This window comes from Porites lutea, chromosome 4 (genome assembly GCF_958299795.1).
Source record: "Porites lutea chromosome 4, jaPorLute2.1, whole genome shotgun sequence".
In the NCBI taxonomy this organism is placed as follows: Eukaryota; Metazoa; Cnidaria; class Anthozoa; order Scleractinia; family Poritidae; genus Porites; species Porites lutea.
The window spans coordinates 21,116,683-21,254,912 of NC_133204.1; the positions used below are offsets into that span (position 1 = coordinate 21,116,683).

At 39.4% G+C, this 138,230-nt stretch overlaps 7 protein-coding genes across 9 annotated transcripts in view; 4 read left to right on the forward strand and 3 right to left on the reverse strand.

Moving 5' to 3' along the window:
* Positions 1-523, reverse strand: part of LOC140934379 (uncharacterized) — a 7,321-nt gene extending 6,798 nt beyond the window's left edge. Inside the window, exon 1 of the mRNA XM_073384013.1 lies at positions 1-523. This exon is cut by the window's left edge and continues 2,143 nt beyond it. The gene's annotated coding sequence lies outside the window, so the exon portion shown is untranslated.
* A 317-nt stretch (positions 524-840) lies between these two features.
* On the reverse strand, positions 841-15,701 carry LOC140932861 (catalase-like). Its single transcript, XM_073382362.1, has 14 exons — positions 15,572-15,701; positions 13,031-13,313; positions 12,059-12,189; positions 11,104-11,154; positions 9,633-9,812; positions 8,686-8,796; positions 8,135-8,215; positions 7,638-7,790; positions 5,886-6,021; positions 5,106-5,182; positions 4,527-4,580; positions 4,036-4,143; positions 2,429-2,500; positions 841-1,515 (listed from the first exon to the last, which is right to left on the reverse strand). Exons 1-14 carry the CDS (start codon positions 15,626-15,628, stop codon positions 1,483-1,485), a joined length of 1,527 nt encoding a protein of 508 aa, XP_073238463.1. The 5' UTR covers positions 15,629-15,701; the 3' UTR covers positions 841-1,482.
* Positions 15,702-26,061: 10,360 nt separating this feature from the next.
* Positions 26,062-51,397, forward strand: LOC140932863 (uncharacterized). 3 transcript variants are annotated; one of them, XM_073382364.1, is made up of 20 exons: positions 26,062-26,079; positions 26,187-26,260; positions 27,904-27,953; positions 28,817-28,935; positions 30,287-30,481; positions 30,882-31,077; positions 31,495-31,856; positions 32,831-33,056; positions 34,502-34,525; positions 35,330-35,684; positions 37,752-38,114; positions 38,838-38,873; positions 39,121-39,310; positions 40,377-40,544; positions 42,000-42,078; positions 42,793-42,917; positions 44,003-44,149; positions 47,352-47,523; positions 48,872-49,065; positions 49,640-51,397. In XM_073382364.1, exons 3-20 carry the CDS (start codon positions 27,926-27,928, stop codon positions 49,973-49,975), a joined length of 3,315 nt encoding a protein of 1,104 aa, XP_073238465.1. In that variant the 5' UTR covers positions 26,062-26,079; positions 26,187-26,260; positions 27,904-27,925; the 3' UTR covers positions 49,976-51,397. The 3 variants fall into 3 exon arrangements, with proteins under 3 accessions (XP_073238465.1, XP_073238464.1, XP_073238466.1); XM_073382363.1 differs by lacking the exon at positions 26,062-26,079 and having other exon boundaries at positions 26,096-26,260; XM_073382365.1 differs by lacking the exons at positions 26,062-26,079; positions 26,187-26,260 and adding an exon at positions 27,148-27,211.
* A 2,636-nt stretch (positions 51,398-54,033) lies between these two features.
* On the forward strand, positions 54,034-64,252 carry LOC140934380 (uncharacterized). Its single transcript, XM_073384014.1, has 7 exons — positions 54,034-54,305; positions 56,172-56,246; positions 57,689-58,384; positions 58,936-58,949; positions 59,715-60,107; positions 61,121-61,279; positions 61,695-64,252. Exons 2-7 carry the CDS (start codon positions 56,177-56,179, stop codon positions 62,211-62,213), a joined length of 1,851 nt encoding a protein of 616 aa, XP_073240115.1. The 5' UTR covers positions 54,034-54,305; positions 56,172-56,176; the 3' UTR covers positions 62,214-64,252.
* Positions 64,253-67,195: 2,943 nt separating this feature from the next.
* On the forward strand, positions 67,196-79,050 carry LOC140934381 (uncharacterized). The gene is made up of 14 exons (XM_073384015.1): positions 67,196-67,545; positions 68,287-68,559; positions 71,006-71,047; positions 71,137-71,196; positions 71,584-71,661; positions 72,014-72,076; positions 72,526-72,588; positions 73,513-73,575; positions 74,238-74,378; positions 74,706-74,774; positions 75,446-75,493; positions 75,623-75,901; positions 76,727-76,762; positions 77,431-79,050. Exons 1-14 carry the CDS (start codon positions 67,314-67,316, stop codon positions 79,011-79,013), a joined length of 3,030 nt encoding a protein of 1,009 aa, XP_073240116.1. The 5' UTR covers positions 67,196-67,313; the 3' UTR covers positions 79,014-79,050.
* A 420-nt stretch (positions 79,051-79,470) lies between these two features.
* LOC140932866 (protein arginine N-methyltransferase 3-like) lies at positions 79,471-102,623 on the reverse strand. The gene is made up of 20 exons (XM_073382367.1): positions 102,504-102,623; positions 99,137-99,304; positions 98,930-98,979; positions 98,553-98,655; positions 98,037-98,099; positions 97,261-97,303; positions 96,032-96,109; positions 95,159-95,206; positions 94,764-94,851; positions 90,045-90,110; positions 89,339-89,460; positions 88,698-88,770; positions 88,076-88,102; positions 87,789-87,867; positions 87,058-87,147; positions 86,666-86,763; positions 84,240-84,326; positions 83,799-83,849; positions 82,724-82,811; positions 79,471-79,601 (listed from the first exon to the last, which is right to left on the reverse strand). The coding sequence occupies exons 1-20, from the start codon at positions 102,529-102,531 to the stop codon at positions 79,471-79,473; spliced, it is 1,581 nt and encodes a 526-aa protein (XP_073238468.1). The 5' UTR covers positions 102,532-102,623.
* LOC140932865 (ankyrin repeat and MYND domain-containing protein 2-like) lies at positions 102,603-119,127 on the forward strand. Its single transcript, XM_073382366.1, has 12 exons — positions 102,603-102,690; positions 102,768-102,832; positions 103,362-103,469; positions 104,654-104,684; positions 111,439-111,537; positions 111,880-111,954; positions 114,180-114,265; positions 115,130-115,344; positions 115,977-116,112; positions 117,344-117,399; positions 118,308-118,380; positions 118,564-119,127. Exons 1-12 carry the CDS (start codon positions 102,630-102,632, stop codon positions 118,867-118,869), a joined length of 1,311 nt encoding a protein of 436 aa, XP_073238467.1. The 5' UTR covers positions 102,603-102,629; the 3' UTR covers positions 118,870-119,127.
* The last annotated feature ends 19,103 nt before the right edge of the window (positions 119,128-138,230 follow it).

Sequence of the window (138,230 nt, forward strand, 5' to 3'; positions counted from 1 at the left end):
ATCTTACCAGTTATTTGTGGCTCAGCAAGGATTGTTACCAGCAACATCCGGGATCGACAAGCTGGCCGGCACTCCTTGTGGTTGTTGGGGAGATTTCTGAGCTAGTGAAAAAGCGCTGTTCTCACAAATGCCACTCTGTACTCATCTTAATTTTCAACAGAAATGGCTGAAGTATCGTAGGGGTTTTAAAAGAATACCTTCAAATACGTCACCGCATTTAGAGTGAAATCTTTGCCAAAAAACCTACACGTCATGTTTAAGTATGCACGGGTGCGAATTTTCTGGGTACATAGATTGGAACCTGTTCATAATATTGGTTTTCAAACGGTGGCGGAAAGACAGAAATGTACAAATGAGGCATAAACTACCGAAACTAATCACAGGGCTCGCAGAAACTGGGGTTCAGAATGTTTTTCGGATCTGAATTTCAAAGCACACAACAAGGTGGAATATAATCGTCCGGTTGTCCTGAATAGGACTGTTCTTTACAATGATTGACGTTTCGACAAACTATGCCATAGTCATCTCATAAGTCACTCCTTTGTGACAAATCACACACACACAAAAAAATTCACTTCAAGCTTATAATAACTTTATTCGACGAGGACAAAGGTCATATTACAAAATACAGAGTCCTTCTAAAGCTCTGTAAGAATGTCAGTTGGTATTTTAGGAAGTTGGTAGCTTATCCTCACCGAGGGAGCGTTAGACCTCTAGCCTATCTTTGCTTTGTAAGGAACGACTCCTACAAAATACTTGACAATAACCCGTAAAAATCTTAATTAGTTTCAGGATAAAATGAAGACTGGGACACACGCAATAGACACCAAACAAAAATACTTTCTCAAAAATCACCCACCTTTATTAAAAAATGCTTCGAATCAATTTTTTTTGGTGTGCCTTTTTTAATAATGCAACTATAAAATTACCAAGGGTGAGATAAGAACTTGCAAACAGTTCTAAATACAGTCAAGTGGTCGTTCAACAAGAGACTAGAAATATGTAGACAAGTCCAAGTTTATTGATACGTTATGAACTTGACTACCTTTTCAGTAATAACCTCAAACAGCGTTAATACACAAACACACTTGTTTGAAAGGTTTCTTTTGTGACCACTGGTCACAGTCAGGTAAAGTCAGTTATTAATGAGTCTGAGAAAGACACCCAAACCCAGAAGACATCCTCCAAATGAACCAACACCAAGATAATCAGCTTAAAAACGTGTGTTTACAATAAATTGTTACGTCTTTTGTTTTTAAATGCAGCTCTCAAGCCTTCTTTAAGTATGATAAAACAGGTTATATTTCATCAAGACAGGAATTGATCCACTTAAAGTTTCTATAAGCCCTTCAGTCCCTGTTAACTAACCGACACAAAATAATTCAACACAAAGAATCAAATGGGGATGAAACACTTTCCTGTCAGTACATAGCTAAACTGAGACTTCTGTTGGAAGCAGTATGCTGTAGCTTCAGTCCCATCTTAAAGACTTGCTTGTGCGGAAATTCCCTTGTGCTGAAATAGGAAGGACAACAATTAGCCTCTTCTTTTTCCGTTTCTTCACGTAATTTGTCTGCAAGAGTAGTCTCCCTACGTCTTCACTTGCTACTGCCTTCACTGCTAAGTGTTAACACAGGACACCCAACACCCCACACCACCCTCCGCCTATTACTGTGGTTGCAATTTTGGAAGGCAATAGAGCTTTTGTTTCGTATCTTCTATTTTGAGTCAGGGAGTGGTGTTCGACTTTAAATCGATGTGATCGACTAAGTTTTGGTGTGACATTTCTCACTTATATCGGTCTAGTTGAGGGGGGAGGGGGAGTAAAGAGGGACACAAAATGACAGCGGTTGGGTGAGTTGACGCACCGTGTGACACCGTGCGGTAAGGATGTATGAGGATTTATTGACCACGCCTGGGTCTATACGGCTGAATACTGACCAAGTTCTTTTTCTCGCTTTTATGAACCGTGAGGTCGATGACAACATAAAAGCAAAAAAGAACGAAGCCAATAACCAGTCATCTTGACCGAACGAGCTTGGTCATTAGGGAGATCAATCAAAGGCGTTTTTGAGCAACGAACGTCAACCGGAAGTGACATCTTTTTCATTTTAAAATAAATTGACAATACCAAATATGTCTTTCTTGGTCTCTTTCCTATTATAGGGACGATTTGTCCAAAAATTTGGGCAAAAATACCACTCAAGAATGAAAAAAGTCCACTTCCGGTTGACGTGCGTCGCTCAAAAACGTCTTTGCTTATAAAGCTTATCTTGCCCGCTCAAGTACACAGTAACCAATCAAAACACAGGATTCGCTTCACCTTGCCCACTGGTGGATTCAGCAATAAATCATAATAAAAATAAATATTCATTAATGCGATAAAAATAAGTTCTCCGTAAGGGTTAAGCCTGTTGCAGATACCTACCGTCTGAAACTTGGCTAAGGCCTCAGTCAAACGGCGACCAAACTCAGGAGAAACTTGACTAAAGTTACGCACCTAAAACAAAAGTACAGATCTATATAGCCACTAAAGATGTACACTGCATAACTACTTGGACGTCAGAACTACCAGACACTAAAAATTCTAAAATTGTTATCAGGGTTACGCAGTTTTCGACATCAAAATGGAGTACACAGCAAAAGTTTTGCAAGACCTAACCTGAGATCACGCTCAATTTTCGTTTCGCTTGGTAAGTAAACTGATTTCCGGCAGGCGGCGCGACCACGTTAAAGGAGAGAATGTATCAAGGCTGCTTAGATTGGGCATGATATCAAGTTATGCAAGAGCTTAAATACTAGAAATGATGAACATATGAATTTCCATATATAAATACTCTTGATAATGAAAACTGTCGGGGTTTTTTGCAATATTAATTTTGAGAAGAGAAAAAGCAACATGCAGGTTTCCCCACTTACTCGAAAACAGGCACCTGTTGTCCTCGATATCATGAAAAGCGCTAGCGATCCTCGATTCCTTGCACTTCTGGGGCCGGTTTCTCGAAAGTCCCGCTAACTTTTCGGGCCGCCAAAATCAAATATTCAAATCGAAATATCAAGAATAAAAGCACGGGTCCTGGCTAGCAAACTACTGCATTTTGTTTCATTATATAGTTTTTTTGTCATGTTAGGTGTCAAACTATTGAAACCTCTCTCTTGCATGTAAACAACAACAGCTTTGCGCGCCCGTTAATTATCGGGACTTTCAAGAAACGGGCCCCTGGCCCCAGTTGTTCAAGGACCGATAATCTGTAACCTGGGGTTAAATTTTAATCCGGGGTTCTTTTACTTTTGTTCAAAAGCAATTTCTTGGATAATTTTCCCATTTTTTTAAAGAGCATCCCATTGTCGAGGCGTGTGTGATCGAGCAGTTATCACTTCGAACTCCGGATCCGGAGGTCAGGGGTTCAAGCCTCTCCCTTCGCGTTGTTTCCTTAGACAAGAAACTTAACTCCACTTTGTCTCTCTTCACCCAGACCCAGTTGTTATTGTTGATTAGCGCTCACCCGGGATTAAATTTTAATCCGGGTTTCTTTTCGTTTGTTCAAAAGCATTTTTTCGGATACTTTTCTGCGGTCTTTTGAGAGCTTCGAATCATCAAATTGTAGCCAAAACGAATTAAGCTTAATTGTAACTTTGAATTAACTCAGACTAACCCTAGGTTATCTTCACCCAGCTTTGAACAACCCAGCCCAGGTGTGTAAATCGATGCCGACAACATACTGCTGGGGGGTAACCCTGCGATGGACTAGCAGCCCGTCCAGGGGGGAGTAGGAAACCGGGATAAGCTCCGGCCGTTTGGGACTTTAGCTCGTTTGCACCTTTACCTTACCTTTTTTATCCCATCATCAAACTGAATTTGCTTTTTAAGCTTTCATATCTGAATTCAAATTTCGCACTCACTCAGGGTTATCTTAACCCAGCTGTTAACCACCCCTCCCTACTCTCTCATATGATGTTGTAATTACATTGACTGATTTCCAAGACCACAAATCCTCTTTACTCGGAATGCATGTACGAGGATGGTTAACTTACCGCTCTTTTTTGAATGAACTCCTTAGCGTCCTTAAGATGTCCTGCAATGTTGTTAACCAGTCTTGTTCTCTCCGCTTCATTCAGAACTTTGCTCCAAAAAGTCGTCACCTGCGTTCGGGAAATGCAAAACAAGTCATTACACGGCATTAATGTCTGTTTCTGGTAAATTCGAGTCAATATCTACTGCAAATAACAGTTAAGACTTTCAAAAAGTCCTTTAATTTTTCTCTGGTTGATTATGCCATTTTAAAAGACTTTTTACACAAGTTTATGCGAAATTTATTGGTTGAAATTTCTACCGGTGCCGTGATGACAATTCACCAATAGAAGGAGTGATATTTGACGCCACTTTCGACACAGCATATGTCAATCATTTTTTCCCGCGTGAATTTAAAATATGATCCAAATCCTTTCAGGCAAAAAGCTCGTTCGTAAGAACTCATGAAAAGTCGACTTGTAGCAAGTCTAAAAACAGTTGTGGAAGTACGAACCTGAGAAAAGTTATCATCGTCGGCTGTGTTGTAACGCGCCACGTCACCTGTCACCTAAGATACAAAAATAAAACAAGTATAGTTTACTGATCGGAATCATACTGTTGCTCCCATCAGCCGGGGTTAAGGAGGCTATTCGTATAAGACTTTACCCAAATAACATCAACAGGGATAGCCGGTGCAATTCTCGATTCTTGTATCTCCCACAATTAAAACAACCTTCTTCTACAGCGATACTCATGCTGACGTCATCTATTGATATGAATGTGTCAACCAGAAGCGCATTGGTTCTTGTAACAAAAGATTTATTTGTTTCACTCGTTGTAAAGTTGAAAACCAAAAACAATGTTTGCAAACGGTGATGTCTTCTATTGCAAGAAATGAATTTATTCCACAGAAACGGGGTTAAAACTTCCGACATCACTTTGCCTTTTTCGAGATGACGACTGCACCAGGAAACATGAAACATTTGGTCATGTGACAGGGGACTGAGCAAGGCCGGTGCCTTTCTAGACAAATGAACTTGGATAAAAATGTGAGCGGCAGCATTTATCACTTCTATACAGCTCTAACTTGTACCTTAACAGTTTGAGGTGAGTACTTCAAGTCATCCAAAGGACCAGTGAAGCTGTTAGGAAAGTAGTTCGGGGCACCCTCTGAGATGGAAAAATAAAAACGAAACAGTTAAATGTCCTGCAAATCAGACAACACTTGTCAATAGCCCTTCCAGGCCTCACTTGGAATTCTGCTTCACAAAGTACTCCGGTCAACGGATATAATCATAATACGTCTTATTCGTAAGACCCACAATGTTCAGATGGCATGCGCCAATATAATACTATGCCCCATTGATTCACACTCACTAAACATGTTTACTTAAACTTCATGTAGGTTTAAAAGAATGAGAAACAGTAATGCAAACCTTAAACACCGGCTTTTACAAATTTAATAATTCAAATGGATTTTTTAAACATGTTTAAACAGCTTTGGTGTGAATGGGGCACTCCTTACTATATGACATGTATCGAAGAATTTAGTTATCTCACAAGTCTTTGTTATGGAAGAGAACAAATCCCAGCAATAATATTCCAGGGCCAAGTTGCCCGAAACCCTGCCAGCCTCTAATAATAGGCTAACTACCAACAATGAGAAGGTACGAGCTTTCATGGCAACTAACCCGAGATCAGTTATAATCGTCCCTCTAACAATTCGGCTTTTTAAAGCCAAGAAACTGCAGAGATCTTCTACAGCCTTTCACTGTAGCACAAATAAACGTGAATAACCAACTCAATTGAAAGTATTATTTCATGTCAATATTGACAAAAAAAATACAATTGAAAATTGTACTCTTAAGTATACCTTGGTTGTCAAATGTTTGTGGCCCATCCCTCTGGTAGTTAGTGACTCTGGTTCTGTAAGGACAGTTCACTGGCAGCTGAAGGTAGTTGGTTCCCAATCGGTGAAGATGAGTGTCGTGGTAAGAAAACAGACGGCCCTGCAAGGCATAAAATATTGTGATTTTGGATCTGTCTCACTCAGTACATCAGATAGCTTCTCGTGCTGATGCGAAAAGTTAGTCGGTAAAGTGCGAACAGTAAAGGCACACAACTAGAGCAAGTCGTTCATCACATTAAACATCGTACCATGGCGGTTGGCCGAGTTGGTTAAGTGAACTACCGTCGGTTGCATCTTAGCGTGTACATGCGAGGAAAAACACATGTTCTAATTGAGTGCAAACATGACATATTTTGCCGCCAAACATTTGAAGTTTGGAGTAGGCGGCTGTTGTCGGCTTGATTGTTTTCGCTTAACAAAATATTCTTTGCAAGAATTTTTAGATGTTAAGAATAATTTTTGGAGGCAGGTGTGCTGTTTCTGAGCGAGAAATATGCCTCAAAGTTGAGAAAAATGAAATATGAGCAACACGCGCTGATCAAAAACTTATAAACAACTTACCTTTGGCACGGCAGTTTGCTTTAATGGCTGTTAAACTTCAAATGTTTGGCGGCAAAAACCGTCACGTCTGTTAGAACATGTTTCTTTGTCTCGTGTCCACGTTTGGATGCAACCGACGGCATATATCTAGCCTCCCACGCAGACGTTCTTAGGGGTTCGTCACGCATTCCTGTCTGCGTGGGAGGCTACGGCAAATCCTAATCCTCACTTTTGAATATTTACTTCCGTCTCAGCAGGTTCCAGTTCTCGCTCCCACTCATTTAGCCTGCAAAAACAGACGTTTCTCCTCTCTTGACTTCACCGCTGAGGACGTTTCGCGAAAAAAAAACGTCTGCGACTCAGCGACAGAAATTCCATACTGATGACTAAAATCTGTCCGGAATCCGGTCAGAAGCGCTGATTGGTCAACGGAGTAATTACATTGTTTTAGATCTTGTTTACGAATTACAGACAAAAGGCCACGAAGGTCAAATGAAAACGCGATGAATCGCTAACAAAACAGTCAAAATTAATGGAATATATTCTTCTCTGGAAGAAGCATTTGAGTTTTACTGGAGCTCGTCCGCAGATGAACACAACACTTTAGTAAAACCGACCAGAAGAAACGTAAAATTGAACAAATTTGGATGTGGAACCCATGACTACCGGATATATTAACATGTAAACATTGATTTACGTCATCAGTATGGAATTTCTGTCGCTGAGTCGCAAACGTTCCTCCGCGCGAAACGTCCCTAGCGGCCAAGAGCGAGGCGAAACGGCTGTTTTCGCAGGCTACCACTCATTTACTTCCGGTACGGTCCAAATATGTGACGATCTGATATGTGATGATCCAGTTTCAAGATAAGCGCAGCTCAGCTTTGCTCGGTTACAGAAATCGCGCCGAAACCACCGTTCTTTTGTGTGAACAGATGCCCGTTTCCGGTATGGTTTTCGTGTCGGTGCAAGAGCTGTCAGGTACAGCGTGCAAAGAAAGTAGTGCCCAATAACCCGGGGGTAGTGGATTTTGCTACTGGGCTGGTGAATTCTGTACTTAATTTGCCCGATGGTATCATGTGAATAGTCCCTGGGCCTCATCGGAGCCCTGCGAGCTAGCTTTTCATTTAGGGTAGCTATAAAACGAACACCTTTGCACTATGATCATAATAATTATACCTGAAGCATCTTATCTGGGGATGGTTCAATTCCAGGAACCATGCTGGCAGGGTTGAAAGCACTCTGTTCAATCTCTGCAAAGTAGTTCTTGGGGTTACGGTTAAGCACCATCTTGCCTACAGGGATCAGAGGGTACTCAGAATGTGGCCAGATCTGAAAACCAACAAAAACAAAGATCAATCTCAGCAAGGCATCAGGCAGGATCTCTGACCCAATCCCTGTATAATTATAATATTATCACCCAAAGGGATATTGAAGATGCCATTTAGACCTGATTAAGGGGTTGGAGTTGGGGTTGTTGTTTGAAGGTTCTAAGTCTTATACATGTAGTTTTTCCTTCAGAGGTTATTAGAAAGAGAGTAATTTAAGATGATTTAAAAGATGAATTGCCTTGTTCTGTATGTCAGAAATCATGGGACTCACAACTAAGGTGTGCGCGCTAGAGGTCAGAAGGACACTTGTGTGTTATATAACATGACACTCAGACATGATTTTACCTTTGTCAGGTCAAATGGGTTCCATCTGAATTTCTCAGCCTCTTCAAAAGTCATCACTTGAATGTACATTGTCCATGACGGCTGATCAACAAACATAAGAAATAAAATTTTTACATGAATACAAGTCACGATAGCTTGTACATTGGAAGACATAATGATTTAAATCTTTGACAATTTTTCCAGTTCACAGTCATTGTATAATTCTGGTTGTTCTGTCCCATATATTTCACTGTAACTACAGCAAAGCTTGTTGTTTCTTGCAATGAGGGATTTGTTACAGAGGCTTTCTTTTAACTTGGTTTTCACTAACATTCAGTTCAAAGATAGAAGAAAGAGGAGATAACAAAACAAGAAGAACAAGTGCAAGGAGATAAGAATACAACAAGAAGAAGTTCCACCATAAAAGTCTCTTGAAAGAAAAAAACTTGCCGAGGATGGTTCATCTTCAAACTTAAAGATAACCCTTCCAGTCCAACAAAGACTATAATAAGTCAGCATAACAACTCATCCCAAATGTTAGTGCCCTCCCTCTGTCCTTTCATGTAACTCACAGGATCTCCACTGGCAATGGCATTGAAGAGTTTCCTGTTGTTATAGTCAGGATCAGAACCAGCTATCTGTTCTGCTTTATCAGCAGGCACACATTTCACTCCCTGGTCAGTCTATGAAAACAAAAACAAACAAACATCTAATATCTCAAAAAAGCACTTTCTTTGTGTGTTGATGTATTTAGCACAAAAGTACCAATTGAGGCAGTGGCGGGTCCAGACCTTCAGATAGCAGGGGGACGGTCATCCAGACCCTGAGATAAGGGGGTGGTCTCCAAAAAATTTTTTTTCAGCCCTTCAGGCCTCAGTTTGGTCTAAAAATTAGGGAGGTGGTGGGGGTGGGCCCCTCCCCTGAAGGACACTAATTTTTTATGTCTCCTACTGGAGAGGGGACCGCTAGTTTACATGGTCACCCAAGCTATGCAAAGGTCCAGCTGTTTGCAGGGCAAAGGCAGTATATGTATCTTCATTTCTCAGTTATTTTAAGACCCAGAGTATTAGTCTGGTCCTAGGAATCGAACCTGCAATCTCCCGCTCTACAGTCAAATGCTCTAATGACTAAACCATTTCTATGCAAGGAGTGCCATAGAATTAAAATGAACAAAATGGATTGTTTTGTTTTCCAAAGGTTTTGGGCCTGGCCATTTATCAGTGAAAAGTTCAAGTACATTACCAGCACAGCTGTACATTTTCTTGCTAGTACTTTTCAAAGTTTTGGTTGAAACAGTTGGTCCCTATTCGAAAATCGATAAGCATGCAAGAGCGAGCATTTCCAAACACAGACACGACAATCCCTAAAAAGAGAAAATAGAGGATCTGTGAACAGGCTACAGGTCCCTGAACAACATGACCTTACACTTGTAGCTAATAATAGCAAAGCTGAACACTTATTGCAGTTATGCATGGCTTTGATTCAACAGATAACACTACATCTAACTCAGACACTGTACCTTCACATGGAACTTGCAGTAGACAGCATCTCCTTTGTCACTCAATAGCTTGAATGTGTGACTTCCATATCCATTCATGTGTTGATATCCATCAGGAATTCCTCGATCACTGAACAGGAAGCATACTTGATGAGTGGTCTCTGGGCGCAAAGTTATAAAATCCCAGAACATATCAGGATCCTGCAAACATTTTGTTTCCAAGTTAACTTTTGTTATTTTTTTAAGTATGAGTACAGACAAAAGCAAATGTCATTTTGCTGGTCATACCAATCTATTGTGCAGGTGACTATGACTGGCAACATTGAACAGTTTTAAATGGCTTGGGTTGTTGGTCTTTGGCCTCAAAATTGAACTTGAATTTTGTTTGCTTTATTTTACATCCTCAGCATTCACAGTATTTTTTTATTTTTAATTTTTAATCATTCTTTTGTTGGTTCTTCTTTAACACTAATTAATTTTTTTTCACTTTGGGGTTTCTTCTAAGTGCTTATAACCTGTTTCTGATTTTTTTTACTAAGTATATCCATAAACATTTCCGAAAGTTTTGAATCAGTGATAAGGATTGAAGTCTACATGTATATATGCTGTAGGTAATTTTTATTTTTCCTTTGTTTAAACTTCACTAGCATACATAGTCTCCCTCGCAGACGTTTTTTGGATGTCACGCAATGCTCCCCCAAATAGTGCGATCAGATGTGATTTGAGGTCAATTGTGCGAAATTGAAATTGGGAGCGTTGCGTGACATCCAAAAAACCGCTGTGAGGGAGACTATAGCATACACTACCATAACCAAAAACAAAAGAAAGGCAAAAATTACCTGAGATAAAAAAATAACTGCAACATGTATTAAGACCTTTTCAAAGCCAGAGTAAGATCTATGAATTTGCTCTTTTTGATCATTCCAGTCTGTGGTTTTCAGTTTTCTTGGACTTAACTTGCATTTCTGTGGTCTTCATTAGGGTTCTAAAGCCCCCTCGCTTGAAACTCTTAAATCAGCACGATGTAGTATTTCTTGTGGTTTAATTTTATCCTTGGTTTAATTTTCTTTCCCTTTGTTTTGGGGTATGGTAATGTATGATATGTACGTATTAATGAGTTTAAGACAAAGAAAAATATAATTTAAACCATCCCCATAACATACATGTATGGTACTGGTGAGGAGAATGATCTGCTAAACAATCATAAACTTTTTCACTTGTTGATCATTTCTTTATTTCTTATATGTAAAACCACTATTACTATTTGATTGATCTAGCAGTGTTATTAAAAGGAGAAATGAATTTAAATGTTGGGCACTAAAATGTTGAATTGGGCTGAAAAGGCTTAATTACAAAGGGTGTGCTTTTAAGAATTAATAAGACATTGCCCTAACATTTATTTATATATATATATAACTGATACTTGGAGACCAATATTGAGTGAAATTTAGGGTATATGCTTGTACTTCTTTATGAAAATTACATACTTTACCTTAAGGTGAGTGACTGGATTCCTCTTCTGAGTGTGAATGAAGCTAGGGAACTATAAGTGAAAAAACCAAAGTTATCACCTTCATATTCATAATTATGATATGCATAATAAATATTTGTTATTAATAATTAATTATTTAACAACAGTTGGCTACAGCTTTGGCAAGTGCACACTAACTTTCTTTACTTATTAATTCTAATTAGTCTCCATTGCATAAGCAGCGAGACTCATAATCTGCAAGTGTTTTTTTTCAGTCATATTTTGTACACAAAACAACTGTTGTGGTCTCAGGCATTCCCAGAGGGGAAGGTGCAAACTGGGAATAATAATCGTTGCGTGACTGCAGCCACGCATGTTTTGCGAAGAAAGCTTAGGTTTAGAGCTTTTCCAGATCGGGACTGTCCACAAAATTAATTCTATCTCTTAAAAGCATTGCCAAGTGAACACTTCGGTGGTCAAAAAAAAGAACCCCCCCCATGGAAGACTCTTTGATTTGCATCCCCCCCCCCACCCCCCAGGATTTTCCATTCCAGGGGGGTCTTTGATGACCCCCCCTCCCCCCAGGAATTTCCAGGCAATGACATAGTTTCTCTGGAATTGAGGCCTCTGAATTTTCATGTATTTATACACATGTATAGCCTACGACCGCAGACGTATTTCCGGTCGTCGCTAACACATGTACTTAATCAATTCAGAAACAAAAAGTAAATATCCAGAAGTAGGGAATGAAAAACCTTTAGAAAGTAAATCCTGTTTCGTGTAGAATTAATTGCCTCCTCATTTCTCGATCTAATCTTGAGGCAAGTGAGACTTAAATGCCACTGTAAGAGCATTCCTGTTTAAGAAATACTTGAAATGTCCAAGTCTACTGTAATTTTTAAATAGCATGCTACAAAAAGCAAAGCCCTATAAGAGTTACAGATCATAAATATTTATTTCATTTGAATATATGTACCAGTATTGGATCTCTGATAAAGAATATTGGAGTATTATTTCCAACCAAGTCCCAGTTGCCTTCCTCTGTGTAGAACTTCATGGCAAAACCACGAGGATCACGAGCTGTGTCAGCACTTCCAGACTCACCACCTGAAATTATATATTATATTGTACAGTTGAATCAACAAAATTAACCCTCCCAGGAGTGTGCTTAGCAGGATCACAGAGCATGTATGTGAGGATCCAGGAAAAAAACCTGACTGTTAAATCCAATGACACAAGTACCAACTGAACAAGCACCACTAAGGTGCTAAATTATGCAGTGTTAAAAAGAGGGGGATCAAGCTGGGTTGTGCATATGAAAAAACTTCATATTTACACTCAAGCTTTAATGTTTTTGTCATGTCTTTTTTTCCTTCCAGAATTCTGACCCTATAGTACAGCTGAAAAATAAGCAATTAACAGACATACCGACCACGCATTACCTTGCTTGCTGAAAGCTCATTTCTGAAACTTAGCTTTTGCTTTTATTATTCACTATTTAATGCCTTTTTGGTCCCACTTTGTTCTTCTAAACAAAAGATAAAAAATTCTCCCGAACTGCTGACATGCATCAATAACATTGAATATGCTGTTTCTACCAATTAAAACACAGTTTATTGACTGGCAATATAGCTTCTGAACTGTGTACATTTGAATAAAATAGAATAGAACAGAATTATCTTTATTATGCTTTTATCGACGTAAATGGTTGATATTACCATCTTGTAGAGGAACATACTAAGAAAAGATCATTAATCAAATTAAATGAAAATAACTGATGAGCAAGCTAAGAGGCTAAGTTAACCAACTGGTTGTGTTGTTCAGCTCCCTGAATAATTTACATTCTATGATTAAGCAGGTAAATGATCAAAAGAAATAAACCTGAATATTATTTACCTGAATTTTTTGGCTTTCCTTTATAATAACAGTATAATATTATTATACCTACCCACTGTAGAGAAGCGTACAACACAAGGAGTTCTTTTGCCAACTCTGTCAAATATCTTTGCCTTACAGTATCGGCTGATATCATGAGTGACTTCAAAGTAGCCAAATGCTCCACCACCTTTTGCATGTACCACTCTCTCAGGGATTCTTTCTCTGTCAAAATGACTCATCTCATCCAGGAATTGGACATCTTGAAGTAACACAGGTCCCCTAGGACCCACAGTCATAGTTGCCGTCTTAGTATCCACAGGGCACCCATTTCCAGTGGTGAGGACATCAGGTGTCTGAAAGGACAAATACATCTCTGAGTATTATGATTAGAGGCAATACCTTATAAGTTAATCAGCATGTTTTTTCTCTCAATGCTTTACTCTTAATTCATGACTCCATAAATTAACTACTGTACACAAGTTGCAGAATTTGCTGTTCACCTTTGACCTATTGTATGTTATATCACGTTTTAACAATGATATTACTGTTTTGAACATATGAAAATCATATACAGTGTATGTGAACTGCGGAGTGAAGAATTAAATGGAGGATGATCATCGCAGTTATATACGCAACTTTTCCAGTTGCGAAAAAAAAGCCTGAATCCCGCACAAGCCTGAATTTTTTTCAGGCTTCCTTTTTGCAACTGGAAAAGTTGCGTATATAACTGTGATGATCATCCTTCATTTAGTTCTTCATCGCAGTTACGAAAAAAAAGCCTGAATCCCGCACAAGCCTGAATTTTTTTCAGGCTTTCTTTTTGCAATTGCAAAAGTTGCGTAAATAACGGTGATGATCATCCTTCATTTAAGTTTTCACTTAGCAGTTCACATATATGATTTTCATATATTCAAAACTTCATCATCATCCTTTCACAGGTTTATAACAAACCAATTCAATGACCTGCTCCCAGTTGGCTTGTTAGCTTAAATGGTAGAGCACTGCACCGGTATCGCAGAGGTCAAGGGTTTGAATCCCGTACAAACCTGAATTTTTCTCTGGCTTTCTTTTCGCAACTGCAAAAGTTACGTATATAACTGCAATGATCATCCTTCATTTAATGATATTACCGGTAGTTTAATAACACTGACCAGACATAGTGACTTTGCATGTCTGTTTTTCTTGTTAGAATAAGTTTGAATGGTATTGAATCCAGCTTACAGTGTTTACATATCTCAACTGGTGAGATATGCTAGAATTTGCACGTCCAAAGTTGACTTCATAAATGGACTCCGCAGACCTTCATTACGTCTCCGACAACAAGGCTTTGAAACCAATCGACTTCAGAACTCATTTAATAAATTCGTCAATCGCCATGGTCTTATCGCCGAGAAGTATGGTGCAGCCCTTCAGGAGATGAGATTAGCAATCCAGGCTTAAATTGCACCATTGTATCTTTACATTGCTTATTTATTACTTGGATTTTTATTTCAGTTGTATATTGGTACGTGTGCACGCGCAATTTAATTTTGGGCGAATGCATTATTTACTTATTTAAGTTGCGTGTACATTTACTTCGTTTAATAACATCTCAGTTTTGCTTTGCCTTATTTTCCTCACTTATATGTGTTTTCCGCGACTGTGCTCACACGGTGGGTGGCTCCTTCTAAAATGTTATGCAATTGGTATAGGATTTAATGGAGCCGAAACCAATTGTGGAATTGCACGCATTTTAGGCATCCTATTGATGAACAGTTGGGACATGTAGATATATTTGTTAGCCACTACTATAATTTGCAGTCTGTCTACTTTGAAATGTTCTGATTCTGACCCTGCCCGGCCCTGTACATAAACCTATGAGTCAACATAACTATACACATGGCATAAATATTGATAGTGTCAGGGTGCAAAGAAAGTCAATTTTACAGCCTGCCTTTCGGGCAAGCTGTAGCTAGCATGTACTAGCCAACAAGTCATTTCAACTAGCCCCCAAACCCTTTTTGATCAGCAGGATTGATTACAATCCTTCTGTAATTTGAATTTCCCAAAAAAACAGCACTTGCCCGTCGGGCAAGTTAAGAACAAAAATCACTAGCCCGATAGCAAAATCCACTAGCCCCGGTCTATCGGGGACGACTTTTAACTTAACTTTAACTTTATTATTCCATCGCTCATATAGTACAAACTCAGTAAAGCCAAAGCCAGTGGCTTATACGGCCTGTGGTCAGAATGACACACTGAGTGTTTAATGATAAAACTGTAATAATGAAAATCATATATCACATGTAGAACTGCGGGATGAACATCTCACCCCATGAAATTCTTTTTAATTGGTTTAATCCTGTACGAAAGGTTGCCATAAGTTAACAAAGATCACAAAATACATGTAAGCAATTGCTCTTAAGTTAGCGGATCTAATGCTATATTTTACCCTGACTCCACTCACTTAAAACAAAAGACTTTATACAACATATAAAATTACGTTAGTGATCAAAATAAGAAAAAAAACTTCGGACAATACATGTACGTGACATGGTATTGCAGAATAATTATTGAAGCTGAGAACAGTGACGATCGAGAATACTGGCTCTACAGTCTGCTTAAAAATTACCTTCTTAGATTGTGCAAATTCACTCAGCTGTTCTGTTGCTTTTGTACGGTTAGCCATTCCGTCAGTCTTCTAGGTTAATCTATTCGTGATTTTTTTAGAACCAATCTACGAACTGTTTCCTATGTACGTGTCTGTACGTGATGCTTCACTGTGACGGAACCAAGAGAAGGGGAAGGAGCGTAAGAGTCACGTGATCCTGTTTGCCAAAGTTGGCAAGTGGTTTTGTGGGCGGGTTGGGGGTGCGGTACGACGCCCGCCCCCTCGGTACATTTCAAAATCAAGATACCCGTGACGGTAAGACGCGGTATATCTAAACGATCTCACGAAAAAATAGGGGACTGTGAACAGTCTAAAACAACCTAAGCTAGCAAAACGCGATTTAGCCTCCATTGTTTTGGTTTTCAAAGCCGGCGCTTTTCGCTACTAGTGCGGGTTGTAACATATAGCCTAGAAGTAGCTAGAACTAAACCCAAAGCTTCTCGATGTTGTACCATTTGTTGTCACTTATAACCCAGCACTTCCACGCATTTCTAATATCCTACGCAAACATTTTAACATCTTACACTCCTCTAACCGTTGCAAAGACGTCTTTAAGCAACCGCCTTTTGTTGCTTACAGACGTAGCTGTAATCTTCGTGACCTTTTAGTTAAAGCACAACTACCCGTTATCTCCACCAATCATTTTCCGCCAGGCTGCTGCCGTTGTGGACAGAACTGTGCCACTTGTCCATACATAACTAACGTCCTCACAAGTTATACCTTTTAGGCTACAGGTGAAACACGCTCTATCACTTCACACATTACTTGTAACACTAAAAATGTGATCTACATGGTTCAATGTAACCGTTGTAATTTACTATAAAAATTATATAGGTGAAACTAAGCGACGTCTCAAGGACAGATTTAACGAACACAGACGTGCAGTCGACAAAACTAACATTAAATCTAAACCCACTACTGTTTCTGAACACTTTATCTCTCACTCTAACCATTCTCGTACTGACATGCAGTTAATCCCACTAGAGAAAATTCATTCCTCACGTGACTCAGTTCGTAAGGCCAGGGAGTCGCATTTGATAGATAAGGCCATGACTCTGGCTTGAACCTCATGGCCTAAACCGCCGTGACGATTTATTGTAATCCATATCCTTGGTATTTTTCCTTTCCAGTTTTTATGTTGTACGTCATTTCCGCCTCTCCCTTTTATTGCGACATTCTCCATCTACATAATATTGTGATCGCTACATAAGTTCAGTAACATCTGTAAACCGGCCTGAAGAAGGCTGGTATGGCCAGCCGAAATATTGTTATAAAAAACAATACACGTTACTCGCGTTGTTTTAAATCAGCTTTGCAGTGGTCTTTGGACTTCTCGTGTGTGCTTATGGCAATCTCGGCAATGCTTATGACTCCCTTGACAAATTCCAACTAGCAATAGAGTACCACAAGAAACACCTGAGCATTGCCAAGGAAGTCGGCAAAAGGGCCTGCGAAGGAGGTACGTGCCTATTGCAATCTCGGCAATGCTTATAGATCCCTCAGCAAATTCCAACTAGCAACAGAGTATCACACGGAACACCTGAGCATTGGCAGGGAAGTCGGCAACATGGCGGGAGGAGGGTGTGCTTATGGCAATCTCGGCAATGATTATCAATCTCTTGGCAAATTCCAACTAGCAGTAGAGTACGAAAAGGAACACCTGAGCATTGCCAAAGAAGTCAGTGACAGGGCGGGAGTAGGACATGCTTATAGTTGCCTCGGCAGGGATTTTTACTCCTTCGGCGACTTCGAAAGGGCAATAGAGTGCCACAAGGAAGACATGACCAAGGAAGTCGGCGACAGGGCAGGACAAGGTAAGCCTGTGGCAATCTCAGCCATACTTATTCTGCCCTAGACGATTTCCAACGAGCAAAAGATTACTACGAGCATTGTCTGAGCATTGGAAGTTGGCGACAGGGTCGGCGAAGGACATGCCTATTATTGAGACGGTTGAGGGTTGTTTGAATGAAGCTTTATTTCATTTTAAATCCAGCGTAGAAACCATTGGTACTATCAGGGCGAGCTGGATTTCGGAAGACGTATGGAAAATAAGTTTTCGAATGAAATGAATCTGAAGAAGCAATCGTTTCATTCTATGGAAGATATCTGTTTTGACAGTTTTTATGCAGGGGCGGATCTAGGGGGAGGGTGCAGGGGGTGCGCACCCTCCCCTGAGATGACCTGCGGTTTTCTAATACAACTGGTATTCTGCAAAAAGAAAAAAACTATGTGGTTTATTGGTGTTGAAGCAGAGCAAGAGACGAGTGCACCCCCTCCTAAAAAAAATCCTGGATCCGCCCCTGTTATGGCTCTGGAAAATAAAACGATAAATATGTGGGTACTGGGCAAGGAAAAAGACTCCATTTTTAGGGTAGCGGAGCTGAAAAGTGGAGGTGAACACGAAGATTGCTTTGCTTCGCTTTAAGAAACTACTTTGAAAAACATTAGGACTGGCGTCGATGTTAGGTGCGAGAATCGGTCATTGGATGAACAAATTGTAAACGCAACTGCCAGTGCAAGAAACGATGATCAAGGACTAGTGCTATTGCATAAGACTATCAACTGTTTTCAGCCACTGTATGATGCGGTCATTCGTCCCATTGAAGACTTTCTTGATGGAGATGAACCCATTGTAGTCCCTGATGGCGCTTTGTCCTTAGCTCCTTGGGCAGCCCTGACTAAGTGAATCTTTTTAAAGGATCCGCACAGTTCCCTCTCTTACATGTTTTAAACTTATTATAGATTCTCTAGATGATTACCACTGTAAAAGTGGCGCCCTACTTATTGGAGATCCATGCCTGAAGAAAGCTACAGATAAATGGAATAATCCCATTTATAATGAGCTACCATTCGCAAAGAAGGAAGTGGAGATGATTGCAGAAATTCTAAACGCCCAGCCACTAACCGGAGAAGCTGCAACTGAAAAACAGGTGCTTCGAAGAATAAAGTCAGTCGCTTTGGTTCACATTGCAGTACATGGAAGCAAAGAGACTGGTGAAATTGCTTTGGCTCCAGAAACTGATTGGCAACCCAAGAATCCTATGAGGAAGGACCATATGTTGAAAATGTCTGATGTACAGGCTATCAATCTGAGAGCGAGGCTAGTTGTGCTTAGCTGCTGTCACAGTGGTGAAGGCGAGGTCGCTTCTTAGGGTGTGGTGGGTATGGCACGAGCTTTCTTGTTTGCTGGTGCTCGCTCCGAGCTGGCAACTCTCTGGGCAATTGATGACGAAGCCACCCAGGTGTTCATGAAAAGTTTCTTTCAACATCTAAGAAATCGTGAAAGTGCCAGTACTGCTCTGCATAAGGCCATGAAAAGTCTTCGAGACTCTGACAAGTTTTCTGCCCCGAAGTACTGGGCTCCATTTGTGCTGATTGGCGATGACGTTACGATTGCCTTCGCTGAAAATCACTGTGAACGTTGTAAGTAGAGGCTTTTCCTTTGAACGTGCTCGCACTGCTTAAAGTCCAAATGACAGAAGGTGTAAAAATGAAAACGTAATAGTTTAAGTTTAACGGAATCGGAGGACTTTATTATAACTGTTAAGAAAGGCGCAATCAAATATGCAGAATAAAGATAAGTGGTTATTGCTCTAGACATACTAAGTATATAAGCATTCTCTCACTATGCCAACGCACGTTTGTTATCGTCGTTATCAGGGTTATATAGGCCTATAATAAACTCCATATATGGTCAAAAATAAGTCAAGACGAGTGCGGTTAAAATAGCTCAACAATTTTCCGGACCAGGATAGGCCATTTTTAGAGTAGGCGGTCTTTTCCTAGTGACAAATAAGAAATAGAACTGAATAACAGTTAAGGTTATAAATGCCTAATGAAAATAACCTTCTTTATCTACAGTAATACAAAAAGAGTAGGATTTTCGGGGATCCTTAAGATGGCGAATAACATACCTGAGAGCACAGGGCAAAGCAAGTGGTCCAGATTCGTTTTAAAATAGGCCTTTTTGATTTGTATGTTTTTTTTTGCCAATTCGGACACTTGAGCTTCTCAAGGAAGTTAGCCCCTGTCGTTTCACAAATTATGGGCGCATAAGAACGTAAATAAAACATTTGAAAGCAAAAGGTTATCTGGGGTAAAATTATATGGTCTGAAATTGGAAAAACGAAACATACAAGCTAAAAGGTCTAAGGGGCAATGGACGTTGATTTTACTCTTCACAAGGCTCTTATACTAGGTCGAGAATTGAAAATAAAATATGTATTACTGTTAATTAAGGTCCCGTTTGTTGGGGCAGGCAGTATACAGGGTGTCCCAAAAGTTCGTTCCTCTACTTTATAAGTCTGTATTTCAGTACGATTGGATTTGGTAAGAAAATCATTTAAACAAAAGTGGTGACTTTCAATCTAATTCACTTTCATTCTAATTCATTTCGTACTTGTTGTGCCATCTTTTGACTCGAATATTCGATTTGTGTACTGCCGCACCAAAGGTGCGCTTGCGCGAGTATATTTTCCAGCCTTTTTTTGTTTGTATTTTATAGCCCGAATCGCTCGAACTCCTTCCTTGTCTTTTGTGCATATCAAGAAAGATAAACACCCTTAACGCAAAAACGTCCAGCTAAGTGAGAGCATAAGCATGTATTCTTCGATTTACGGGCTTATATGTTATAGAAACTGCTAAAAAACTGGAAAAATCCGAATGTTGGGTGGTAAATGATCATGGCGAAATAAAGGTTTTGAAGGCAAGAAACGAGGCGGAAGACCAACAGTCCTGAATAAAGCAGGTCTCACATAGTTAGCAAGCCAAGTCCAGAAAGGGTCATGAAAAGCTGTTTAAAATGTTTAAAAAATTAGAGACTCCTGAGATGGTCAAAAACAAACTCTGCTTAGTCTGCCAAGTAACGCCCAGTTCGTCTCAAATTTGTAAAGAAGTACAAATGCCTTACCGTCGAAGGGATGATTATCTTTTTTGAATGAGTGCCCAATATTTTTTTCAGCTGCCTAAACTAAACAAATATTGTTTGGGGGCTGAACTGGCTCCTGCGCACCAGGTGATAAAAGAGCTCAATATGGATCATCTGTGGGTCTACACGCTGTATTCCACTTCATGCCGCAATGGCTACAGGATGTGATAAAAAAACAAAAAGGGTAAGCCAGTAACTGAAATTCTGAATACATGTTCTCGATAGTGAAATAAACATCTTCTAGGAATTTCAAGTAAAAATAAAGTTTTGATCAAAAGTTATAGTGCATGAAATTAGAGGAACGAACTTTTGGGACACCCTGTAGTGACATTAACTAGTGCCTTACCGCAAACATAAAATGATCCTGTAGACTTTAAAAATGCAATCAGGGAGCCATAAACATGATAATGTTTAAATGATTTTTTTTGGCAGGCATAGCCTTTTATAAAGGAAATAAAGGGAGATGTAAAGAATCAACCATAAAAGGACACAGAAAAAATCTGAGCCCCAGATGAGATTCTAACATTTCAATCAAAGTCCATCTTTGCCATCCCGTAGCAAAAGATGACAGGAAATAGTTTCATTCAATGCTTAATTATGGTCTTAAATATTAAAGCCGGACCATTTTTTTAGAATTTAAAGTTGATTCGAAGACACGTTTTAGCATTTTGAATAGCTAACAAAAAGAGTGATATAGCCCCTTAATTTAAAAGTGGCTATACTCTGGTATTAACTCAAGTATCCGAACTGTGGATCAGATTAATTGTGTAATTATTTCAGAAACGTAAGCGCACCATTGATTTAATGTTTTAATTGAGTTGTTATTGTAAAAGTAAGGCTAAGGCTGTTTATCAGCCAATTGTCCAGCAACGTGCAATGGTTTGTGCTATGTTTAAAAAAACTACAGCGATCTCTTAGCGAAGGTTACTCTTTTGAGAATCTGAAAAATGTTTTGCTTACCGTATTAACAGTTCTAGTTGGCGTGTTTTTCAGCCCATGGACTTGAAGTACGGCCTCTTTTAAACAAACCCCAGCACGTTGCGTGGTATTTTCTACAGTTTCTGATGTTACCTTCAACTTAGTACATGTGTAATGTCGTAATAAAACTAAAGAAAATGAGACTGAATTTTTAGTGTGTTCGAAGAGATGAGGACAAAGATCTTCCCAATGTCAAAGCACATCTCAGAAAACCTTCTCCCTGACACTTTTAAAAGCACATTCGATTAAAAAACCATTCCCCTCCCTGAACACTTCGTTGTCGCAAGGATCCTCACATATTATTTTAGGGCATATTTTTGATTAAATTGTTCTTAACCGTCTCGCCATGGTAACTATTTTCCCTTCCACACGTTTCGATGACAATCATTTCATATCCTCCCGCCATACTAAGTCATAAGGAATATGAAAGCACTGAAAGAAAACAAAAAAATCAAAGTTCTTTGTTCCAGGTTCCAATGCAAGATGATGGCCAATGCATTTTTGATTTTGGAACCACTCTCAAAAGTAAACTCGCGTTTTCATTTTTTTCCTTTAGGAGACTTACTCTTGTCTGCGAACTTGAAAATTTTCACGGCACCCACCTCCCTCCACCCTTACGAGAGTGTCCCCCTTAACTCAATAACTGTATCCACCACTGTCCTTTCAACAAAAACATTTCGACCGAGAAGTACATATACATCGAACGCTGTAATTCGATAGAAGATCAGGAACGCCAGGTCATCCTGGAAAAAAAAAGTGGGAGAACTTCCCATGTTTTGGGTGAGATTGTCACAAAAATATCAGATTTATGTAGTTTTGAGCTGTAAAATACCTTAAGCCACGTGCAAACGGAAGCAACAACTCCCAACATTGTTGGCCCAACAATGTTGGGGGTTAGTTGTTGCGTCCGTGTTGGAAGTGGTGTGCAAACTGATGCAACAACTCCCAACAATGTTGAGACTGCAGTGCATCGTGCGAAAGATACAACCCATAAAGCCCCGTGGAAAAGCACGCAACATTGTTGGCCAACAACTCTCAACAATGCCTGGGAGTTGCTGCGTCCCTTTCCACGTGGCTTAAACTAAACTTGAATTCGACAGCCATCTTGGCGCGCACGTGGCCTCAACAATGTTGGAGGATGTGTGCAAACGGATCCAACACTGTTGCACTAGCTTCAGCGAATCACGGCACAAAAGAAATGTTGGATGGCTCAAAAGTTAGACCGGTTTCAAAAACTTTGCGCAACGACTCCCAACAACACGCAACAAAAGTCACGCCGAAGGGTGTGCAAACGGAAGCAACATGTAATATCCAAAAATGTTGGGAGTTGTTTGCCAACAATGTTGCGTCTAATTGCAAGGAGCTTTTTATCAAACGATTTGTCATTTACCAATGTCTTTTACGTCTTTGCTGGGATCTTTTCGAAACGTTCCATTTCCAGTTTCGAGAAATGGTGTTGGGCTTATCCCTGGGGTCAGGTATAATTAAAACAGAAAGACATTAACGCAACTGTCAATGACGCAAAAAAGCTGAAATGGCTTTCCAAGAATGAGACAGACGACTTTTTAATTAATGTTGAATTGAGTAGCAGAAAAGTAGCAGAAAAGAGTAACACTGTAATGGGTCAAATGTCAACGTCAGCAGTTACTGTCGTTTTCAATAAGAGTATTACCAAAAAGCATGTGTTGATGTCAGTGGTGGATAAGGCAGCAATGAAGAAAGGGGGCCCTATGATGGCCTATACGGTGAGGCTCCGCCCAGGCTTCAGGTATATGAAAGGGTTGGGAAATCTGCCATTTTGGGTCTGTGAAAAGGCCCAAAAGGGCTAACAGATTAATTTTATGACTTTATTTAGTCGAGAAAACGTATATATATATGTCACATATATACTTTCCCCTTCCTGCTTTTTATTACTCATAAGCTAAGTTGGAAGGGAGTCATGACGCATTGCACCGAGCCATATTCCGGCGAACATTTCGTCAAGATGAACATTTTACAGGAAACTCTCTTTTTAGTTAAAGGACACTTCTATTAGAAGCAGACCACACTAAAACGGACATCTAGGGTTGGCCCCTGCCGCTGTTAGTTATCTCATATTAAATAGACAGCTTAAGCAACAACGACGGCGACGGCTACAAGAACCTCACTTAAAAAGTGAATTCGCGCTGCTTCAAACTTTATCGCGCTTATTACATCTCGTTTAATTCGTCAAATGTTGGCAATTTTTTTGGAGCTGAATTCTAAAGGACTGTATCAAAGTTCAGGAAAAGAAAAATAAAGTTGTTGCCTTGTGTTCCCTTCCTTGACAAAACGTGAAATTAGGCACTCAAACGTTGTAGTCGTGCAATGACGGCAAAGAAATGTACAAAAAAGCTTGATGCACGTGCAAAGTTGATGTTTTGCTACTATACACCTATTGCTTTTTTGCTGTTCTAGTTGCAGTCGCCGTCGCCGTTGCCGTTGCTTAGGCTCCCCATTAAAGAGCTTAAGCAACGACGACGGTGACGGCAACTTGAATGTCATAGAAGGCTTCTGTATGTGTATTCGTCACACTTCTGATACATTTCTTGCCGTCACTGCACTACTACACAGTGTATAGTCTACATGGAAGAAACTTTCTTATTTCGCGACTTTTATATATAGAGCGGGACGTTAGGACAAAACGACGATTTTCTCCGTTTTTTCCTATGAAGTTGGATCAGTATAGTCCTTATAAATACAACTCCAAATAATTTTTTCCAACATTTGAAACATCGAGGTGAATTGAAATAACAGCGATCAAGTTTGAAACAGCGCGAATTCACTTTTTTAATACGTTGTCACTGCTGTCGCTGTCTGGTTGCTTAGGCTTTCTCTCTTGGTTTAACACATTGTAGGGGCAAAACAGACTTGTCATTAAAGAAACTAAGAAAAATAGCGAATTCCTTAAAGGGCAAGTGCAAACGGGACCCCGTAGACCCATGCTGCAAAGCACCGCCCTGATATCAAATACTGACTTATTCATGTTACCTAATACCCTGCAAGCAGTGGTTTCTCCAGGACGGACGCTACGCTACGAAGGGAGAGAAACCACTGCGAGCATCCGTCTGCTTCTTTGATCGAGCCGCCGTCCAGCGCTATGGACGAATAAATTAATTTTAAACATGTAAATCCTGTTTGAAAGCAAGTTTCGGGCTCTCGCGCATTTGCTTACGCTTACAATTGCTGCCTTAACGCGAGCCTGCTGTGGATATTCAGTATGTCTTTGGATTATTTATTCCTATCTACTTACTTTTTCAAATGCAAGCGAACCCAAATGGAGTTGAATTCCAACGGACCATATCCAAGGTCAAGAGCGAAAAGAAGAATAAATTTCGTCGTTGCTTGTTTACGTTATCAATAAAATGCAAAATTAGGCATCTTCACGTCGTATTCGTGCAAAAATGGCAAAGAAATGCAAAAATAAAAGCGTGATACACGTGCAAAGTTGTTGTTTTGCTTATTAAACCTATTGTCTTGTTGAAGTTCTCGTTGCCGTCTTGTCGTTGGATATTCGTAGTCATCACGTGGACGAGCTTGCTCGATGGAAAAGCAAACGGTTGCTCGCAGTGGTTTCTTTCCCATCGAAGCGTAGCGTAGTTACCTCAGAAACCCCCGAAAAAAAAATTGAATTCCTAGAAACACTAGATAAACATAAACATATGTAGTAGACATGGTCACTTAGACCTGTGACAGGGACAAGTCATCCCTAAAGTCCACGCGCAAGATCTTTCCACAGGGAAGGTATGAACTAAATTGGTGAGCATAGTTTTAGAGAGGGAAGATATTGCTTCCAGCAAGTATACACAAAAGGTTGTGACGTCAACTATCAATACTACTGAAAGCAGTAGTATGCGCGGGTTGTTAAATGATCTGTGACGATCAAAAGACTTCCGGTTGAACTTAAGCTAACTTTTTTGTGCGTTTGCGTTCTTGTAACAGTTGAAAAAGGTGCAAAAACAACTTTCTCCAGCACCATCTTATTGTGAATGGTGCTGGGTAGGATGTTTATTACTACATGCAGTTTACATGATTCAATAATTGGATCATTTTAAGATATTGCGTGTTTTATGGCTGAGTAACTCGGCATCGCTGTTGACTTAGGGTACTGGAGAACATATTTAGTTCAGTCCGTTCAGACGAGCTTTTGCTTTAAAAGTAACTCTAGCAGAGTTACGAGCAAGAGTAAATTGAATTAATATCTCATGGGAATCACGTTATCATATACTTTGGTATAGAGACGCTCTTAAAAAAAATTGAAAGAGCGTGTAGAAAAAAGTGAACACGTTACCAGTACAAAATTCCGCATTCACTTGATTTGCATGACTAATCTAGAACGTTGAAAATACTCTCGTTAGTAATAAAATTCAAGCACACAGGAACACAGGAAGTTAGGGAAGTTTAACGAGTTTTGCTGAGTTACCGTGCAGACGTTTGCCCGTCAGAAAAAAGGTAAGAAATGTTCTTTAAAAATCATAACGCACAGTTTGTAGATCCAGTAATGCGGACACCCAGTCAGAGCAATTCTACTCTTGATTTACTTTAAGTAAATAGTAACGCAACATTGAAGATTAGTTCATTTCACGAAACAAGAACCTTATATATTTTGAATATTTAGTCTGCAACTCGAGCAGTTTGTTTTGTTTCTCGTAGAAGCAAAGCCACGAGATGTTTCAGTTTGCAAGATATTAACCTAGACCATCTGCCCACCGTCTGCTTGCAATTCAGTAAGTAAAATGCTCTTCAATTAACAATAACGATGTCTTGAAATCAGGTATTTTACATACAACCTTACATTTTTATGTAAGGTTGATAAAACGGAGCATAAAGCTAATGTGTTTGCTTCAACAAGACCTCAATTAGTTATAAGTAAACCATGGTGGGACTGTCCCTCTATAAATACATCTAACTAAGTAGAGAATGAAATCCGTATTCTAATGATTATGTCTGAAACCAGTATTGTCATGATAATGTCGCTTCCAATTTGTTCAGTTCCACGTAATAAAATTTATTTGAGTAGAGCTTGCGCCAGAGAGATATTGAGTTAACTGTTTAGATTATTTTGACAAGAATTCAGAATCCATAGCCTTACGGCAAACTAATATTATAATCTATTTCAACAACCTCGAAAGGATGTATCCCGTATGACAAGACTCCATAAGTGCGAGACTCTCGATGGCAAATTCCTAACGACGACAAATGCAATAGTAACGGTATATAAAATCTGTGAATTCAGTTAATAATACTCCTTGGCTATAAACCATTATTATTATTATTATTATAAACGTTTTCAGTGCTATTAATTGCTTCCTACACTCTCCTAGAACCGGGACCATTCCTTGGTCCTGAGGTACCAGGGGAGTTTTTTATTTCACGGACAGAAACCTTCTCAGTATGTGCGCCGTTCCTAAGAGGATGATCTTTCGCAGCTTATTAATGTAACTGGCTCCCGAGATCGTTCCTAAATTCTGGTCCATTCCCTCTCTTATTCCCAGCCCACCAACTATAACCGGCACAGTCTCTGTCCTCATGCCCCACATTCTTGTGGTTTTAATCTTACGATCTTTGTATTTTGAGTCAGATTTCGTCGAGGTGTTTCGGTCGGATGGTACCGATAAGTTTGCAACACCATTTGGCACTATATCAGCTGAGGCTTGTTCGCTGACAGTTCCCTATTCGTATGTATCTGCATATCCCATGCCAGAGAATTGTGACTTCTTCTTCTTCTTCTTCTTCTTCTTCTTATTATTATTATTATTATTATTATTAACTGCATTATCATCAAGGCACAAACTGCGTAACCGCTACTACTTATCTATTAGAGTAGAGTAGCAGCTTCAATGGAAGGTTAAGAGTTGCCTGCCGCAGATCATCGCATGAGTAGATCGGCTACCATTAACCCTTGAGTCCCTCCCCAATGAACCACAGACAAACCGAAAGATTAGTATGCTGCTCAATTGAGTCACTCGCAGCACTGATCAGGGTGAGGCTAAGGTAAAACTGGTAACAAAACGGCAAAACGAGTTGAAAAGCGATTTTGCGCGTTTTGCCACGCACCTTCAAACCGTTTGTTACTTTTGAACAAACATTTTGTTGCAGTCTACGTGCTACACTTGCATGTGAACACTTTAAATTATGTGCTCATCTTTTATCTCAGTTATGAATATTACCTGTCGATATTATCAGTCGTTGTACTTCGTGTATAAATAAATATAAGGGGGAACAATGAGCCCAAGATGTCTTCTGCGACCTTAATGTGTTAAAATTGAATCGTCCGCTTTAAAGAGTTTCGAAATAGTTTTATTAATCTCCCTCAAGCGCAATTATATTCAGAAGTATTAAGATGTTTCTTACATTGTTTTCTTTTTAGGAACTCTTCAGTTTAGTCAAAAATGAGTGAAGTGAAGCCAGTTGTATCAGGTTGGTCAAGTCTTGTGTTCCATTAAGATCGAAAGAAGATTTTTATGGGGTTGATTTTCTCGCGATTCAGTTTGGAAAGCAAGTTATAAACCTCAAGAATGATCGTGATTTGGTGCGCCGCTAAAGCGAGTTTCAGTCGCGTGCAAATAGGCAGATTGAGTTTGCCAAGAGCTCTTGGTTTGCGGAGCGCTGTATAGGAAGTAAGGAAGAAATCAGGGGTATATTGTATGGCAGTATAGTATTGCACAGGTGCATGGTCGAACGTGGTGGAGAGAAAGTAACCAGGGGCGGATCTAGGGGGAGGGTGCAGGGGGTGCGCAGCCCCCCCCCTCATGAGATGACCTGCGGTTTTCTTATACAACTGGTATTCTGCAAAAAAAAAACTATGTGGTTTATTGGTGTTGAAGTAGAGCAAGAGACGCGTGCACCCCCTCCTAAAAGAAATCCTGGATCCGCCCATGGTAACGCAGTAGCCCACCTCAGCTGCAAAACTATAGAATGCTGCTCATGACTGGGAGTGAAATTCACTTGTAGCTATATAGATTTATTTCAATTAAGGATTTTTCTCGTTAGCATGTAATAACCAAAACTCAGTGTCATCGACGGCGTTCAGTCAATAACAGGAAGCTAAAAAGTACCGTAGGAGACCAAATCCGATCTAATACAGTGCAAGTTAGTTTCCTTAATTACAGTCAAAGCAAATATAGGGACACCCTAGGCTTGTAGACTAACCTGTAAAGCACATAACGATTTCATTCCCATTTTCTTTTTTTTGCGCCTCTACTTGTCCATGATCTTGCTGAAATTATTAAGGTTATTGTCAAACGTAAAAAGTGCACGTGCATCTTGTTCGTACTTTACAGACTTCGAGAAGAGACTTAACAGAAAATTGGCTTCTGATGACTTTGATGATATAGCAGAAGCCATCACACCAAAAAACCTCGGACAATGTGCTAAGAATGCACTTCTGAAGGCGTTTGAGGTAGGTGACTTTAAATAAAATTAATGCCAATCAGTGTGAACAAAAGACTCCATACATTAAAACAAGCAGACATTTGAGTTCAGTTCATTAGCAAATGATGAGAAAAACGTAAAAGGTATTCTGCAAGGCAACGGCTCTGGTTGTGGGGTACTACTTAAGATGAGCTGTCTTCGTGCATTAATGTGGTATCTTTGAAGTTTAGAAATTGAACCATTTGGGACTAAAGCGAAATAAGGGAATTGTTATCCTACAGCCGGTTTGTGGAGAAAACTGTCGGTCTCGCGCGCTAATGTTAGACCGACTGGTGAAGAGCTTTCCAGTATAATGGAGAGGAGAAGTCGTTACGTCACGGTGCCATGGTAGCAAAATTTTTGGATTACAACAGACCGAAAATTCACTTAGAAAGAGCATTCGCACTGTTTCAGACTTCTTTGATCTTAATTCAATTTCATTTAATTTGTACAAAAGTTGGCGAAATTTTCTGGGGTTGAATCCGAAAGGACCGTATCTAAGTTTAGAAAAAAGACCACGAAAATTTTTATGTCGTGTTCACCTACTCCATGAAGAGGGCGCGTGAAATTAGGAAGTTTCAATGTGGCAGCCATGCAACGACGGCTAAAAAGCGTGATGCACGTGCAAAGTTGTTGTTTTGCTAACGCCATCCTATTTTATTTTCTCCGAGTTTAGCGTCGTCAGAATGACCCAAATTTTTGGCATTTTCAAAAAAAAAAAAAGTAACCACGTAGTTAAACCATTTTTCACTTCAAATAATTCTTTTAATCTGAAAAATGAGCATAGTAACAGCATAGAGAAAAACAGGAACAAAAACAGGAACATTTTTTACAGTATATTGTGCATTTTGTTAATCCAGATATGTGAATGTTAAGTTTACCGTCGTCCTGGGGTACCAGGGCCTCCTATTCCAAGACTTCTAGTGTTTTTTTTAAAAAAATTTTTTTAACAATCCGACCGACCGATCCAATATCAGGAAACGCATTCGACGCTAAACGAAAAAAAAAGGCGATGGCCTAACATGAACCTACGGATTTTTTACCGTTCTCGTTGCCGTCGCCGTCGTCGTTGCTTAAGCCCCCCATTGTTGTGATCCAAACATTTTGCTATCATCGTAACGTGACGTCACATTTCTCCTCCCTATGTATTCTCAGTTATGTCGTGTATAGTAGACCTTAAGGTATGACAGAAAAAACTAGAGAGCCGTATTGTATTTACCAAAAGATATGCTGACGCATCTTTGGACAGCGATGCCTCCTTGATTACAGGGGAATCCCTCATTTCTTCTTTCCTATATTTTGATGTCGTTTTAAATCATTAGCCACGTTGTTGCATATAGGTCAGTGGATATTTAAGATTCCAAGCTCGCCAAGACAGGCCGGATGTGGAAGAAATTGACAAATTAGCAAATTCCGTGGAGGAATTTACTACTTCTCTCATAGACCCTCTTAAATCTGATACAAGAGAAAGAGAAGCTTTTGGGGATACCCTGGACTTGATTTTAGACAAAGCCATTGAACATAACCAGGAAAAGGTAAGTGAAACACAGCAACAACACCAGTGAGTCGCGTTTTTGGCAGAAGCCCTACTTATGCTTTAAGTGATCAGCTGACTACTGAATCTATTTATAGCCTGCTGGAAATCCGAAAAGCAAAGATCAGAATGGAGACTCCGGTGTGATGGGCTCTTACTTTTTACTGTTAATAATGCAACTGACTTAAAACCATCAGTTACCGAGTGGGTAAACCACCCTGCATCAAAACAGCTTACGATAGTTCAATAGTCTTTAAAATTTTCAGCTGCAGCTTCTCCCGCTGGCTGTCAATTAGCAAGTCGCCTCCCTGCTAGATGAACTGGGATGTTGTGAAACCCAAGACAAGGAGTGGTATTGCAATGTAAATGGAATTAATTTCTTCTTTTGTTTTATTCTTCAGTTTCTATCGCACCCAGTTGTTTATAACTTGCTGGACAAAATTTGGAGAGGACGATTCGCAGGTTGGAAATCGAAGTGGCCAATGAAATGGATGCTGCTGAAGTTTTATTGTTTATTCGATATTTTTCTCTTTCCCTTCCTGTTCGCTGTGTTGTTTGTCTTCCATAACATCAACAAATGGAGAAGAAAGCGCCGAGGTTTGTAAGCGATAAAAAAATCTTTCACTCTAGTGGTCTATACACGCACTCTTCACATTCGAAGATCTCTTGTTCGTAATAAAAGGAAAAAAAATCAATGAATGCATTCCTGATATGGATGATCCTGAGCGCAATCAAACCTCTTAATGTTCCATACTCAACTAGCAGATCGAAGTTGCATAATGGTTATGTCGTTATAGACAAGCCATGCAGCAAGTTCAGCTGTGGAATGAATCAAAAAATGACCACTAACAAAAAGTGTGCATACTAATCTCAAAACAACGAACACAAAAATACAAGTACTATAGGAGGAATAAATGTAAGTTCTTGTTCAGGACGTGATATCAGGCTTGTTTTGCTACTGGTCTTTCTAAGTTGTTTCTCCAAATATTTGTGTGATCTTAACTTTTTTCACAGAGCTTGATCTTTGTTTTATTCTTAATGCCACGGGAAAGGGAGGCAAAGAAGATTTGCCGAAGATGATCGACTGCATCAAATACATCATCAACCAAATTGGCGTCTCCTCAACTAACTACTGCGTGGTAAGCTTGAAGAGAGGAAAATCTTTCCAGTATATTAAATTTGACAACAGCGAATCCACATACATCAACGACCAAGAAGGCAGAGGTCGCCTTGTGTTTAAAAATGTCAGAGGTAACCTTATAAGAAAATTGGATGCCCTAAATCCACCGTTGAATTGCTGTCCAGCTCTTCATGATGACTTTCAGCAGGCAGAGGAAGCTTTCAAGAGTGACGCTGTTCGGATAACTTCGAAGAAGGTAGAATACAACTGGATTTGGCTTCAATTCATAAGCTTAACATAATTATTTCGAATATGGGCATAAATCAGTTTATATTGTTAGCGTTCATTGGGAAATTTCAAATTATCGGAGTAACTACAGAGAGCGGTTTCTTTTCTTGGTGCTGTTAAAATTTTGAGAATGGCTCATAGTGTTGGGAAGGAGAAATGAAGAGCAATGAATTAATGAAGGGGGGGGGGGGGAGGGGCAGAAATTAGGGCACATTATGGTCATTATTCATCTAGTTAGCCATGGCCAGTGCCAAAGGGTTTGTTACGTCTTCGGTGGTTAACCTTATAGTGAGTCAGAAGAAGGGGCCTACGGATTTTCGTCCTAATTGGAGAAGACGGATGCAGATGTCTGTACAAATGTAGCACTTAGTCTGGTACCCAACCAACTGAGCTTACTAGGTGGCAGTCTGAATCAAGTTCGCATTATGCCAGACCCATGATGCGTCTTTTGTCCACCTTTCGACCTTCATGGCACCACTTGGTATTGGTCTGCAGAACCACAATGTACCTGTTTTAGTGCTCCCATTCGTCTTGTTCTCGTATAGACGCATAATACATCAATGTGCCTGTCTTACAATCCAGTGAACCTATAGTAAAACTTTTCCAGGTTTCGTCCCAGACGAGAACGGCTATGCTGCATAATTATTACACAATACACCCTTGAATGGTGGCACTTAGGAGCCTGTGAAAAGAACCGTCTCTCCTCTCTCATATCATCGAGGAGAGATGCAATGGCTGTTTTCTCAGGTTACAAATTTAGTTATTCTCTTGCCTTGATGATAATTGGTCCAAAATTAACTGGCAAAAACTGTTTTAAATTCTGTAGATGAAATCCAGTCAAAGAGCACTAGTTAGCATATAAATAGAAGAAAAAAATATTCTCGACACCATTTTGGAGTATGTTGCATAGCGAAGTTTTTCGGTGTATTTCTTATACTGCAGGTTGTCATTGTGTTCTCAAATGACTCGACTGGATCATTTGGTCCCCAGAAAGGAAAACTACGTCATCATGCAAACAATCTGACAGAAACAATTGGAGCTAAGATTGTCCCCGTTGCTATTGGAGACCGTCCAGTGGTGGATGACCTCGAACGTATTGCGTCAGAAAATAAAGTCTTCCGTACTCAGTTGGAAGATCACGCAAAACTTGGAAGGATGCTGTTAAGAGGTGCTTAATTCTAATAGTGTGGGAGCATTTCACGAAACTAGTACCAGGGTGAAATTAGATACCTTTAAACTGGAGGACGAGAAAAACTACGAGGATGAGATTGGACTTAAAGTCATTTTCGCATATTTCAGAAAAAAGACACCTTTTACTTTTTTACCCGAAAAGCTAACACGGTCATATTTATTGAGAGAGGTAAGGCCCTCTCCTGATCACAAAAGGAAAAAACTTTATATATTTGATAACTTGTTTCCGCCACTACGACATTCTCGCTTAAACTCGCCGCAGTTAATTGACGACGGCTATCCCGTTAACCCGCCAAAATGACTCATTCTAATAGTTGTCATCGCCTCAGAATCTAAAGGTCTCTTCTGTGTTTTTAGCTTAATCCTTTTATCCTTCAACACCCTCATACAATGGTAATAGTTGATATTGCAGCTGCCCCCGCTCTGTATATTGTCGGTTAATAGTATTCTTGGTGGTTGTGTTGCTCTTTGAAATATACCGATTTATAGTAAAGATTTTCACACATATTCCTTACGTAGTAGAGATAAAACAGGAAACGCAAGGTTCCATGCACTGATTCAGTTCGATTTACCCAGCTTTGATCAAAACATTCTCAGTTTCGGGAATAGCTTAATCTAAACAATAAGAAAAGATTTAATTAGAAGTTGGGATTTTTCGTTACTTCTCTTTCACTTTTACACACAGTTCAGTTTATTTGCCGGAAAGTAAGCCTTAGAAATTCAAAGGTTTGATCAATTCACGCTCGAGCGTTCCAAACTTTTTTTAAACTTTATAGAAGGACATCTGTGAGCAGGGAGTAAGTCAGCACAGAATTTAACTGTCGGCGAATTTCTGTATTCGTCCTTCGTTCTGCTAGAGAAAGGCTAGCAGTTGATTCACTCGTCTTGTTGTTTGTGGACTGAATCTTCTTCCAACAAAGAGAGAGAAGGAGTGTATGGCAAATTGCTTCCAATCAAAGATTTGTGAACTCGTGTCAGGCAAACTCTCCAAGTGTTTATAGCGGAGCTCTCTCGCCCGCGAAGTGCGCTCAGCGAAGCACCATGGTTAAGAAAAAATGGTAACCAATAGTCGCGAGAAATTGTGGTAATCACGTGACCGTACGACCGTCCGTACGTCCGCCCCTACATGTAAGCCGTTGTGAAATTTCCTATCCTGTCACCCGTACCTTTTGGCGGTAAATAGCATGGCCATCCGGACTTTAAGAGAGACTCAGACTCAGACTTTTAGAGAGACTCAGTGACTCAGAGCCCATTCGGGCTCGAGGAATAATTGTTAAATAACAAGGTGTAATTGACAATTGAAGTAATTAGGATTTTCCTAAAGTTATAAGCTTTCAAGTTAATTGACACACAAGTATGTTATACGTTCTGTTTACTATGATACCGACCATATCTTCAATGTTATTTTTTTCGCATTTTTAGAGGTTTACGAAGAAGATATCTACGGTAAGGGTAATTCCAATACTATGTTTAGGCAGAAATAACTGATACATTATATGTGGGCTTTACAGCCCAAACCGTTTTTTAGAAATAATGCTTGACTCTATGTTTTTTATTTTTTGTAGATATTTGATTGCTTATGTTTTACTACGATAAAAATCGTATTTTCTAGTATTATATATATAATATCGTTTAGTGTATCAGTAGTCTCTAGTCATGACTGTGTTGTCATTATTAATATTACATTAGTAGTCTTTAGTCATTATGTCAATTCTAGCTTTTTTAGGTCTCTTGTTACTTTTAGTTGTATTTATTTCCTGAAAACATGACCCGCCTAGATTAGGATAGCAAAACTACCCGCGGGCATGTAACAATGGTACTTCATTCTTAAAACTATGTGTATGTGTATGTTACTTATTTACCCTTTTCCTTTGTACATTCTGAGGCCCATGTTCTTCTATTGTCAACATTCTGCAGCCAACCACACCCATGGCTGTTTTGTTAATACCTTCGCACCGTAAATACCGGCGCTATCACCGGTAACGTGTGTTCTGCACAGTTGGAGTGAGGCTATGGAAATGCAATAGAAAAAATAAATGGTTTTCCAAACTACGCTTACATGATCTTTGACTTCAGGACATAAAGCGACCAGTAATAGACGCTTTCAACGTATGTTTTAGAATAATACAAGTCCCCTTTCAGTACTTTTAATTAATTTGCACACAAAAGTTAGCTTATGGTCAGAAAACACCCCTGCATACTTATGAAAGCCACTAATTGAAGGTTTTATTAATTTTGATCTTGTTTTAGAGAAATACCTGGATTTCTTCACTACTCCATATTTCGTATTTGTCCGAGACACACTGAGCTACCTATTTCTTTTGGGTCTACACATGTCGATCTGTCTTTCCCCAGCAACTATCTCCTTTTCTGCCACGGAATGGGTGATCTTGGTCTTTTTTATCGGCCGATTTCTCTCAGAAATAAAACAATACAACGCCAGGGTAGCATTGAAGAGAGGGCGCAAATACTCTATAAAACAAAGAAGATACGACTATCACCAACAATCTAGTGACAGTCAAGACGAAAACATTGAGTTGGTAGTCGAAGTAGAAGGCAACTTTCGTTCACGAAAGATCTTCAGCTCGTTAGGAAAATATTTCAGGTAAAGTGAGCAAACTCAATTCTCCAAAATTTAAACGGTTCATATTTATGGGTCATGAAAAAATATTTGTCTGTGACCACCATTAAATAGAGAGATAAAGCTTAAGAATCACGTCTACAACAAACGTGTTGAAGAAATTTCTTGAATATTATAAGGAAACGAGTAGAAAAAACTGTCTAAAGTAAGTCATATGAATTAGACTTTCATCAAAGTATTTAGTTTTGTGTAGATATAATGAACAGTAAACGACAAGTAAGAGAAAACTTGGTCACGTGGTACAAATGGAGATTTACCTTTTTGCCATAAACATGACTCTGAAATATAGCAATATTGTTTTATGTTGTGTTTCTGAAATGGAGAGACTCTTGAAACAAAGTCACGTACCAGCGTTTTAATGTCAGGTCTTTCGCGTTAAAAACTGTCCCCAGGGTGGATGTTTTAAAAACGCCGGCTTCTCGTTTACGTGTAGATGGGCGAAAACAGAGGTTTTCGAATATGACGCATGCTCTGTAATAGGATGCTATCGTATCTCCACCATCAAGAGAGAATGAGCTAAGAGAGCGAATCCCTGTGCCCCATGATAATTTTTTTTAAATCTATTTAAAGTTCGCGCGCCTGCTGCGAAGGTTATTTTTGTCTGTTGTTTCCGTGACCCGCGCGGTCTACTTTCACGTGAACGTGACATGTTTCGCCGCCAAAAAATTGAAGTTTGACAGCCATTATAGTAATTAGCGCCAGGAGCTGATACTAATCGGCTCCTGTTGTTGACATGTTTTTGATCAGCGCTCTCCGCTCATAATTTAGGAATGAATTTCATTTACAAAGGGATTGCTGTATTGGAGTCAAAATTTCACTTTGAGATTAAAGATTCATGAGATTTTCTAACGGCTGGTAGCCTCATTTAAAGTAACGAATACTGAATTCTGGCACACTGTGAAAGCCAGAGGCATAGGTTATCACAAGCGAAACACGAAACCTTTAATCAGTGGCTGGCTTCAGTTGTTTAAGCAAATGTGCGAGATATTTTTCTCTTTTTCCAGGAATATTTTTCCTTCACAAACAGTGCATTTGCTTTAAAGAATTATTTTTGAGAGTTTCTTCTTAACGTCTGATACTTGCGATGAATGTGTCGCTCTGCAAACACAAATCAGGTCAGATGCTTCAAGCTGTTAAACAGTCGCTGACCTGGATGCCAGAGAGTTTTGATGCGCGGTTTCCGGTTTAGGTCAATTCTTTTATAGTGATAAGCAGTTTTCGCCGAGTCGGAACCGCTTTCTCCGGCGAACTCCCACAAGCCAGGACCGCTTTGCTCTTCGTCAGCTGCTCTGGCCAGATTATTCCACATATAAATCTTTTGACTCGTCGCCGAAAGTAATACCAAGTTTGTACGTCATATCGCTTGCTGCGCGTGATCGGCAGTAAAATGAATTACCCGCCAAGTTTAAAATTACATGACGCCACTCTAACCGACCAATAAGGTGGCGTTTTTAAAATAACCACGCAGTATATGACACAGAACCAAGAATAGATTGAAAATAGTTGAGAAGAGAGTCATGTATGGGGGATTCGCTCTCTTAGATCATTCTCTCTTGCCACCATACAACCGTTTTTTTGTGGACGGGCAAAAACGATCCAAATACGCTACGTGTTTCTCCGTTTCCAAAAATACGTGTGAACATGGCATTTTCTTTGTCTAAAAACTGAATAGAATTGATTTTACAAAAATTGGATTCAAAAATCGCTTATTTTCATTTTTTTAATGCCTGCGCTCCACAAGTTTAATTTCAGACTTCGCCTTACTTTTTTCTACTTCGTAGTAGAACAGTTGGAATTCAGAATAAATTTCAGGCACTTCATTATTATATAACAGTGAAGGTTTGTACAATTGTTTCAGTTTGTGGAACACATTCACGCCTTCACAAAACTGTTTCCGAGGGTCTCGCGTTTCTTGTTCCCCTAGAACGAGAGAGGTACCGATAGAAGAAGAACAACAATGATATTGGGAAAAGGTTTCACGTTTGTTTCGTCAAAGTTTTGGTATAATTGTCGTTAATTTTTCTATTTCAGTGACCGCTGGAATGTGCTAGACTTCATTATGCTCGTCATATATGTAGTGACTTTCCTGTTGCGCATGGTAACATGGGGAGTGTCCAATTCCATACCTGGGAATAAGGCTTTGGTCATCGCGGGCTATTTTTATGGTTTAAACACAATGATTCTGACGTTACGAGTCTTTGGGCATCTGATGGAGACAAGCAAAGCTACTGGAACCACCCACATTGCTCTTATCAGCATCATTGTAGATGTGGCGATAATTTTCATTCAGTTCACAGTTGGAGTTCTCGCATTTTCTCTGGCCATAACTAAGATATACGTTGCCGAGGGATCGTACATCTCAACAGGCGAGAGGTTGCTAAAGAACAAAAATGGGTAAGTCTCGTTATTATCGTCTCACTCCGAAAAGGAAAAAAACGGAAAGGAGCTTTTCAGGGGAAGACGAAGGCGTGTCACACCGCGGTCTAGTTCGGTTTGTTTGGGGTAGCCAATAGCTTGCCTTTACTCGCTATTGAGCTTAACAATACCAAAGAACACTTGTACTTGACTTGTAAAAAACAAATTCTTTCATAGCGTCACAACACACGAATGTTTTCCAAGAATTATCTTAAGCACAATCGGACTGAACCACCTCCCTCTTATCTGGGTGGCCACCGATTTGTACATTCCTACTCTATGTTCTACTATATGTGGTACAACTCGCACAAACTCACAATCATGACATAGATAAATTTGAAAAACTGTCAGGCTAAACAGTTTTCAAAAGAGAACCCCTTTGCAATCCGCTTTAATCTTCTTTGATTTTGTCTATCCATGTTTTCTCTTTTATTTTCTTTGTTATTCAAACCTTGTTGGAATGTTTAAAGTGGTTATGTTTTATGTTTCACTCAGTCTCGGTGTTCAGGTTTCACAGTCTAACTCCTCCAACCAAGTGAGGTACTATTGTTGGTATTCTTCAACCCCTAAAATATAAAATAATAAATAGATAAATAGATAAATAAATAAATAAATAAATAAATAGGTTAAACGGCATTTACTTAGAAGTGCAAGTCTTAACTATGGTTTCAGTTAACCATTGTTTCTTTTTTTTTTTCATAGGAGTAACTTGGATTGTCACTTTAATGGACTTTCCTGGTAAGCACTATTTCTTCTTTGTCTACGTATTAAAAAAAACTTAGCGAAATTATACAGTGAAAATCGACGATTGTAATTAACCATGTTGATTTTCGTAAAACGCTTACGGTGCTATGGCCATTCGCCAGTTTGTTTTCTGGTGTTCCAATTTGTCTTGTTTTGTGGTGTTCTTTAATTTGATAGAAAAAAGTGCACCAGCGACTGTTGATATTTTCTGGTCTAATTCTCTCACTGATTTCATTTTCAGTTGGTACAATATCATGAAGCATCTTGTCTGGACGCTTTTGGGAATAACAGAACTAGACATTTTTAGCACCACTGAATCTGCATCAGACTTTCTTGGCACAATTTTATATGGAATATTTATCATAGTTGCCTTAGTCCTTCTTGTTAATATGATGATTGCCGTCCTCTCTCACACGTATGAACGAGTTCAGGTAAGATGACGTGGACCGTTTTTTGAGCATAAATTTCGGGTTTGCCTAATACCCAGAATCCGGAAACCCCACGCCGAACGTTGAATGACTAGAAAGTTTAGTGATTAGGGTTAGGAAACTGAGTGAATCATGTACCATTTAGGGCCTTTATATTGGGGAAACTGACTCTAAATTTCTACTCGAAAGTGGATCTGTGGAGTATTTATAGCTGATGGGTGGACCACGAAAATGTGCCTAGTGAACGAACTGATTAACATTCTAGAGGTTGAGAAGCTCGGGTAGGCGAGTGACCCGCTTAACCGGGACAACTTTTCTCCGTATAAACAGGGCCTAAGTACTAAAAGTGAGTTTCCAAATTACTTAAACATAGAGTCAGGGGGTATTTATCTCTTTGTTGCTGTTGTAAACTTTAGTTTTGTGCTCCAAAGTTAAGTGGGAAAGTATTATATCTATGATGCAAAACATTCCTAAAATGGGCTTGAATTATAATTTATTATATAGATACTGATGAAATACCAAGATTTTTCCTTTTACTAAAAAATCATATCTTCATCGCGCGCAGTGAAGATACTATTTTTATCTTTCACCTGTGAGGATATTGATGTCGCCATGGTTACTAACATGATTAGCCAATTACAAGAGAGCTTCCCGCTCAGGCGCGCCGCCGGTTCTTTTGAAATTTCATTCACAAAATGGTTTCGAGGTGCGAAGACAGTACAGTTACCAGTGACTTTCTCGATGAGCTGCCAAATTTTCACATCGATACTTTTTCCGAGCTTGAAGAACTTTCAGGAAGATTTGCCGAAATAAAAAAGTTGTGTTTTATGTAGGAATTTCATCAGTATCTATAAAATAAACAGAACATTACATGGCCGCTTGAGGATACGAATTTTATCTTCTCGTGCTGAAAGTATCTCTCACTCGTTCTCTTCGCTCACTCTTGAGAGATAATTTCAGCACTCGAAGATAAAATTCGTATCCCCGCGCGGCCATGTAATGTCCTCTATATCTAATTACAGCCCAAAATCTAAACAATTTGTTTTTTCTCTTTCTTAACTGAATTAAGAACAATTCATTAAGAGCGTGGTCGTTCAAGAGAGCCGTGACAATTCGAACTTACAGAGACTACCATCCTATCCCAGTGCCCTTCAACCTTCTATCCCAGTTTTTCTTGGCATTGCGCAGGAGATCAAACCACCACACAGAACTTAACCATAAAAAAATGGAGAGAAAGGTAAGTAATTATTTTAGCCTCCTGAATCTATTCGACAAAAATGTTAGTTATATTCCGTACTTTCGGTGCGGCTATTATACATGGGCGAGAACAATAGCAAAGTATTAAAAGTAGCATAAAATATACGTTAGGTATTTATCCCCCTCCAGGAGGGAGGCGTTGGGATTTTCTGTTTTGGCCATTTTTTAGGTCGGTTTTTCTGTTTTTGCACTGAAAAACTTCGGTTTTGGGGTTTTGTTGTCCGTTGCGGTTTCCGGTTTTTCAGTTTTTTTAGCAAAAATAAAGCACGTTAGATTCCTCTGTGGGTCTCTGTGCAATCACCTGTTAGGCTATTTTACATGATTCCATTTTGCAGTCAATCCAGGTCTAACTGCATTGTGTGGGATTCTGGATTTTTGATTGAGGTTTACAGCTATAGGAGAGCTTTTTTGCAAACGTAAAATTTCCCCCATTGTCCTCTATTGCTATTCAATCGAGGATCTTCGTGAATTCTCCTAGACGATCCTAAGGCAGATATGTCCGTTTTACGACCATACAATCCATAGATAGTGCTGATACTGTGATGATATTTTTATCTAGAATGATGATATGATATTGTTTAGCCGGCAAAATTGAAGAACATCTCCCCAAAAAATCTGTCCGCCGTTTCCCGGCCGCCGGACTGTCCACCAAATGTCGGCAGACAAACGGCCGACTCGATTGTCGTTAAACTATAGGGGAGCTGTTGATCGATGGTAAAACTTTCAACGTGGGAGTTCATATTCAATCATCAAGGAAAAAGAGAGAGTTTGAGTATCAGTTTTCTTCAACAAACCAGAGTTAGCTTTAATCTGTCGGCCGCCCGACTGGTCGCCTGTCGGTGAACTGTCGGTCGACAGATTTTTTGGGGAGCTGTACTTCAATTGTACCGTTTGGTCCCATGTTCCACATATCACTAACATTTGAGATCTAGGCTAGGGTTTTGAAAATTGAGCTGTATAATCTTCCGTTTTGACGGTTTTGTATTCCGTTTTCGGTTTTGATCGAAGTCTATTTAAGTATTTCGGTTTCTTTTATAGACACCACCACCACCTACAGTTCCAAAAATTAACAAAAATAGCGGCAAAAGTATTCAGAATAAAATTCAGCCAAAAACGCAATAAAAAATACTATCAATTTACTTTTTGAAATAATGACTATATGAAAATCATATATGGGAACCGCGGGGTTAAAGAAGTAAATGAAATAAGATCGTCGTTGTTATAGACGCAATTTTCGAAGTTGCGAAAAGCAAGCCTAATAAAAATTCAGGCTCTTGCTGGGATTCGAACCCTTGACCTCTGCGATACTGGTGCAGCGCTCCACCAATTGATTAGTAACAAGTCAAGTGGGCGCAGCTCATCAAGTTGGTTCGTTATAAACCCTCGAAACGATGACGATGAAATACTATATTTATTTTTTGCTTTTCTATTTAAGGTACAGGCTTTAGATCACATGATTGAAAAGCTGAAGGTTATTTACTTTGCGAAGTACGGATTTTCTTTCCCTTTATCAGGTGAAATAATTTAGTTATCCCCCGCAAGTATGTCAATATTTCTGTTACAGTAGTATAACATACCTATATTAAAGTACCCTTAAAGCAAAGCTTCAATAAGACTAATAAACAACTGAGAAAAGGTAATTTGCTGACGATTTAAGAGTAGAACTTGACGTAACTGCCGTTATTTTGAAAAGTCCATGGCTTTTTATGATTAAATTGAACGACAAAATTTGAGACATGATTTCTCATGCTACAGACTGTGAGTAGCCTCTCTGTCTATCTCTTATTGTGTATCACAATTAAATTTTTTGCTTCGTTCCAAAGATTTTAGAGCAAAAGAGAGCCTGTTCTCAGTCTAGCCTTCTGGACGTACGTATGTTTAAAATCCAAAAAGATTCGAGCCTGAGGGGTGAACCAAACCCTCTTTCCGAGGAGGTTCCGCGTTCGGAGCTCCACTAGCAAGACATATTCGTTCCCAGGTCATGCCGGTTGTCTCCTACCCGTCCACATGCACATCCCCTGTTCACTTAACCGGCGAGTCTTGGACCTCGTGCTCAGGCCTCGCCGGCTATGGAAACAGGAGGCTCTGGGGACGAGAATGACCCGTCCCTTGGAGAGAAACGAGTGACAAAGAACCCTGAAAAGAAGGATGAAAATGATGATGACGATGATTATGATGATGATCATAGTAATAGTAGAATGGTCGATATTTTTTATCTGCCTTTTCAGATGAAGATAAAATGAACGGTATGTTTGCTGAAACCAGTAGAAATCGGGAGATGTGCAACCAGATTATCAGGAGAGTGTTCACGGATTCCAGTCAATCGAATCATAGCTTACCTGATGGACCTCTAGTAAGTAGCGAGTGTTGACAATTTCATCATTGACTAAAATACAAGATTTACAGTAGCAGCAAAATTATTTTAATAGTAATAGGACTATATACTAGGTGTGACCAAAAGAGAGAGGGAGAGGGAGTCCTAGTTATAAGGGTGGTTATTGGAATGGCTGATGACGATTAAGTGAAGATACAGCAATGGGAAATTTCAATTTACACGACAGTTAAGGCAATAAAAGCTAATATTTAGGAAAATGAGAACTGAGAGAGTGGCTGACTTACATTTCACGAGTCCACTATCATAAGGGAGGAGAAATAAAAAATCATTTTATACACTTCACACTTATGTGGATAAAGAGAGCTTGCCCAATTACTCGACGGGGGCGGATCTAGGGGGAGAGTGCAGGGGGTGCGCACCCCCCCCCCCCCCCCCCCTGAGATGACCTGCGGTTTTCTAATACAACTGGTATTCTGCAAAAAAAAAACTATGTGGTTTTTTGGTGTTGAAGTAGAGCAAGAGACGAGTGCACCCCCTCCTAAAAAAGAAATCCTGGATCCGCCCCTGCTCGATATTGACATACACAATTTATCACTACAAAGTAACTGAAGCTAGGTTAATACGTTTACACTGCGCTGCATGAATTTTCCAATGGACTGAAAAATTTGACAAAACATCGCTTTCATACAGAACCGTTCAATATTTTCGCTCTGTTTTCGCTCAAAAGGAACTGACGAAGCAGTTTTTCTCAGTGGTTTTACCATCTGTTCATGCGCAGAGCGCTAATTTAGCAAATCCAAAATGGCGTCTCCACCTCGATTTGGCGCTCAAATTTTTGAACAGCCAGGCGTCTAAATTTTCGAGCTGTCAGGGTGGTTCAGCGTGAACGGAAAACAGAAATGAACGAATTTTCCTCCCGTCGAACAATTCTTCCGGTGCCTCACAGAAAATTTCTTAGACCTTTCTAGAATTGAATCGCCTTCGTTGCAAACCAGCTTTTTAATGACGTGGTGTCTTTTCTCCTTGCTTTAAATAAAAATGGATTAAATATCTTGAAGTTTCTTCTATGAGGCCCATCAGTTATCGCATCAATCCTGTTTCAGGCATGGAAGAGTGCAGGGATTCACATCGAAGATCACTTGCTGACATACCTTGGACCAGAACATTGTAGCCGTTGCAGTATCTCACGAAAAGATTTCCATGGGGCAAGATATAAGCTTCCGTTCTCAAACAAACTGCCAAAATTTGAGGTATGTAACAGCCAACACTCAAATGAATACATACTATTAATAACTAACTGTGTAGTCTGTACAAGAAAATAGTCATTTAGTGGGTCCATAAATCAAGAATCATATCTTCGAAGTAATGCACGCTATGGAAGTTGCGAAAAGAAGCCAGTGATAAAGCAAAATAATGATAAAAGACAAATAAGGGTCAATCCGTGAATGCGTTGCCAGATACCAGTGATTTCTAAGAAAGTCATGAAGTGGGTGACCTAAGCGTTCTTCGAACGTCAGCGGCCTCACAGCTAAGTTTCTATGGTTAGAGTCCCCTTTTGTCAGTTTTGTAGCCCTCACCATCTTTATAAGGCGTGTTTTCGCAATTGCTTTAACTGCTTTTATAACTGCAGCGTTCATTCTTAAATTGCTTTCACATACACAAATCATATATTATGATCAATTTCAGTCATATACAGCAAAAGTTTCAAGCGCAACCAGTTCTTTCTCTAAAGGCGAATCTTTGTTTACACCTTTTGCCTCATAAACATATGCTTATCACTATCTGATAAAATAAAAGCTCTGAATATTGAAAGGGCATAACAGTTTCAGTTATGTCTGAAAATTTGAGCCCAATACATCAAATGGTACAGAAAAACTGTCTTCTAAAAACTCGAAATTTTACAGAGAATGTTTGGCTCGTTAACTTTTTTTGCCACCCAGCTAATTCGCAGTTTTTGATGGCTGATTTTTCCTTCAATATTGCTTGCAAAGAGCTGAAATTGCATAAATTGCTCAACTTAATCAGCCCTTTAACTTTTGTATTTAGTTCATATACAGTATACGGCCACGGCTTCTATTAGTTAAGTCGTATGCTTAAGAGGAAAAATGTAACAATGACGTCAGCAAAGACTCGCCTATTGTACCCGTTGCAACTTAAGGTGACTCGACCCAGTTTTTTTGGGGGGGTACCATCCTACTTTGAAGCTCTCTGGTATCCCCACCTTTACTTTTATCGTAAGTCTAACACATAGAATGGATAACATATAGATCAATCTACAATATAACATAAAAATTTTGGCGATCGGAGTAAATGTCACGTGGTTATAATGCCACGCCCCTTTGAGGTCTGAGTCGAAAATCTGCTGTTGCCGGCATTTTTTCGTGAAAATCTCTCGGCTACACATAGTGCGCATTAGTGCCTTGCGCTGAACAGAGTTTCACCAAAATCGCAAAGACCCAATTCGAGAAATTCAGCGGTTTCCAAATTTAGGTCATAATTTATGCGAAAATGATAAGCAAACTTTTACACGGATTATATCTAATAAACTATGAGATTCATCTCTTTATTTTGGGCATCGTTATAACAGATGGGTCCTTGCAAGTCAGCAAAACGCTTTAGGGCCTTGTAAATGCCCGCGATTTCGAGCAAAGCAAACATATAGAAATTATAGTTTTCGCTATTTGTTGACGTTTGTCAGCGTTTAAGAGTCCTTCTCACGAAAAAAGCATTTTCTTAAAAATTCGTAGTTTTTTTTCCTTCAAATTTTTTCAGGGCCACAATTGATTAACTAACTACCCGCACTCTGAATTTCATGGTCATTGAAAAACTGTGACATTATCTTCTTTAAGTCCAAACTTGAGTAAACATTGAAGATTTTTAGCGTTTTGGCTGAGTTTGTGCTTTGGGAGTTGTCTATTGTTTCTAGTCTGTCATTATACAGCATTCTTGTTCAGCACGCGTGCAATGACCGCGCTTGGCTGACTTCCGAATGCTCACCGAGATATAATAATTTTGGTACAGTAAGACAGGCCATCGCGTGATACATAGAGGTTTAAGTCACAATTTTTAATCAATTCTCGTGCTTCTTGTGCCTTTGCAAAAAAATCAAGAAGTGCTACACACTAAATCTACTTACTATTAAAAAAATATCATTTTTTCATAGGTTAAATGCAAGCCAATAATTAAACCAACTCGTGACGGGAATATCTCGGTGAGCATTCGGAAGTCAGCCAAGCGTGGTCATTGCACGCGTGCTGAACAAGAATGCTGTATAATGACAGACTAGAAACAATAGACAACTCCCAAAGCACAAACTCAGCCAAAACGCTAAAAATCTTCAATGTTTACTCAAGTTTGGGCTTATAGAAGATAATGTCACAGTTTTTCAATGACCATGAAATTCAGAGTGCGGGTAGTTAGTTAATCAATTGTGGCCCTGAAAAAATTTGAAGGAAAAAAAACTACGAATTTTTAAGAAAATGCTTTTTTCGTGAGAAGGACTCTTAAACGCTGACAAACGTCAACAAATAGCGAAAACTATAATTTCTATATGTTTGCTTTGCTCGAAATCGCGGGCATTTACAAGGCCCTAAAGCGTTTTGCTGACTTGCAAGGACCCATCTGTTATAACGATGCCCAAAATAAAGAGATGAATCTCATAGTTTATTAGATATAATCCGTGTAAAGTTTGCTTATCATTTTCGCATAAATTATGACCTAAATTTGGAAACCGCTGAATTTCTCGAATTGGGTCTTTGCGATTTTGGTGAAACTCTGTTCAGCGCAAGGCACTAATGCGCACTATGTGTAGCCGAGAGATTTTCACGAAAAAATGCCGGCAACAGCAGATTTTCGACTCAGACCTCAAAGGGGCGTGGCATTATAACCACGTGACATTTACTCCGATCGCCAAAATTTTTATGTTATATTGTAAATTGATCTATATGTTATCCATTCTATGTGTTAGACTTACGATAAAAGTAAAGGTGGGGATACCAGAGAGCTTCAAAGTAGGATGGTACCCCCCCAAAAAAACTGGGTCGAGTCACCTTAACCTTTCTGCTGAGCGGGCGCTCTGCTTAGTTTTAATTCATTACAAATACTGGCTTACACATCAAAACGGGGTTTCACCAGGGCAGTTTGAGCTCAGCTAGAGTGACATGAGAATTGAAGACTATTAGTTGAAATGGAGACGATTTTTCGCTCGAATTATGCAAGCGCGATGTTTCAAAATGTCTCCCCAGTGGCACTACAAAACGATTTTTTGTTCATTTTCATTCAATCATAAGTGCTTTTGACTACCGTACAGTTTGTCGAAACGTCAGTCACTGTCAACAACAACAATCTTATTCAGGACTACGTTCACCCGGACGATCAAACTCAACCTACTTTTGAAATGACTCCTGGGTTCAAGCCTTTCACACTACAAGTTGTGTTGTTATACTTTTCCAGGTCATTATACAGGAAGATGGAATGAAAAGGGACATTGTTATTGGAGTCGTCCGGGCAAAACACGACGTACATTTTGCCGCGGGTGAAATACGCCACACTGTCGGTTACCACGCATGCAATGGACATATTGTTTACTGTGACGGGTTTAAAAAACAGCTTCTGATGAAGGAAGGTGAGTATTCTCATGAATAGGGGATCATTCAAAACATTTTGCTCACAAAATTTTTCATGCATAGAACTAAAATTGTTGTATGAATTATTCGGTAGCTCCGGTACAGACTGTTTTTTTTGTGTGTGTGGATAAATAAGCGCAAAAACAAAAACAGCAACAATAAACAAACAAAAAAACTCTAATTTTTCCCAGACATTTTTTGAACTTACCTATGACGTTCAATTTCGTATCCAAAGTAACAGACCGTTCCTTAAATTTTCCAAACTGTGTGTAAGGAATACATTGTCAAGAACTCAAGTTACTGAAATGAAGAGGTTGTGGCTCAAAGACCTCTGAAAAAGAATGGTAAAGATGTACAATACATAAGAATATGACTATTTATTTTATTTGCCCAGTTATTCCTTGTTTTTCCCTTTGAGAAAAAGATTTTACAAGTTTGGTTATGCTCATGAATGTCAATTCTATTTCTTTTGCCATGGCTTCCATAATAAAGACCTCCAACCGTGGAAGAAAATCACCGTAAATCCTCTATTAAAAACATAACCCCCCACCCCCCTTTTTAGGGGAAGAAAGTTAATAACCCCCATCTCTTTTAAGCTCCCCCTCTCCCCTCCCTTAATTATTCTTCACTAATAAATGATAGACAGTATTTATCAATCACGACTGTAAAACTTCGTGTGGACTGATCCAGGATGGTTTATTTACCAACTGGAAGTTCGGATTTGATTCTGATCTTCGGCTCTAGACCTTCTTAATCTTGAGCTTCTCCACTTTGTATTCTAGTTCTTTTTGAAGAACTGATACCATCGTCTTTTCTAAATGAAATAAGCCCCTGCTGGGGGGGCTTAATAGAGGATTTACGGTAGGCTAAAATTTGAGGACTTCAGCCAGGAGCAAAAGTATCTTTGGAGAGACCTGATAACATGTATTTGACCCTTTTTATTTAATTGGCTTGTTCTGGTTATAATCTGTTGCTATGAGCGTTACTAAAATGCTCACTCCTCCTCTGTGTGGCAAAGCAGGAGCCCCAGTGGAAGAAATTTTTTAACCCAAGCTATGCAACCTTTTCATGATAACTTAACGCTCCAACAAAGTGGATTATATGTGATATCACTGCGGCAGGGGCTTGATCCATTCTCTATTTGCACCTCTCCCTTAACACACCTTGTTTGCCCCCAAGAGTTTGCATAATCTTTGTTTTTAATTTCTCCTGGATATTACAGTTGTCCCAGGGGAAATTAAATTAATTACTATGCAAAATTTTAAGGGGGAAATAAGGGGTGTTATGGGAGATGTGCAAATAGAGAATAGAATTTTTTTGTAATGCGACATACGCTGTTATCTTTAGGTCCTGTAGTGTATCGAGGTGATTTGATTGGATGCTGGGCCGACTTTGATGAAGCAAGCTACGATCAAATTCCTATTCACTTCACTCTTAATGGTCACAAAGTGGCTCAAGTTTCAATATCTATGGGAGCCGACAAATCGGACCTTTTCCCTTTCGTGGGAATGAAGCATAACGGGATCAGAGTGTTAGCAAAGGTTAGTGTCCTTTAGGATCGACTTCTCCTTTTCAAAGGTCAGCAGTCGTATATCGTTGTACTTTAGGATCGATCTCTCCTTTTCAAAGGTCAACAGTCGTATGCCGTGTGCAGTTTACGGGCGCATTTCATAATATAACACTGCAATGCTCATTTGTTATGTTTAAGATATCAAGCTCCAGTTTTTAAATTCATTATCGTTTAGTTCACTTTATGTAATAATCATCAAAAGTCCATTCAGCTTGCAGAGCGCTCCCCTTTCAGCCCGGTTCTGCGAAGATCTTAAGATCACGGACATTCTGAATGGAATGTATAAACATAATCCCAGATATCCGTTTCCGGGTCATTTTTCCCCTTGAGATGACTCAAAAAGGGCGTACATTTTCAGGTCCTGTTTGTATATATGAAAGAATGCTGGCGACAAATAAGTGTTATAGGTTAAAGTGCCTTCGGCTTCGTTTTCAGTCCCTTTGGCAAGCACTCCAACACCGGTACTGTCTTCATTAATTATTATTTTTAATTATGGGGAGCATGAATTAATAGAACTGTTTTCTTCTTTGTTCATTTTTATCAAGATGTGTCCTGCAAACGAAAAACAGTCCCAAGACAAACGCGAGAGTTTAGAAAACGGTCATGAGGCTCTCTCTTCGATGTTCAGCGAGATGCAGCAGGCCAAGGTTTTGTACAATACCTTAGAGTCAGTTGGAGAAGTGAAAGAATCCAGTGATGTCATATTGCAACACTTGAAGGAAAGCTCTGAGAAAATATCAGATGGTATGAGGATGCACGAGGAAAACATGAAAAAAATTGAAAGCGCTGTAGAAGCGCAAAACCAGAGAATAGAAGAGTTACACAAGGCTTTAAATCAGATATTGAACATCGTGAAGGAAAAAGCGGAGGAAGAACCTTGAGGCGGTATACCATTTGAAAAAAGATTGCGGAAAACCCATTTGCGAAGTGATATAAGGCCAGGCGCTTTACTTCACGGAGCCGAATCTAACAGCTTTTGCTCATTATCAGCTTCGGCTCATGCGAGGTACCGGGTTTGAGCCGGGTCTCAACCCTGAAACGGGACTTTTCAAGTTGTTCAGTTATAACGTTCCATTGGAAAATATTGGAAACCTTTGAAAGGTGGTCTTGCAGTTTCCCGATCTCAATGGTCCAAACGGGAACAAGAGTATCATGTTTTTAGATCTTATCATTGGTATCGTTATTGACTTTCGCAGCCATTTTCTAAAAAGCTTCAAAATCGATAGACTGGATCAAAATCCAACACCGGCAGAAGATTAAAAAAAAAATTCAAATTAGAGAAATTTCCGCAGGAAAATTGGTTTGTAATGCTATTTACACATTATCACAACATTCTAACCGAAAACATAACATTAAGATTAATAAATCACTACTTGGAAGAAGAAGAACATATCAAGCTTAGTAATTCAATAATATAGTGCCATAACCACCGAAGCTAGTCATTTTTCAAGTAAAATTGCCTAGTCTTTGACTAAAACGTTAGGCTGTGACTAGCCTCCTCCGCAGCTATATCATCACTATCCTTCTGTTTTAGGGAAAGGGTGGCAGAATGGGAAGAGACCTTTTCTTCTCTCCTTTTCTTGTTTTCAGACTCCTCACAGTCAGTGTGACCCTTACAAAACGGAATTGTCTGCGGATGTAACCTTCGATAAGGCTTCCCCCCTTTTTTTTGAGAGGGGGGGGGGAAGCACTGGGCGCGAAATTCGGTTGGCATGCAAAGGGTAAAAGGTCCTTTTCCTCCTCGCCTCTTAAGGAAAAAAGTAGAAGGACCGCCTGGTCGCAGGTTACTGCGGAGGAGGTTAGTCTGTTGCTTGTACCTGGCTGCTGGTCAAGTTTTTAAAAAACTAAATGGTTGTAGCTAATACAGATCGATACAGACAAACAGACAACTATGATCATTCCTTGTCTTCCTTGTTGTCCTCTAAACACAATTTACTTCTTTTCCGTTACAAGAAGGTCCTGAGGACCAGGTTGAGTTCGCCTCAATCTACCCGTAGATGCAAATCTAGAGACGGAACAAACGCAAAAGCTGTTGGTCTTTAAGTGATTTCAAAACCTAGTGACTCTACCGCCGTTCATTCAAACAATTGAAAAGAAAATATGCAGTTTGTAGGAAAAAGTTGCGAAAATAAAAGGAAAAAAACTTCAAGGTTGACCGCGTACTGTTTTGATCTTTTGATCACACTGGCAGGTGGGCCGGGTGTACTGAGCGAGTTCACAAGGAATCTGGGTACTAGGCATTGAATGATGGAGTTTGGTATTGAATAAACCCTAGCCGAAATTTGTGGCTAGTTTTTCAAGAAAGTAACGATCTTCCAATTGAAAAGTACAAATAAAGTTTGAAATGAAGTTTTATCATACCTCTCAAATTTTTCATTGGTTCGTTTTTCCCTTTTGTGGTCTATAGTTGATGTTATACCTTTCAGTGTCCCAATATGTTCCAGCACCTCTTTTTAACATTTTCAGTGGAATCAACGTCCTCAAACGATTGCTGACCTTTCGCCTCACTGCCGGGTAAAAGCGTCAGACACAGACTAGAAGTCGTCTGCCTTAGCTAGCGTTCTCTCTCACAACAGCATTTACAATCATCTGGGTGGGAATTGGATTCCCTTTCGCACACAGTAATGGCCTCTTTGGATGCAGCTATCAGTTGAAATCCTAGTAATTGGATGGTGTTAATACCTGAAACTCTTGTTGCCTGGAGGGTCAGACCTTGTGACTTCACCGTATACAATAAAGCAACAGGAAATCGTCGTGAAAGTCCAAGTGTTCTTCCTGCTAACCGGTCATTTCGCACTGGTTGTAATATAACCCAGCCCCAGTAATATTACCCAGTAATATTTTTCGTTCTTTAAGCCATAAATCAAAACAAGCACGCTTCAAATATAATATTCCCCGTTTCCTTTATGATGCTTAAAAATTAATTCAGGCTCGCCGTTTTTTTAACGCGTACTTATGAGGGCAAAAATCTTGTCAAATAACCTGACAGATAGGCCACATCCGAGTTCCAAAAACCTTTACTTTCAAATTGACGCCAAATGCACAACGTTTCTTGTGAAAATGGATCTTTTTTTGCATGAGAATGAAAAATTTAGTTTCGATATCAAAGGCTGAGCACTTAACCTCGTTTTGATACAGAGGCCGCGGGGAACTCGGAAATGGCCTCAATATTAGTGTACCTTCGTCAGACAACTTAGGCACCGGAAGCAGTTGACTTGCTCAGTGGTGAATTTGCTAAATGGTGAATGCGACTTATTATCCCCAAAATTCTTCAGTAAAGAAGACAGTTGATGCTTCGCCCTATAACATAATTGACGAAGTGGACTGCAACCTTTCCCGTACAAAAATTATCAGGGACAAAGAAATGCGTCGCCTGGGAAGTCTGCTGTTTGATCAAGGCCGTAGTAAGAGTGCACTGTTTTTACAGAATCTATGCTGTCGTGCACGGTTGTGAAAAATTTCACTGAAACTAGTGATGGCCACTCTTTTGCCCTGACATTAAGACTACGATATATTTTGCCAACCAAACGATTTTCCAGTCCCTCCCGGACTTCCAGGCCCTTTCGACCAAACGCGAAACTTGTTGTTGCTTATGTTTTAGTGCAACCTAATATGAATAAAAGGCGTCTTGAAATTTCAAAATCTGATTGAGCCACGAAAACTGTTTTATAACCCTGCTTTGCATAGTTTACTCCATCATTCAATATCTAGTACCCAAATACCCGCTCAGTACGTTTTGGCCCGCTCCGAAAAACAAACAGTTAACAATTCATAAGTCTATTTTCAAACAACCGTAATTTACTGCAATGCTGACCAGAAAATGTCATCGAATAGACTAGTAGTTAGTAAGTTTTGTATCAGTTTAAGATATAAAACAAATTGATCAAAAGCTGATTTTTCATGAAAATGTCAACTCACAACAACGCACAAGAAAATTCAGTTTGAAACAAGAATTAACCTCACCTGGATTGTCGAGAACAGACTTGAATTATGCCAGTAGAAGATATAACCTTTTTGCTCTCTTTGTCTATCAGTTTTCCTACTTCGCTGCTTGATACTGTAAGTCACCATACGATTTGCCGCTAAGGAAAAGGCAGGCTGCCATACAATTTCCCGCCAAAAACATGACATGGACTAGTTTTTTTGAAGTCCCTAGAGCATTTCCCTTTTGAAGGAAAAACGGATGCACTGAGGATGACGTTGTCTACACGTTTCTTTTATGTGGCCTGTAGACGATCGACGACGAAGGTATGAAAGAAAGATCCAAAGTTTATGATAGCCTGCGAAAAATGTTATCACACCCTTGTAAATGCTCCTTATCTCCTAAAGAAACTTCAGAAACTTCATGGACAGGTTGAACAAATTATCGTTACTTCTTAAAGGAGCTGTGTCACGAAACGCACCCAAATTAGGAAATTACAAAATGCCCGTTAACTTAATTAAGAGGAACATAAAAATAACCGCTTAAAACTTTAAAGGAAAGTTAAAATAACATAACAGAAACAACAGATGTCACGGATGGGCAAAACTGAAGAAGACTGAAACGGATTGAAATTAGGATTTTTGAAAACTGTTCAGCCTAACAGTTTTCCAAGTTGATCCCTGCTGCTTGCAACTTCAAAAATAATGCTCGGGAGACATACTTGTTGTTTGTCTTGGGTCTCTGATTTTGTCATTTACATGTAATTTCTTTGCTCACTTTAAGTTCCATAGCGATTGAGGGCGAGTAATTGGCAAAATTAAACAAAATGAACTGGACTGCCGTGACACAGCCCCTTTAAATGACCAAAGAAAGGCAACGATGACCCGTAATAAAGCGTTAAATCATAGTAAGAACCTTGATCACCAAACAGTTCGCCGGAAGAAGAGGAGAAGGATAATCCATGGTGTCCCTGTGAACTATTTTGCGCGGTTACAAAGCATATTGTGCGAAGTGTTTTGTTCATGGGCGACCATTTTCCCCTCGATCTGGCGGTTTCGATTCATACTGTTAACATAACATTTAGTACCGTTGTTAGTTTGCATTTGGGTACTTTTTGTGGTTTTGTAAAGCTTTAAAAAAGAAACAGCGTGCCTAATTTTCTGTCCTTTTACAAAGATCCTCAGTTGCGATGGCCTGGTGAAGTTTCGTTGAAGTGCGGTTTCGCCTCAGCTAAACCTCAGCAAAAGACAATTCGCCCAGTTTATCAGAATTAGACCCAATTTTTAGCGGTAAGTGTTTGAATATTGTTCATTGTCTGTTTGCCGTTGAGAAAGGATAAGTCCAGTGTAGTCTGAACTTTTATGGCAGCCAGTTGAGTGCCAAAAAGGACATTATTTCGCCCCAAGTCCCTAGTCACATTCACACAAACTTTAGTATAACATTAATGTGGCTAAAGACTAAAATCACAAAAAAAATAGAATTTCATTTTTCAAAGTCCAAAGATAGTTCTTTTACCAACGAGGTTTCATTTGAAGGGTAATGTGCCGATCAATTTGAAACTTATCAGCCCCCGCCCCTGGAGGCACCCCCCCCCCCCGAAATTTGTATTTTTTTCAGACAGGTCTTTTGAATTTTCTGTCCAGTGTTCTACCATGGTCCTGGATTTGATTGTCAAATGCCCCTCACTTAAATAATTGCTGTTTGGTAAATGTTGTGACTTCCTCTTAGTTTTCACAGGAGCCATAAGGGTTTGTGAGGGTTTGCTTGGTTGTGAGTAAAAACTACCTCCTTAATCACATCACTTTTTGATAGACGTTGTTGGTCATTTACCATTATTTTCAGTTCTTTCACTTTTCATTGGCAAGTTATTCTAACCGTAAATAACAACAACGGCAACTTCTCCTAAAACCAAGTGTGGGACGCACCTTGACACGTAAATTAAGTCTACTTGATGTTGGATCGGCAGTAAAAAATACAAAATTTTAAAATTACATTATCTGGTACCTTAAAAAATATTGCATTGGTTTTTTAGTCCTTTTGTTAATGAACATAGCCATTCCGGCACTAATGAAACAGGGTGCAAAGAAAATCATTTTTATAACTTGCCATTCGGGCAAGCTGAAGCTAGCATTTACTAGCCCAGACGTCATTTCAACTAGCCCCAAAAGCTTTTCGTCGAGCAGAATTAATTTCACACTTCTTCTGTTATTCGAATTCCTCAAAGAAAATCACATGCCCGTCGGGCAAGTTTAAAAACAGATTTCACTAGCCCGATAGCAAAATCCACTAGCCCTGGGCTATCGGACACTACTTTCTTTGCATGCTGTGAAATGTCTTTTCCCGTAAACATTTCCTTCTCATAGATGTCATGGAACAACATTGTTAGACACCATGCAGATTGTATAATGAAATTTACCTTCAGACACACCCATTCAAATTCTCTCTCTTACCCGTCCTCCCCACCCCAGAAATGCCTTAAAGATCACATTCCTTACTCCACCCCCCCCCCCCCCCACCCCTGTGGAACATATAAGTTGTTGAAGTTTTAAACTGATTGGCAAATGACACCATATTCATCCAAGATTATATTTAAACTAAGAGACAGGTGACAAAATTAATAATCTTGCATAACTTTGTCCTTAGCACAGTTACGGCATGTAGGTAACCACCAAAAACCGGCTTTTGCAGTATTAGGTGTTGCGAGAGAAATCCTACAAAATATGAATTATTTAGTGATTAACTGTTTAAAAAAAGGGAGAATAGACAGATTTCATGAAACAAATTTCACAATACATGTAATTCGTAATCAAAATTCTCAGTGAATTTCTCATTTTTGAGTAGCAATCACTCATTTTTATGTTTTCTGTGCTGTGATCTTTTTAATCTATCATTTTATATTAAAGATCCAGAAGGTTTATCTGTAACTATTCTGGTTTTAGGGTGAATAACAAGATTTTTTTTATCAGCTTGATAGAGACAAAAAATTGTCTTGTTGTTAGCTTACTTTCCTCATTTGATTTTTTCATTAATGCCTGTCCCCTGTTTGTAACTTGTGTCAGGACCTTACATTTCCCTCTACAGTAAATATATTATTATTTTATCAATTTGCATTAATATAAAATGTGATCACTGATTTTGGAATGCATATTGTGCAGATAACATGGCAGAAATTGTCACACCTGCTTGTGGCGCAGGGGGGACAAGTGGGAATATGGATATGGACAAAAATGGCAAGTAGCTTTAAATAAAAGCATTAAGCATTAAATTAAGCATTCTTAATTAATCAGCCTGTTTCAAGATCATGCTTGCCAATTCCCTACTCCAGAAACTAAGGAGTGTAAGGAGAAGGGGTACAAGTTTTTAGTGCAACAATTATTTCTGGAAATCCCAGACTGTATTCAAAGCTAGTACTCATTCTCCCTATAGTTTCTTAAGTGTAAACTTTTACTAATACACTGGCTTGGGCAGTAGCTGGTCTTGTTGACCGGCTAAACAAGTTTTAGCTCAGTCTAGGCTAGTTTCTGACCAGTCAAAAATGACCAACAATCAAAGCAAAATTTTAAACTCAGCCCCGCTGGCTCATTTCTGCATGACCAGGCAAAATGTTGAAAAGTGGCAAACTGCTAATAAGCTTTCAAAAAGCTACAGAACAAGATTGTCTTATCTTCTAATTTGTAACCGCAAGCAGCTAAAATTAATATTGTTTAATTTACCGTAATGATTCGATTTAGCGCCCTTCTTCCAATAAGCGCCCCCTTCCAAATAAGCGCCCCCCTTCGAATGTGTTTTTATGTTAATAAGCGCCCCTATTCTAATAAGTGCCCCCATTCTAATATTATTACAGCACCTTCAGAGTACGTATCAAACGTGGTTTATCTTCCTTTAATAGCTGACATACGTAATAATGTATTACAAAAACAGTGGTCTTCGTCTGAGTTTCTCAACTGTAATGTCCATGTGAGTACATAATTCCTTCAAACGAATAATTTCTTCCTCAAATTTTGTGGCGATTGCTCTGCTGGTCGTTCTGGCCAGAAAGGATCCAGGGACAACAAGTCCGTTTTCCAGTCTCCTTGATCCAGTCACTTTGACCTGTACATTGTTCTCATAGTGGGCTTTGAGAAATGTGAATGTAAGGAAGGAAAGTTCCATCGGCACATGTCCAACAAGTTTGTTATCAGCTTCAAGGTAAGTCCCAACTGCGTATTCATCGTGCTCTTTAGCTTCTTTACGGTCATCTTTCCTGCGTGCCAGTTTTGTTTTGAACATTAGGTTGTTTCTCAAAAAATTAAATAAGCGCCCTGTCCCGAATAAGCGCCCTGTCTCGAATAAGCGCCCTCCCTTGAGGTACCAAAAGTAAATAAGCGCCCCGGGCGCTAAATCGAATCATTACGGTAACTGTTTTTGTAACTATTTACAGAATTTATGTGAATAAGTTTATACACAGTTAGTTTTGGGAGGACCTAAAGGGCGGCGGTAAATAAGCGCCCCGGGCGCTAAATCTAATCATTACGGTAACTGTTTTTGTAACTATTTACAGAATTTATGTGAATAAGTTTATACACAGTTAGTTTTGGGAGGACCTAAAGGGCGGCGGAAATCGATCCTATCCAATGTGGGGGTTAAATATTTCCTTGAGATCATTGTTGATCAGGTCTCCTCTCTGCTGTAGGGCCACCAAATAGCAGGGAATGTTTCTCTGCATCTGTTCAGTTCAAATCCTCTTCTGCCACCCATGCTATTGAACACCTTACAGGAGCACTAGAGGTATATGTTGATGAAACTACATATCAGATAGTAGAGGAATTAGACACAAGGCAGGCCTTTGGGCCATTAACCAACCCAGGTTACTCAACTGCTGTCATGGAACAAGGGGTAGTAAGTTCTGATCCTCCTATAGTACAACAGAACAACACAATGGAAAGGCAAGACTCTTCTGTAATGGACATGGATGACTCCAATGAGTTTTTGCAACAAGGTCCTTCCAGTAATAATCTGTTAGTAGTACATCAGGGCACGGCAGATAGCCAGGCCTTTGCTGCCATCAATACAGAACAGTCAACTGCTGTCATGCATATACAACAAGAATCAGCCGTTAATGAGCCAGCTATTGAACATCGAACAGAACAAGTAGAAACAGTAACTTATCAGATCTTGGAGCAAGGCACATTGAGAGCTAGAAACAAACTCATCGACAGCAATGGCTACACTTACAACATCAGAACTCATTCTAAAGCAGCTACATATTGGCAGTGCTCTGTAAGACCTAAAGTAAATCGTTGTAAAGCTTCTGTGGTACAGCGTGGGGATTCATTCTGCCTCGGAAAAAGTGGCCACAATCATGCTCCCAAGACTTTATTAAATGCTCGCACAAGAATTTGAGCAAGGGTGAAACAGCAGGCAGTAAATAATCCACTTAAATCGGCAAACACCATTGTGAACGAGGTATGCTTAGTACCACGTAGTAACTTTCAAAGTTCTTGTGAGCATTCAAAATAAAATGAATGAATGAATGAATGAGCCGCAACCACTTCAAAAATCTTTTAAGGGGGTCGCAACTACATGTAGAGCTGGCGGTTAAGTTCTTCTGAAGGTGGATGGTGCTATCCATTGCAATTACTTAGTCTCGCTTACAATTATTAAATTACTATCAGTCTATCCAGCTTTTGAACCCGTTGTGGGTACTCCAGCGACCTACCACTGGGATAGGCGTGTGCTGCCCAGGTGATTAAACCCCGACCCTATTTTAAGATAAGCAAAACGAGTTTTGACATCCTATTTTATACTCAACCTGAAAAAAGACTCCGAATTCTAGGGAAAAACAAAGGATACAAATTAAATGGCAACACACAAACCTTCGTTGAACAGATGATTTTTTCTCTTGTGGCTGGGTGTTTACGCCCTGCACCTGAATTTTAGCTGATTCAATGTGGGTACACGGTCAAAGGATAATACTGGGAACAAAACACCAATAAGGGCAAAAATGATACGCTACTGAAGGTTCAAGACCCTGAAAAACCATACCCCATAGTGTAGGCCATTTGCAAGACGGCATAATTTTACTGCAAGACGGCATAATTTTACTACTAATACAGAACTACTACTGCTGCTGCTGCTGCTGCTGCTACTGCTGCTGCTGCTGCTGCTACTGCTGCTGCTGCTACTGCTGCTGCTGCTGTTGCTGCTACTGCTGCTGCTGCTGCTACTGCTGATGCTGCTGCTGCTGCTGCTGCTGCTACTGCTGCTGCTGCTGCTGCTGCTGCTACTGCTACTGCTGCTGCTGCTACTACTGCTGATGCTGCTGCTGCTGCTGCTACTGCTGCTGCTGCTGCTGCTGCTACTACTACTATAAAAATGGACGAAAAAGCGAAATGAAGTCTGGTCTTAGTTAGTAAAAAGACGTCATCATGCTAATGGCCCATTGTTAGGACCACTCAGATCAAAAAGGATAATCTGAAGTCCTTTAGATGAGTCGACTTGAGCTCTCAACGCCCCGACTTCGTTCTGACAATTCGTGTGCACAAGTACCTCGCTTAAATGATAGATGAGTTCCGGCGCTTGGTATTCTTATTGCGGTTAGATTTTTGTGATTTTTTGGCTGTATTAAAGAGTAACCTTTTCTCAAGCCTTAGATGAAACTTTTTGTTTTGCTGGCATCAAATAATAATGTCAGAATCTTTCTCTTAATTATTTGAAAGGTTCTTCTGGAAGAGTTTGGTGGTTCGCCAGCCCCTGATTTTGTAAAGCCAGCGAGTCTTGCTAGGAATGCAAACAGAGCACGTCACTCGTTAGGACCTCGAGATGCTAACAACCATGCGTTTGTATTGGATGAGGATCACTTACCAGTGGGGTTCCTGCGGAAAGACATCGTGAAGCAAGGGAGGCGGTATCTTTTATTTGCAACCGAGGAACAGATACGACTCTTGAGTAAAGCAAAGAGTTGGTATATAGACGAAACAAACAAATTTTGCCAAGAGCCATTTAAGAAGCTTTTAACAATCAGCGCCTTTGTAACTGTTGATTATGATGCCAAGCAAGTGCCGCTGGTGTTTGCTTTGATGTCTGGCAGTGAAAGAAAGGACTACCGTAAGGTATAATTGTAGGGAGTTTGCTGACATGTCACGACGGCGACGGCAACAAGAGCGTCAAAAAAGCAATAGACTGAATAGGCAAACAACAACTCTGCATCTGCGGCACGTTCTGTGCCGCACTGCATAACTTCGACTTGAAAATGCCTAATTTCACGTTTTATGGTGCAGGTGAATTAACGACAACGAAAATTTCTTTCTCTTTCTGAACTTGGTTATGGTTCTTAGAAATTCAGCTCCAAAAGAGTTCTCTTGCGTTTGAAAAAGTAACCGAGTTAGAATAAACGTGATAGAGATTGAAAGAACGTGAGTTCAATTTTTAAGGGCCTTTTTTTCCGCCGTCGCCGTCGTTCCTTGACCGTCGTGGTGCAGAGACAGCACGGCCGAGTGTTAGAATTTTCCCATGATTTCATTTGAATTGTGAACTAGTTTTGTGAAGGTATATTTTCTTATGTACAATTTGGTTTAGACAGCAAATCGAAGACATCAACATCATCCAAGATGCGCGCATGTTATTCCCCGAGTGGGTTTTCTAGTAACACAAAACCATTAGCATTAATGACTCTTACAGCGTTGTCGAGATTTTCTGTCAAGATGCGCGCATGTTATTGGGTTTTCAAGTAGCACAAAACCATTAACATTAATGACTCTTAAAGCGCTGTCGAGGTTTCCTTCGATTTAAAAACGAATGATGTCCTTCGATTTAAAAACGAATGATGTTAATTAATTGGGCCGGTAGGGGGGGGGGGGGGGGGTGCAGATTTCTATATCCAGTTGGACAGCTGCATATATTGTCAGCCCATGCCACCTTCAGCTGGACTAAGCAAAGCTAACAACCGATTAAAATACGATTACTAAAGTTTGTTAACAGTTTTTGCCGCGCTATTACAAAAATCACAAATTATAGGTTACACTGGAGTCTTCTACGTGTTTCATATAAACAAAATAAAACGGAAGTGGTTTGATTTTTCAGTCTTTTTATACAGCTAATTCTGCCTTCCTTTTCACTCTTGTAGGTTATAAAGAAAATCCTGCATTTACTGCCCTGCGGACCATCCGTGCGGGAAGTTACTCTGTTCTTTGATGAGGTTTTGTGGGCTGTGTTACGTCGTGCCCTTCCTGATGCAAATATAAGGGGATGTGTTTTATACTGGATGAAGGCTGCGTGGAAAGCAGTAAGTGTGGATTTTAAAACGAATCAAACCTGACCTGGAACTTTCTACTGATTGGTTTTTCAGAATCCTTTTTTCTTAGTTTCAAAAGCTTTGGGCGGAGTTTAACCCCTTTTTAAACAAAATTACGTTTTATGCCCTTTTTAGTTTGCCGAACGCCTTTATGTAAATACCATTTATTGTGAACAATTTCGTGAAAGCATATGGCGTGGACTTGAAAAGCATTTGTATTCTTAAAACAGCCCACTGAGGAAGATATCTGGAGGTTCAAAGATTTGCTAAACCGTGGTCTAAGTTAGACTTCGTTTAAAAAATAACCGACAGATTTGAAAGCTTTCGGTTTATATTACTCACGGGTTGAAGTGCATGTAGGTTCTTTCTTTGCGGATTTAGAAGCTTTAGGTAATTTTCTTTGCAGATCCAGGAGCTTAAGCTGCAGATTAAGTACCAGAATGACAACGAAACCAACCTCTTTCTTCGCAAAGTAATGGCTTTACCGTTCTTACCAGAAGAAGAGATTCAACCAATGTTTGTTCGGCTGTGGGTGCAAGCGTCTACCGCACCTTTACAGCTTTTCATTCAGTATATTTCAACAGCTTGGATATACAACACAACCTGGCCGCCATCAACTTGGAGCGTGTTCAACTCTGCAGTCCGTACACACAAAGATGCAGATAGATGCCATCCTTCGTCAGGCAAGAAGCCGATGCCTTTGTATCTTCTCGTCAACTTTTTATACCAAGAAGCAAGTGAGCTTACCCCTCTACAGTTTAAACCGCTTTCAGAAAAGAAACTAAAAAAGATGAGAGTCACACTAAGCAGCCACCCGGCGGCAAAGTTCTTTCATCATTGGGAAGAGTACACTAACAAAATGAAGTCAGCGGCGCAGCTGCTTAAGGCATGCTCGGATGTTACTGGGTTAATTTCATTTAAATAGAACAGTTTCATAAGTACTGTATTTTATCTTTAGGTTTGGTAACTTATTGTTAGATTTAACATTTTCTTTGTGGAGAAAATTACTAAGGGATTATCAAAAATGAGCAAAGTGCAAGTGTGTACTTTTTTAACTGGGAACAAAGTAGATTCGACTTATTTTGCGTTTGTGTGAGTAATAGTTGTCCACTTTTTGCAGCAGTTAGAAACTTAAAGTTGAAAATCACTGGCGTTATTTTTTAAACGTAACCAATGGGTGTCAGTTGAACACTAACTCCGGGTCGGAGTCGACGTCTGTTAGTTCTTCGCTCTTATTTTGGATTTTGTGCTCTTTGTTTTATTTACTTTTTAACCAAACTATTTGAACTGTTTAACCTTTTAGGAAATGTACAACATTATTGATGATTTACCCGCCTAAGACAAGCACTTGGCCTCTGATCTTGGTTCGGATGTCAACTGTCCAATCGGTCAATTGGCTACAATTTCTGCAGACTGTCAGAAAACATACTGTCCACTTGAATGCAGTGAAGGGCTGCTTACCGCATTTCCAAATCTCTTGATACTTGATAGTGACAAGTTGATTTTTTAACTGAAATACGCCATTCGAACCTCTTTATGATTACCATTTAGAGGTGAGGCATTAAAACAAAAACTCTGAATATTTCAAGGGCACTAACCATAATAGTTTGGGGGATATTCTCATTTTGGCCACCCAGCAATTTCGCTATTTTCGATGGTTGCTATTTTCTTTGATATTTCTTGCAAAGAGCTTTCATGATGTCTCAAGTTTAAAAAAAAACTGGTGAATAGGAGGCTTCAAACCTTTAACATCGAAAAATGATGTTCATAGGGTGCGGTTTTGTCTTTGGGAAATTCCAAATCAGGATTATTTTACCGAAAAAGGAACCATTGGGAAGTATATCCTCACCTTTAGCAGCCTGGGATCGCCTCTTATCGGGGAGGCCGATGACAAGGAACGACATGTTGTGTTACTAAGATATGATCGTCGCCGTTGAAATATGTAACAATATAAGCAATACGAATTAACCAGGAGAAAAATTTTCTAGACTGTTCACAGTCCCGAATAATTCTGTAAGACCGTCTACCGTGCATCGCCCCCTATAAAGCAGAGACATCAGGGAGCTTTAGCAACGACGACGGCAACGCCGAACGAGGACGTCAAAACAGCAAAAGGTTTATTACGCAAAACAACAACTTTGCATGTGCATCACGCTTTTTTGTACATTTCTTTACCGTCCTTGCACGACTACGACGTGAAATTGCCTAATTGCAAGTTTTATGGAGGACGTAAACAGGCGACCACGAATCTCTCTTTCTCTCTCTAAACTTGAGTGTGGTCCTCAAGAAATCAATTCCAGGGAAATTTGCCTACACTTGCCATTTTCAGCAAATTGGAATAAACGCGACAAAGATTGAAAAAACGGGGATTCATTTTAAAACTGACGTTTTCGCTGCCGTTGCCGTCGTAGATGCTAAAGCTCCCTAGTCATCTTCAAGCCAGACTCGTTCTCGACGCGATCTTACGGAGAAATAGGGGACTGTGAGCTGCCTAAAAATTTTGGGGCTTCAAAGGGATTGGAACCCATTTCCATTCATTCCATTTTAGAATGGTTAAAAAGGATATAATTATGTTCAACAGTTTTCATGAATTAGATCATATCACGTGCCATGAGTCCACGTGACTTTAGACTTCAAATCGAGAGTGGCTATACGTTAACTTTATGCAATAGCTGCGCTCTCAATAGAAAGTTTGGCTTTATTGTCTTTTAGTAATGCTATTAGTTGCTGATCTGGTATTTCACCGCTTCAAATCTCTTAATTATTTCACTGTTTTTTTTAAATTAATCTCAATGGGATTTAACGTGAAGATCAGAAAGTCGACTGACAAAGCGAAAATACTGGTAGCAATCCTATAAGTCGCTGTACCTGTAGAGATCACAGTTTTTTATTTTTGCCCATCATAAACCAAGTTCAAATTGCTGGTGGTTGTATTTAAGATAATAAAACACTTGCTAGGTCTGATTTGTTCTGTTATGAAAAGAGCCGACTACCCGTACAACACAGCGCCTTGCAAAAACAGTCATCCATAAATCATTAGCCACACCAAAGAATCGCAAATCTTTGAATTAGTTACAGCGTTTGCGGAACAAAAAGACAACTTACGATTATCATTGAAAAGTGGTTTCCCGCCTTAACTGAATATATGGTTCAAAACTTGTTCGGTAAAATTCAACTTATCCAAACTGCTGCGGGCAACAAGTCAGTGATGTGGCCAGCTATAACAACCAGAGAACAATAACAATTTGCTATGTATCGTCGATATGTGAACAACTTTATATTTAGTTATCAGAGAAGAAAAGCGACAAAGTTTTGGAGGCACGAAGGTTTCTGGCGTTGTCCGTTTTCCTGCTAAGGAGGACCACTTCCTTTAACAAAGCGGACTTAGATTTTGAGTTAATTAACGTATAGTTATTTGTGTTGGAGAATGCTATGAGATCCACCTTGGCTTTTCTGGTGGTTTTGACTTTCTATTCCGGAGGTGCACAGGCCGGTAAGTCTTATATATAGATCCTAAAACGCCTTTCAGATTATTTCTTTTTCCTCGAAGATAACAAAAGATTTTAAAAACTTCTAGTTAAGGATTGTTTTGATAACGAATAAATAATTTTGTGAAGTGGTAGGTAACAAATCAAACTAAAACATTTGAAAATAACGGGAAAAATATATTTAGTTTCTGACATTCTGAAGTACCATCTAGGTCTAGTGTTGCCAATCTTAGGTTTTGATTGATCTTCTATTTTTACCGCCCAGTGATCAGTTGACTAAACTGATGTACTTGGAATCCGAGTGTCTTGAAAAGTCGCCGATCGCAAGCGGGTCATTTAGATAGAACCGTTCTGTGGTTTCAGTTAACTAAGCCACAACGCTGGCCTATTAGGAACCACCAAAACTTGTCACATAATTATGTTTGGATTGCTGACAGAGCTTTTTGTTAACCTTTTATGATCGGCGGTCCAGCAGCATTTGTTTGCTTTTGTAATTGATGGATTTACTGTGGTTGTTCTGAATCAGTACCACAGCGTGAAACACTCTCAAACAAATTTAACGAACAATTTAAAAATTATCACCTCAAATAAAGACATTGTGAAAGAAAGACAGTAAGACTTTCTACGGTTAACAGAATATATAAATCAAATTTGCTTTATTTTGCCTTAATTTCTTAGACTGTAAACAAATCACGCTTTCTTGTACGCAGCTACATTTTGAAAGACGCCATAAAAGTGATATTTCGATCGTCATGGTTTTGACTCTCCAGTGAAGAGAATTCCAAATGAAAAAAAAAAAAAAAAACCACGCCGATGAAGTCCAAAAGCTCTCAAGTGATTTGTCGCTCGTTTATTCATTCCATATTGGATTATGGTTCCACTTTACTTTTCTTTTTTTTTTTTCAAGACGGGAAGAAGCAGTTACTGCCAGGTTTGCAGACTGCCCATTTTCATTGAGCGTTCAACTGCGATATGTTTTTTGTTCCTGTCATGGCGGTTTTCAGCAACCCAGTCATTTCAGACATGTCAATTTTCTGTTGCTCCTTCTACAGCAACAAGAGCCCATAACATTGGAGTGTCCATCGGTTTCCAGTAATTGTCACTGCACCTTACACTTAAATTTTATTTAATTTATATTTTCTCCACGAATTCGCATTGTTTACAATGGTCCGTCAAATTCGTTGGAAGCTCGTTGATCCTTACTTCCGACGTTCCCAGTGTAACCCTTTTCACCGATTTCATTCGCTACTGTTGGAGCGAAAGAGTTATCTAAAAAACCTGGCGTAAAAATTTATAAACTGTGACACATGCGTTATGAGGCTATTGGGGGCCGCTCATATGACACCTGGCCCGGTTCAAAATCTAGCACCGGCTTAGCATTTGGGAAACCAATTGAATTATCCACTTTGGGGCTTTCCAGATTTTAAGGCTATTTACAGATTCATTTTTCAAGCCGGTTTTCCTGACTGCTCTGAACCAATCCCAGCAGAGTACAATTTCCAGCACTGATGGAAAAGATATGCGAAATGTCAGGCAATGGTTGGAAATAGTCCTCGCCGGTGAATATAAAACCTAAGCAGTTGAAAAAGAACCTGAAAAAATTCAGGCGTAACCAGTAATTAAACCCTGACTTTTGCGATGACCCGACGCAACTCTCTATCCATTAAGCTAATCAAGCTAACTGGAGAGCGGGCCATTGTGTGAGTTGGTAATATTCCCGATGGTGGAAATGACATGAATGGAAATATATGAAATGAATGTCATTTCATACATTTCCATTCAAAGGTTGAAGGTTGAAGGGTTAATGTTGAAGAACAATTGAAGTAAGGAAAGAAACAACTTTCCCCAATATCAGCACAGAGTGGGTTATCCGAACGTTCGCGAATGCAGCGAATTTTGCTCTGAAAGAAATCTAAAGATAGAAACGCACTCTGGCACTGTAGTGGTAAGTAGTCGACGGACGCTCCTAATAATGGACCCCTAACGGAAACAAATAGCCCAAAACGTTTCTGAAAGTAGGCTGGTGTACGGACACTCCAAGATACATACTTAGTATAAGATAGACACGCTAGGCTCCGTGTTATTGATCCCTGTTAATTAACAATTATTCCACGAATGCGCGTTGGATATGAGTTGGTTATAATCATCTGATATCCAACAAGCGCGAGTGGAATAATTGATTTATTAAAAACGCCCTCAAAACATCGAGAACTCTTCCTGACTTTATTTGTAAAAACAACCGATTTTCAGCTTGTTTTGAATTTTGAGCAGACGCGTATAGTTACCTTATTTGGAGAGCATGATGTAATGGCTCATATACGGCTAAGCCAATCAGAGCTCTATAATTGCACTATCCAATGATTCAGTTCTTAGTAATGTTGTATAATCGATATGGCGACTTTTATTATCATTCCCTCTCAGAGTGCCTGGAACCCGCTGCCAGAGTAGTCAGTCGCTGGAAGAATGGGAACTACTATAAAGGCGAAATTGATTCAATAACCAATAGAGTAAACGTGTTATTTGATAATGGTGTAAGGATGGCTTATAATCCACGGGATAACATAGATGTAGTGGTGGACAGAATTCCAGAACATAACGAATTGCCATGGGGAAGCCAAGTTCTTGTCAATCGACCCAGATCACGCGCGTTTGTAATTGGGTACATACGAGATATCAAGAATGGTCGATTTGTGATTTTGTACGAGAACGGAGATGAAATACTGCACACCTTAGATCAGATAAGATCATTCAATAAGTCAAGAATATGTGGTAAGTCAATCAAAAATTTGTATATCTTTAAAAAAAAACTTTGAAACATAACTGTACATTCAGAATGACGCGAGCCGAAATAGCTTGACTGCACGTTTTTTAGGCATCTTTGAACTGACAAATTACAGAAAAAGTTCGATTAAATGTAACCCACGGACGTATTATGCATCAAGTCGATCTCTTCTTGGTAGTCCTTCTTGAAAGACGCATAATGGACTAGTTTGACCAAAAGCATAATGTCTAGTGTCTGTCTTCAAACTATACGAACTACGAGACACATAACCTAACTCGTGTCTTAGTTTGTCTGTAGTGTAGAAAAGGCCAGTTAAAAGTTGCGTTCAGGTCAAAGGTGCAACACGCGTACAGTAACAACTTGAAGGAAACCAAGTTATCCCATTACTTTACTACAAGAAACAATAATGCCCGGTCTAGCCCTCGGGATATCTGAATTTCGCCATTTTTTTGAATTTTCAATTAAAGGCTTGAAATTAATGTGAAGTTTGTTTTTGGAGAGACCCTTAAACATTTAGTCGGTGTTCCTAACAGAGAATTCAACATTCATCATTACATGCTTGTTTGCTTTGAGGCAGTTGCCCTTGGACAATCGATTAAAATGTATTTACGACCAACTTATTTACAACCTCTAAAAATAACTTAAGTGAAATTCACATATACAGACCAATGCCCTAAGATTCACTCTCTGTTCCATTATTCACTCCTGGTTACTGTTTACTGTTCCAGATGAGCCCGCCTACCTGGGCTGTTTCCGCGACATCTTACCCAGACATCTTCAGGTGTATATCCCCACTCGCCCAGCTACCATCGGAGCATGCGTGGACACTTGCAAGTCACAGGGCTTTAGTATAGCAGCTTTACGTAACTCGGACCTGTGCTTTTGTGGCAATTCATACAGCAAATCTTATCAAGTTACGGAGAAAGAGTGCGATATGCCTTGCTATGATAATTCGTACGAGGTTTGCGGCGGTTTTATGACGTTTTCTCAGTACTGGACAGGTAAGAATTATCACGGCACTGTAAAGCTAAGGTCCGGGGGGTACTTCCTATAACGGCCTATATACGGGAAGGATTAAAAACTACAATTAAAAACTACAATAAAAAGTCGTAAAAGCCTTTGTATTCAAAATTTATAGAAAAAAAAATGCAAAAGATAAAATATAAAATAATTTAAGGTATAAGAATCACTTAAGGCACGTTATAATCAGTCGAATCAATTTTCAAGTGTAAGAAGTTTTTATTTCCTTCGTCACGAGGAGGTATGGCCTTCAGATTGTTCTTCAGATTCATGCCTTCATTCAAGTGAAGTAAGAGGAATGGAGAAAAAAAGCTTTTACAGGAAAGAAAAAGACAAATATGTGTAGTTAATTAAAAATACTCGAGCGTCGATCATGCTGAATCATTCACAGAGGTGATACAGTCGAACACCGCTCTACGGACACCCGAATATAATGGACAGTTTATACACCTTATTCACAAATGGCGGACACGCTGGAAAAAACTGGTGCCTAGTCATGAAAGCGAGGCGTTGGAGGATAAACAAAAACTGCAAATGAAGACTTTCAGTGAACTTGCAGAGTGTTTAGTACGGATTCCACCTAAAATAACTTTGTACGGACTTCGTTTTAAATACAATTACGTGAGATGTCTTCTTCTTTTAATGTTTAGTAGCGATTTGCTGTTTGCAACAAAAGGGACGCGTATATCTTCAAGGAAACAGGATGATTTTGTAGGTTTCCGAAGCATCAGAAGCTCGACAAGTGGACGATGGCTGGAGAAAAGCGGCAAACATGTTGGCCCAAACTTCACATTGAAACCGAGTACGAAAGCCAGCTCACTGCAGTTCGGTGAAACAGAAATATAAACAAATCTTGGTGGCAAGAAAAAAAGAAATAAGCGACAGATATATGGCCTACTTGCAACTGTTAACCCAAGAGACGTCTGCCGTTGAACAAAACAGTTCAAGTCGAGATGGAAAAAAGGAAGACAGGAAAGAAGAGGTGACTGAGGTTTCGATGAAGTCATGTTTGGTTTTTGTTTACCAGGACGTTATTCTCTGGTCTTTATCAATGAAGGACATCAATTAGAACTATTTTTTTAGTATAAATGCTGGAGTGATCGAGAGGAGTACGCTCAAAATTTCAACTTGTTACTCGGTAGACTCGGTAAGCCGGCCACATATCATTTCAGCGAGTAATTTCGTATTTCTTACCTTTGGCTGTTAAGAGTTTTAACTTTATGTTCCATAATATTTTAAAGTTGAAGAATACATAAATAAATAAAATGATGGTCTTCTTAAACTGATCCAGACTCGAATTCAATTATTCGAAACAGAAGCTTGCCGTGTTCAGTCCTGACAAAAACATTGCCTTAAAAGTTTAAACTAGTAAAATGTAAGCTTTATACCACTTTTTTACCAAGAGCTCCCTGAGATAATGCCCTAAAAGAGACCAGGTAAATAGCAAGCCATAAGATAAGATTCACACACCACAGCTTCTAATTTTGCATGAGATTTTTGCTAAGCTCTGCCAACGTACCTCTAACAATTCACTCCAAAGCGACGGAATTAATTTGATCCAATACAGAATTGTAGTGATCTGGCTTTCGTATTTGGTTTCAGTGTGAAGTTTGGGCCAACATGTTTGCCGCTTTTCTCCAGCCATCGCCTACTCTTCGAGCTTCTGATGCTTCGGAAACCTACAAAATCATCCCGTTTCCTTGAAAATATACGCGTCCCTTTTGATTGCAAACAGCAAATCTCTACTAAACATTAAAAGAAGAAGACATCTCACGTAATTGTATTTGAAAAGAAGTCCGTAAAAAGTTATTTTAGGTGGAATCCGTGCTAAACACTCTGCAAGTTCACTGAAAGTCTTCATTTGCAGTTTTTGTTTATCCTCCAACGCCTCGCTTTCATGACTAGGCACCAGTTTTTTCCAGCGTGTCCGCCATTTGTGAATACGGTGTATAACGCTCATATATTTTCTAAAAAAAAAAAAAGAGGACACCGGTTAATTGGGACAACGGACACTTTTCTATCTCCCGTGTCACAAACTTTCATATATCGTTAACCCCGCTTTACGGATGGTTCTTTTCTGTGCACTGTCCATAACTGAGTGTCTTACCAACGAGGAGACTATAATACGACACATGATCAAAAGATTTCTTTAGGATGAACTTGTGTCAGTTACAGTTAAGAAATTATTCAACGTTTTCTCGTTAAAATGTCTGCTTTAGTCTTTGTATCGATAAAACATGTATCAGCGACGTTTTTTTCTGATCATGTCCCCTTGGTGCCCGTATTAACCGGCTTCCACTTGTTTCACTGCACTTATAAAATTCATCGTGTGTTGTAGGCCATAAACGCGGTCCAGTTAGACAATAAGCTCCTAGAATTTCTCCCAGCTACAAGCTTGAATATTGATATACCTTATCCAACTTTCAGGCATTGTGGATTCAGCCTTCGGTGAAGTTCCTCCTAAACCAGGTAGGACGGTGTTATACTTTTGGGACTAAAATTTATCACACATATTTCACTCAATGGTTCTTATTCTTGGTTTTTCTTTTGTTCAACAGGAATGCAGAAGCATTTCATCCCTTCAAACCATCCAATACCGTGGGAACTGCTAACGCACGGTAGTAACATTTGTTTTCTTTAATATTACTTACGAATTCACCTCTTTAGAAACAAGAAGGGGCCTGGAGTCGTGATACGTCCCGCAGTTGTTTCTGGGATAGTTACTGCACCGGTCAGCTATTGGTCAATTTTTTCCTGTCCCTTCCAACAGTCCAAGAAGTCTTCGCGAAAGCTAACTTGGCCCAGTTTTCTTCCTGTTTCTTAAGTGGCGAGTAACCGTCGCTTGTTAGATTCTATGAACTTCATGACTCGGCTTAATAATGACCTGTCTAGCTACGAACTAAAACGAATGCCAAGTCATGTGTTATACCATAGAGTACCATGCTCACTTTTCATAGATAATTCAAGTATTGAATCTGGTCTCTGATTTGTTTTTCTTTTGTTAGCTCGATCCAAAAACCCTTCAAGATACATGCCGGTATCAGTACGCAACCGTGGTCGGTACCAAGGTTATCAGTCGAAAGGTAGTAGGAATGATAGAATTTTTATACCCTTTAATTGCACGAGTATATTCAGTGCGTCTTGCATTATATATCTTGTAGTACGACAGAAAAAATATATTAGTAATCAGATTTCAATTTTGTAGCTAATAACGATCAAGTTGTTTTGTTGCCATCACTCCTTTTCTCGTCGTCAGAGACCGTCCAACTACGCGGTGAGGCGCATTTCCTTTCCGCGCAGAAGTGGCGATTCGAAACGTGATCCAGACTGTCGCAGACCATTTTTCAATTGATTAAATACGGCGGGAAAAATCATTTCAAAAATTCCGATGTTAAGCAAATAATAAAACTAATTCAAGTTAAATTGTTTCTACAGGGAATAACGTTGCACCATTTCGAAAACAACAGACAGCTCAATTTCCAAGTTATCAATCTCAGGGTAGGTTGCATACAACCCGGTTAACACAAAAGCGGTGCCCAATGTAATTATATTTACACGATATAAATTAGGGGTGCCGTGCCCAAAATTTCAGGCACTGGTGTTTATTTTTAGGAATGCTGAGCGCAAAACGCTTGTCGGATTCACATCTTCAATTAAGTGAGGATCTCTCTAAGCCAGATCCTACTAAGATAAGAGAATGGGGCGTGGCCTCAAAAATAACTTTTGTTATTCATGTGAGCCTCCGTTTGGCGTAAGAATAAGATGGGAGCCTGGACTGGCCGAGCCCCTCCCCTGAATCCATCACTGCAGTCAGCTTTTCAATCAGTTATTCGCAAAGAAAGGAAAAAAGATCTTGTGTTGGAATTGCTATCTTTAACTGATTTGTAATGTCCAGAAAGCAAAATCCACTTTCGCCTTGCTGATTGTTGCTTATACATATATTTCAGGTAAACCTTTCAGCTCACCTAGCATGTACCAGAGGTATCAACAATTTTATGGAGCAAAGCCATGTAAGTACGAATTTTTTGTCCCATTTCTGTTGTTATTACTGACAAGCGCTCGATGATTGGAGAAGAAAATGCCTTATGTAAGACTCGGCCAGATCTGGATGAGGGGCTTTTCGGCTGAACAACCTCCACTTCTTTTAACGAGCCTGACTTTCATTTTTCGTATAACAATTACCTGCTTCTTAAATAGCTGATAGAATGATATTCATTAAAATATCAAAAAGTGTCCAATGTTTTTTAACAAAGAGACGTTTAGGATGTATAACCCTTCTTCAGTGTTAAGAAAACCCTGCCTCTCACTTATGTTTCCTTCATCTTAAGGTTACAAAAGAAATTCAATTTTTCCAGCGGTTCCCCTAAGATATTTTTGTCCTTTGTTATAGTGTTGTGCTAAGCCACTGATCCTAACGATCCACCTACGTTAGCGCTGAGTTCAGTACGTCGCGTCAAGTGTAAAAGACTCCGGAGGGTGACACTGGTTCTATACAAAGATTTGCATTCTGAATTGCTTTTTACCCGAAATTTTTCTCATTACAGATGCGGTTGATTTGATTTTCACTCTGCAAAAAGCGATTCAGTCTGTATTTTGAAATGTGTTTCTTTTCTGGGAACATGGAGCCACCGATGACTAAAGAGTCACTTTGTCTCCCATAAGATCTCCAGATCTCCATCGTCACCTTTTAAAAGCATCTTCTCCAAACGTTTTATAAGTTTTATTTTTGTACGTTTTCAGCTCTCATAAAAAAATCCAGGATCACTTTTTACTTTATCTAAGTAACTCTGGAGAAGAAATCCTCTCTCGTCTCCTCTGCTGTGTAGATAAGCCCCTCCAAATATAAGCCCCTCAAAACGGGCCTTTCAAAAATATAAGCCCTGGGGCTTATTTTCGCAATTTTGCAGTATATTAAAGTTTCATAATTCACGCAGATTCAGTCAACTACAATGGTCGACAGCAACAACCGATCTCAGGATATAATTATCGATTTGCAGGTTGGTGGCGCATGTCAGCGGTAAATTCTCTTAGGTTCTGTTTATAAAAAAGCGAACTTTAATAAAATAATTATTCCATTCTTCCTTATTGGATAAGCGGTTGCTTATAAACAATTGAGATATCCGGAATAATCGAGGTCGAGGTAAGTGTTTTCAGCCGAGCCGAAGGCCGAGGTTGATAACACTTACCGAGACCGTGATTATTCGGATATCACAAAAACTGAATCTAATGTTTGTTTTATTACACATTGTTTTGAAATAAACAACGAGAAATACACCGTTGCACGGAACCGATTTGAAGCGCTCTCGGAAATCACGCATTGCGCCTGCATTCTATAGATTAGTCAGTTATCTGCTAGCAGATAACTAACTAATCTGTAGGTTGCGCTTATTTCCAAAATTAAGTGTAGGCTCCTAGCCAATGAGAAGATAGATAGTGAGTACAATGTACAATAATAGAAGTTATAGACAACTCGGCGCATTTACCACCTCGTATTCAAACGCGCGCTAGTTGAATAGCCCTTAATTATATACCATAATAATTTAAAGTTTCATTCATTGGATGATTTTGACTTAAATTTACAAAACCTTTAATCACTTATTGCCCATGACCTCCTTCGTCGTCTCAAAATATTCGCCTAATACCTGTGCTTTTCCTTTAGCGTCTTATCCCATGGCTGCTGCGTCATATGGCAGCGCATATCAGAGGCAAGATTACCGCTGGCCTTATAATTACAACTACAACATCTACCACAATAAAAATTATAACTATCAAAATGGCGTCACTAACAGGCTCTACAATGGTGAGGAATAACTTAAATATCTTTTCATTTAAGCTTTTTTTTCCGCTGCATCCTGTTATGAACAAAGCTAGAGATGATAATTGAAGAGAAATGAATAACAAAAAGACATTCAAATAATAATAATAAAAAAATTTGGGAATCAAATATTCTGCGTACTGTTTTAAGTAAAATTTCTCTTTATTTGTGAACATATTACTCTTATTTTTTGTTGTGCAAAGAAGCGAGAAGACATAGTGTAAAAGAGAAAACGTGGACAGGAATTTGCTCATTAAGTCTTGTCTGTTAATGCATCCATTTTGTAATTATCGGCTGAATTTTCCTTACAAGGCTACCCACCTAGTTATCAAAGGAGACCCGCACCAAGGCCGTCACCTCAAGAGAAAGCTAAACTGATGCGTGAGTAGAGTTTCGTTATCAAAAGTAGATATTGCGTTGAGTGTTGAGTTGCGTACAGACAGACAAGCCCAGTCAAACCCAGCCGCCCGAGTAATTTACCTTCTTCTGGAAGTCTTGTTTAATTTTAGGCTCTAGAGATGTTGTGTTAAATATATACAAGATGATCGCAGTTATAGACGGATATTGCTTAAAAGGATGAGCACGGGGAAGGGCTCGGAAAAATGAAAAATGAGACAAAACCTGACTGAAACGCTAGGCCTATCCATAACTTAATTATGCATTCTCTGTTTTCACGGTTCCCTTTTTTCATTTTCCAGGCTACAGAGAATACAAGGAAAAACAAAAAGGCGAATAATAATAAAGCAAAGAAATCACCACACCCCCGCAAAACTGGTATCCCATTACACCCTAGCCCCTACCCCCTTCCTACAATGGCCACTACTCTCTTGTACAGAGGTTCTGTTGTAAAAGAAGCCTCATACATGTAGAAAACAAAATAGCGGGCCGCCAGGAGTATTTTCTATTTTCTCAGCCTTACATCACTCAAATATAGATATAAAATATTGAAAACGCCTGAATGAGATAGAAAATAAAGCTTAACATATTGAAAACGGTAAGAGACGATTGTGATGAATATTTGTGAAAGAAATGCATGTTTTCTTTCTGTCAAGGTATGTTGAAGCAACTTTTCCAACACGTCATTGGAAGACCCTCTGTAGGTACGCGATACGAATGTCAAGAATAGCAAATGATGCAAAATTACTTATGAAAATAAACTATTCTAAAGTAAATTCAATTAAAATGCTGTAGAACATGAGAAAAAAATACTTTGTTCTGTTCTAATACAGTTTCAAGGCCTCCAAGATTTATGGGATGTTTTCAAGACTCTGAAGGACGTGATCTTCCGACGGAAGTTGCAGTGAAGCCGCTGACCGTTGGAGCTTGTGTCACAAAGTGCGGCCAGTCTGGCTTCTCAATGGCTGGTCTCCAGTCCTCCACCCAGTGCTTCTGCGGTATGACGTACAGTCGATATGGCAGGCTCAGAGATGAGCAGTGTTCAATGCGATGTGCAGGAGATTACAACGAAATTTGCGGTGGATTTTTGATGAATTCAATATACTATACCGGTAAGAAGGAGGGTTTAACCCGTCACTGATAATTATCTTAGGGACTGGTCAAAAAGTAAATTCTCCAAACGGGACGTTTAGCAGTTTATGTCAACAATCTCTTTCAACCTATATGTCTACCACTCCTCTACATAGGCTTTACACGTGTGTGCGGCGCCTTTTTTCCGTAAAAAAAATATTGCACGGATTTAAACTAATGTGGACCGACATAGGGTAAAGCAAGTCAGACAATTGAAGACCTTATTAAATGTCGACAGAAAAACCGTCAGGTACAGAAGGAACTCGTTGCACTAACGGTCTGGTATGAAATACGCCGGGCGTCGAATTTTGGGTCTGGCCTGAAATAGGGATGCGAGAATCTCATTTTGGTCTGAAATAGGAAAAGGACAAAAGGAAGTACCACCAAGGATTAAAAATTTAAAAGGCCGGGATATCCAGGTAGGGCAGATTTAGGTTTTTAAAATCGACATTGAGGTATATCTGGATGTCAAGGGATAAAGAATGAAATAGCTTCACCAAGGTCACTTTTCCAAATCTCTTTCGCGGTAATGTCTCCCGTTGTTCCTAGACTTTATCTAGACAGGCTTTATCAGATGGGTCAGCTAAACGTATCAATCCCCATTAGTTAAGAGCGGGAACGACACAAAAATATGATAGTGTAAGGATATTTTTTTTATTACTATTACCTAAAGCTTTTAAATTCTCCAATATGAAGTTCGAATGAATTACTTGTAGATATTCAAAAGTTAATACGACCTCATATACGTGCATGAAGTGGCGACTTTTTTGGTCAAAGCACATCTACTTTCTTATTCATTTTTACAGGTGTCGGGCAAGCCATCCCATTCGGGACAAAATATGGTAAGTGTTGGAACACTTGAGTTTTGAGCGCGAGTCTTAAAAAGGATTTGTATCAAGACAATCCCATTGAAAATCCCCAGAGGCAAAAAATAACGTTTAATTAGAGGGGTTCTCGAAGTGGAGTGTAGGATCAGTTTGTAGCTCTTTTTCCTTCCCGCATTCATTTATACCAAACCGATGCAAACAACACCCAAATTGCATTCTTACCCCAACCGGGACGCTTGGAAGAAAATTGTCCAAACACAACGTTTTCTGATAACAAAAGACTCATTCTTTTAGGTAAACGGACTAGTAACTTTCAGAAATTTGAGGGTTGTTTTCTGAGAGGTCAAGTAAGTTTAAACGGCTTTAAAATTTCCAACGGTCGCACAGCTGAACCTTGAATTTTATTGGTACGTTTGCAAAAAAAAAAAAACTTGAGAATCTTTTGTTTTCTAAAAACGTTGTGATTGGACAATCTTCTTCCAAGCGTCCCGGTTTGACTGTGCGCACTGTAATACCAGTTCCAAATCTACAAAAACCAATAACGAGAAGAACTTAATAAAGTCCACCTGAAGAAAAGGAACTCTTATGTTACTGGTTATGCTGTAAATTGGTTTCTGAACATCTTCTCCGAGGAGTAGTTCTACACATTTTTGTTTACTCCAAACTTTTGTGTCTCCATACAGGTGCAAGGGCACAAAAGATCACCTTTGTTAAAAATAATGCGCCAAGCATTTACACAAATCAAAAGCATCTTAACAAACCAAACCCTTCCCGTTTCAACAAGCCGTCTACGTTAGACAAGTCATATAAGAAAAAGGCTACAGAGACAAAAAGAAAAGACAAGAAAGCAAGTAATGATACAGCAAAGAAACCACTACATCCTAAGCAAAAAGACAATGATAAAAGTAAACCTATGACAATGCAAGATTATGGTAAGCTTAGAAAGATACTGCAGACTCTTTCAAAATGGCAGCAACAGCCGCATGGTTTACACCACAGCAGTAATGAAGTTAAGCACGCACCATCTCCAAGCTATAAAGAGCTGAGAAAGATACTCGAAGACATGACTCCACAAATTGTCAAGAAAATCGCAAATAAAATTATTGCTGAAGATATGAACAGAACAAGGTTGAGCGATATGAAACCACTGAATGCAGTTCACAGCTTGGACGTAAATCTGGCTGTGACGAAGACCAAAACCGACAGAGAAACGGGTTTTAAACGAGAAAAAGTGAATAGTTCAAGGTACAAAAACTGGAGTAAAAAGATAAATAAAACTGCAACAAAAACCAGGAATAAACATGGAAATGTTATTTTACAAGCGGACGCTAAAACTGTCAACTCCAGTGGAAGCAGTGAAACTAAAGGATCGTCAAAGCACAAGGTTGCTCCTAGTATGAAACACGAAGGTGGAAACAAAACTCTCAACCTGCCATCCCTTACTCCAACAGCCAACAAAGAAAGAAAGCAGGGATTGAACAACAAGAAAGTGACAACACTCCTTGGTCACAACGAACAGAATAAGAGTAAACACGGAGCATCGTCGCTTAAAAACATCGCAATGTCGGACGTTCAATCAAGTAAGAGAAACTTCGTACATTTCGTAATAACTGACGAAAATGGTAAGAAGGATGTCATATTGAAGACCAAAAACGAATCGTCACAAAACAACTCATTTGTAAATGAAACGGTGATTGCTGGAGAAGGTAATTCGTCACTTTTCCAAGAGCAGGAATCATCGTCTAGCGTTGCCAATGTCACCACGGGGAATGACACAGGTCAAGCTCGTAACAAAATTAATTTCAAACCGTTGAAGTCCTCCGCCAAATCTTCAGAACCTTCAAATTATATTGATGAGGTATTCGAAACACACAGCACACCTTCCAGTGACACGTTTGATAACAAGTATAAAACTAATTCTAAGAAACATAGTTTAAAAAGTCCTAAAAAGGCCATAACAAAGTCAATAAACCTTACGCACAGGCGAACACCACATAACAAAATTTTACACGTGGAAGCCAAGTGGAATGGACAAATTAATGTGAAAGCAAACTGGAAAGACATTGATGAGACAGAGCCCGAGTCAAAAGGAAAGGAAAGTCCTTTTACGAACAAAACTAAAGAAAAACCGAAGAAAGACGCAAATAGTGGTGAGGAGGAAGGAAATGATGAATACAAATTTGAGGATATTGGTTCTAGAAACGAACTGATTTGGAGAAATAACCGGTCACTAAAAGACAGACGAAAAAGAATATTACACCGTTGACTGGGCAATTCAGCAGACAGCAAGCAATCATGAAGCCCTGATTAATGCGCACCTGTTTGGGAAGTCTTTCAACAGATCATAATCTTAAACGTTTTCTTGGGAATACCATCGCTGAATTTAGAACAGCTTTAAAGCATGATGTTTCCATTTCAGCACGTTCTGACGTAAATTCTGATAAAATGGCGCAGAAAACCAGAATTCCATGTCTCTCGCTGACCACAATGATAACAAATAAGAACGTGAAGCAACGCGTCCTTGGTATGACCTCAATGGCTCAAAAAGTCCGGAGCATCCAATTAAGAGAAACGTGGCCTCTAAAGCATAATCATATTTTCCACCAGGTGCCCTAGTCGAAAACAAGTTCTGATTTCTTTATGACGGCATCGGATATTATTTGATTGTTAGATGGGTAAACAAAGGAAAAGATTCATACAAAGGATTTTTTGGTTTAAATTTATTACTGCAGAAGATAGGACTGTTGACAGAGTTTTTTCTGTGATGATGCGTCAGTGACCTCTATCGAAATGTCCAGAGAACGTGGATCCTTACTATTCTTGGTACATGCCAGAAATCCCTCCAGGATTTGCCCTGCGTAAGATATAGGAGGACATGTTCATATTTAACCAGGCCACGAAAGAATTTCAGAAAGAACAAAAGCATGATAGATCACTGAGTTCATCTGGGGCATTTATGGGAACAATTTTACTTTGACAAATGTAGAAAGTCTAAGGAAACTGGGGCAAGTTAACTTTCGAAAAGAGTTCTGGGACTTTTATTGGGGATAAGGAAAAAAAATGCCAATAGAGACTTAAAGATGCTACGAGGGCGACGACAGCGAGAACGTCAAAAAAAGCAATAGGTTGAATAGGCAAAACAACACCTCTGCACGTGCATTGCACACTTTTTTGTATATTTCTTTGCCGTCAATGCACGACTACGACGGGAAAATGGCTAATTTCACGTTTTATGGAGGACGTAAACAAGCGACGGCTAAATTTTCTTTCTCTTTCTGAACTCGAAGAAAAAGAGTTCGCTCGCATTTGACAATGTAAATGAATTGGAGTAATCGCGATAGAGATTGAAAGAACGCAAATTCACTTTTTAAGCGAGGTTTTCTTGGCCGTCGCCGTCGTGGTATGTTAAACTCCCCAACAGCTGACCGGCGCGTCCCCAGTAACGATCCCAGAAACAATTGCGGGATGCACTTCGCCCCCAGTTCCCTTCTCGTTTCAAAAGTTGCGAATGCATGGGATGCTTTTAGGCACATGTAGGCGGATCAACTGCCGAATACATAATTTTTCCCGTTCCCCACTTTTCGCCCTTTCCCCATTGCCGAGCCTGGTCACAGGCTAGCGTCTTCGGGAAATAGATGGTGCTAAAACGGGTACTGGGAACGCGGGACGAGAAAGGGGAACGGGAAAATGAAAAGTAGCAACAGAACCTAATTTGAACCATATTAGTAACTTTTGTTTTGCTTCCATTTTACAATTTCCTGTTCTCCGTCCCCGTTACAAAAATACTTGCCAAGTACTACACGCAAACAAGTTTGGCACTTGAAAATTTTCTTCTTTCAAAACGCGACACGCTAGATTTTCAACAACAAAATATTCCACGGACATTTTGTCGTCTACACAAGTACAAACACGTATTAGTAACATTGTGCTTTTGGAGGACCCTATAGATGCAGCTCAGAGAAGTGGCGAACAAGCAATGTCAAAAATGTTCGCCATGACATTGGCACTAAATAGATTCGTTAGAAAAGGATAGAATTTGTGTACAAATATATATTGCAGTTTATAGATTGATTTTTTATTTAAGGAAAACGTTTTTGGTTGTTTCCGTCGAAGTGTTGTGATCCGTAATAAAGTTGAACAAAATATTGAAACTTTCACAACAGCTTACCTCACTAAAAAATAAAATTTTCACAACACAATGAAATAAGCAGAAGTTTCTATTACTTATCGACGTATTTTGTAGTAGAATTGCTACATACTTATTTATTGACATATTCAGCTAATAAATACGTTATGTTTTACCTTATTGTTACTAATATAATTTTCGTGGGACCCTAATACAACGATTTCCGCGCCCTCGAAAATCTGGCCAAATAAAAGACCCGCGAAAACAGCACTCTCGAAAATTAAAGGGTGCGGAAACTAAAACTCTGCTTGTCTGTCTTCCAAGGAAGCATTTGAAGAGCACTATGTATTCGATTATCGAGAGATACATGGTCATTCACTCTTTTGACCTTTGTAGTACAAGCGGGCTATTTTCACAGTCTACCGCACAGCTTTTGCTCCGGCACGAAAACCATACCGGAAACGGGCCTCTGTTCACACATAAGAACGGTGATTTCGGCGCGATTTCTGTAACGGAGCAAAGCTGCGCGGCGCCGATCTCTAAAGTGGAGAGTCACATATCGAATAGGTGTTCAAACTATACAGGATAGCGTTTTGTGTCGGCCCGAAAATCTATTCAGTTTAGTGTGAAAATAGTCTAAGGCCTAGGTTAAACGTCGAACTTTCATGAGACGAACCAAGCTCTAATTTGGGTCGATCTAAATTAAGCTAAGATCGTCTATTGGGTTAGATGTCGAACTCAGGACGCGTCAAACCAACCAACTAAATCAGACCAAAAAGCAATCTTAGCCGGCCATAAATAAATTTTCTCCCGAGCGAAGCTAAATAAACATCATAAAAAATTTTAATTTCTTAGTTTATTTCGTCGCATGTGAAGATCGACGTTTGTTCCGGAGACGATCTTCAGACGTTCTATCCATCTGAAGCAGACGGATAGAACGTGTTGGACGATCCAAACCCATTCAGACGAACTTATTAAATTAAATTGAGCCAGACGTCGAACTTTTCATGAACTTAACTCACTACGTTTGATTCGTCTCATGGAAACTTCGACGTTTGGCCTAGGCCTAAGACTACATTTCTTCGGGTGTCTGCAAAATGCCGACACGATTTAGGGTGGAGTATTCTGTTCCAAATTGCACAAAAGTAAATATAACCCGTAGCCTTATTCTGAGGCAAATTGTTTGCCCGATTAGGAAAAATCCTGCGAAATTTAGATGTTTTGTTGTATTTTGTGCCCACGAAATAAAGTGACAATAAGACAGAGTAAAAAAATATAACTTATTAAATCAAATAGAATGTACGCGATAAAGACAAAATGAAGTCCGAGTGAGAGAGAATTTATAGCAGAGTAGTCGCTAGCCTGCGTCACAGACGGAAGTTAACTTCTGGTTAAGTCCGTCTGCGAAACAGCGTTGAAATCCTTGGTTTGGGCCCCCACCTGTGGACCAGGATTTGATTAGGGGTCATGATTGGCCTGATAGCTAATTTGCAAATAAGGCTGAAGGGAAATTTGAAACGCATTTCCGGTACTTAATTGGGTCCAATCAAGATGAAGAGGAATTTGAAACGCATTTCCGGTACTTAATTGGGTCCAATCAAGATGAAGAGGAATTTGAAACGCATTTCCGGTACTTGATTGGGTCCAATCAAGATGAAGAGGAATTTGATACGTAACCGGTAATTCGTTGAGTCCATTGGGGGCCCCAGAACAAAGATATCGGCGCTGCTTCGCATACGTCATTAACCGGGGTTCAATTACGTCTGCGATGCAGGCTAAGTAGTCATTTACCGTTTAGAAACTGTTAAGTTGTTGGTACTAATAAAATACAAAAATACACTTATACTTACCTTGAATGACGTTGATTGGGTGTTCAAGATAAAACACAGTTTGTTTCCAATGTGTAGGCGGGTGAGACGGACTGGTACTAAAATTCACCTAATTAATGTAAACACACATTTGTTTTCAAAAGCCTGGTTTCCAAATGAACCGAAACACGATCGGCGACCGGTCTGAGCCAGAGACATTAGCTTGTAGCAATTTCCGCGCCAATTAGCCCTTTCCAGAACTTGGTACGACGCTTGCACACGACTTACAGTAACGGCAACCGCAGACCACAAAGCTTTAAGTGCGCTCCAGCGAAAACTTCGTAGGTTAATTAAAACGTCTTTTAAGTCTTCTAGTCCGATCATTTTGGTTAATTTGCAACAGTAATTAAACTAAGAATGTTTCGCTCGATCGTACTCAAAGCTTTGTGATCGGAATCCATCCAGCGAGTCATTGCTAAGTGGTATCCAAGCTGTATTAATAGGGAGCTTCAGCATCGACGACAGCGACAGCAGCGAAGACGTCACTTTTAAAATGAATTTGTACTTTTTCAGACATTGTCGCGTGTATTCCAATTCGCTGAAAATAATTATCAAACGCACGCGAATCTTCCTGGAGTTGTGTTCTTGGGGACCGCCCTCAAGTTTAGCAAGAGAAGGAAAAATTCGTCGTCGCTTGTTTACGTCCTACATAAAACGTGCAGTGTACTCGTGCAGTGACGGTGAAAGAAATTTACAAGAAAGCATGTACGTGCAAAGTTAATGTCGGTTTTGCCAATCTAAACCTATTGCCTTTTTGACGTACTCGTTGCCGTCGCTGTCGTCGTTGCTAAAGCTCCTTATTAAAACAAAGACACAGAGGTGCCGACAAAGGCCTTCGGCGAAATTAGCGGAAAATGTCGATAAGTGCACATGCGCAGTGATATAAATGTAATGGAAAATTGAAGGCCAGGTGAATACTATAAGAAGGGAGATTCTTTAATCATAGAATCTATGACCTTTTGGCTACACCTCCAGTCTTCGTTTTACGGAGCTACAGTAGGACTGTTATGTAGGTATAGACTCCAGATAAAATTAATATCAGTGAATTTTATCTTACCTTCTCATCGCAGTTCTTCTCAAAAAATATATCAAAGTATGCCACAAAAGCCTTAAGCAGGAGAAACAAAAAGTTGGTCAGTCGTGGTCTTGGCATTTTTTCCACTCATTTGTGAACAAAACATCTTTAAAGTATGATACAAAAGAAAGAGAAGAGTAAGCGTTAACAAAACAAAAATGCGTTTCGTCACCATTTACAATTTTTGATAACGAATTACAACACTTACACTGTAGAACTATACGCGAGCAAACAATCAAGCAAACAACAAAAATCGAAAGAGGTCCAGTTTCTGAAGTCTACCACATAGTGCCAATATTTCAGTTGTTCATCTTTATAGTACATTGCATCACAAGGACAGAATATCAGCTAGACTTAAAAAAAATATCTCAGAAGTTCTCTTTCATGTTTTCCAGTGACGTTGTTTACTTGAGACTCACTTACCGAACATTGACTGTCTTTTTTTACTTCAATACTGAAAGGTGACTTGAATTGTAAATCATTTTGTTTACAGCTAGTGACGTCCAGATTCTAAGACACAAGAAACGAACAAATCCTTCAACTTTTGAAATGTTTCAACCTTATTGGTGGGATGAGTATTGTCAAGAGACTATAAAGGGGACAGAGAGGGCATCCCCCATATACACTCTATTCCATAGGTAATTCGTCTCAAGTTATTTTTAGAATCGGGATAAAGTTACCTCGCGCAAGGCGTGAATGTTTCGTGGAGGTTTCGCATGACCAAACGCCGTGCAAAACATGTCGGGCGAGAGGCAATGAAAGCGTAAAAAGATCGAGAGCATTCCTGAATATTGAAGAGAAATGAGTCGGCGCTCACCTGGGAAAAAGGAATCGCTGGACTCTTTGACCACCCGTGAAATCAGTTTAACTCGAAGTTGTCGTAACCTCAGTGCTTTAATAAAATGAGAAATTTCACCGGTCTATTGAAACCGGTCGTTTGTACAATTTAGGGAGTTTAAGATCCAACGACGCGGACGACAACTAGAACGTCAAAAAAACAATAGGTTTAATTAGCAAAACAACAACTTCGCACGTGCAACACACTTTTTTGTTGGGGTTCGCCTACAATTGACAAAGTAAGTGGGTAGGAATAATCGCTATAAAGACTGAAAAAAATAAACATCAAACCAGAAATTACTCTCTTCAAACTGTAAATTATAAATGATCCTGAGAGAATATTCAGTGTGTTAAGGATTTCCCTGCTCTACTGTTAGCTCTATAAAAGAGAGGAAGGGCGATCCTCTTTTAATTTCGGTTTCGCTGACACAGCTTTCGCAGAAATCTCGCTGTAGTCGTTTTCGTCGACAAAAGGAATAGCAAAATCGCTCCCCGCGTCTTCCCCCATTTTGTTCTGCGTCATTTCGTGAAGGACGCGTGGCTCTCAGCGTGGGTCATCCACGCGGAACACATTCGCGCTATGTGATTGGCTGTTGTCTAACCCCCGTTGAGATCTGTGGTGTTAAAAATAACTCGAGACGAATAGGCAACTTTCGATATATTAAAATTCAGCATGATAGTGAGTCTTAGAGGACAAAAACAAAGAAAATGAATAAACTATGATTATTCATGTTTATTCATTTTCTTTGTTTGTGTCCTCTAAGACTCGCTATCATGCTGAATTTTCATATATCGAAAGTAGCTTATTACCTATGGAATACGGTGTATATGGGGGATGCTCTCTCTGTCCTCTTTATAGTCTCTTGGTATTGTTGAATAGTATTTAGTTTTTTTCCTTTTGTCAGTCAAAAGCTGGAAGACCTCATATGGTGAAAGAAAAAATAAACTAACTTCATCGGAAACTATAGACACTTCCGACATCTCACTTACAAACCTTCAGTCACTGAAAGAGCGAGTTTGGTAGTGCCGGTATAATAAGCGTTTCAGATCGGCTTTGTGTTAGTTGCCGTTCTAGCAATAATTACGGAGTTTAAGCATCAACGACGGCGACGGCAGCGAAAACGTCACTTTTAAAATGAATTAGCGTTTTTTCAAACTCTTTCGCGTTTATTCCAATTCGCTGAAAATGTCTAATATAGGCAAATTTCCCTGGAGTTGATCTCTTGGGACCGGCACGCGTGCAAAACGTCTGCGCATGCGCAAGGTCTCTATTTTCAATAATTAAAATTTGCAAAATCTTCCCCATTTAAATTGAAAAACATTTAGGAATGTTTGATATGTTTAATGGTTTGCAACCGGTTCTAGTATTAAGCACAACAAAAAATTACTTAAACTAACTTAGCTAACTAACTGGTAAAGTCGTCCAGTACAAGGTTTTTCCGTCCTTGTTTTTCCACTTAGCATGCATTGGTCGTTTTCGTTGTTCGCATTGACCGAGCTCAGCGACATGATGACCAAAACAGCAACAATGGCTACGGCGAAGTGCTGCCAGAGCGAGCGTGGACTTTCAAACATGATTTTCGCCTTTGGTGCAAGGAGGAAAGTATGTGGTGCAAAAGAGAGAAACTAAAGCAATTAATAAACTTTGTGTTCGAGAAATTCTAAGCTTATCTTTTGTGTGTGGAGCTTACTTTTTTGAATTTCGCGGCCGGAATCTAGTTTGTTTTGGTATCGCGTATAATTTTGAACGCATGCGCACTGCGTTTTTCACGCGTGTCCTTGGGACCGCACTCAAGTTTAGAAAGACAAAGAAAATTTCGTCGTCGCTTGTTTACGCCCTCCATAAAACGTGAAATTAGGCATTTTCACGTCGTAGTCGTGCAATAACGACCAAGAAATGTACAAAGAAAGCGTGATGCACGTGCAAACGTATTGATTTCCTTAATATAAACCTATTGCTTTTTTGACGTTCGTTTTGCCGTCGCCGTCACTTTACTAAAACTCCGTATTACCTTGACTATATAACGCGAGGAAATCTCGTCTCCAGGATTCACGATTTCTACAGAAGGTTCTGTACAGACAGATCTTTTCATGCAGCTCATTTTGAAGCCTAAAAGAAAAGAAACATACAGTATTAACCAAAGAATCCAACGTACCCTTAATTTCTGAGACTTTCTGTCGAGGTTCACGTGTAAAGTTTTATAGCATTTCGGGCCGCGTTGAGTTGTCAAAGAGTGATCGTTAAACGTTCTGTGACTCAAGCTAGTGACGATTTTGAGAGCGAATTTGCCGAATACTGTTGTTGAAAGTAGCTTTAACCAGTTAATTAAAGGATAAAAAAAGAAGTTAAGATAAATCACATGCGTTATTATTACGTTAAACATGAGAAAACAATTGCTCCTACCGTACACGTCATCCCAAAAGCTGAGTCTCTGTTGAACCTTTTCGCTATTTCCCAGCGCAACGACGCAAGTTGTACATCGATCTGGATAAACTATAAAGAAAGATATCCACATTTAATTTTAAAACATTAAGCCAAAACTACTAAGGGACCATCAATTGCCTTTAAATATTGGACATTACTGAAATTTTCCTATCAAAAGCCGCAGTGGAAGAGGGTGTTTCAGCTGATGAAGGACAAACTAACTGAATCTTCAAGGCCGTTCCTGTAAGCTAAGTAAACTTCCTATCAAGGAATTAAAGTGCGCAGACGAACAGGATGACCCCAAGATAGAATCTTGTTCCCAGAAGCCGTGATCGTTTTGGTCCTCACCAAGGATCACCCACCCCGCTTTAGGATAACTCGACAAAAAACCATCACTGAATAGCCGATAAAAACATGCTCGCGGTAGAGTCGGTAAGGCAGGCTCTGGGGACGAGATTGATCGAGGTCTTTCATCAGACTGACAGAGGGATGAAAAGCTATTTCCTATTCGCAGTAGTATTAAAACAGGCGTAAATTCAAAATATCGATCGAAAGGGTCAATCTAAGTCTTAAATTTACAAGCTTTTGCAGTCGAGATGAGGGATGCGGTATCCCCGTGGAAAATAAGAGCGGGAATGCGGGATCAAGACTTCCTCCCCTTCCATGCAGACCCTGAAACTTGTCATTAAGAAAATCGACGTAAATCTTACCACAGCCTGTTGGCTTCAGCCACTTGTCCCTTGCCAGCAACACTGTGTCCAACATAGACTCAAAAAGGAGAAAGTAGCCCTAGAATGATTTAAAACACTTTTACTTCCAACTTATGAATGTTTGGCGTGTTTTAAAAGCAATTAATCCGACGCTTTTTTTCGGAAGGCTCTCTTAAGAGTTGTATTATTATTGTTTTATTATTTAAAAACAATAAAAGCACTCAGCAGAAATACAGTTACAGGTAGACAGAAAAGTAATAAAAGCCTACACTGTAGTTTGAACTTACCATCCACTCTGATATGATAACATCTACCTAAACATGACAGAACAAAAATGAATTAAATCAAATGAAGAATGATCCTCGCAGTAGTGAACGCAATTTATGAAATTGCGTAAGAAGCCTGAAAAAAAAATTCAGGAATTCAACGGGGTTTGAACCCGTGACCTCGCGATACCGGCGCGATGCTCTAACCAACTGAGCTATGAAGCCACTGGTATTGCATGGGAGCTGGTCAATTATATATTTATATGTTCCCGTGAAAGAGATGAATGTGATAAATGTATATGAAATAAAGAACTGCAGAAGTAAAATCAAATGAAGAATGATCCTCGCACGGGAACATATGAACACATAATTGACGAGCTCCCAACATCAGTGGCTTGTACCATGCACGCCCGTTTAACCCTCGACCACAAAACGAGTTTATTCCTACTAAATGCTCGGGCCCGCACGACTAGGACATGAAAACTTTCCAAATTTTACGTTTTACGAAAAGGCGTGAACACAAGAAAACGGCTTTATTTTTCTTTCCTGAGCTCAGTCACAGTTCTTCAGCATTCAAATCTAAACTGAAAAGATACAGCGAAGCCTCTCTTTGTATTCTCTTCAAATCAAAAAAGTTACGTACCTTCTCAACCGGTAATGTTACTGCTTCCGCTTTTCCTTTTACCAAAGTAATGATATTTTCCAGCCCATTTTCCCTAACGCACAACAGAAACAATAAAAAGTGTTTTTAAGCATAGCAAAGTAATGTTGGATTGTTAAATTAGGTTGTAAAATTTCTCGAAAACTGACTGTGAAGTGTGTTGTTGGTAACGCCGCTGTCGTTATCTCTGTAGTCAATAATTAGAGAGCTTTAGATTCGAGGACGAGTACGACTACGAGTACGAGATTTTCTCAAAACTAAGCAGGGCACGCGCCTGAACCAGCGTCATTTTGGCGGGAGAACGTGGTAGCCGTGTAAGCCGTTGTCACTCTACAACGGGTTGGCGGGAACAAGTTATCAAATGTAAGAGGTTTTTATTTATCATTTTGCCATCGAGAGAGGGCTTAACCTCCTTCAGTATAAATAACTGTACTAACTTTTTTGGTGAAAAAAAAAGAAAGTAAAATGAAGCTTTCTAGGGGTCTTTTTTCAGAACACGCAAACGTTCACGTCCTCTAAAGCTCTCTAATGTCGCTGTCGTTCTTGTTACGGCTCTTTCCGGTTCAGCTTCAATAAAATTGAGCCAAAACTGATAGAATTCGAGGAGTAATCTAAAGTTTTACCTAACAATATCCATAGCTTGATAAATAATCTCTGATTGGTCGATTCCTATCACATGTTTGGCCCCAGCCTTGGCAGCGAACATGGAGAGTATTCCTGTGCCACATCCAATGTCTAAAACAACCTTACCGTCGAATGAGAGAAGAATAAGAGAAAGATCAATGGGGACTTTTACCTGGATGTACAAGCTGTGCATGTATAATTAGACAGCGAAAAAGTCTAAGAAAAATGCAATTTATTTGAGTGTCAATGCATTTAGCACGAAAGTAATAATTGGGGGGGGGGGGGGGGGGGGGCACTATTTTACGTCTACAGCTGGAGACAGAACCGCTATTTTCTGTGGTCATCCGAGCCACGCGAACCTCTTGACTAGCCGCTTGCAGTGCAAAGGGAGTACCTTTATTTCTCATTTAATGTAAGACCCTGAGTATTGGTCTGGCCCAGAAAATCGAACCCGCGACCTCCCGCTCTGCAGTCAAGCGCTCTACCGACCAAGCTATTCCTAACAATTATTTCAAAAATTGATCCTAAATTCTTACAATATTGACATTAAGAATCACTTCGGTATCACAAAGTACTTGCAAAGGGAAAACTGTATACTGTGTGAAAAATTAACTCTCAATGGTAGCAATATGGGCAATGAAAATGGATGTCATGCATGACCCATGTACCCAAAAGAAACTTGTAAAATTACAATATCACCGTTACCTTGTCTTTAAAAACTGTAGGATTGTTGAGAATGAAATCTCTGTAGCTTTCTGTTCTTGTCTTGTCCTGCCGATACAGAACATTATAAAAAGTTATTGCAGGAGATACTCTGCATGATACTGTATGAATCATGTACCAACAGTGCTGATAATTGCGTAAACAAGATAAAAACTATTGCAAATTGACTTAACAGGGGCTATGTCACGCTATTCACTATACTTTAAAAATAGCTTAAATAGGTCTTCTTATCAACTGAATTCCAAAAACTTTATAACGGTCTAGTTTTGTTATTTTAGACTATATCTAGTTATTGAAACAGTTTCCTGTCGTCTCTAGTGTTGCTACAGATGGACATGAATGGCCGTTTTTAGTGACGGATTATCCGTCTGAGACGGGTTATACTTTAGCCTGTGTAGCTGGCGGTATTGTGTGGGTGCGAGATTAAAGTTTTGGCGGCGGAGCCGTGTTCCAAAAAAAGGAGTAGGGACGAGGCGGTTGTGTAGCTGGCGGTATTGTGGGGGTGCGAGATTAAAGTTTTGGCGGCGGAGCCGTGTTCCAAAAAAAGGAGTAGGGACGAGGCGGTTGAAATACCGCCTGCCAGAAAACCCCGGTATTTTGAATGGCCCGCACACCAGTGTGCGGGGAAACGGATTGGTCGAGGGCCATACATATGTCAATCATGTTAGATGAGCCTTCGCGTGTATTTCCCAATTTAGGGAGCAGATGGCAAACTGGAGAAGACGTACATGTAAAGTGATTGTGATTTCCGCTTTAGAAAGAGCATAATTGATGACCAAATTGCCGAAATGGCGTCTTTAAACTTCTCAGCGCTGGAATTGTCTTAATTTAGCCGTAAGAAACAAAGGTCAGAGAAAATTAAAACACTTTACAACTGCATCTGAGATCAAATCCTATCAGGAACACCTACAGAAGAATAAACCACCGGAAATGGTTACTCAGTATGCATGTAACAAACCAGCTTCATGCCCTTTTAATGTTAAGCCTAGTGTTGCAAAAAAAGATTTACTCAGTCAAAGTTTAGAATGATACATGCACTGTGTAGTGCTAGTAACCTTCGAGCGAGAGCCGAGAAAATAAAAAAAAACCTCTGTTCAAGCAAACTCACAAGGTCACGTTTCACATTGTCACGAGCTTAGGAGTCGTGTTTAGCCTGTCAACTGGTCAACGCTTATTTCTAAACTGGTTCCTCTTTAATTGGCTGATTTAATTGGGATCAGCTAACGTGACAAAAGTGGGCGGCATTCGAAAAATCATGGTTCTCTGGCAGGCGGTATTTCTCGCGGCTTCGCCGCTCGTGACGGTTCCGCCGTCAAATCTCACTCGACTACATTACATCGGCTCCGCCGCCAAATCTCACTCGACTACTTCACTCGACTATATTACATCGGCTCCGCCGCCAAATCTCACTCGACTACTACACAATACCGCCAGCTACGCAGGCTAGTTATACTTTGGATAATTCACGTCAGACAGATAATACGTCTTAATTAATTTTGAAAATTGAACGGTTGGATAATTCACCTAACCTTATCCATCTGTTTTTCGTCAATTTTGACGGATTTTGAAGATCGATTATCCGTCTCTAGTGTGAAAACGGCCAATAAATCAGGGCTTCTGATATTTCGCGCGGTCGCGGACCCGCGAAATTCTGGTATTTCCGCGAAATCCCGCGAAATTCCCCAAAAAACGCGAAATACCGCGAAATCCGCCAGAAATATTTCCAAATACATGTCGGCAAAACATATTTCATACTTATCTTGGCTATTAGACCGGTTTTATTCACCACAAACGTTCAAATTTAGCTTCAAACTTCGTCACTGCAACGAGTAAACAACGTCCCAAAACTACCAGGCGTTTTTAGATGAACGTTGCGAAAAACTGGGCACTAATCATAGTGTTAATAGCTTTAACATTCGCTCATTTCTCGAGCGAACTGTTGTTGAAAGAGCAAATGATTATCCCTGTTAAAAAAAACGTTCACCAACGCTGGTCATATCGACGCAAAATTGATCGATTTTAGCGAAATTTGCCAAAAAAAGACCCAGCGAAATCGGCTGTTTTTTACTGATTGTTTCTTGGCGAAGTTTCCCCCCGAAATTTCACGTGAAATCGGCCGATTTTCCTAAGAATTTGCCCCTGAAAATCCTTCGAAAATTGACTTTTTTCCGCTAAAATCCCGCGAAATGGGCTGTTTTTTCTGCGAATTTTGACTTTTCTACCGCGAAAATCGCCCGAAATCGGTCGATTGTTCCGCGAATTTTGACTTTTTTCCCGCGAAAATCCCGCGAAATCGGCCGATTTTTCCGCGAATTTGCCCCTGAAAATCCCGCGAAATTTTGCTTTTTTTTCCGCGAAATATCAGAAGCCCTGATAAATGCTGTGCCTTCAGAAATATCACCAAAAAATTATCATGGGTTTTTAAGGCTTCCCGGTGAAATTTGTTTGATATTTTCTTCAGTACTCTACACAAACATTTTGTGCATGGGTAAAGGTACTAAGTAATGACTTTAGCATAAAACGGCACTTAAACAGCAATATCATGTTAACGTAGCTTCTCTAAATGGAGTCGAGTTGTGTTTTATGTACAAGCTGTTACCGGCAACTTAACAGGTTTTTTTTCAGGAAATTAGGCAATGGGGCTTTCCCAGGCACCCTCCTGTACCTATAAATTGTACAGGCCCCAACGGAAGAGGCCCAAAGGAATTTTAAAATACGAGTTTCAAAACGATTTGCTGCCATTTGATTTCTCAGTACTTTCTAACGTTTTGATTAACTCATTTAGTTTTAGTATTTTTAAACACAAGTCACTGTTAAATTTGCTCTTAAAATACGATTTTCAAAACGATTTGCTGCCATCTGATTTCTTAGTTCACTCTGATATTTTGGTTAACTCATCTAGTTGTGGTATTTTCAACACAAGTAACTGGTACGTTTGCTTTCAAACTCGTCATTTCAGTGTACCAAAAGTCATAAGTCATAGCTTCACTCCTGGTTTTTTTAATAAAGCCTACTTATCGGAGGTAGTTTCGAAAACGAAGCACTCGAAAACGAAGACCGAAGCACGAAGCACCCAAAACTCGAAAACGAAGCACCCAAATCTCGAAAACGAAGCACCCAAAGCTCGAAAACGAAGCACCCAAAACTCGAAAACCAAGCACCCAAATCTCGAAAACGAAGCACCCAAAACTCGAAAACGAAGCACGCAAAACTCGAAAACGAAGCACCCTATCTCGAAAACGAAGACCCCAAAATCTCGAGAAAAGAAGCATCCAAAACTCGAAAACAAAGCACTCAAAACTCGAAAACGAAGACCCCTAAATCTCGAAAACGAAAACTCGAAACCACTGTAGGTTTAATAAGTGCAACTTTACGTCTTACATGACGCAATCCGAATCAGGTGGAGGCAGCGGATGCGTCCGCACCTCCAAAGTCCACAAAATCCATCCCAAGGTTTTATAACCAACTGTTTAACTGAACTTTTCTAGATAAGATATCCTGTATTAATTTTAATATTAGTCTCGCTATACTTGATACATCTTACCTTAATATGCATTTTTTCGGTATACATACATGTTTATGTAGACTTCAAAACTGTCCGTCAGCAGATTTTGGCGTATTCAAGTACGCGTGAGCAGTAACACAAAAGGTCTCAAACGAGGCTGAAAACCGAGTGTGAGGCTCGCGCGTATTACTCTTACGCCACGCTTTACCATCTTCTTTACTGATTTTAAGAAAAAAAACGATTGTTTTGCAGTCTAACATATTGGATATCTATGACACTGCGTGATCAGATCAGATCAGATCGAGGCAGAATTTGTGTTAGGATAACAGCCTGGGACCAGGCTCTATCTGTGGGGAACAGGAGCGTTCTCGTGCTTGATTCCTGCTGTATTAGCATTGGTCTCGTGTTTATAAAGGACAGACCGGTTTCGTGTTTTTGGATGCTTCGTTTTCGATCTAGGGTGCTTCGTTTTCGAGATTTAGGGGTCTTCGTTTTCGAGTTTTGGGTGCTTCGTTTTCGAGTTTTGGGTGCTTCGTTTTCGAGATTTAGGGGTCTTCGTTTTCGAGTTTTGGGTGCTTCGTTTTCGAGATTTAGGGGTCTTCGTTTTCGAGTTTTGGGTGCTTCGTTTTCGAGATAGGGTGCTTCGTTTTCGAGTTTTGGGTGTTTCGTGCTTCGGTCTTCGTTTTCGAGTGCTTCGTTTTCGAAACTACCACTTATCGGACGGTATCCATTGTGATCTTAACAGTGTATTTCAGAACATTTCTGCGCCCGCCCCCGTTTGCTACACTTTCATAAATTTCTTGTGGTATAACCTTCCCAATAGTGGATATCCGACAATGCAGCACACTAGAATTAACCTGGCTTTATTTCAACAAAGGGCGAAAGCACAGGTCACACTTGGACTCGATTTGAAGAAGACTGAACGATTTTGAGCTCATTACAATAACATGTATAATATGGCTCTATTTAATAACAGTCCATTTCCGAGTTCCCCCAGGGCTCTGTATCAAAACAAGGTTAAGTGCTCAGCCTTTGACATGAAAATAATTTTTCATTCTCACGCATATGAAACTTATTTTCACAAGAAAAGTTGTGCACTTGGCCTCATTTTGAGATTGAGGGTTTATGGAACTCGGAAGTGGCCTATTCACAGTCAATCTAGTATCGTTCAGAAAGTTTATTCTATAACTTCTAACCTTTAACATCTCCTCGTGTATACCAAAATGTGCATAAGAGCTGAAATACGATTCATCCTCACCATCATTGCTGCCGGCTGTTCTTGACCTGAAATTGATTCCAACAGAAACAATAGGATCATTATAAAACAACAGAAAGACTGAATATGAGCAGAACAGATAACGCCGAACACATGAAGCTGCGGCATTTGCTTGAATGAGACCACGCTCGAGAGTTCTTAGGGTATTAAACCGGTTATACAGGGTTTAGGAAGGGGAGGGTTGGTGTGCAGGAGAACTTGGTTAGCCCGTAAGCGACTTGGGTATAAACCAAGGGATGATGATGATGTCCAAAAAATCCTATCAATTAGTTTCTGTCTTGCCTTGGTTTCGCTTATTTTTCATGATTTCCTTACCTGTCATTCCCTTCTTGTCCTTCCAAAAACACTCCCTGTGCAACAGATCTAAAGACAAATACATCGCACATAAAACACTAAGAGGGCACATTTCATGCCTTATGCCACCTCACTCACCACCAACTACAGCACGGGTCGACGACAGAATCCGGTGCTGGAACCTTGGGATAAGGGGGGTGGGGTGGTCATCCAGACCCTTAGATAACGGAGGGGGGGGGGGGGGGGAGGGGCCGGTCTCCAAAAAAAGTTTTTTCGGCCCTTTGGGCCTCAGTTTGGTCTAAAAATAAGGGGGGCGCCCTTCCCCTGGATCTGCCACTGGAATCAGTGGAACTACGTTATTGGAAAAAAAGAAGGAAAAGACTCTCCTGCTGGCAAGTTTAGCGGTAGTTAAGCCTTATCCTTGATTTCAAGGGAAAGAATGCGTCGCTGACGCTCTAAACCTTCTGTTTAGATGGTTTTGACGAGTGCGTGGGCCGGCTGCAACGCAGGTTAGGGAAAGACAAGTTACAGGCTGTACAATGTAATTGCTTTTTCATTTTATCCTGTCCAAGATGGTAGTTCTCTCTCTCGAAACTTAAGCATCTAAAACCCTACCATATTCGTTGCTTAACTAATATACCACGGATTTATTATTTATCAAATTTTAACGAGGAAAGAAATAAGGGTCACCAACGGAATCTATAATTTGAGCTGAATGATGGTTAGCGCAAGTGAGTAGGATTAGAGAGTACGAGTGCAGTATTTTCTTAGGGGCAGAAACTTGAGAATTTTAGGAACGGCTTTCGCGGCTTTGTCATCCGCTACCAAGAAAGTGCCCCGCCCATAATCCCGCCAGCTACGCTGCATGGGTATCGGGATGATCACGCAAAATACCTTAAATGGTGAATATCTTCTACTGCTCTGGCTAAATTAGCTTCTGCGCAGTGGGCGCGATTCTCCAGATGTTGAAGTCTGGTCAAAACATGAAAAATATAACTGATCAGTAAAACACCTAGCCTCCATGGTTAAAAGCTAGACGAAGCGTGTTTTCCATTATGCAAATGGCCAGTAATACTTATGATCGATTATATGGCGATCTTGCTACGCTGCACAGCAATCAGTTTGGTGTCCTTTTTAATAGCAATTGGCAGATGCCAGCGAGAAAAACAAAAGAAAAAAACGGGGGAAGGGGCGGGGAAGCCTCCACCCCTCCCGCCCCGTTTCAGGTTTTGCCCCTCCTAACGCATATCCTGCATTTCTCCCACTTGGCGTAAAGGAAGCAGAAACGACTGCTACGCTGTTACGATTTCGCAAATGCCGATATTCACCAAGCAGGTTTCCAAGATTGTTGCGTCATACAAACATGCGAGAATTTATAACAACGCAAGTGAAAAGCCTAGAAGTGAAGCAAGCGCATTGAACGATGACCAGTTTCTATCTAGCATACAATGCAAAAGTATTTTTTGGGCGAGCCAAAGTTGACGAAGATACTTATACATGTAATGCCAGGCCTGACTAGGAAACTACACAAAAAAACAAGTAAACAAAAGACTTTTTGAAGGTAAGGTTTGATGCTGTAGAAAATACTCTCAGTACAGCCATTCACGTTTCAATAGCCGGGGTGACCTGCGGCTTAGCAAAATATTGAGAGCTACACAATCTAAAAGCTTGTTTTCACTAGCGACGGAGTCGCAGTTGGAGTCGTAATCAGAAGCGTAGAATTCTACGATTTAGTGAAAACAGCATTCTGATTGTGCTTACGACTCCGTCGTTTATGATCAAGTGAAAACCAGATTGTCGGAGTCGGAAGCAGAAGCAGAAGAATAAACCAATCAGAATGCACGTTTCCATGTTTTGTCATTGGTTTCGTACTTCTGCTTCCGACTCTGACAATCTGGTTTTCACTAGATCATAAGAGGAACGTAAATGACGGAGTCGTAAGCAGAATCGGAACGCTGTTTTCACTAGATTTACGCTCTACGCTTTTGATTACGACTCTGGCTACAACTCCGTCGCTAGTGAAAACCAGCCTTAAGTCTACATAATTGTGTAACCACCAGTAATGGGACAGTTTTGATAAAAACTCATATTTTATATTCATAATGTTATTTGTACCCCTTTACCTTTGTTTCAGTTCCAAATACTGTGAGTATGGTATGCTTCCCGCTATGTAGTTTTTAAAAGAAAAAGAACAATGAGAGGAACTAAATTAATATATTAAAAATTTGTATAATAATGTACATGTATATTCAGTCTAGTTTGCAAGAAAATATATTGCTGACCATGCACAGAAAGTGAGAAATTGCCAAATTTCCTTCCTGATTAGGGGTTAAGAATTTGAGTGAATCAAGTTTCAGTTCAGTTTTCCTGGTATAAAAGCCCTAAATTGTAATACACTCAGTTTCCTAGCCCTAATTAGTCACTGAACTTCAGAGTCATTCAGCATGTGGTGGCCATTCGGTGTTGTGCAAAATACCCCCTTCCGGCTCTGCACTATTGGCTGACAATTGGTCAACATGTTTAATTTGTTTTTCGTCACACGAGTTTTACAAATAAAAAAGACTTTATGAAAGTTGCTTAATTGGGCCCACATTGTTAATTGCACAATGAGAAGCTATTGTATTGTGGTCACTCAAGCGAAGCATTTCTGTGAGTTCCGCATGTACCTAAATGCCCGATGCCCAATTGCCAGAGCAACATTTATAAAATTATTGAATTTATCATATCAGTTTGTAAGCTTGCAAAAGGCAATTTTTTTGTGCAATTAATTACAGATAGATTGCAAAACAAGGAAAAGTTTGAACTAAAGTGTGTATGGTGCAATCTCCATTTCAACAATATAGGTACCATCAACTATTACCGTATGTCATTACACTGTATGTACAAATGTACACTGTACCTTCTTGGGAAATTCTTTCACCCATACTTCTGTCAACTTCTACATCAGAGTCATCATCAAAATCTGAAGCATTTACAAAAAAAGAAAAAAAATTAACAGCTCAAAAAAAGAACATGAAATTTGCAAAGTTTCACTAGCTATACTTATAATTTAAAGTGCAGATTGTGTTACCCTGCAACTCACCAAGGTTTTTGACATCTTTTTTGAGATGGCAGAATACATTAAAAACTTAGATAATACTTTGAAGATAAAGTCGAGCATTCAGCTTGGGAGTTTTCATATCTTAAGTCCTTTGAAACTGCATGGTTCATTTGTGTGCTACCTGAAAAATTGCATGTCTGGACATAACTCCTCTCCAATTGTATAATGGGATTTAAATGCTGAGAACCATCTACATTGGTAATGTGGCCATGATTTTCTCAACAAAAGGTGTTTCTCTTTCACCAATTTGAGACAACAAAAATAAGAGAGCTACAACTTAGCCCCTTTAAATACAACAACAAAAAAATGACATACCATATTGTAAGAGGCCATCATTAGGAAGAACTGGCCATAAAAACTCATCACTTTCCCATGGGACAGGAGGTGTGAGACTCTTCAAACTTTCGGGGGGAGGTCTCTTTAACAAAAAGGAAAAAAATTAATAGCATGGGAGAAAATACTATGCAATACTAATTTGTGAAAAGTATCATTAACTCACGCTATATAACTATTTTTCTTCATTTTATACACTGTAAATGATAACTGTTAACATGGTTCAGTGGGCAGAAGGCTGCAGGGTAAATTTATGTAACTCACGCAAATGAACTACCAGTAATACAGTGTATACCACATATAAATTAGATAACCCACATTTCTTGACAAAAAAACAGTCTTTGAAATGAGTACCTTACCATTTTCCTAATGAAATTTACCAGCTTGATGCATCCATAAAAGTCCAATCCTAAAAAATGAAAAATAATTAATATTAAATATTTACACTTTTAAATGAACTTCTACAATATAAACATTATTTTTTTGTTTGAGAAACATATTATTGTACATTGCAGGTTTGGAACTAAAATAAAATCAAGAAACCATACAATTTGCATGGTGCTTACTGTGCATTCTCGTTATTTTGAGGATATCAACTCCATGTCTTGTGACGCAGTGATTCCAAATGTTATCTGCATTTCTAAAGCTTTCCTCACAAAACAAACAAATGGTGGAGTTTTCTTGTTCCTCATCCCCCATTTCTTCCCAGTCATCTTCATTCTCACTTCCACTATCTACAAATGAAATAGGAAACAGGGCTGTTGACAAAACCTGAGTTGCACCAGATCGACTCAAGCCCTGTAAACCTTCCCTGACCTTTTGCCATTTAGTGAAATACAGGAGTTGATCCAATCTGGTCCAATCCAGGTTTTATTGATGCCTGGCAAACAGCCCTACTATACAGGTGGATGATATCCTTTATGACCTAAGGTCAGCTGAACTCAGCCCCATAAATCACAGGTTGTCCAACTGTGACAGGATATCATGTGATATGCATGACTTGTATAAGAGAATAAAGTTTCCTTCTGTCATTTCCCATCTAAAACATTTAACATATTAAATATATAGAAACAATCAGGTCTAGCCTGTTCCAGACATTCAGATAGTAGAGAGCGGTGCAAAATGGCTCTCATGGTTTTTTTTTCCCTGCTCATTTTTCTTTGCATTGTCTCCACTATCTAAACATCAGGAAAAGGCTATGTGTTTGCACTTTTAATTAAAATAATAAAAGTGTTAAATTATCCTTGGGCCACAATGTTACTTGTAAGAATAATTAAAATACATCTGCCAAGTGGATCCAGGGCATTGAGTACAAAGGTGGATGCCTGCTGCCCTAGGTGTTGGTGCACACGCACACTTGGGAGTTTGGAGTTTTGGATTGAAAGGTGTGGGATACCAGCACATGTTGTGCAACCATAGTAACAACAGACCTTTCTGGCATTAAGCTCCAATGAGAAAAATAAGGTCAAGGCTTGGTTTACCAGTTTCACACAAATCACTGTATTTTGTCACCCCATACCTTGCGCTGGTGCCTTTGTTCACAGGAATGTGAGAAAGGTCTTTCATCTACAGTACAGCTCAGAGATAAGAGACCAACAGACATGCAAAACACACACACGTTTTCTGTGTTAACGCAAAATCGTTTACTAGTTTGAAAGCGCGTTTTTGAAATTAGCTTTCACTTTTGTTATGCACTGTTTAATGCTTCATTGTTTTCGCTTTGTTTTCCCTACCCCGGGTAACTACATGTATAACAGATATAAAATCGAGAACAAGCTTAGCCTATCAAGAATCGAGTTGAGGATCGAGTTTCGCTACCCTGCAAGCAAAGTAAGTTTCGCGAGATAGAAAACAAAAGATTCACCTAACACTGATTTCTTGGTAAATTTAAAATAAACATACAGCTGTAATCCAACACGGCATGGTTTATTTGCGCAAGCGACTGTATGCTCGAAACAAGACCAATTAAAGTTATAAAGCAAATGTTTCTTCAAGGACATCTATATCAAGCTTCATTTCTTTAAAGTGCCCCTAACCCTTCAATTTGTTTTCTTTTGGTAGATTTCCATATCTTTCAAGACCTCATTTTTGAAAAAAATTTTCAGAAATATTGAATCCTTTTTTTACGAGTGCTAAAAGTGAAGGCAGTCTTGTCGATCGTTCGCATTAGTCCTCCACGCGGCCAAATGGGTCCAAATATGGAGCGTGATGTAAGAAAAGGACATCGTGCAAAAATATGTGAAGATTTGCAGTAATGCTTTATTGTTAAACAGAGAAAATGGTTGAAAAATGTGTGGTTTTTTAATGTATCAACTCTCGAAATAAATAGAAAGGAATCAGCATGCATAAGATTCCTTCTGATACCTTTAGTTTTGGAATGGTGTCCCTTTCTTACATCATAGCTAAAAAACTGTCAAATATCGGACGCTTCTCATTGGCTTGTTCCCACGAGACCAAAATTTGTCCAGCGGGGCTTATAGCGCGCAAAAATTTAAAAATTTCAGTAACTTTTAGCGTTCATAAAAAAAGAAAGCGTTCAATATTTCTGAAAATTTTTTTCGAAAATGAGTTCTTCGAAGATATGGAAATCTACCAAAAGAAAACAAATTGAAAGGTTAGGGGCACTTTAAGTATGGTTTCAAATGCCTTTTCCAAATGCAAACAAACATTGTATATAAATATTGTAACGTCAAACGATTCTGGGCTTATCTGGCCATCAGCGGTACCAAACACGTCTGACCATAACATGACCAATCTTTGGCTCTGAAATTGCGTTTGTAATCCTTTTAAAACTTTAGAGAATCAATACCTTTTATTCTACTAGGAAATATAGAAAGTTCTTTAAAGTTTGAGTTAATCTCTCGTAAAATTGGGCTCATTTTTTTTTCGCGATGGAACTTGATACGCGTGAACTTTTTCGTTGCCTAGCATGTGACTGCAAGTCCGTGATGAAAAAAGCAGATTGCATTGCACAAGACAATATATTGCTTTCAAAGCTCAGAAGCTCTTGAGGTTTCTGAATTTTTCTGAAGCTTTACATGTATATTTAAATCGAAACTTTTATGTACGCAATCATGTCTCACAAAAAGCAAAGGGCGAAATATCAAACTGAGACGCTATCGCAAATCGTGAAATCTTTCGTTCTACTTCGTATTATGAAATTAAGCAGTCTATTACTGTGTTGAATCAAAACCCTGTTTCAGTCTTCACCGGGTCTTGTGGATGTTGTTAAACCTTTTGTTGCGGCTGTTGCAACAACAATAACCCATGAACAATACACTAGCTCATACATACTAATCAGTTCTAATGCAGGCCCGTTTTTGAAGCGCGTTAGGTAAATGGATTCGCGTTAACGAACTTCTCGCTAACTAGTTTGAAACGCATTAACGTGGACGTTTATCTCTGAGCTGTACTGTATCATTAACTTCCCTAGAGCTAGATAATTTACTACACTAAGTGGGGACCGGACGTTACCAAACCGGCACAGTTTTCAATTATAAAATGGAGTAATTACTTAATAATACCCCCAATGAATAAGGGAAATGAGATTGACACTGTTCTAAGGATTTTAGCGAGATTTTTAAAAATAATATTTAAATGTCGCGCCCCAAGTGCCTCCTCTAAGTCCCAAAGAACGAGATTAAAAACTGCTGCATGAGGCGGGGACTTCAGTATTTCGTCGTCATTTAAGAAGACTAGAAACTTAAACCAGTTACAATTGTCAGATTTCCCCTTACATTTTAATAAGAACCCGAGCGTTTGAATCCCGCTGGGATTTTCGAACCCCGCACTACCACGCCAACCATTTGAGCCGTGGCGATTAACAACTCTTAACAGAAAGATTTTCGAACTTTATATAATCTCCTCCCTCAGCATTATAGAGATGTTTCAAATATATGGGGGAAAAGATCTTACAAATTACTCCATTCTCACCCTCGTGGATTTCGAATTCGTCCGCCATCTTGAAAATTCAGCCTCCGTTGTGGGTTGCCAGCGGAATGGAGATATTTGAGTGTCGCATAAATAACACACGTAGTCAAAAGTCAATAACATCTCAAAATGGCAAAGATGGGTGAGCTGTCAGAGAACGAGAAATTGCTGTTTTCTCATCTTAACAAGGGTAAAATTTTTATTTCTTGGTAAATAGATGCTCCTAGCTGATACGTTTCTAAATTTTTAACGTTTTTTCTGTCAAAGGCAACGACCAGGAGGCGATCAAGCTTTTGAGTTCTGGCGATGTCAGGGTTGATTGCTTGGACGAGGTAGGCGTCAAAAAGAATTGTTGGAAATATTAAATACATTTGTTTGCCAGTTGGCCTTGTATCTATTTTTTTTTAAAAAAGGCTTTGATTGGTTCCCTAAAAACATCTTGATCGCGACCTTAGTTTTAAAAACGCGGAGTCCAATCTGAATATGAAGTATATACCAATCTGAAGATATTTATTTGTAGTGAGTTTTTCATTACCTAATTATTAATAAGCTAGCTTATTTTGAATGAGGCTGAGTAGGATATGAAGAATTAAGCAGATCAAGGAGGCCGAGGCCGAGGTGGATAACACCCTCCGAGATCTGCTTAATTCTTCATATCCTACGAAAAATCCCTGCTTAAATCAAGCTACCCAAAAAAATTCTGAAATCAAAAATTTCAAACCCAAAAAAATCCTTAGATCATCCCTGTCACTTGAAATTCGGAGTAGCTCCCCCTGGGAAGCAAGGTGTATTATTGGCAATGTAAAAATAGTGAATGTCAGTGGTACATAGGTAGTAAAGATGAGTTTGTATTTATTTCAGCACGGGATGACTCCCTTAATGAATGCAGCATATAAGGGGAAAGCAGAAATGTGTGAGTTACTTCTCGCGCAAGGAGCAGATGTTAATTCTAATTATCATGAACATCAGGTATGACAACCTTTTCCAAGACTGTAAGTTCAATTTTCTAAGTGCAAATGCTGTTAAAGCTTGTGAAACTGTATTACATGAAATCAGATGTTGTTGGCTAACGTGTTGTTTTTCTCTGAAAATGAACCTTGGAATTTTGCTCAAAATAATTCTTGTGATAATATTAGTGTTCCTGAAGGTTGAAAAGGGTAAACATATTCATTTTTCCACATCAAGTGTAGAGCAGGCTGTTTAATTCTATTGGTTTCTGATCCCAAGTTACAAAACTGTACCTTTTCTAAGCTTGTCAAAGTAAAAGTTCAAAGTGTTTACGGTTGAAATCTTTGACAGTTTGGGCAAAGAATTGTTTGAGTGACCAAATGTTTGTTTTTCTGTGGAAGAGAGCTGGAGACTGCTTGACTGGATTTTTTTGTCCTTGGTCAACTTAATCAACCTTAACCTTGTCCTTATATATAGTTAACTTATAAACCTTAACCCATTCGCTCCTGGAGATTTTGCCGAAAAACGTGTTTTGAAGCTAGTCGAGTGGTTTTCTGGTCACTGTCGTGCTATAAAGAGCTAAAACTTACCACAAAACCGGTTTGAAGGTCGTACAGTTGATGGCCTTCTGATCCAGATGCAAAATATCAGCTTGCGAAGTTCGGGCATGCGCAGAAAGCAAAATTTCGAGATAGTTTTTGGGTTTAAAAGTGACACAGCAGTCTTGACTTTTACTTTTCGCTTTCTCTCCTCCCCTCTTTTTTCGCTTTTCTTGCTTCATATTTTTTTTCTCTTGCTGGGCATTTAGTAGGCTTCATTTTGGTGGGAATAGTTTTTAGGAAAGCTTTTAGGATCTTAGGATTAGGTGAAAGGAAAGGTAGGTGGGCAATGGAACAAGATTTTCATGGAGATTTTCAGGTCAATGTTACATGGTTTTTTGCCTCTTTCTCCGGTTTCCTTGACTGAATTGTGCTCATTCTGGTATGGTTTGAAAGATCTCTTCACTCTGCACAAGTTAGCGGACAAAGTTGTCCTTGACCGTTAAAACTGATGACGTCACAAAGGGTAGAAAGGACGTGGATCCGCACGGGCGGTTACGGGCAGTTCAGGGGCGAATGAGTTAATTCATAATGCTACCCTAACTTTTCTGTAATAACCAAACACAGTCTTTATACTTTATAATGGCATTATCATACCTATTTCAGTACACAGCACTTATGTTTTCCTGTCTCTCAGGTATGTCAAATCTACTATAAATTAAAAGGTAGAACCATAATACAAAAAGTAGAAACCTTCTGTACGTTTAAGAGCCAACCTAGACTATGGTCTCAATGTAAAGTTATTTAATACATGCATGCATCGATGGTTCAAATTCTGAGAAGAATGATTGGGTTAGAACAATTTCCAAGACAAAAAGGTAGTCATTTATAGGAATGTGCAGTGTTTTCTGTACATGGTAATTTGAAGGTAGAATTTAGCAGTTGGTCAGAAGACACTGACTGAGAGCTTTTTCTTGCTGTTTTAAAAGTATCGCAGTTATAAACCATAGGCATTTTATGCAGTTAATATATAGGACCTGTAAAGAGATTTCTCCCACCCACTGAACTATACACTGTATGTAGGGAGTCTGAAGTTAGAGTACACTGTAAGTTTGATACATGTACAGCAAATTGCCTTACCTATACCCTCCAGCCTTTAAATTTAGTTATCATTTGTTCAAAATACTTTGCTATTTCTGGTTGGCCCCAATAATCCCCTGGCTATTCTTCATAACCAGCTGGCGCTGACCATACACTTGATTGATTATTATTTTTTGGAAGATGTAGGCAATAACTAACCAATACATTGGTATAAAAGTATTGCCCCAATTTTAAAATAGCAATGTCATTTCCAGGCAGTGGTGCAGCAGCCTTTAAAGCTGTTAATGCATGATTGTCTTACACTCAAACCAGTGTCAAAAGAGTTCATTTTTTTTTTTTTTTTTTGTATTTTATTTATTTATTTTGTTTTTACAGGTATAGTACAAACAACATACAGATCGAAACATACAAACATTACAAAATTTACAACAACTACCTTAATTACAAAAAAAAAAAAAAAAAAAAAAAAAAACAAAAGAAGAAAAAAAGAAGAAATAAATAAAAAAAAAAAAAAAAAGCTACGCTGCACTACACTACAAGGCTTACATAACTTATTGGACTTGAACTTAAAATACAGAGTAATACAGGGAGTATTAGAAAAACGAAGTTTGGATAACTACTGTTGTATTAATGGGAGTAACGGCTTCCATTTTTTATCATGGAAATGGATTTTGTTGTTTCTTTTCGCGATAAAACGTTCGGTTTGAAACGTTTTTTTAAATTTATCGACTAACAGACTTACACATAAACAGCCCTTATTTAACTTACAGCGGTAAATAAAATATTTGCTTTCAAGAATGATGTAATTGACTAGAATGCTTATATTATCTGTATCTAAGATCCCAAAAAGGACATTCATGATATCAAACCTAATAGTTATATTAAAAGAATCAAGTACAGACTTTAAATCATTCCAAAACATGCTTACTTTTGTACAATGGAAAAAGAGATGTTCTATGGTCTCCAACTCCTTTTCACAAAAATCGCACAGGGGAGAATCTACTTTTTTGAACTTAAACAGCATCTTGTTCGTGTATAAGATCCTGTTTAATATCTTATATTGGAATTCTCTTAATTTAGTATCCAATGTTGTTTTGAAGGGCAGTAGATATATCTTTTCCCAGTCCAACTGAAATGTGTGTGTGCTGAAAGCATCGTTATATTTCCTTTGCGCTGTTGGTATAATGGATATCTTAGAAACAAAACTGTCATATAATGACTTTGATTTAAGATTTTGGAAATTGACTTTTTTCCCTTCAATACGTAACTTGAAATCAGTTTGGATTAGATCATGAGTTTGTGAAGAGATAGAGTTTTTATTTGTTTTTAATATTTTGCGCCATTCTTCAGGAAAAGCATTGAAGAGACTGAAAAGTAGAAAATGTTCAACTGGTGAGAGAGTTGAATATAATGGTTCCTTGTTCGACTTGAAACCTCCCCACGTGTCGTAGAGGTCTCCAATTTTTACAATTCCAAGATTAATCAGCCTACTGTTATAGACTGACTTTGATTCAATGCAAATGAACTGGTTGTTCCATATGACCTGATTTGCTATTTCAGAGGATGAGGAGGGGTTGTCTTCATTTAAAAGGGTCCACGCCACAATGCATTCTTTGTAAAATTCTGGAAGAGTTACCGGTAGTTTAGTGTAGTTAAAATTGCAATGAAACAAGAATTTTCCCCCTACTTTCTTAAGATAAAAATCCAGAAAAAACTTCCAGCCAGCGGGGTCAATGGAGAGATATCTCTTAATACAAATTATTCTTTGGGCAGAGATCATTGACTCAATGTTGGGCATTTGCAAGCCTCCTTTATCAATAGGGTTAATAAAAGCTCTGCGCTTTACTTTATCTTTTCCCTTCCAAACAAAGGAATATAGCAAAGTATTTATTTTTTTGATAAACTCTTCTTTATTTGAAATGAGAACAACCCTGTATAAAATCTTTGGTATGGCGAAAGACTTGATCACTTGAATTTTTCCAAGTAGTGTAAGACCTCTCCAGCTCCAGCCCTTCAGCAATCCCCTCAGAGATTTCTCGATTGATTCAAAGTTAAGCTTATAAAACAGTGCGTGATTAAAGGTGAAATGAACCCCCAGGATCTTTATGGCCTTACTTATTTCATTAACACCTAGTTCTGAGCTGTTTACTTCCATGTTTCCTAGTAGAAGAATTTCCGTTTTGTCGTGATTGACCTTCAATCCGGAGTATGTACTAAACAGAGCGATAGTATCAAAAAGGGTGCGATGCGAAAATTTGTCCCTAACAAATGATGTCATATCATCAGCGAATGTAACTAATTTGATTTCGGAACCACCCACCTCAATACCCTTAATTTGATCGTTATTACGTATGGATAATGCCAATAATTCAAGTACTATTATGAAAAGAGATGGCGAGAGTGGGTCGCCCTGGCGAACACCCCGTTTAACATTGAAAGGGGGGGTGGAAAAACCATTATTGAAAACACAACTTGATATATTATTATAAAACGTCTTGATCCACCCCAAGAAGGATTCTCCAAAGCCAAAGAACTCTAGCGATTTGTGGAGGAAGTTCCAATTTAGAGAATCGAAGGCTTTCTCAAAATCAATTGCGGTCATTATACCTTGGTAGTCTCGCATTTTAGTAAATTCCAACACATCGGTTATCGTACGAGTTGCATCAAAAATTGTTCGTCCTTTTACAAAGGCATTCTGGTCATAATGGATAATATGTGGTAGGACATTTTCTAGCCTTTTAGCGATAGCTTTTGAGCCAATTTTAACATCAACATTTACCAGAGAAATCGGTCTCCAGTTTTTTATCCATCTCCTATCTTTGTCCTTTTTCTCAATTAAAGTTATTACGGCTTGCTTTTGCGAATGTGATAATTCACCATGAAAATACGCATAATTTAATGAGTCCACTAGAAATATTCCGATTTCTGACCAGAAGAACTTGTAAAATTCTATAGTAAGCCCATCGTTTCCAGGAGTTTTATCGTTACTAAAGGTAGACAGAACCTTGAAACATTCGGAATATGTTAATTGACCCTCGCACGTTTCCCGCATTGAGTCGGTTAACTTAGGAGATGAGAGGGTATCTTCCAGAAAAGGACAAATCGAATAGTCAGTTTGTATTCCCGACTTTTCGTCATAAAGCTCAGAATAAAAACTGTGAATTTCAGTCATAATAGTGTCCGGAACAGTAGTCTCTTCTCCATTTGCTCGAATAAGTTTCCGTATGCAGCTTTTTTTCTTATTTCTGTTTTCCAGATTTAGAAAATACTTGTTGTTTCTTTCCCCTTGTTCAAACCATGTAGCGCGGGAACGAATGATTGAGCCTCTTACAATGTAATCATACTCTTGTTCGTATTCTGTTTTGACCGATTCGAGGTTGGCAAGGTTTTCTTGCGTCGGTGATTCTGCTATTTTTTCCTCACATATTTTAAGCCTGTTTTCAATTGTTTGAATTCTATTTCTCCTTTCTTTAGCTTTCAGTTTGCTATACGATATACTTTCCCCGCGAATTTTGTATTTCATCCAGTCCCATTTAATTCTCGAATCATCGCAAAAATTAATTTCGTCTATCCACTTAGGAAAGTTCTCGCGTAAACGCTCAACAAAAAAAACGTCATCCAAGAGACTGTTATTGAACTTCCAAAAAGATGGGCCACGCTGCTGATCATTTAGACTGTCAATTTCTAAAGTTATTGCATGGTGATCCGTTCTTATAGCTGTCACTATGTCGACTTTAGCTACGTCATCTTGTAATAGGTCACTAATGAGCCAATAATCAAGGCGTCTTTGAATAATTGGGCTTTTTTGTCTCCAAGAAAATTTCTTGCTATTAGGATTACGGATTCTCCAGATGTCAACTAAATCATAATTCAGCATAATGTCCTCCACACACTTAACTGAGTCTTTTAACACAGGGTTTCCACCCGAACAATCTAGGTCTGGGTCCATAGTTACGTTCCAATCCCCTCCTAATATAATTTTGTAGTCAAAATCATTGTATCCCTCATCATAGATAAGCTCAGACAATGTTTGGAAGAACAACGATTGCTTAGTGGTGGTATTGGGAGCGTAAATATTTATCAGAAGGAATGGAACATCTTGAATAGTTGTCTCTAAAATGAGGTACCTCCCATCCTCATCCGATCGAATTGATTTCAATTTGAAGTCAAAGGATTTACGTATAAGGATTGCGACCCCACGACTATGGTTAGAGCCATGAGCAAAGTAAATGTCCCCGGACCACTGCTTTTTCCATTGATTTTCAATCTCTTCAGTGCTGTAAGTTTCCTGCAGAAAGCAGATGTCTGAATTTTGCTTGTATAGCCAGTTGAAAATGGACTTACGTTTTTCAAAAGAACGGATACCCCGAACGTTCAGCGAAAGAGTTTTAAACTTTAAGTTGTTGAAATCCATTGAAATTTGCATACGTGTAGTGGAAAAAAGACAACAACAGTAGCTGTTATTCCCAGAAGGGTCACTGTTACTCGAACAATTAACGCATTCCTGATTTTGTCAAGTGCAAACTGAATAAATATAGAATAATACACATAACAAAACAAAAGAAACGAGATGAAAAACGTAGCCAGTGTAAAGAATTAAACTGTTGAAGCTACGCCTGGACGAGATCAAGTGTTATACTTTTGGTTAAATCGAACTTCAGAAGAGAACTAAGGAATATGCTAATCGATAGCTCCCAATAGAAACGAAAAAAAATAAGAAGTGAACTACTTCCTGCGAATTCTAAAAATAAATAACCTGGAACCTATTTATTTATGATTTTACCTCCACACCGTCAATAAAGAGTTTATAGGGTTCCGTTCTACTGAAGGCTGCCCGTTTCCCATCTTTTCTTGCTTGTACCATCTTCGGAATAAGCCTCTTCCTCATATCAATCACCTGCTTAGGTAGATCTGGGCCAATACCGAAATTCGACGGGCCATCGATGTTACGTCGGCAAGAAAAGAGGTTTTCTCGATCTTTAAAGCGAAGACAGCGTGCTATAATGGCCCTGGGTTTTCTTGTGTTTCGGTCCTTTTTACCGACGCGGTGGACTCTTTGGAACTCAATAGATTGGGCGTTTTCCACATTTAACTCTTTCTCCAAGAAAGCTTTCAAAACGGGTTCAGTATTCTCTTCCCCTTCGATTTCTGGAATGCCGTAGAAACGAAGATTTTCGCGGCGGCTGTACACTTCATAATTTAAGAGTTGGAGACGCAAGTGATCCAACTCCTGTCGTGACTTCTCTTCGTCATCTCGGAGTTTTCTCTTGCTGGTTTCCACTTCATCATTCAGGAATTTTACGCTTGTTTTAAGCGTATTTGTTTCTTCGACTGTATTTCGTACGTCTTCCTTTAAGCGGTGGAATTCGCTTTGAAGGTTTGCGACCGTTTCATTTATTCGATCCACAGAGTCCTGTAAAACATTTATTTGTGTGCCGATATTTTCCAGTTGACTTAACTTTGATAATATTAGGTCCACTTTGGAGGCGAAATCTTGTGCCATATTGAGGGCAGACAGAACTACGTCTTCAGAATCGTTCTTCGACTTTGGTGGCGATACAATGGCGGGTGGAGCGTTCGCTTGGCCTTCTTTCACACTCTCTTTCAACCGCTTCGTTTCGGGGGAAATGGTCTCGCTGGTCGGTGAATTACTCCCTCTCGTTTTCCGTTTAAACAGAGATGAAAGTGGCGATGAAAATTCCATAAAAAATATCAGAACGCATGGAAGAGTGCAACAAAAGTTACGGAGCTAACAATCACACGTCCTTACTCAGTCATGCTCAGTCTCAGTCCCCTCAAAAAGAGTTCATGCCTATATCTCAAGGCATTTACTCATTGCCGGATTCCAAACAAGCTCGACAATACGCAAAAAATATTACCCTACGGATATCATCTAATTTGAGGAGCATCTGGAAAAAACATCTGTTTAAATCCTCAAACTGTGCCAAGAACAGGCAAATGTTTTGATGAAAGTCTACAGGGAGGTAAAATTGTTAAGAACTAAAGATATTTTAAATGGATAATTTGAATAAGAGTATTATTGAATTGGGCTTTCAAACGATTGCGAAGAATTATACAGATCTCGGAGGATGTCATTCACCAGGCCTTTGTCCTTACAGGATCATCCTCCTCGATCTGGCGGCATAATTATTCACATCATACTCAGCCTCATTCAATTAATTTTTTTATTTTTTATGAATGGTTGGAGAGTTTCTAGGAAGAATAAAAAACGTGATGTGTAGACCCACCAGATGATGGTATCATGAAAAGCAAGTCCAAGATTATGACACATTGACATGGCACTGTGGCTAAGCATCTGTCTTCTCTAACTTAATGTTCCTAAACTTTAGGATCTGTTGATGCAACAAGAGTATTACTTGAAGCAGGAGCAAGGGTGAATTCTGAGAACAATCTTGGAAGAACTGCTGCTCAGCTTGGGGCCTTTGTTGGTGAGTTGTTCATAGAACATAAGGGTATACGTAGTTCATGATCATCAACTTGAAAGAAGTAACACATCATATACATGTTTAATTTGCTGCATGTTCACTAACCCATGTAAAAGCTCAATATTTAACAACAAAATAAGCCTCTTCCATGAGCTTCAGAGAGACGTGGTTTACTGCAAAATAATGTAATGGACTATACTTTGATGGCTTTTCGTGGTAAAGAAAGTTGCAATTATTACAAGGCACTGTGTGTGTAATAATTTATTCCACTCCTTTCACAAGTTTAGTTATTAATATCAATCTTTTTTGGAGGAAAAAAACATTATTTGTTATCTCATTGTACAGGTCAGACTGACTGTGTTAGCCTTATTAACAACTTTTTGTCTGTGGAAGACCTGGAGTATTATACCAAACCTCAAGGTATTTAACTTACAGGTTAATGCAAAATTGTACAATGTAGGAATAAATTTTAGATTTGAATTCCATTGGCAACATTTGTAAATTCTTGGTAATTTTTTTTGTTTGACCTACATGTACTGTCATTTAAAACTTGCATCTTTCTTATATTGTGAGGCTTAAGTCATTCGCTCTTGGGAATTTTGTGGAATGACACGTTTTGTAGCTAGTTGAGCTGTTTTGTGGTCACACTCTGGCTATAAACAGCTAAAACCTGCCAAACAACCCTTTGCAGCTTGTACACTTAACAGCCTTAGGTTCTGGATGCAAAATATCGCCTTATGTGGCTTTTCTGTGTGCTGTTAAAACGCAATTCTTGCGGTGTCTCTTTTACTCATTTACATCCAGAGGTAAATTCGGGTAAATTAAGGAGCTTAAGCAACTACAACTGTACAGGTAAAGAAAACGACAAAAAAAGCAAAAAATGTTAGTTTTACCTTTACTCTTTTAATTTAAATCTAAATCGTAGGGAAATCTGGTTGCCAAAGTGGTGACTAAACCAGAATTTTTAGTCGCCAAGGGTAAAATGTTAGTCACGTTGGCAACCATATCAGTCACAATTTTGAGCCCTGGTTTGCCTATTATTTACTTGACTTTGGTGTCCCCAAATTAGTAAGGGATTTTTTCCCTGGCTAGACGGCTTTGACACTTTAATAAAGTTTCTATCTATCTATCTATCTATCTATCTATCTACCTACCTACCTACCTACCTACCTACCTACCTACCTACCTACCTACCTACCTACCTACCTACCTACCTACCTACCTACCTACCTACCTACCTACCTACCTACCTACCTACCTACCTACCTACCTACCTACCTACCTATCTATCTATCTATCTATCTATCTATCTATCTATCTATCTATCTATCTATCTATAAAAGATTTAGCTAGGGCTTAAAGCGTAGCTCCAGTTAATAAATGAAAAAAATTAAATCAAGCAATAAACTTGTAATCCACAAATCAGCTGATCTTTAGGGGAGATCCTGCTTATGAGCCAGCGGCCGGACTTCGGACGCGAAAAGTCAACCTTTTTTACACGCAGGGAAGGCAGTTGCTATTAAGTTGTCTTTTGCACCTTACAACAAAAAACTTTGTTTTTGTTTAATGTGTCTTGAGCCTGCGATCAGTTGAAAACTAGTTGTCAGATGAAGACTTCAAAACAACACGTAACGTCGAAACTTGCGCCCGCGATAAGGTCATGTGATACTGGTCAGCTGTCAATTGATCATCGCAAGCTCGCTAGAATGCGTGACTTTTTACATACATAAATACATACATACCGTGCAACCTCTATTAAACGGACACCTTCCGGACCTTTCCAAGTGTCCGCTTAATAGAGGGTGTCCTCTTATTAGAGAATTGTAAAAATTGCGCAATGTTTGTTAACGATTAACATTCAACGGTTACTCTGATAAAGTTTCATGTTGTTAAGGAAGCTGTGCTGTACTTTTCACAAGACTTTTAGGTGAACTTTTGACAGTTAAATGTATTGATTTATCTTTATTAATCGACTACAGTACGTGTTTTAAGGACGCAATCTAATACTACTATTGTTAATTCAGTACGGTGTCCTCTCAATAGAGGTTTTTAACAAAAGGAATTAGCCAAATACAATTTACTTTAGTGCCCGCGTCCGCTTTATAGATGTGTCCGCTGAATAGGGGTTCGTTATAAAGGAAAATATAAGACGTTAATTTCGGGACCTGGCTTAGTGTCCGCTTAAGTCTGGGTCCGCTTAATAGACGTTTCACTGTACATACTTTTGTAACTCCCTAAAAGGGCTTTTCAGTACAAGACAAATATTGATTGGACCCTTAAGTTCTTTCGGTATATCAAGCTTGGTCGTGTTAAATTGCTTGTCAGGTTCTGGTATGGGGTCATGGGGTGAACATCTCCGTTTCGGTTGAAAGCAACATCAGCCGAATTGAAGGTGGCCGTACAATTCGCAGAACATGGTACTCTTGACTTCAGAAACTGCCTGCACCCGCGGATTTAATTTTGATTCTTCCGGTTGGATATTATTAAAGAAACTGGGTGAAATAGGTCTCGTGGTATATTTGTGAATTCTCAAACAGCTTGGAGTTATATCATTTAATGAACTTTATATTTGACTGAATGAAAGGGTTTTTTGTTGAACTTCTCTTCACGAGGACACTTTGTGATAGTATTTGCCATTGTTTCAGGTTTGGAGAAAGAACCCAAGCTATCAGCTGCCTTGGTTCCTGTGCTGCACAAATTTGCCGTTACACAAAAACTAAGCCCTGTCAAGGTAACAAATGTTCTTTATTGTTCATTCACATTTGGAAAAATATGGCCAAGCGTGTGTTTAACAAGTTTACGGTCATGTCGCCCGAAAGTCATTTCTCCTGAAGTAATGTCGCATGTTGGTTACTCCAAGGTCACATGTCATCTAACAACAAAACTGTTTCCCGCCAAATGCCTCTGAGGGGGCAACAATGGCTTGCAAAATCTTTCCTATTGGTTGTGTGTAAGACGCGTTGTTTAAGTTTGTCATTTTTCCACGTATTACTGGCACTTTAGGTCTTTGATAAACGTCTTAGTCTATTTCTTCTTCTCTGGATACATTAAATCTTAGGGCCTCTTGACATGAACCCGGTTGGCCGGGTTTCCGAGATCTTCTTCTCGGTTTTTCCAACCGAGATCTCGGTAAGCGGGCTGGAAATTTTGCCATGAGAACACTTCAGCCCGTTTACCGGGGTGAAAGCAGGATAAATTCTGGCAGTCCGGATGGCATCGTCTTGCATTGACTGCTGTATTTTCCACATCAGAGGCATCCGACTTAACAGCAGTGATACAGCTTTAAGGGTTGCCGAAGTTATGATAGGCGCGAAAGTTAAAGTGTTTCGGCATATTTACTTGGTTTCTTGAATTTGGCACCAGAACTAGTCCCCAGGATCTTTGGCCTTTTCTCGTCTCGGCGGAAACCCGGATGAAATTTCTGATATGAACCCAAGACGAAATTCGTCCCGGTAACCGGGCTCATGTGAAGAGGCCCTTGAAACGGTAATTTTTTAGCATCGGTCCACTAATTTTATTTTAATCTTATTATGAAGAGTAATCTAGTAATAATTATAGTAATATGGTGATATATCGTTCGTTCATTTCATTACAGATAGCGATGTATTTACGGGAGAACCAACAGCTTATAGAAAACCACAAGAGTTTGGTGAAAGTAATGGAGCTGTTGGTGGAGTCAAATATTAAGTCATCTGAAATGCACGAAGTACTAGCGATGAAGATGCATTACTTGGCATTTTTGTTAAAAACATGCGCGCGTTGGCACGAGGGACTAGAAGGCAAAGACGGAATTGAAGGCTTCTTAAAATAGTAAGGTTTATCAGTATTATTAGATAATAAAAATAATAGTATTAATAATAATAATGATAATGATTAACAATGATCGAATGAGGCTGAGTCAGATGATTCAAATGATGTTTTTGATTCTAGGTTTTAGTTTTTCGATTTTTTCTCTGTACGTAATGTTTTAGACTCTCTTTTACTTTGGGGAGTCTTTTATATAGGGAAAACCTCAAGATATCCCCTTTCGAGAGACATTTTGTTTTGTATTTTATCTCTTGAATAAAGTATTGTATTGTATTATTGTATTATGATACGAAAGCCGAATTCAGTAATTGTTTTATTATTCATTCAAAATAATTCATAGTTTGAAAACAAGCTAAAACAATCCATGCTAGCGCTTACCTCCTTAGATGTTACGTTTATCTTCGATAGTGCATGTGTATCGGCAAGTTTTGGAGATAAAGGTTGTTCAGTTCTGCAAATATTCTCCAAATAGCAGATGTCGTCCGTCGAGTTGTCTTCTTACTGTTCTCGCTGTGTTTTTAGCCAATAGTTCGCGTATTATTTCTTCGTGAAACGAGTGAAACGTTCTGCCATTTTGTATCATTACCAAAACAATTCAAACGTTCTGATCTATTATTTTTACTTTCTCTCGACAGTCTAACCAAAGGTCGTCCCTCAGATGGATTTTTTCTTAATGTAGAAGACCTCATACGTCAGGCAATCAGAAGTTTCGATTATCCTGAGTGTACAATTTTTAAACAGTTGGTACAGACTATAGCACCAGTAGAAAAGGTAAGTCGCTGATAGCAAGTTAAGTGCTTTACAGTAGGCCAAAACCACCGGCACGTAATCCAGTTCGGTGATATATGTTTCTGATTAAGCTCATAAACAGCCACTCGCGCAGCCCTCTATGAATATACAATGTAAAGAGAATTGTTGTCTTCTCATCCTTGACATTTCTTTTCATTTCATTTCACTCATTTCGTTGTTTCACAAAGTGCGGCTTTTCTGTTGGTAACCCCAAAAACCTGAACCGTAAAACCACGACTATACACCTGTTAGTTTATCTACCAGATCTCCAGAAATACAAAATTGAAGAAACAGCAGCATTTTTATACCGATCCACGGGGCGCGGGGAGAAAAAGAACAAAATAAACTTGTATTAATAATTGGAATTTTTTTGGTTGGATTCTTATCACCAGTTAGTATAACAGGTGAGACGTGGGATTTTCAATGGGCTAGAACGCTTATCGTACTAATTTTTTTCCGTCCCGTTGTTTGACCTCAAAGGTTAAGGCGTTGCCGTTTCCTCCCTCGTCCCCACAGGCATCTTTCACCCTCCCAAGATTTCGATTGCGAATTGAAATCAAGATGGTGGCCCGGCTATCGATCTCTACAACCTTCCCGCACATCAGTATCCATTTCGGTCGTTTCGCCCGAAAGGCGATTCGCCCGACGGCGTTTGCCAGGACATTAGTCGATTCGCCCGATGGCATACAAGACTGTACAACATGGTGAACATACCTTTCGAAGTGTTATTTTAGTTACCCTTGAATTCCATATGTACTGTCACTGTCTTCCCATGCTGTTTCTTTTTTCCTTTTTGTTTTTTTTAAGAACGAAAAATACATGTACGCTTTGGGCGAATCGATTTAATCTGGGCGAATTGCTATCGGGCGAAACGACCTGATACCGCTTTAACCATATCTATGGCCGAATAATTGTAAATTTTCTGTAAAAAATTTCCCTGATAAAAGAAAGTGTAAAGCAGTTTATCATAAGCTCAACTATAGATTAACGTAGGAGTTGAATAATATTTTAATCCATGGTGCTTGTTTAGCCGCGCGTTGTAGTCATTTCTTCAGTTTTCAAGTCCAATTTTCTGATCATTTGGAGCCAAGAAGTAGTGGACGAAAAAATGATTCTTCATAAATTGACTGTCACACTCAACCCAGTTAAAGTTATTGGTTTTATTGTTTTAATATTAGCTTATTCGTATTTAACTTTTTGTGTTTGTCTTAAGGGGCGAGATCCAACCGCACTTTCTGTTATCACTCAGTGTATAAACGGGCTTCGTTGGTAAGTTAAAATTCATCAGTAACTGCATGGGCAAGAAAACAAGAATGGTATAAATGGGTGAAATGTGTGCAGGAGGTATCTGCTAAAACACAAATCTACGCTCAAATGTGTAAATACAGCAATCTACTGGCAGTACCTTCTCATATTTTAAGGCTTCTCCTTTCCAAATAAGGTTAAATGGCGTCATGCCGGAATTAAATGCTGTAAGCGAGTTTCAGCGTGATGCACAGAACACACAAATAAGCAATTCAGCGAAAAGTATTGAAGAAGTCAGTAAGGACTACTGTGTATTTCTCCGCCACTAACACAGTAACACTGACTTCAATACGAAGCGTAAGCAAAGTTTGACACTTCTTTTTTTACCAGTATAGAGCTGCAAACATCCGACGACTTCCGATTAGAATACAAATGTACGCTGTGTGCCTCATGTACGCAAGCAAATTGCACTTTTTAACTGGGACATTTGCTCATTCAGTTCCTTAAACTCGCTTTCGTCCACAAAACGTATACACGCGTCCTTTCCCACGTCTTCCGCCATTTTAATTCGCGAAAGTCGCGAAGCATTGCGTGGGAAGTCACCCATCTGTCAACATTTGTTAAATTGAGGACATATGATTGGCTATCACTCAATCCTCTGGAGAGCTCCAGAAACCAAAAATTACTTTAGAGGGATTACGATGGGTATGGGGCCTGTATGGGAGATTCATTCTCTAAGCCCCTTTATTCTCTCTTGACCCCCACTATGGATTTCTTGTTTTTTACAAAGCATAACTCTTTGCAGGTCTGCAGTGGTACCCCAAAAACTTAGATTTATGCAGAAAGCGTATGTTGATTGTTTGTTTCTTTTTATGGCACTCAAAACAATAAAAACGTTTCATTAATAGCGAACTCGTCGTTTCTCTTTCCAGTGCGGATTTTAGCGAATGTTGCTGTGTGTGCACTGAGAAAAAGGATGTGAAGAAATGTTCGGCCTGTAAAATGGTAAGTGCTAGAAATACATAAGCCACCCTTGAAAGAATCCTTTGGTTTGGTTTTGTTAAATTTTAGCTGCGTTTTTCTGGTTGTTTCTATGAAACAGTACTTGGCAAGCCCTTTGGCGGGAATCCCATGTCAGAGGCCAGCTGGACCGCCTAGTCAGTGAATAACCAGCTTGTGTCTTTTCAGGTTGGTTATTGTAGCGTCAGTTGTCAAAAGCTCCACTGGCAAACACACAAGAAGTTTTGCAAGAAGTTGGCGAAAGATTACGAGAAGCAACTTGTCGCTAAGCTTGAGGCAGAAAAACTTCAAGAAATGGATAAAACTGAAAAAGATAAACCAGTTGAGGTTAATGGTAAAAATAAATACGTGTTAAATGGAAAAGACGACCAGTCTATGAACTGTCAAAAGACAGCAGCTAAAGATGAAGATACAACGACAGCTCATCTTTACAATGATAACAGAGAGATCAAGCATGAGCCCACGGGCACATAATCAAGTGTTGTTGGCATAATAGTTTCTGTCTTATTAATAAGGTGATAATTTATTTCGTTCATCAGCTTATCCGTTACAGCGTATGTAATTATTGCGCCAAAGAGCTTGATGTTATTTCCAGTTCCGCTTTAATAACTTCACATATCAATTTCATCTTAAATCCAGCGTTTGCTGCAAACGACAACAATTTATATTAACTATAAGGTTCTTCTTTTTTTTGAAAAGAAAATCGCATGTGAATAAAGTCATAGTCAAAGAATTCTTGTGACTGCGAATTTTTGTTTCTGTGTTCGTTTACTTGTTCCATGGAGTTTTTGGTCAACGGATGCTATTTTTTGTGTGTTCGGGAAACTGGCAGACCAGGCTTTAGCATTAAATCTGCAGTTTATTCAGGCCCACTATTTTCTTCGGGTGTTCATTTCTTTTGTCGTAACTGGGATGTTAAGGCGTAATTTTAAATTTGTTCACTCGACGAATCATGTTCAAAAGTTGGATTAATTTAGGTTTCTGGGAAACTGCCCACCTACCCCTCCCCTAAACCAACATTATCACTTACCTCACACTTAAAGGAAAATGTTGGCTTAGGGGAGGGGTAGGTGGTAAGTTTCCCAGAAACCTAAATTGATCCCAAACGTTTAGGACATTAAGTTTAAGAGCGAGTGCGTCATATAACCGAAACAATGCAAATGCTTGTGGGGCTCTTAATTGGAGAAAACAGGGAGTCGAGCGACGCACGTCAACCAGAAGTGGACTTTTTGAACTCTTAGGCCGTGATTTTAAACAAGTTCTTGAGCAAATCGTCTCTGTAAGTGTAAAGGTACTTAGCAATACAAATTTGGTAACGTCAACGAGTATTAAAAGAGAAAAAGGCTCACTTCCGGTTGACGTGCGTCGCTCAAAATCGTCGCTGCTTAACTCCCTTCGTCTCGTGGTTGACAGTTAATGTTGCGCTGAGCTTGTCTTGACCGCCCTGTTTTACCTGTAATGTCCCCGTTATTATTAAGTCTCGGGTTTCTCGGGTTTACATCTTGTTTATTGATCTAGTTGTACCATTTATCTTATATACATGTAATAGCTCTGAAGGAGGGTTTTACGTTAACACAAGGCTACAGCAATCCCAAAAGTAACAGGTCACGAGATAGGTGTGGCTTCAGTATGTGTATTCAAATCAGGTTAGACCATAGCGGCAAGTCGTTAGGCCCCATATTATGTATACATGCTAACCAGGCACTATAGAACAGTTCGATAGTAAAACCGATCAATTATCAGCCATCATTAAATTAATGTCCATGGGATATTAAGTTAATACTGGTGAGTACGTGAGGTCAGTCAGTACATCATGGCCGTTGTGCAAGCGAAGTACTGGAAAAAAATAATTACTCACTGAAATTGTCTTTGCGCATGAGTAAAGTTCGGAGGCAAAGATTGCTTCGTGAATGCACCAGTGAGCGGATTTCAGTTACAGTTAGAGGTCAGAAATACAAGGTATTGTGACCTAATATTGTGGAAAAAGCTTTTAATCTGGAAAAAACGGATGAGGAAACATTGCTAAATACCGTAAAATTCCGAAAATAAGCCCCTCCATTTATAAGCCCCCAAACTCGTAACGCAAAAAACCCTCCGTTAAATCGCCCCTCGAAATATAACCCACCCGGGGGGCTTATAGTAACATCTGTAAACCTGAAGAAGGCTGGTATGGCAAAGCCGAAATATTGTTATAAAAAACAATACACGTTGTCTTAAATCAGCTTTGCAGTAGTCTTTGGACTTCTCGTTCTTACTTGGAAATTGCCCTCAGATACAAATTAAAACAAAGAAAAACGGTAAATTTCGTTCCAAGAATAAAGCTAACCCAATCGATTTTTAAACGCAAATTTCCCTCCGTACATAAGCCCCTCCAAAAGAAAGCCTCTCAGAGAGGGCCTTTGAAAAATATAAGTCCGGGGCTTATCTTCGGAATTTTACGGTATACCTTTTGGTAAACGATTTGAAGTGCAAAGCGCTACTTTTTACTTTGGAAAGATTAATAGACAAAAAGAATAACATTTAAGGGAAAATTTAACTGTATTAGTTGATAATCCGTTGCTGCAGAACCATTGACTACCGCATTGTACCTCATTTCTATCCTTCTCTTCTTGCTTGTTCTCGATAACCGTTCCATTCGTCTAAAATATTCGGGTTTTCTCCAAACTCACTTACAACTTAGGTTGTTTTTTTTGTGTGAAAATTTCGGTATGAAGAAAAAATGACCCCTAGACTCTTCGATGAAAGTACGGTTGCTCCATACCCTCAAACTTATACCCCCCCCCCCCCCACCCGGTCCGGACCGGTCTCTTCTTGCTTGTTCTCGATAACCGTTCCATTCGTCTAAAATATTCGGGTTTTCTCCAAACTCACTTACAACTTAGGTTGTTTTTTTTTGGTGAAAATGTCGGTATGAAGAAAAAATGACCCCTAGACTCTTCGATGAAAGTACGGTTGCTCCATACCCTCAAACTTTATACCCCCAATCCCCCCCCCCCCCCCCACCCGGTCCGGACCAATAAGAGTAGCTAAAGGTTTCGGGTGAGACTTTCCAAGGTTCCCCTAAGAAATCCGAAAGGATACATAGATTTTAGGGCAGCTCCAAATTAAGCAAAAAGGCTTCTAAAGCATAAAGAAAATCAAATGAGATACCTCTGACGTATTTGGAAATATTCGGTCTTTCGGTGCCCCTGGCGTCTCTAACTACTAGCACACCGCGTCTTTACAGTTTCCATTTTTTAGGAGAAATGGCTATCTTGCTATCCTTCGTCGCTAGATTTACTTACAGTCCTGGAAGGTTTTTAGGTCTGTCATGTCGCTCATTGTTTTTCTTAACTGCTCACTAAACAGGAGCATATTTCTTTGGTTACCCTAAACGTATGGCGGTGCTCTTTGTTGTCGAATGGGACGGTTAAACTAATAATAGCCAAATCCTTTTTTTGTTCCCTCGATCTTTTGTGTGGCCAAATCACACCTTTATGCTTTTAAATTACTCTATACCTAACTGTTACAAGTTTTAGAGAATTATGAAATCACAAAATCAGTCCGGATTCACCGAACAAAGTAACTGACACTATGGTTTGTCGAAAATGCGAATTTCGAGTCCTCGCATTGGAGCGTAATGGCCACCCTGCCTTTTAGAGAAAAGTGCTAAAAGCGTTTGTTCAGGACATGTGCAAGTGTCCGTTTAGCATGAGCATCATCGTTGTTATCACAGCCCCCTTCTCTTCTTCTTCGCTCATTTCTTTCACTTGGAAAATCGCTCGTTGATCAAACCGATTATGTCCTCGGCATGATTCTTGGTTGAAATGAGAAGACAAAGGTTTTTGTGTCTGAGTTCAAAGCACATCATGTATCATGCTCTCGATTTCCCTCATTTCTTTCATTTCTTGCTGATTGTCTGTTTCACTGAATTCTGACTGACCCATCCTCCATTTCATGACGAAACTCTCGACTACCTGAATGATATCCGATGCCAGACTGGTGGTGAGCTAGGTGCAGGTGGTAATAAACTGTCCTCGGTGCTCCTCTCGTTTTGATGTGGTTTTTGTTTCTGTGAGTTAAATGACCCATCCCTTGCCTCCATTCCCTGGTAGAGCTCTCGTCTGGACAAATTAGACCGACAACTCCCATTGCAACCATGCTGTCCTAAATGAGCAGACACTGACAGTTGTTGACTTGGCGATGGGACACTACACAGTAATTTTTAGGGAGTTATTATAACTCCAAAAATGGAGTAAAAATTTTAGGTACAGGATAACCCCTTTTTTGGGATTACTTTAACCATTAATTTAATTTAATTTAACCATTAATTTAACTCCAAATTTGGGGTGATTTTTACCCCTTAAATGGGTTGTTTTTACTCTTTTTGGAGTTACTTTAACTCTGAAAGTGAAGCAAGAAAATTTTAGGTACGGGATAACTCCTTTTTTGGAGTTATTTTACTCTCAATATCGGGGGTCATTTTTAATCCTGAAAAAGAGTTCTTTAAACTCCGTTTTTGGAGTTAAAAGAAATCCACTGTAAGGAGTTAAATCAACCCCACTGGAGGAGTTATTATAACTCCTTGAAAATTACTGTGTAGCTATATTCTTAGAGAACGTCGCCTCTGACTAAGTTGCTCCTGTTTGCGCAATAATTGGCCCATCAACTACTGCTATTTCTTGGCCAATCAGTGGTCGCCTACACTGACGATCTCCTCCGCTAGACATTTTTGGCAGCTGAGTTGATCCCATTTGCTCATAAACTTGACGATTGTTCATTTTTTGCTGCTGTACAGTTTCCCCGTCCGTATTGGCTATTAACCCTCTGGTCACTCTCTCCCGAGTAGTCACTCTTTGACCAAATTCGTTACCTTCCACTAGGGACTGCTAGATAGAATGCCAGTCTGATTCTGATCATAAGCCGAGCTGCTGCTGCTCAGTAGATGTCGCCGATGTGGTGCATCCCTATGTAAACTGCCATGACAGAACATTGCTGCTATTTCGCAATGATTGGTCTCTTGGCGAGCATTGCGCCGACATCTCATGCCAGACTGCTGGTTCACACCTGAAGACAACAAAAATGGTTGCTGCGGTGTTAGAAGCGGGTCAAAAAATGTGTTCTCGTCCTTCAGCTGCTCCAGATTTTTCCTCGTTTCTGCTACTAGTAGACCGTCAGCTGCCTAGTGTTTACTCTTAGGCATTTCCTCACCAGTTATAGTATTTTGTGGCCTTCTCGTTTTCGGCTGCCTGTACAATGATGAAGTTTCATTGTTTGCTCTGGCCAATGAAGTGTCTGGCGTGGATGTGTTGTGCTCAGAGTTGGCTCTTATAAAGCCCGTCCTCTCAGAATCATATGGATATAAGTCATTTGGCCCTCCTTCGTGGTAAAGGTTTCTACTGTTTGGCGCTACTATTTGAACATGATGACGTTCCAAACGATGGCGGACTTCAGTAGAAGGCCAGAGTACATCAGCCAAAGATAGCTAGGGAAAGAAACTGCTTGCAAACGGAAACAATGACGAGCTGTGTTGAGACTGACGAGTGCTTGCTGATGCATTTGCCTTACAACCAGTTTGTCTGACTTGGGTGGATTTTTGAACTTCGGAGTTGGCTGGCAAGGAATGCTTGTCATCTCGTGTTGCATAACTGTCTCTCAAATTGTGGAGGGTTTTGACTTCACGAACCTAAACTTTGATTTAGTTAAAAGGATCACGCTACAATGATCCGGCTCGCTGGGGCGGAAGGATGCAATTTCCATTACAAAACGAGGACCTAAACGGTCATTCCCTTTGCACGGGCAATCCAGATGCTGTCCTTTTTTTTTCTTCTTAAAAAAAGCACAGCTCTTCTTCAAAATGTTCTGAGCTCTGTTGTCTCTAGTAATTCTCCGACAGGTCCTGTATAGACAGTTAACCTTTTCTTCCTCTCATCACCACTGTTTTCTAATGGAAAAGCAAATAAATATTCTTCGTGGTGCTACTGAAAGTACTGAATGTTGTTTTTGTGGCACTTGTTAAAAACTGCTAGGATTATTTCATACGTAAAATTTATTAATGGTTGCCATGGATTACTTCGTTAAATATTCTTCTCTTGGTGCTACTCAACTTTGGTTTTGAAGCCCCAACTGTATTATTGTCACATACTGCCGTGACAATAAAGCAACCACACTTTCCCTTTTGTAGATATTCGTGTCAGCAACACCGACCCAAACCTTACCGTCACAACCATTTACCACAAGAAAAAAAAGAAAGAAAGAAAGAAAAAGGAAAGAAAATAAAAAGAGATTGACCCACAAAATATAGGAATATTCAAAACCCTCGGGTAAGTTGTATAATTTTTAACGACGAGAAAGAGGTTAACGCTAACGTTTGTCGTACAGCTAAGTCACTCTCGAGAATTGTCGCTGACTTTTACTGTAGAACCTCTTAGCTTCCCTTTAAATGGCAGTTGAGGGTACTAAAACACAACCGTTTAAAGGGGCCTAACTCCAAGGAAACACCTTCTATTATGAGATCCCCTACTTTTACCACTTTTAAGCACTACTACTACTACTACTACTACTACTACTACTACTACTACTACTACTACTACTACTACTACTACTACTACTACTACTACTACTACTACTACTACTACTACTACTACTACTACTACTACTGCTACTGCTACTGCTACTGCTACTGCTACTGCTACTGCTACTGCTACTGCTACTGCTACTGCTACTGCTACTGCTACTGCTGCTACTGCTGCTACTGCTACTGCTACTACTGCTACTACTGCTACTACTGCTACTACTGCTACTACTGTTACTACTGCTACTACTGCTACTACTGTTACTACTGCTACTACTGCTACTACTACTACTACTACTACTACTAATTAATAATAATAATAATAATAATAATACTAATAATAATAATAACAATCTTTCAAAATATCATAAGGAAAGAATTTGGGAAGATCAATAACTACTGAGAACTAAGAATAGAAATTGCTAGAGTATGAAACATATTGATTGGTGCCCTTGGCTCCATGGCCATTCCTAGGAATTTGTATCGCCACCTTGAATGTCTCGGGATTAAAGTGCATGACTCGACGTTGCAGAGATGAGCACTGCTTGGTACAGCTAATATCCTGTGAAAGGTGCTTTCTGTCTCAGGTCATTGACTTGATCGAGAGAACAATTTAAGACAAGAGCTCCAGTACCAACGTTTACTATGAGAAATAAATGATCATAATAACAACAACAATCTTTGTACAAGGTGCTCAGAGTGATATTCAGTGACTATCAGGCCCTGTAAAAACTGGCAATAAGCAAAGGTTACGGAGTGCGGGCGGCAACGATCGGCTTTGCTCTAGCGCTGTGCTTTGCGTAAGTTTCACGTGCGAGTGACAGTTGGTCAAAACACACATGATCAGATTACGAGTGATAGAAGGTCCAAACGCGCGTGATCAAAGTGTGTTCTATGCATTCCACACATTCTTAGTGGAAGTCCAAGCGGAAGCTTGCCACATACATACGACGCTCGCGTAATTTGGGGATTAGGATTAACTTGAGGATTAGAATTGCGGGCTCCTCTCGCCGCCAGCAGTAAAAGAAGACTAAATAGAATAGAATAGTACAGACTGGGCTTTACTGAATCACTTTACAGAATAAACTGAATTGTGTAACTTTACCATCTAAAAATATCTTATGCTGAGAAAGAGGAGAAAATAAAGTACATTACTAATCACTACGTTATAATTAAAAATCTTAAAATGTAAACTGCAAGTCATGAATACATTGCCATAGAGCTACTCTTGTTGATAAACGTGTCCGCAAATCTCGTTGTTTTAGTTTTGTGTAGGTCGAGAATCTTCTGTCTTCTTAAATTATTACTTGGCCTGTTGAACATTTTAGGTATCAAACCGTAAATTGCATTGACTGCATTGTTAAAAGCTGATTGGTTGTTTGTTCTCGATGGACTCTCATGCAGTCCATGCCAGCGAGACTTAGAACAGTCATACGCAATAGCTGAGTGATAAAAGAATAAAAAGTTAAGAACTAAAAGCTTAACACCTGAACTAGTAAAAGCTACCGGTTTAAAATTAATTAAACGCTTGGCAAACCTTTTCGGATATTAAACTACTATGACTACAATCACTACTAATTTGTTCAGCCAGAACTCTTTTCCAACTCTCTATACAAGGCGGACACCTCTTTGCCAAAGATCCTTTCATTCGTATTCTTGGACTTTCTTTAAGGCGGACGCCTCCGTCACTAAAACGGACACTTGGTCTGACTGGTCATTATGGGGTCCGTCTTAGACAGGGTACGACTGCAGTTCACTCCTCTCTCTTAGACAAGTTACAGTTACCGCGTGTAAATACTTCATCTCATGGGAAAAACTCCTTTAAATTTCTTGCGCTCAAATTATGGAATATGTTAAACCATGACTTAAGAACTACCGCAAGCATAACCTACTTTAGAAATAACTGCATGGACTTTGTAAACTAGCTTGATTGATTACTCTTAATTTATACTTGATTGTATTTAACAAATAATTCTACCAGCCTGTATAAATTTACTTAATTTCTTTTTTTTTTTTTACTTTTTTTTTATTAGAGTGTACGTATATCTTCATTGTATTTACTTCTCGGAGATATTAGCGCTTATGCGAGCTAATATAAAGTCTACTACTACCACTACCACTACGACTACCACTATCACCACTACTACTATTACTACTAGACAGCAATCATTTCGCGTGGTTTGTTTTATTTCATTGTAGTGTTACTGAGGAGGAGCCAGGGTGTGTGACGGCCACAGTCATGGGAATTGCATTGCCATCCTGGTCACCGATGTCTTCACCTCCTATATGGAGACCAAGACACAAAATTTTAGAAAGTAACGTCATTAATACTCTAATTACAGTAATTCGCTTCATTCTGTCCACAATTCGAGGATCGTTTAAACGAACGTCACAATATTTTACAAAAAAAGGGAAAGGAAAAGAAACCAAGAAAATAAATAGGACAGCCATGAGGAACTTATAGAAGCAAGAGCCAGGGTAAATTAAAATCGAGATCTGACCCAGTCTTAAGGAAATTGATTCGTTCTTGTCGCCATCTTAGGGCTGATCAAACGTCGAACTTTTCATGATCGTCTGTTAGGTCGGACGTCGAACTTAGAACGCGTTGAACTAATCAACTGAATCAGACCAAAAGGCAATTTTAGCCCACTGAGGCTAAATGCATTCTCATACAAATTTTTAATTTATGGTTCAGTTCGTTGCTTGTGAAGATCAACGTTTGTCCCGGAGACGATGTTCAGACCGATAGAACATGTCGGACATTCAGACGATTTCAACTGAGCCTTAGTCTGCGAGCCAGCTTCCTCCGCTTCTGCGTCTCCTCTCGCGTGCCTCTCCCCGCGTCTACTTTTCACGATATCCCCCAAATGAAGAATTTGCTCGCAGGCTAACTGAGCCTAGGCCAAACGTCGAACAAACGTCAAACGTCATGAGTTAAGTTAATGAAAATTAAAAGTTCGACGTCTGGTTCAGTTGAGTTCGTCTGAATGGGCTTGGATCGTCCAACCCGTTCTATCCGTCCTGGCCGAGTAGTTCAAAGCTGGGTTAAGATAACCCAGAGTCAGTGCGAGATTTGAATTCAGATTTGAAAGCTTAAAAAGCACTTTGGTATTGGTCCACAAGTTGATGATTGGAAGCTCTAAAAATAATGTAGAAAATTATCCGAGAAAATGCTTTTAAACACAAGAAAAAGAAACCCGAGTTGAGCGCTAATCGGCCTTTGAACAACCGGGGCCTGAAGATCGTCTCCGGGACAAACACCATGTGAAGACATGTGAGGAATAAACTAATAAATTCAAAAAATGTATGATAATGTATATCTAGCCTCGTCCGGGTGAAAAATTATTACTGATCTGATTCAGATGATTGGTTCGACGCGTCCTAAGTTTGAGGTCTGACCCAACAGACGATCGTAAGTTAATATAGGTCGACCCAAATTAGGGCTTGGTCCTTCTCATGCCGAACGTTGGACCTTTGGCCCAGGTTCAGAAACTAATAAAAGTAACTATTTGAGAATCCAATATCGTTAAATTTTTGTAAATCTTTGCCCTTGAAAATTAAATCTGGCTAATCTGGGAAATTTGACCACCCCACAAGACTGCATCGAATGGCTTAAAATGCACTTAAGGACGCTTGGATTTTGGGATGTTAGCAACAAATGATAGCAGCAAGGTCATTGATTCCTGAACGCTACGCAGCGTTCTGAATTTTCTAACTAGGAAACTTCAATTTATCAAGTCGGAGTCTTTGGCTTGGATTCACCAAGCTTTCGTTATCCAATTTTCTTACAAAAAATCAATTTTTGTGGAATATAGTAAAGAAGGATTCGCATCTTCTTGACTCCGGCCCTTGAACACTAGGATTGACTTAGTTGAACAACATTTGCAATTGGGATTCATTACTATAAAACAAATGCTCTGAACTGATAGTCAGTCAATCGAAAATGAAACTATTGGTAGTAAGGAATACATTCATGATTTGTGCGACACTTTTCGCCAAAAGTTTTCGGTTTCTTTTCACCAGAATCATTCGCGATTCTATTTGAATAAGCTACTTGCCTTGGTTGTCATTACCGGAGATTGTAACACCTGTAGACCTGGCTTTGCAGATCACAGCATTAAAAATGCGACCAAGCCAACCTTTTATGACGCTTCTCACCTAGAAAATAAGGAGTTCAAGCAGTTGTAAATAAGTAGCTGTTACAACAGTTGTCAGCGGTTTTAACACGGGATTGAGGCAAAAGGTCAGTGAACATATTATAAATATGTTTACCCTCGTTTGCATGCGTTTTCAAAAACCTGATATTATTTGACTGCATGTTCAACTTTAATGACAACTATTACAAATAAATTGTCAATGCAGGACCTTGTGTGAATTTTGTTCTAAGCTAGACGCATTCTCTCTTTGTTCATGAATCAGTTTGTAAAGCAAATAAAAATTGGTGAAACAAGTACAAGTGCAAAACTAGAGTCCCTCGCGATCGGTATTTGACCAAAATATGCAACAGCCCATTGTTAACATCGCAGAATCGATTAGTTTATGTCCTCAGCTCCGATAAATATGGGACGATGAAGGTTGTGCGTAAGAGGGCAATCGTAGACAGCATAACCCTGTACTAGTTCACCATCCACTGCAGTCAAACGTTTTTGTGATTATTCACTGGGGTTTCATTTAACATTAAGTGGAAATATGTAAGGGCAAGGGTGCAGAAAATAATCAGTTAATGTAAGCATCTATTTCTTAAAATATTGAGCATGATGGCTAATCGCGCCAACGATCATTTCAGAGAGTTTTCAGACAGTTAAAACTTTTTTCAGGAACTTTCATCCCCCGTAACTTTCCCCGGTTAAGACATCCGTGCATCCGTGCTAAGCGTGTGCTACTCTTGATGCAAATGGTGCAGAAAGTTTCATAAGGGAAAGGATGGAAAGACGTACAGTCAGGGAATCGATTCTTTTCTCTAATCCTACCTTCCCTCCCTGATGAAATTAAGAGGAACTGCCCTTTTACTCCAAGGATCTGCCCAACACAAAGAGCTACATTCCCAGTCACCACTGTTGAAACGCGTACGCTTGCCGATTTCTTCGCCTCCTCCCCTTAACAATGACGGAAGGAGAGAGAAGCGATACATGTACACGTATTCGTGAAACCGCTCAGTTTTTCTTGTGTTTTCCCGAAATGTTTCAACAAATCATGACCGGGAATTATAGACCCTTTTTTACATGCATGTAACTACATTTCGTTTCAAAAGATAAATGATATAAAGAAGTCAAAGATCAGGCGGACAGAGCTCAAAATTTGATTTCGCTTACATTTCGTACATTAGTAGGCCCAAGTACTACACATGTGAAATCAAGGTTTATTTGCCTGAATAGACCTTGTCACGGTTTTCGACGCCATCTTGACGAGTAGGCAAACGCGTGAGAAATTACAGTGTTTGTATGAAAATCTAATGTCGAATAATTACCGCAAAACGGCTGTTCTGAACAAAATATCAATTGTAAACTAAATCTACAAAGCAAAGGATTGTCCTAAAAAAATTTGGGGGCGTACCTGTGCTTAAATTTCTCCGGAGGCTTTCTTTAGATTTTCCATATATTTGTCTGTAATTTTCCCAGGACTTTCTTTCAAACAAATGTATAGAAAATTTTAAAAAATGGTTCTAGCTCTTCTAGTGCATGTAACGCCCTCAATTTTTTTCAGGAGAATCCTTAGGAGTGAAGCTTTAGTTTACAAATAATATTTTTTTCAGAACAGCCGTTCTAAGGAAATTATTCGACATTAGATTCTCATACAATCACTGTAATTTCTCACGCGCTTGCCTACTCGTCAAGATGGCGTCGAAAACCGTTACAAGGTCTACATGGTTTCGTTTCAAAGAAATTTTTAACTTTTAGTAGTAATCACCTGGAAAATTACCAACTTTCACAAAGTTATTGAGTCATTTCAGTTGTCGATCGTTTCCAAGTATCTTTACGGATATCCAGTTAAACTAAAGCTATTTCAGTCCACTGATTCCAAAAACAGCTCGCTTACGCTGCTCGCAAAAAACACATGACGAAGACATGAAGAATACATGACGAAGCACACATCCGTTCTACATTTGGTCGAATAGCTGGTGAAAACATGTCAGAAATATCCGCGATACCCAACGAATCTCGCCAGGAAACCTTTTCGTCTTCTTTAAAGGAAAGTTTTAACTTTGTGCAATTTTATTTGTCTGGGATCTTTAGTAATTTTTTCTCAAATACTTCCTAAAGTAAGGACAATTTCGCTTCCGCCATATTGGAATGTCCCACATTACCGAGACAGGAGAAACAGAAGTCACCGCTACGGAATGGAACGTCACATATTTTTACACCGCTTATCACTAAAAAATCAAACTTTTATATATTAGATTAGCCAAATTGACCAGTAATTAAACCCAATGTAAAGAAAAAGCAACAAGAAAAGCACCGTACTTCGGCGGTAATTGTCTACAATCGAGTAGGCAAAGAAAAACGTTTGACATTAACTTTGCAATGACAAGACAGCAGTTCCGAGTTGTCATAAAGTGGGATTAGCCAGGGACCGCGGGGATTATTTTGAATTGGTGGAGCTAACCCACACGTAGCAGGAGCTTAAAGATCGCTGAAGGCGCGAGTTTGTCTAGAGTTGTCCGGGGGCAATTATTGTTCCCCCGGAAAATTTTGAGATTGAGAGCTTCGGAAATCATAGGAAACGCAAAATTATTCGCGATCAGGGCTATAGCCCAACCAGCCCCACAGCTCTGCAGTCCCTAAAAGCTATAGTTGTAATTAGGTAAAACAATGGATAGAAGCTTAGCGTTTCTTAGCTTGACTGCTGCAATAGAGACAAGTATGATCTGTATGCGTCTTTTCTAGTCTGTTTTTCGCATTACACCGATCACACTCGAGCACAAGAGCACTCCTTAACGACCCGCGTAATACGACCCGTAAGTGGCTTTTTCCTTTTCCCCGTGACGTCATTTACGTTTAAGCCAATACCTTCACAAATGACCCTCAGCATAGCAACCGTTAAGGTAGATAGATAAGTTTTTTGTATGAACCAAATTGCAAATGTTGCTCAAAAGGGGGACAATCGGGTGACGTAGAACAATTTCGTCTTCTACAATTGCCTGTAGGTGCAAATGTAGGGCCTCTGCCTCGACTGCACACTGCTGCTCTTCGTCTTCACTTTCACGTTCTTCGTTCTCGGTGTCGCTGACGTTTTCCGTATCTTCGTCCCGTCTTTAGAAGAAACCTGCAACCTACTGGGCGATAGGACATCTTTTTCACTGAATAGACGAGCACTCGTGTCATCCCTGACTATTCGCATTTCTTGCGATATCTGTTGTGGATCTGCCTTTTTACCACACTCCTCTCCGATGAGAAACTGTTCTGTCAGGAACTTTCTTTGTCCTTCTGTAAGAGTTCTACTCCCTGTTGTTTTAAGAGCCCATCCCATCCCATGCGGGGAAAGTAGTTCTAATCCTGAGCGTTCTGATGCTGTATATAAACCAACAGCTGGAACTTTCTTTTTTTCTCCAGTTACTCTTGCAGAGTATCCTCTTCCTGGCACTGTCCTGAATTAGTGTTCCTTTTTCAAACCCTCGCTTGTTTGAATACACGGGACCATCTTCTGGAAGGCTAAAAAGGCCGCCTACTTCCTCTCTCTCTTGGAAAACTAAATTGCTCGGACATAGATTTTTGCACGACCTCTTTTCTTGGATTAATTTTTCTAAAGCCTGACTAAGAACGTGTATCAGGAGGCTCCCGAACTTCGAACGTATCAGAAAAGATGCCACCGTTTGAAATGTCTTTCCATGGTGCGGCAGCTTTCCGGTCCCGATTCTTCGTTGTAATACCATCAAATTAAATTTTGGAAAAAACTGGAAGTTGTTAAGCGCACTAATTCCGTCCCATTTGATCACAGTCTTGGCAGCAGGTACTTCGGAAAGCTTCACAGACTTGACAATAACACCAGGAATTCCTCCATTTGATTCCATGGCTTCTTTCATCTGTGCAGCATTGTTCACATCGTGCCCCTAGTTCAAGTAGACGTTTCCTCGTGGTCGGCTTGTCCCTTACTCACTTGTGGTTCTGAAAAGTCGAACCTCTAAACCTTGACATGAGAAAGACTGTTTAATCTGCTTCCTACAATTGTTGAGCCAGAATGATAACATCGTGCGTTGTCCTGTTTGCAATACACTTTTTGAAGTTACTGCAGATGCTCCTTTAACGTCTCAATAACATCTTGTAAAATGGCAGTTACTGAAACGATATCCTGAGGGCAGCTCTGAAACAGGTGGACAAAAGTGAGCTTCTCAAGCGGGGCATTTGCTTCTGGTCTTGTAAAAGCCACTGTGATGTGCCAAGGAATGCTACGTTTAGCAAACCAGTCGCACTGTGATTCGCGAAACTTTGCGCGGCAAGAATTTCACGACTCAGTCCATGACTACAAGATCTTGATGAATAATAATGCTGAACGGCGACTTAAAGCATCTAACTCGTAGTATTTTGCTTGATCCTGGTTAACTGCTCGGAATTGGTGAGCTTGCCACGCCCAAATATCCTTTTTAGCTTGTTTCACTAATCAGTTAATGTCATCTCTTTCTTTTTCAGACTGAAGTTCTGAGCACGTTCTATGGTAGACAGCACACTTGTTAATTCATTCCATCCAGCTATTTTTGGGGTCACTTAAGGAAAACGTTAAACAGTGCAACTTTTGATCCCATTGTAACGTGCACCTAAAACATGATCGATTATTATATATATCGTGATCATCATCATAGTCATACCATCATCATTATTGTTACTATTATTATTCATTAATGATATGAGCCGCGTTAGGGTAAAAACGTTTAAATATAGGAAAGAGGTTTGGGACTTACTGAAGGTTGTGACCTCTTAAACAGGGCGCGTATCGAGGTTTAGCATCATTACTAGGTAGTATAATGCAGGGACTGATGGCCTTTCATCTTTATAATATTGTTTGGCAGACCGAATACATACATACATATACTTTATTTAACCTCGAATTTAAAGTAGCTAAAGATAAGTTAGTATCTTCGAGTTACAAGTATGATTTTCAAACTACAAAAACGAAAAAATTATAACATTCTAAAATTTAAACTATTAAAAAGAGTCATACTGTAGAATGTTGTGCTTGAAATCAGGAAAGTCACAAGTTCTAAACGAATCTGGAAGAGAGTTCCACAGTTTTGAAGCCATGTACGAAAAGAAGTGTAGACCATAAGTAGTACTTCTTGCAGACGGTAGAGACAAAATGTAATTACCGCGTAGGCTATAGGATGTAGACAGGAGACTAAACATATCTCTTAGATAGCCTGGATAGTGGGTAAAAAACAGGCTTCTGTGTAATATAATTAGCAAAGTCTGAAGTCGTCTTTAATACAGAGATTTGGAATTTACTTTACTAAGTAGAGAGTCATATGGAGAATTATAATCCTGCAAGATAAATCTAAGAATTCGCTTTTCTAAGGTATCAATTTTCTCATTGCGCGCACCACAAAAGTGCCAAACAGACGAACAATAGTTAAAGTGTGGCATAATAAAAGCCTTACATAATCTTAAAAGAGTATCTTTAGAGATCAGTTTACGAAATCTTAACATCACATTATACTGACTATTTATCTTTTTACAAATATTTGATAATAATTATCGAAACGCAGCGGCTATTGTCAATATTTATTCCAAATATATCCAAAGAATCTTTTAATGGAAAAGAGAAGGAGTGGCCTGTTCTTCCCAAGACGATAGCCTGATATTTTGTCTCATTTACAATCATTCTATTGCTGCGATACCACTCGTCTGCAACTCTCACTTCACGACAAATACAGTCCTCTAGGGCTACTGGGTCAACATTAGAAGAGTATAACTGATGATCATCGTCATATGCATGTAGTTTACATTGTGTTACCCAGTAAAACAAGTCGTTGATGAAAGTAAGTGTTTGTTTGGTTTCCTTCTCCCAGGCTTGTGACTTTACTTGATCTGCTATCTTGTCTGTTATCTCGCTAAGATCTTCTATTGCTTTAGTGTCTTGTGTTAAGAAGTTATCGAAGCCCTGTAGAGACGTGCGCACTGATGGGCAGCATACCTCTAGTACTCGAATATGTGTCCGCATTCTCATCGGAGTAAAATTGGTCTCGGCAAAAAACTGAAAATCTGCTGTGTAATACGTCCTGGTATTAACATTAGTACGACATTAGGTGTTTATTTCGCCAAATGCCATGTCTTGCACAATATGGGGACTTGTAATAAAGTCGAGAATGATCAAATGGGGAGGGGAATGGGGAGTTGCCTGGGGAAGAGGCTAGGTTAAGGGCCTGCTTATATGAAGTGAGCCAGCCCGGTTAGCCCGGCTTACCCGCTTCATCGGGCAAAATTTGCAAATTTCCCCCCCCCCCCCGGGACTGACAAGGCGGGAAAATACCCTGCAGTAGCCTAAGGGGGGGGGGGGGGTGGGCGTAGCTGGAATTGACTGATGCATAACTTGAGAGAGTCACGAATAAAGGGAAATTTCGCTTCATCAAAGAAATCATTTTTTTCAAAACGGACCAATTATATTTAATTCCCCTTAAAAACGCAATTATTAGAAACTTGAAAACTAACCCTGTTTTGTTTACTACGATAAAATACTCTATCAGCGTAAAAAGTATCAAAGAATTTTGAGCTGTGTCCGCAGTTTTGGGATAATCTCCAATTCTTACTGACATTGGCTCTTAATTGGTTTCCCATTTGCGTTTCTACCTTCGGTGTTGAAAACGTGTAGAGCACAGGATTAACAGATGAATTAACCGGCAGGACAAACACAGCAAACCACACGTAGGCCGTTCCTTCAGGATCATTGAACTTCTCGACGAGGGCAAGAATACCCAAAATTATCACAGGAATCCAGCAACAGAAGTCAGTTAAGATGATGGCGAACACTCTCCGTGCGAGGGCCGACTCTCTGTTGAGGCTGTTATTGATTTTTGATTCTCCATGTGCCTTGATTCTCCGCTGTGACTTAAACACCTTAAAAATAATGGCGATGTAAGCTGTCATGATGAAAAGGAAAGCAGCGAGATTCAAAGCGATAAATATGGCAACTGAATACTCCCAGCCGGCCAGCCTTTCTGTGGACAGTTGGAGAGGGAGACAAACTGACGAACGCCCTTAAAGAAAAAAAAATACGAATTACGTATTTCAGTCGGTCTTTAATATCAGATAGTATGACAGGCTAATTATGATAAGGAGAGAGGAAGACCAAGAAGCAAATAACGATGATGATGATGATGATGAAGATGGCGATAACCATTTTATCCCACAAGTTACAGAGCGCAGTATTCTTTTGCCATGACAATTTCCTGTCAAGCAGTCTACTAAGATTTGCTAAACGAAACTTTGCTCGAGATAACTCGACTACGGTAGACTGATCAAGACGCTTTAATCCATTAGATTATAATAGCCCGAGAGTAGTGGAAAATTAAATTAAGGGGGCGGAGTTTTACTTGGAAAGCGAATATACCGTAAAATCCATATTGTCTGTCCTCGTTGGAAAAATATGGGAGATCAGTTGTTGGAACGACGGCAATGATGATTCCGATGACCCAGACGGCTGCACAAATAACGTAAGTTCCCTTTAGCGTGAATCGGCGACAGCTGAATGTAAAGACGATGCTGATCAATCGATCAGCGGTTATAACAGTCAGCATTAGTACCGAGACTTCGCTAGACAGCACTGATAAAGCACCAGCAAGTTTACAAAGTGTTCCCGATCGCCAAGTGAGGTCGAAGCTAAAGTAGCGACCTGGAAATGAAGCACTGTTTCAGTATTATGATAACACTCACTTGTCTTTGCACCCTATTGTATGCTGTACCCGGAAAATAACTTCCAGGTCATATTATTATTTAAAAGAAGTCACGTTGTGTATTATAGTAGCTAAGACTGGGGTCAGTTTAATAAAACTTTTACGAGTGCAAATTAATTTGTTTTAGAGTCTAAAATCAATAGCTACACTTGTAAATTACAAAAGAAAAAGTTTAATTCATTGACACCTGATCGAAGTTTAGCCTGAATGTTCCAGGCTTCGAGACAGTCGGGCCCGAGAAATTGGGAAAGCGAACACGAAAATAAAACGGGAAGAAACTACCACCACCCCCTGGTTTACCCAGATCATGATCTCATATTTTCGCGTGCCTTTGCCTTGACTGGAACAGGCTAGTCGAAGCCTGTGTACAAGCTTTAGTTTGATGTGACCTCAAAAGGTAAGATTCAGTGTGATCTCTTCAAATTTAAGGCCATGTAAGGGTTGTGTACTGTTTCATCATTTTGATTTTAAATCTCTTCCTAACCAAGCTCTAAATAATCAAGCTTAAGATAAATGCTGTGTCAGTAAAGAAAGAACTTGTATTACTCCCACCGAAACACTAGTAATCGAAAATTATACCTGCCCAAATTTGATCTTGAATGGCAACAATCATAAGGTACACTCCCATGAGAAAGTCGGACATCGCGAGATTCGTCAGAAGACAGGTCTGAACCGGGTGGTCGTCGCGCCTAATGAGACGCCAAGCTATTACAGCCAGGTTACCAAGCACAGCAAGAACACCGAGCAGCCAAATGATCTTTCTTGGACCTGAGTCCTCAATCATGCGATTGCAACTTGAAAATGAGTCTTGCGAAGACAATGGGTATTTGCAGTCCACTTCCTTGTTGATAATTCTAGTATCAGCATAACAGCACAAGGAGAAGCTGTCTAACTCCCTAAAATCGAAATGAATGCATACAAAACTGTAAAATGTTTATGTAAACGTAGTTATAGTCGAATAAAGTCTTACTAATATGGTAAAAAAATGATATGCGAGACCAAGGTTTAAGGTCAAAGTAACTTTTCCTTTATCGTTACAAAATACTCCGCAAGTTATCAATAATAGTAATAACAATAATTATAAAACTAAATTATACCAGGTAATTATCATATAAATCTCCCAGAATCGTTTGAGGCAACGTTTTAAAACGCTTTATAACTTTGACAATTTTATACGTAGAAGACTGTCAGACCACAACAAGATAACATTTGCTATAAAATATCTTCTTATGTCATATCCAAGGTAATGACGTCATCAGTCACGTTATTTTATTAACGAGTTAAAAACAAATAGCATATTTGAGGTTTAAGTTGTGTGGTGCATTTAAAAATAACCAGTTGACGTCCGGCATTTAGAATTCAAGGGGGCAGCCCGAGGGCTGTAGAGAGTCAAACTTTTATCAC

Excerpts from the sequence above, each read along its gene's own strand:
- LOC140932861 (XM_073382362.1), bottom strand. The coding sequence starts at position 15,628 with ATGGCTAACCGTACAAAAGCAACAGAACAGCTGAGTGAATTTGCACAA. Across the intron at positions 4,581-5,105 it reads ACTCACCTCAAACTGTTAAG|GTGACAGGTGACGTGGCGCG; the intron begins GTACAAGTTAGA and ends TTTGTATCTTAG. Across the intron at positions 2,501-4,035 it reads AGTTCATTCAAAAAAGAGCG|GTGCGTAACTTTAGTCAAGT; the intron begins GTAAGTTAACCA and ends CTTTTGTTTTAG.
- LOC140932863 (XM_073382364.1), top strand. The coding sequence starts at position 27,926 with ATGAGTGAAGTGAAGCCAGTTGTATCAG. Across the intron at positions 38,115-38,837 it reads TTGCTAAAGAACAAAAATGG|GAGTAACTTGGATTGTCACT; the intron begins GTAAGTCTCGTT and ends TTTTTTTCATAG. Across the intron at positions 42,918-44,002 it reads GCTTACCTGATGGACCTCTA|GCATGGAAGAGTGCAGGGAT; the intron begins GTAAGTAGCGAG and ends ATCCTGTTTCAG.
- LOC140934380 (XM_073384014.1), top strand. The coding sequence starts at position 56,177 with ATGGCAGAAATTGTCACACCTGCTTGTGGCGCAGGGGGGACAAGTGGG. Across the intron at positions 56,247-57,688 it reads TATGGATATGGACAAAAATG|GGCCACCAAATAGCAGGGAA; the intron begins GCAAGTAGCTTT and ends TCTCTGCTGTAG. Across the intron at positions 61,280-61,694 it reads TGAAGGCTGCGTGGAAAGCA|ATCCAGGAGCTTAAGCTGCA; the intron begins GTAAGTGTGGAT and ends TTTTCTTTGCAG.
- LOC140934381 (XM_073384015.1), top strand. The coding sequence starts at position 67,314 with ATGGCTTATAATCCACGGGATAACATAGATGTAGTGGTGGACAGAATT. Across the intron at positions 74,775-75,445 it reads AGAGAAAGCTAAACTGATGC|GTATGTTGAAGCAACTTTTC; the intron begins GTGAGTAGAGTT and ends CTTTCTGTCAAG. Across the intron at positions 75,494-75,622 it reads CATTGGAAGACCCTCTGTAG|TTTCAAGGCCTCCAAGATTT; the intron begins GTACGCGATACG and ends GTTCTAATACAG.
- LOC140932866 (XM_073382367.1), bottom strand. The coding sequence starts at position 102,531 with ATGGCGGACGAATTCGAAATCCACGAGG. Across the intron at positions 97,304-98,036 it reads TGAAAGAATTTCCCAAGAAG|CGGGAAGCATACCATACTCA; the intron begins GTACAGTGTACA and ends AAAACTACATAG. Across the intron at positions 87,148-87,788 it reads GCTGAAGCCAACAGGCTGTG|TTTATCCAGATCGATGTACA; the intron begins GTAAGATTTACG and ends CTTTCTTTATAG.
- LOC140932865 (XM_073382366.1), top strand. The coding sequence starts at position 102,630 with ATGGCAAAGATGGGTGAGCTGTCAGAGAACGAGAAATTGCTGTTTTCT. Across the intron at positions 102,691-102,767 it reads GTTTTCTCATCTTAACAAGG|GCAACGACCAGGAGGCGATC; the intron begins GTAAAATTTTTA and ends TTTCTGTCAAAG. Across the intron at positions 102,833-103,361 it reads GGGTTGATTGCTTGGACGAG|CACGGGATGACTCCCTTAAT; the intron begins GTAGGCGTCAAA and ends TATTTATTTCAG.